This window comes from Camelus bactrianus, chromosome 19 (assembly GCF_048773025.1).
Source record: "Camelus bactrianus isolate YW-2024 breed Bactrian camel chromosome 19, ASM4877302v1, whole genome shotgun sequence".
Taxonomy (NCBI): Eukaryota; Metazoa; Chordata; class Mammalia; order Artiodactyla; family Camelidae; genus Camelus; species Camelus bactrianus.
In genome coordinates, this window is record NC_133557.1 from 20,107,468 (window position 1) to 20,240,576 (window position 133,109).

Below are 133,109 nucleotides of genomic sequence, written 5' to 3' on the forward strand. Positions count from 1 at the left end.
CAATCCTGTCCTTGATGGCCCACTTCAAATGCCTCCTCCTCCAGGAAGCCTTCTCAGATCCCTCGTTCTCTCATTCTAGCTTTCATCTCTCCTTCCCCTGAGACCTCTTGTATTCCATCTGTCTATCTCCTTGGGCAGACATTTCTTTCTCTTATGTTAGAGTTAGATATTAAGAGTACAGGCTCAGGTTGAGAGAGACCTGAGCTGTAATCCTGGCTGTGTAACCTGGGGCAGAACACTTTCCCTCTCTGTGTCACAGTTTCCTCATTTATAACTTGGGAGTCATTAGAATTCTTATATCCTGAGTGTTGAGAGTATGGTTCTCAGCACATACTTTGCACATAAATGCTATCCGTTTTTGTGTTCACAGAGGTCTCCCTCTAAGAAATGTCCTCCGCAGCAACACACAGTAGATAATGGGTAATCATGTCACTATTTTCAGAACAGCTGACAGAGTGAGCCCTGGGGCCTTCTCTCTCCCAGAATGGCCACCAACCATCTCTAGTCTTTGCTCCATGCAAATTTCTCTTCAGTTCCAGATAATGACAGCCTGGAGTTTCCAGAAGCTGTGGAATGTCCAACCACTGCCTTGCATAACCACAGAAACCGGGAACACTGGGCTTAGAAGGACCCTCCCAGTTCATTCAATCCAACAGCACCCCCAATGTAAGATAGGCAAACCAAGGCTCACACAGTGAGTCAACATCCTCAAGGTATTTGAAAGAATTCTAAAAACTGTACTCACCTCTTCCAATCATTCTTTTTGCTTTATTTTTTGTTATAACACTTTCCTTACCTGATACCATATATTGGTTATTTTACTTGTTTATCATCTGCTTCTCCACCAGATACAAGCTCCAGGGGAGCAGGGACACTGTCTTGTGTGTAGATAGATCCCTAACACCTTGCCCAAGACCTGGCACAAGCAGATGTTCAGTAAATCCTTGTTATATGGATAAATGGATGTATGCCATTTGGATGCTTTTCCACAGGGGCTCAGACATAGAAATTCACTCATTTGGTCATTTATCCAATAAACATTTGATGAACATCTTCTATGTGAGAGGACTTCTGAAAAATCATGGTGGATGAGATCCCATCCCTGCTCTTAAGCAGCTCCCTGATTAGTGAACAAACCACTGGGGGCTAAGGACCTACTATATGCCAAGCTCTGGGCTGGCAACTGTATATGCATCTTCTCTGTGTTAGCGCAGTGTTTCCAAGTGCAAGGAGCAATGTCTCATTCAGTTCTCCTTAAGGAAAAAGGATGTGGGGGTTAAAGAAGGATATAGGTGGTTAAAGACTAAAACTGAGAGGAAGGTATCAATTGCTATGATAATTCCAAGAGCTGGGAGGCTTATCTCCAGCTCTTGAAGCTGCTTGGTCTTTATTTGAGGATATTTCTTCTTTCTGGATGTGTGCCTCTATCTCTTTTACTGACTTACTGGCTCTCTCTCTTCTAGTCTAAATTTGGGGGACAGCCAGTCTGATTGGTTTGGCCAATGGCCTTCATTGTCTCCTAGACTGAGAGCTTTCAGGTCAGACCACTTCTTGGATTACTAGTTGGCCTAGAGGGTGAACATCATCTAACTTCTAACATATCCTGAGCAGAGGGTATGTTTAGTTAAAAGGGAGTGTTGGACATCAGCCTCACTCTGACCCTGTGAACTATATTCTATTTTACAGATGAGAAAACAGGGTCAGAGAGGAGAAATAACAACAAAGCGGTGGCAAATCTGCCCTGGCTGACCTGCAAACACACAACTGAGAAATACATGATATTACTGTTTGCCACTGGGATTTGGAGGTTGGTTGTTATTCAGCAACAGCTGACTAATACAGGATTCAAATCAGGTTCCTTTGATTTTGTCTCTTGGTGTTGTCCCACTAAGTCTTCACCTCTCATTCTTGTTCTCCCCCCAAAAACATTTTGGAGTATCCTGTTTCCAAAGGAACAGTGAGGAAGATGCTGGAAAAGAGGTTGAGAGATTGGTCCCCAAGAAATTACTACATACTAAGTTTGTGCTTCCCCTGAGGTTTCCCATTCTGATAGCTGGAGAAAGACAGATATTAACAATTCCAACCATTCACAGAGTGCTATGTAGTTCTTCAAAGAGATTTTGTCTCAGCATTGCATTTATACATCCCACAGTCCCAGAGGGTAGCCGGGGCTAGTGTTATTGAAACCATTCTGTAGTTGAGAAAAATGAAAGCTCAGAGAGATGAAATTAGTTGCTCAGATTACAAAGCTTAATTTAAACCCAGATCCCTTGGTTTCTAACCCTGGGCTCTTTCCACAACACCCTACTGCCTCTGAGTCTTGATAGAGGGCATCATCTGAGCACTTATACACGGTCCACATAGTGCCTGGGATTTGCATGCTGTGGAGCCAAAGGCTGAAGTGCAGCGCATGGGGCAGGGCACTTGGAAACTCAGCCCATCACCTCACTTCACTGATCATTCAGCTCAGCTTTCATTTTCCTACCAGCTTTCCTTGCTCCCTTGAGGTCCTTTTCCCCAGCCTCTAGCCACATCTGGTCAAGGTGGACATAGCACAATTCTTTTCTTTTTAACTTTTTTTTCCAACTATTTTTTTTTTAAATTTTTTGGGGGGAGGTAACTAGGCTTATTCATTCATTTATTATTTTTTTAATGGAGGTACTGGGGATTGAATCCAGGACCTCAGGCATGCTAAGCACACACTCCACCACTAAGCTATATCCTTTCCCTCCCATAGGGCAATTATTTTCAAAATGCCACAGCAACCAGAAACTGCTCTTTGCAAATAGCAAAAGCTATTTGTTACTTTCTGTTACATTTTCTGGTTGCAACAGAAAATAACAGGGCCATGAGGTAAAAAACCTGGGTTGAAGCCTGGCTTGGCCGTTTGATTTATGTCATGGGTGAGTCACATTCCACATCTGGGGTCCGTTTTCTCCTTCAATAAATGAGAATCGTTGTGTGATGACACCAGGACTGTTATAAACGTGCTGACACATCCTTGCCCTGGCTAACTCCACTCATCTTTCAGGTCTGCTACTTTCACTCTGCTTCCTCAAACAGACCTTCCCCTGAGGCCAAATTGTGTTCCTGCCCATATTCTTTTACTTCGTTTCCTTCATAGCATTCACTGCAATTTCTGTTTGTACAATTATTTCTTGATTTTCGTTCTTTATTGTGTATCTCTCCTGTTAGATCAGAAGCTCCCTGAAGAGAGGGGATATGTCCATTTTGGATACCCAGAGGCTAGCACAGTGCCTACTACATAGTAAAGCACTCAACAAATATTTGTGAATGAGTGAATCTGCACCCCCCCCTCCTCTTCCCATCCCTCCCACCTACTCCCACCCAGCCACCCTCTCACCTCCCGGGGTGTTGTCAGGGATAATGAACTGTAAGCTGGCAATTCTTGGGCAGGGGTTGATGGTGCAGGCTCTTTTCTTCCTTCTCTTCTCAATTCCTACCACACTGGTTTCCTTGTCAGCCTGCGAATGTGCCAGTCTCATTCCTGCTTCGGGAATTTGCATTCAAGTTCTTTCTATCTGGAATATCCTCCCCAGACATCCAGTTGGCGTCATCCTTTGCTTCAGTCAGCTCTCTGCTTAAAAGCCACCTCTTCAGGGAGGTCTCTGCTGACTGCCACTTCTGAAGTGATTGCTCTCACCCTCCATCCTCTGTTAATGTCTTCCCCCGTCCCCATTTTTCTTCATAGCATTTCTCACTGCTTGATGTTAATTTTTACATTACTGGTTGACTTGTTTATCATCTGTCTCCTCCATGAGAAAATAAATCCTACAAGGTCAGAGATTTCCTCTTTATTCCCTTTATTCATTTGTATCTTTGCCACCCAGGCCAGTTCCTGGCACATAGTAAATGCTCGATGAATATTTATCAATTGAATGAATCAATGAAGATAAAAAGGAAGGCAAAGAAAACATCGTTTCTTCTTAAAATCAAAGTCCTGAATCCTCCAGGGTCAAAGAAAGGAGTAATTTCTAGGGAGAGGGCAGAGAGTACAGTGCCTGGTGGGGTCAGAAAACCTGAAGGGTCAGGGCAACTGTTTCAGAAAATCTCACTTCTCTCCAGAGTGTCTTTGACCTGGGTAGCCAATCCCTGAAAGAGTTCCTGATTCAAGAGAAACAACACTCTCTACTCAGAGACCCAGCCACCCGCTGGAATGCCTGGCATCATCCGCCCTCCACAGAGAGGCGATTTGTAGAAACCACTGAGCACTGAGCACAGAACACAGAACACCAGTTCCTCAACCCACCGTGGTGTAAAGAAGTGGGAGGCTGGCATGGAAAGATGAAAGTTCCAGAGGGTTCCTAGCTCTGATCGTTCCAACTGACAAGACCAGCCACACCCCAGCTGTGTATTGAGTGGAGTTACTTCTTTATCTGAGCCTCAGTTTCCTTATCTGTAAAATGGGGGAAATACATGTACCTACATTCCCAGGGATGCTGGGATGATAAGATCATATAGGTGAAAGCTCTATGTAAACTGAAATGTCCAGTATAGTTTCTGCTGTGCACTGGGAAGAGGTCTGTGTGGAGTCAGACCGACCTGGGTTAGAGGTGGAGCTCTCATATACCACCACTCACTGGCAGAGTGGCCTTGGGTAAACAGTGTTCTTTCTCTCAGCCTCAGGCTCTTCATCTATTAAGTGGGACTGTTCATTTCACAAGCTTGTTTTAGAAAATAAATAAAGCCTAAATGAGATGGGAGGAGGGTGTAGCTCAGTGGTAAAGTGCATGCTTAGCGTGCACTATGTATTGGGTTCAATCCCCAGTACCTCCATTAAAAATAAATAAGTAAGTAAATAAATAAATAAAATTACCCCCCCGAATAAATAAAAATATTAAATGAGATAATAGAAGGGTCTGACACATAGTAGGTGCCCAGCAAACATCCTTCCCCCCAAACAGAAGCACACACAGCGCTTAAAACACTGGAGGTAACAAAGGGTTCTCAGTCCGGAGGAAAAAACAAGCAGGCAATAAAGGAACTCTCTCTGGTTTCCCTTCTAAGAGAGTGACTAACTGGCCAGAGCCCAGGATGATCACCGAGGCAGAGGACAGGCAGCCAAAAGCTAGCCTCCCACATGGAGTTTCCAAAAAATGTGAGCGCAGAGTTGCATAACCTGTCCCTGAGACACGTGTCTCCCTGAAGCGTTTTTCAGCAAACATTCCCTGAAAAAGATCACGTGAGCGAGCCTAGGCTGTAGGGCAGCTGAGGGGAGGAAGAAGGGAGAAAGCAAGGGGGTTGGAGAACTCAGGGAAGGGAGGGTGGGGGTGAGGTGGAATGAGGAAAAGAAAGTGCCACATTCGCTGTGCTCCTACTACGTGCCAGGCACCGGGCTCACTCTGATATCTACTGAGATTCTTGCTGTAAATCTGAGAGAACAGCTGTTACCACTCCCACATTCCAAGGGGAGAAATAACAAAAATAATTAATATTGCTAATGTTTACATAACACTGACATATCCTACATATCCAGCAGTGAGGTAAGCACACATTTGATTCTCAGGACAGCCCATGACACGGGTACTCTCTGACCGCCAGAGGAGGAAACTGAGACTCAGAAATATACAGTAACTTCTCCAAGGTCACCCAGCAAGACATTAGTATTCAAAGACAAGCAGGTTCCCAAAGTCCTTAGCCCTCTACGAGGGCATTTCCCAAGGGACTTATGGTGCTGGATCTGGAAAATGACCCTGGCCAGAGTTGTCCTTATATGCCCACAGTGGGAGCCCAGCGTGGGAATGACGTAAATGACCAAGTGACCAGAGGCACTGCCCTCCTCTGCACTCAGAGGACAGTTTGTCCCAGCGTGTGGTTGTTTGTCATTCTGTCTCCGACCTAAAGTTTAAAATTTCATTCATAAGTTTGGGAACTACAAACTTGGCAGCGTGGGAAAGGTCCTTGGAGATCAGTTATTCTAGTCCAATCCCCACATATTACAAACGGGAGGGACAAAAACAAAAAACAAAAAACCCTGAGGTCCAAAGAGAGCCATGTGATATGGCAAGGTCACAGAGCAATTTTCTGTTAGGAGTTGGTTTGAGGTCAATTACAGATCATCTTGTTCTGTAATTACCCAATGTGGGTGTATGTACCTCTGAATCACTCAAGGAGCTCTTGAAATTTACACATCTCTGCACTCTGCTTCTGAGGATTCAGACTTCAGTTTGCAGCAAGTCTTGGGAATATGTACACGTTCCTCAAGTGATTCAGATGCATCTGGAAGTTGGAGTCCAATACCCATCTTTCGTTTTATAGTTTGGGATCCTAAGACCCAGCATGGGACTTGCCCAAGGTCACATGGCACGTCACTGGGTTCCTAGCACAGGCTTTGTGGTCTGAGCTCAAAGCTCATTCTTCTCTTCTAGGCTGCTGGTTGTCAAATTCTCAAAATGGGCCAAGAAGGCTGGGCAAGGAAGATTCTGTGGTTTTCCCCAGCTCTTAGTTTACTTCTTGTTCCCAAATTAAGACACAGGGTGGTGTCCATTTCTGGGGCTTGGAAAGGTAGGAATTCAAGAGCTGAAACTCTACAGGGAAAAGGAAACTGCAATAAGCTGTCCCGCAGGTCTGGGGGGGTTTCCCAAAGGCGAGCTCCAGGATCCAAGGATGACTCAGATGCTAGCTATCCTCTTGGCCCCAATGCCTCAGGCAATACCTGCGTTTTCCATTTTAGGAGAAAGGGGAGGGAACACTTCCCTCTTTGGGAGGAGATGGGGTAGAGAAGGCCCAGCTGTGACTTCAGGGGGTCTGACTCAGGAAAAGCCACACATCCCAGCACCTGGAAGGAAGAGGAAGCTGTCTGCCAAAAGTAAATTGAACCTCTCAAGCACTTTTCCTGAGCCTCTCCTCCAGCCACTCCTTCATCCTCCAGCCCAGAACTACTCGAGCCTAGGAATTCACTGCTCCTTTTTTACTTCCCACTATCCCACCATTTATTTCACTATCTCCTTCCTTCCTTCCTTCCTTCCTTCCTTCTTTCCTTCCTTTTTTTTTAAATTCTGGAATTGTATCTTGGTGTTTGGAGTCAGACATCCTGGGTTTGAATCCCAGCTCAGCTTCCTATGAGATCTCTGAACTAAGTAGAATCACATCCCCTCTCTGAGCCTCAGTTTCCTCACCTTTAAGAAATGTGTGGCAGTGGGTATAGTTCAGCAGTAGAGTGCATGCTTAGCATGCATGAGGTCCTGAGATCAATCCCCAGTACCTCCGTTTAAAAATAAATAAATAAATACAAAATAAATAAAAGGAGGGATGATATCTACCTTCTCAGATTGTGAGGATGAAACAAGATCACGTAGATACAATAAACAGATGTTTTCTCAGAAACATTAGATCCTGTGAGTCATCAATGGACCAGAGAGATTTGCTGAGCTGAACTGAGGGGCCTAAAAGAACAGTTGAACTGGAAATCACCTCAGAAATTTTGAAGGCCTTAATGACTTCCAAACTGGAGAACAAGTGAGTTGTTTACAATATTTCCCAATGATAAGGGAAATCACATACTTACTCTTGATAGAGTCTCAAGTTTCTTTACTTTTGTCTGGAACTGTATCAACTCAAAGGTGAACATGGTTATCACATACTGTTTAGAAATTTTGATTGACAAGTTACATGGATTTTTGATAGTTTTTTTTTTTTTAATGGGAAGATAATTAGTGGAGGGCAAACTGAATGATGGAAAATGTTCATCTTGTCTAACTCCTCATTTTATAAACAGGGAAGCTGAGGTTTAAAGAAGGAAGTGTCTTGCTTGTCACACAACTGGAAGAGCAGGCTCTAAAACCTAGATTCTTTTACTGGAATTAGTTACTTCCCTTCCTTCCATTCCAGAGAAGGGGAACCTAGAATCAATGAAGTTGAGGAGTCTTGGTCGGCTGAGGCAGGAATGAAGTGACGCATCGATTTGCTGTTGCCCTTTCTCTATTCTTGACTCATTCAGCAAATATTTACTGACTGTCCACACTATTTCAACTCAGAAGAGAAGGCAGAGAGAAAACAGTTATGGCAGCAGGCAGAGTCAGGATCTGCTTCTAGGTAAGACTTCCAAATTATGAATATATAAATAAAAATGGACACATACATTACAAAACACCACTTAGTCAGCCTTCTAATATAGTTAGGTTGTGTGTGAGAGCAGGGACTGCCTCATTCGCACGTGTCCAGATCTGCCCGGCACTCAGCAGCCTCGAAATCAAGGCTGTGGTGTTGGAAACACCTGAATTCTAATTCTGACTGCCACCGACTCTATGTCTTTGAGACAGTATGTTGCTTTCCTTCTCTAGCCCTTAGCTTTATCATCTGTAAACCGGAAACTGACGGAAAATCATGTGTGGGATTGCTCACCGGTTCATTTCAAGTTATCCCAGACTAGGAAAAAGAAAACGCTGGGAATCTAGGCTGAAAACAGAGTCAACATGATCACCTCGTTAACTCCCAAACATCCTTCCTGCACTTTTGGCCACCTCTCTATCTTGTGCCCTAGCCACTCTCCTTTTCTTCAAGATTCCCCTCTAGAGGGCACGCAAGCTCTAGCGCTCTCATGCCTCACTTCCGTTCGCCTTCATTCTTCATTGTGCGCATGTGTGCACTTCGCTTCCGGGCTGTCCTACCCAGGTTTAAGTGGATCCACCGAAGATTGCACCCACTACGCCTGCGCACTCTCAGCCCCGCCCTTCCACCTCTGTCCCCGGAATCATTTCTTCCTACGCAGGCGCTACAGCCGCTGCAGCCGCTGGAGCTTTGCCTCTCTAGGCCGGTAGGGCCTCTCCTCCATGGTCCTGCCTGTCACCGTTTCGGGGGCCAGCGGGTGAGGCTGGGCCGCGCTCGGACGCTTCGATCCTCGAGTCCGTCACCGGTGAGTGAACCCCAAAGGAGCTCTAGTACGAGCGGGACCCGCGCAGCCCGATTGGGCATGATTTCCCCTCACCCCGGGAATGGGTCTGTCCTCCCCGCCACCCCCAACTCCCGGAATGGGCTCGCCCCATCCGTCCCAGTCCCTCCTCCCGGGCGGGGCGACGTTGTCATAGTGACGGCCTGCTGGCTGAGGCCCGGCATGTGTCCTCGCAGGTGCCGGTGTGGCCCGGGGCCCATGGCGCGGCCGAGGCGCTGACCCAGGCCCGGGCGGTGGCCGGGCCGCGCGGGCCGGCATGGCGGGCCAGTTCCGCAGCTACGTGTGGGACCCGTTGCTGATCCTGTCGCAGATCGTCCTCATGCAGACCGTCTATTACGGCTCGCTGGGCCTTTGGCTGGCGCTGGTGGACGGGCTGGTGCGCAGCAGCCCCTCGCTGGACCAGATGTTCGACGCCGAGGTAGGGTCCCCTGGCCGGCGCGAGCGGGGTCTCGGCCTCACGGAGTGATATGACACTACTGGGCTCTAGGCCCAGCTGGGCCACCTTCTTGCGTTATGGTCCTGGAAAAGGGTATCACCTTTCTGAGTCTCGGCTGCCTCATCCACAAAACGGAATGACTGGTAACAGGGAGGCAGATTAGTACAAACAGGGTGTTGTAACAAACAGGCCTGCGTTCTAGGGAACCTAAAACACCTCCTTTCTGATACTGAGAAAGTGACTTCACTTCTCTGAGCCCCAGATTCTCAGGTGCCACACTGGGGAGAGGGGGATGGATAAAAGAGCATTCACGAAGGTATAATGGAGAATGCCTGGATTTTGGAGTCAGGCCTCTGTTTAATTTCCATGTACTAGCTGTGTGACCTGGTGCAAGTGTTGTCACCTCTGTGCACCTCAGTTTTCCTGTCTGCAAAATCACGACGAGATCAGTGGCGGAGAGGTCGTGGACTGCAACACACAGAACCTGTACTTTGGATTCAGAGACGCTTAGTGTCCAGTCGAGGCCCAAATATACTAGCTATGGGACTTTGGGCAAGTTTCTTCACCTTTCTGAGCCTGTTTTCTCTTCTGGAATAGAATAATTGTCCTCAGCAAAATGTTATGAGTCCCAGAGGGGCCCAGGAATAAGAAAGTGCTTTACAGAGTGTAAGGGAAGGCTCAGAGGTGATTGCTTCTCAGAGGCAGATGTGGTATATGGTAATGAACATAGATTTTGGAGCCAGGAGATCTGGGATGGAATCTTTCCTCCTGCTGCTCATTCTGTGTGTATTATTTTTGGATAATAACTGCATAGCAAGTTATTAACCAAAAAGGGGTAAGAATAACGATAATAGTAATAGCTCTATGAGGTTGTTGTGAGGATGAGATTATGGATGTCAGCGGTCTCTGCAGGCTGAAAATGTACAGGTGTTTGGTGTTTGATAGTATTTTATTGTGGAAGTTGCACACCCACCAGGTGCCTAGCAGTACCCTCGTAGGTGCCTCTCTTAGGAGGGACATGTGAGAATCCTGGGCTTTGTTGAGGAGCCATGTCATGCACACTACCTGAATTCTAAATCAGGGGCTGTAAACCTTTTCTTAAAGGGCAAGATCATAAAGATCTTAGGTCACGATGACTCAATTCTGCCATTGTAGCACAAAAGCAGCCAGAGACAATACTAGGTGAATAGATGCTGCTGTGTTTCAATAAAACTTTATTTACAAAAATAAATGCCTGGCCCCTGGGGCCATAGTTCGCTGAACCCTATTCTAAACCTTATTCTTGTCATTTAGTTACTGTATCACTCTGGGCAAGTTTCTTAACTTCTCTGAGCTTTTATTCCTCTGTTGCAAACTGAGAATAATGATCCCTTCCTGGCTGCTGTGAGGGGTCAGATGAAATCCAGTGATGGATGTCTGTGAAAGCACCTTGTTGAAGCCAGTCCACCATATAGGTGAAGGAGGCGTATTGGTTTCTGTTCCCCAGAGAAGAACACTTGTTCCTTAGGAGGGCTGCCTGGGTCCTGGAGCCTGGGTCTCTGCCAAGTCACTTCTCCAGCATATTTCCATTTGTGATTCCCCCTCAGATCCTGGGCTTTTCCACCCCTCCTGGCCGGCTTTCCACGATGTCCTTCGTCCTCAACGCCCTCACCTGGTGAGTATCACCAGTTTTGCTCTCCAGCTTTTGGGGTCTTAGCACTGGAACTAACTTCCAAAATTCGGGCATGAAACAGGCTGGTGCTTGTTTCTGGGGAGTGGTGGACTAACGTGGGTGACAGAAGCCAGTTCTGGGACCCGCTCCATCACAGGGCTTCTTCTGTCACGATTTTGACTTAGCTGGAAAGCTCTTGTGTCACTCTGTGCATGCTGCCTTGGGACAGCTTCCATCTCAGATCCCTTCCCTGGTGTGGAATGAAGTGAGGAGAGGATTGGAATGGGAATCAGGAGAACTGGGTTCTATTCTCAGCCCATATGCCTTTGGCCAAGTTCCTTCCTTTCTCTCTGGACCTGAGGTCCCCATCTGTACCCTAAGGGCTTTGACTGAGAGGCAGTTTAGTATAGTGATTAAGAGCTTAGGCTCTGGAGGCCGACTCACTTGGCTTTGAATCTCAGCTTTTCCACAAGTCTAGTGACTGTGGACAAGTTAATCTGTCTAAGCCCCAGTTTCCTCCTCATCAGTAAAGTGAGGCTGATCATACCACCCACTTCATAATTGTCAGGGTTATGTGACTTAATTCACAGGAGGTTCTTAGAACAGTGCCTTGCACGTTGCTGTTCTTGATCTCACGTTGGAGGTCGAAAACTGGTGGGGTAACTTTGACCTCAGTTTGGCTCCCAGATATCTGCTTGGTTTACACGGTTGTCAGCCCACATAGGATGTTTAAGATTTTTTTCACTTAGTTGGAAATCAGGATATTTTATGTTAAAAATCCAGATTTCTGGCTTCTCTTAAAAAAAAATGGGATGTGGGATGATCTTTTAACTCCAGGTCCACCTTCTAGCATGATGACTTGTCTAGCTGCAGGCCCTACTTCAGATGGAACCTGTATGCTTCTTGGTGCCACAAATCCCTGCCAATCTCTAGGCTCCCCTTGAGTGACATTTGCATCTGTCATCAAGTTCGTACTTTTGTTTTCCTTCTCCCCAGACTGATCCACTCTCAACATTACCTGCCAGGTTCCTCTAGGCATCTAATATTGTAACCCTTGCTTCCCACTTACCTCGCTCGCTTGTGACCACTATGCTGTCAGCCTCATTGTCCCCCACTCCCCAAATAATCAAATCTAAGGCCAGGACAACCCAGTGACAACTCACTGCTGTCCTCTCCCCACAGTGCCCTGGGCTTGCTGTACTTCATCCGGCGAGGGAAGCAGTGTCTGGATTTCACTGTCACTGTCCATTTCTTTCACCTCCTGGGCTGCTGGTTCTACAGCTCCCGTTTCCCCTCGGCGTTGACCTGGTGGTTGGTCCAGGCCGTGTGCATTGCGCTCATGGCTGTCATCGGGGAGTACCTGTGCATGCGGTCGGAGCTCAAGGAGATCCCTCTCAACTCAGCCCCTAAGTCCAATGTCTAGAGTTGGGTCCTTTGGACACCCTGGTGGGCACTTGACACCCCCCTGCCCCAACACCTTGGTCTGCTCAGACCATCCAGATGAGGTCCAGCCCAGGTCTGAGAGGAACCCGGGAAATGGGAAGCCTCTGTTGGTGTGGGAGAGAGAGTGAGGCCCTGTTAAGAAGGTGGGTAGCAGTCAAGATCACAGCTACAAGAAGGGCCTCTGTCTGCTGAAACCTTGGTTTCTGGGAGGTCAGCGAGGGGACCTCTTTCAGAGTAATAACAGAATCGAAACCATGTTACTCTTGAGCCATCATACCTGTCACCAGCCTGTTATTTTAAAAAGGAAAAAAAAAAATCAAGGATATCTGATTGGAGCAAACCACTCTTGTAGTCATCTGTCGTTCCTCCCTGGGACAGCTGCTACCTGGGCCATGTTGCTGAACTGCAGCTATTCTGTCTGGAGAAACACTTGGCTTCCGGACCCAGAGCCACAGTGAGAGAGACTTCGGCGCAAAGTAGCAGACTGCCGACAGGGAGAGGATGGCAGATGGAGGCATCAAGCACAAGGAGAACGCACAACCTGTGCCCTGCCACACGCCTGTGCGCGCGCACCCATGAACTCATGACAGACCGTCTTCTGGTTCTCTGCTGGGTCCCCACCCTGCTGCCAGCTTTCAACTCGCGGGCTGTAGGACCCAGAGAAGAATCCCAGCATCGCTCCCCATCAGACCCTCGCACTAGAGTCACTGCCTGTTCTCTAGGGATGACCAGGCACCCCGCCTCCCAATGACCCTCAGTTCAGGCAAGAGTTCCCTTCTGCTGCCTAATTTGGAATTCCATGGTGAGGAGGGAACGGTGGGTGCCCAGACACTGGAAGCCCAGCCTTCCAGCTTGAGGTGCACTGATTGTGCCACGGGAGACAGGAATTAGCTACTAAGATTTTTCTTTGGGGTGAAGTGTTCTCCATGGGGGGCTTGTAGCTGCCCTACCTGTGCACATAAATACAGTATTTTCCATGGTTCTGCCTGTGTTTACTTTGTAATGCCATGACTGGGGCTAGGAGAGGTTAGCACAGCCAGACAAAGGAGCTGCAAAGAATTATTAGGCCGCCTTCTTCTTTCCGAACCCCAGAGTGTTCCTCCATTTGGTTGAAACACTAAGTGCAGGGAATTCCTGTGTTCCACCCCTCCACCTGCAGCCTTCCCCGCTATGCCTTGGGTGAACCACCATGACTCTCAGGATTCCTTCCCCACTTGCCAGTGACTTTTGAATGTGCTCAGTGGAACCTGCTGGTCTAGACCCACTTCTGCCTTGAAGCCATTGCTGTTCCCCTTTGGGTCCTCCAGAGCCTGCCCAGAAGAGCTGTCAGTTTTCAGCTTTCAGTGTCAGGGCTACACAGATGAGGAGTTTTGCTATCTCCCCAGGAAGCCTTTCTAGCCTCCTGGCTCCCAGCCCTGTAGAACAGGGATTTGAGGCCGACAGGATGAAGGTTTAAGAGTCGACTTGCCTGGACAGAGGCTGGGAACATGTTCAGTGAGGCATCTCAGTAACTCAGAGGGCTCTGGCCCAGTTGGAGGGAAGCGGGTTGTTGATGGGCCCCGGATCCTGGCTGCAGGGTCCAGGAGGTAAGACCAGCTGAGATAACTTCCCCTGGGTTGGTGGAGTCCCCCCGTAGACACCACAAACTCCAAAGTCATGGCCCTTTCTTTTGAGAAAAGCTTTGGGGCACACAAGTCCCATGGCTGTGGCCTCCCTCAGGCCTCCAGCTGCGTTGGCGCCCCTCTTTGGGAGTTTCCCCCAAGGGCTGGTGCCATTCTTCTGCACGTCTTCTCTGATGACAGATCTCTGCCCCATGAGTCTCATTTGGGTTTTTGGAAACTGCCGAAGTTCAGGGGAGCCAAGTTTTTTCCTGTAGTGTATAGTGACTAAGCTGAATGACAGTTGGGGGTCAAAAATTATGTGACTTGACTGAGACTTTTTGACTTTTAAAAGAACAAAGCAGTGTCTTGAGGCAAGTTGCAGCGAGGACTGGGCAATGGTTGTGACAAGGTTGTCATTTTAGTGCTGAATAACACCCGCTGAGTGCTTGTGGACAGATGTCCAGCAGTAGACTAAGTGTTTTACACTCCCGTGCTCACTTGATCTTCACAGCAACCCCTGAAGTGGGGATATCATCACGTGTGTCTTACAGACAAGGAGGCTGTAAGGCCCTTGCCCAAGGTTCCATGACAGGAGTTGGCAGAGCCAAGATTTGGGTTCTGGTAGTGACATTAATAAACTCATTCTGAAGAAATTACTAGTTAAGGATGTTTACGTTCTTATTGGTTAAACAGTCTGCACCTTATAATCATACCTTCTCATCCTACTGTATTGTTTTAAATACTAAGGATGTACATAGTGCTTTATAAATATTACTAGTTTTCTAAGAAAGACTGATAGTACATTAATTGTGGCCACAGATTTCCAAGTGAACATAAGAATGTAGGAAATGTTTTTATTTCCAAAGGGTAAAGAAGAGTACCTAGGTGAGAAAGTTACCTCTACCCTACCACTGGGTTGGCATAGGGGTCTGAAATCCAGGCCCCGCCTTCATCCCATCCACTACCTGAACTCCAGCCATTTGGAGAGAGAGGTGGGGACTGGGGGATAGCTGGTGCTCAGAATAGTTTATAACCCGCAGACGGACGGGAAAGGCGAAAGGGATGTCTGGCTCACAGGGTTTCTCTAACCCCTAGTTCTAGGCAGGTCTGTCCAGATCAGAGCCAAATAGGGGCCAAGATGGCAGCCAGCATATACCAGTGGGGCAGCGCAGGAAACTCCGGGGGGCCAAGGATGGAGAGTGGGCACAGCTCAAACAGGTTCTTTGGAAGCAGTCTTAGACTCTAAAGTGACTTCCAGATCAGGGTAGCTTCCTTCTGGCAGTCCCAGAGAGTAGTCAGCTTGCAGGCTTGGAACTCCTCCCTGTGTCTGTAGCCCAGGGACCACAGAGCCTCAGGGGCAGGGGAGGTAGTGCCCGATTCTGGGCACAAGAGAGATCCTCGGTGGAGAGGGGATTAAAAGCCAGTCTTGCTTGAGATTTTCTGTAGGAAAGTAGCAGAGGGGGATGTAAAGAACTTTGAGACAAGAGGGGTTGGAGGGAGCTGAGAATTTTAATCCCTGTCCAGCCTACCTGGCCAAGCCAGTAAGAATTCTAGGGGTCCAGTGTTGGAGGGCTTCAGAGAGTTGCAGTGGAGTGCACGGTTAAGTCCTGGAGTCACGTTACTAGCTCTGAGACCTTGGATAAGCTACTTCACTGTCCCTGGGTTGAACTTACCTGGGTTGCTGTGAAGATTCAGTGAGATGTCATGTGTAAAGCACTTAGCGCTGTGCCTGGCACGCAGGAAGTGATCCATGAATCTAAGCAGTTGTAGTTTTGGGGCCACCGCCCCCTCCCCATCTTACAGAGGAGACACCTTTCTTTGAAGCCTCAGCTGTTAGATGGGAGACAGGCTTGCCTGTGGTCCAGGTACAGCCATAGCTTCCATGTGCCACGCACTGCAAAGTGATTTAGATGGTTCTCACTTAATCAGTCAGATAGGCATCTTTATTTTCCCTATTTTGCAGACAAAGAAACTGAGGATTGGGAGTAAACAGCCTTCCCCAGCATCACCCAGCTGATAAGAAACTAGACCTGTCTGCTTCAACAACCTCACCTGCTTTTCATGTTCCAGTCATGTTTGAGTCAGAATGACTGAGGGACAGTCTTGGGGATCTAGCTTTTTTAGCAAAAGGTTGTGAATGTGACACTAAGATTGGTTTTTTTTTTTTAAACAAGCAGCTGTTCCCCTAAAGGTGGGCAGTTAGGCAACTGCTCATAAGTGAGAAACAGGACTGGTACTGGCCTTAGAGCTTTATTATAGTGAGGAGGCCTGGAAAAAAGGTCAAACATGTCTGTTCAACACCCAACAAACTGGCTTCAACTATACCAAACCTGATTAGCTCAAAGCCCTCTGGAATGGCTGTTTTATAAACAATGAAATAGGGTCAGAGAGGTCATGTGACTTGTTAAAATCCACTCACACACTAAAATTTCTCCCAGTTAACTGTTCGGGAGCCATTTCTCTGGTGGTCCCTGATCCCCGATATCTGTTGCAGCATCCTGCCCTAATCAGGATCTAACTGTGCCCTGAAGAGGAGCCTCAGGCTGAAGTGGTAAAATGAAGGGAGAGTGGTTGTGGGCAGAACCCAGTTCTGGGATTATGAGAGGCAGGTTACCCTAAGCCTAAATGCCAGCAGGAGGGGATAAGGCTGGAAGGAGTGCCCTGCTGGGAATCATTCACATGGGTCCTGCATCTTTACTCCTCCAGCTGCATCCTTACTCCTCCAGTGGCACCCTGGCCTTGTTGGGTCCCAGTCTAGGCACACAGGCTCCTGTCTACTCACTTGATGGCGTTGCCCGTGGGCAGCTGGGGCCCAGCTCTGGCTTCCAGTGGGACAAAGCGGAAATTGCCAATCTTGCCAGGCTAACGCCTTTTTGGCCTCCACCTGGGGGTCCCCCTCCCCGCAGGTTCCCATGAAAACTAGTGCAGGGAGGGCCCTCACTTCACCCCACAGAGTTTGGTTTTGGGGTTGGGAGCGCACTGCCCAGACAGTCCGCTGATAGAGTGTGCAGAACAGTTCACTTGAAGGTTGATGTAATGGAAGATGCTTGGGAGGAAAGGTCGAGTAGAGGTTATTTTATAAGGCTGATGGAATTAATGGGGTCTAGAAAGGGAACAGAAATACAGACTACCCAGGAAATGGGCAGGAGTGCAAGATGAGCCGGAAGACAACGGCTTGAGGTGAAGGTTACAGGGTGGATGGAGGTTGCGCGAAGGAGGCAGGGGTGGGGTGCACCGGAGGGGAGCGCCGCACCTGGACGGAGGCTGGCGGCGGCAGGTAGGGAGCCCGCCGCCGAAGTGCCCAGCTGCCTTTCCCCGGCTGAGCAGCGCGGTGCAGCCCTCAGGCTATTGGCGCTGCTCCAAGGGAAGCGCGTTCCATTTTCCGCCGGCGCCCGCCCTGCGGATGCTCAGTCACGGTGCTGAGCCCCAGTGGGGAGGAGGGGTGCAAGCGGGAGGGTTCAGCGGGAGCCCCACCCATCCTTCTCCCTCGCTCCTAATCTGAGGATCTCTGTCACTGCCCTGGCTGGGGTGAGGGTGGGGGGACTCTGCGCCCCTCCGAGGCTCTGATGGCTTCCCTGTTTTCCCGAGGGCACCCACTGCCCCGCAGCTTGCCTCTAGGGGAATATGGAGGATTATAGTCTTTTTTTAAATTTTAATTTTATTGAAGTATAACTGATATACAATGTTGTGTTAGTTTCAGGGATACAGCAATGTGATACAGATACATATATATTTGTATATATTCTCTTTCAGATTCTTTTCCATCATACGTTATTATAAGATATTGAATATAGTTCCCTGTGCTATACCGTAGGTCCTTCTTGTTTATTTTATATATAGTTGTATGTATATGTTAACCCCAAACTCCTAATTTATCCTTCCCCACCACCCCTTTCCTCTTTGGTAACCATAGTTTGTTTTCTATGCCTGTGAGTCTATTTCTGGTTTGTAAATAAGTTCATTTGTATCATTTTTTCTGGATTCCAGATATCAGTGATATCATATATTTGTCTTTGTCTGAATCACTTCACTTAATATGATAATCTCTAGGTCCATCCATTGGTACAAATGGCATTATTTCATTCTTATGGCTGAGTAGTATTCCATTTATATATATATATGTGTGTACACACACACACACACACACACACACACACACACACACACACATCTTTACTTATTCATCTGTTGATGGACGTTTAGGTTGCTTCCATGTCTTGGCTGTTGGAAATAGCCAAGGGGTGCATGTATCTTTTCAAATTAGAGTTTTCTCTGGATATATGCCCAGGAGTGGGATTGCTGGTTCATATGGTAACTATTGTTCATTTTTAAAGGAAGGATTGTAGTCTTTATCTGGAGAACGTTGTCGGTTTTCCTCTCCCCATGTGCACATTTCAGGACTCTGTGGCTCCTACCTACAGAAGGTGACCTCAGCCAGACTTGGGGTTGGAGGGTGGTTGTGCCTTGTCACCCGGGAGCGGGAGGACGAAGTACCAATTCCCTGCCTGACTCTGTGCTTTCGGTGACCCAGGCGGGGCACATTTCACATTCACAGCTAACATGTGTTGACAGCCGGCGCTGTGATAATCAGGGCGCAGCGCACGTGCGTGGCAGGCTGAGTGCTGCTTTGCGTCTGTTTCCTTTCTCCGGGAAATCAAACGGGGAGCAGCCAGGAGACCCAGATGAGAGTTCTTGCTGTGCCACTTCCTAGCGGTGTGAGCCTGTGCATGTCCTTCGTGCGGTTTCCTCCTTTCCTTGGCTTGCAGGGCTGTTGCAAGGCACCTGGCACCCAGGAAGCACACAACAAGCTTTCTCCTTCTATGACTTCATAGAGTGCACCCCTCAGGAGGCCGGCCTGTAGAGGTGGGGGAGAGGGGCAGCTCTCTGGCTTCTTTGTTTTGGGTTCCAGACTGACCTCAGGGGCCTGGGGATGGGGTGGAATTAGCCTGAAGCCGTGACTCCCACTCTCCCCCCTTACCTCCGCAGAGGGCCTCTTTCCTTCATCCTTCCCAGCCTCGGACAAACAGGCAGGGCCAGCGGTGGTATTCTTCAGTGCCATATGAGAGATTTTATTTGTAGAGTCGCAAATTTCCCGCCCATCCCTCCCGTTCAGATGATTGCGCGATCTCCGCGGTAGCTTCACACCTCTGGCTTCCATCCAAGGTCACACCTGCGAGCAGAGACCTCAGTGTCAGTTAGGAGCTAAGACTGCCCCCAGGGGGCTCTGCTGTCCGAGGAGAGGGCTCACAGACCAAGGCGCTGCAGCGTCTGGCTGGTGGGAGATGCTGGTTTTGCTGAAAGGGCAGCCACCCTTTCAGCTGGGCCCCTAGGCCCACCACCCCCTTCCTTTCTTGGGACTTCAGTGGAGGGGCTGGAGTATTTTGTTGTTGTTCTTCTTCCCCTACCCACCTAAGGAAGTTTTTGTTCATAATAAATGTTATTTGAAGCATGAGTAAATAAAACAAATGGAGAAATGACCTAAGAGGGGATGGGATGTGGCAGAGCCCTACTTGACCACTCTCCCTCCCCCCACATTTGGAAATCCCTAAACTCACTTTTACTTCTAACTGTGAGAGTCTGAGCCATAGCAGTGGTGGCCCCTCCTAAGGTGTCCAGGCAATGGGATGACCAACCTCAGAACCCACGCTCCCACTTGGACCCAGAGCTCCTACTTGGGTCCTGAGAGGTCCCAGACTAGCCCCTGCCCTGCTGTGTGACCTTGGTCAATGGCTTCTGCCTCTCTGGGGTTCCCTGTCTGGACACAAAGATGCAGCCTCCCAGCACTGCCAGCCACAGCCCTGGGGACTCTGGATCCTAAGCCCTCCAACTCTGGGGCCCAGCTCAGGGCCTGGCTTGGGGCCTGCCTCTCACCCTGGCCTGGCAGTGGCATTGTCACACCTTGTATGGATGGACCATGGGCAGCTCAAGTGATGCTGAGCAGAAGCGGGTGCAGCAGCGCTTGACCCAGCGCAGGGCGGATGATCTGCACATCACCCGGGGCCCTGGGAGGTGGACTCGTGTGGGCAGCCCCTCAAACCAGATGCACTGGTCAGCTGCTTCCAGCTGCTTCTTGTCCCTCGTGGGACCTCTGTACTGGTGGATCTTCAGGAAGATGACTCGGTTCCCAGTGGGTGGTTGCCTCCCCCGGGCTCCAGGGCCAGTGGTCAGGCCACAGCCCCTCGATGTCATTGGGACCTCAGGCTCTATCTGCTCCTCTTTCTGTGACACTGCTTCCTGTGCCGTGTGCTTCTCCCCTAATCCTGCCTTCAGTTTCAGTGACTCCCCTGTGGGCTCCAATTTCTTGTAGGGGCACCTAGCCTCCTGGAGCTCTTCGTCATTCTGTTCCACTTTATTCTGGATGCCGTCGTTTCTGGCAGGGAGAGGAATGGCTGTCAGCAGAGCGGGACTCAGGCCCTGGGCCTCCTGCCAGCCCCAAGATAGCTGCTGCGGCCAGTCCAGGGGAGCCTGTCAGGAAAGCTAGAGAGAGCCTGAAAAGAAGCTTCTCTACCACCCTTGTGCCTGGGGCAGGGGACGGATGAGTATTGGCAGAAGGGATGTGAGAGGTTGGAAGGCGTAAGGCAGTGTCTAGTAGTTAGGACACCTAGAGATATGTATTGTCTACATCGGCCGCTCGGTTAGGGTTCTGCCCCTCTGGGTTTCAGATGATGGGGTGGACTAGTCCAGTGTTGTTGTTTCAATTTATGTTCCAAGAAACCTTAGGGTTCTGAGGAAGTAGCTCAAATCCCCCCAACCCACACACACACCTGGAAGGGCAGGGTGTGGGGCAGGATAAATTTTTGCCCCAACAACACAACTGGGGCTTGGGGACAGAGATTTGAAGAGAGGTCCTGCTGCTTTGAAAAGGGTTAGAAAACTCTGGGACTAGGTGATCCTGACCCTTCTGGCTCAGTGTCTTCTGACTGCTTGCATCCAGAAGGGCAACTCTGAGAGAGGAGCCAGAAGGCTGGAGTTACTCAGAGGTGTTATGAGACTTCTCAAAGGGTGTCTCTTACAGGCTGAGTCCCCGCAGCAGGCAGCCCCATCCTAGTTGAGCGTGTGTACAGAGGGAGAGGCCTCAGGCTCGAGATGATCACCATCCTGAGGATAATAATGGCACCGCTGACTGGGTGCTGCTGTGTGTCTGGCCCAGGACCCTCACAACAGTCCTGCACAGCAGGATTTTCAAGACAAGCTGAGGTTCAAATTTGCCTCTGCCGCTTACCAGTCTGTGTGATTTAGGGCAGGAAATGTAACCTCTCAGAGCCTTAGCTTCCTCATCTGCAAAACTGGGAGAATTCTGTCTACCTAATAGGATTATTGCAAAGAATAAGGTAAATGGTGAGGGCTTTGCATAGTACCTGGCACTCAGCAGGTGCCTCAAATGTCAGCTTTCTTAATAACCTGATGTGACTTGTGGGGAAACTGAGCCTCAGCAAGAAGACTAGTCTGTAGGTGGGTCTCTGAGTGGTGTTGACCTGAGAGGGGCAGGAGGAGTGGCCCTTGCTGCTCAGAGCCCCAAGGGCGGGGGTTACTCTCATGATTAGATGATGATGACCATGATTATGATCAGAGCTCTGATATTAGCTGGGCACGGCTTCAAATCCTCTCTCTGCCACTTACCAGCTTTAACTGCAATTAACCAGACAAGTCACTCCATTTCTGAGCCTCAGCTCCCCATCAGTAACATAGGGCTAACGGATAAATACCTTTCTCACAGAGCCTTCATGAAAATGTGGTTTTCCAAATTCCTTAACACAGTGCCTGTTCCTAGTGGGGATAGCTATTGGGCCCACGGTGGGGGCCACGGGCAGGCTGAGCTCACCCAGAGGAGATCCTGAGCATCTTCGGAACTCTGAGCAGTGAATTCCAGCACCTTTTGGCTAGGTTATGCAGTTCTTGGATCCGAGGGTTCGAGCACTTGAGCAGCTTCAAGAGTGACAAGTTTTTTAACACCTGATGGGGCAAGAAGCCAGAAGAACAGAAGCTTTGGCTTTTTTGGGATAACCTCCCACCCCTCACCTGGACTTTGGCTCAGCTCAGCTCAGGGCTGGGTCGGGTGACTCCCTCTGGGTCCCTCAACCTGGCAGCCTGGAGCAGCTCTGCGTGGTGCTCAGGCTCTCCAAAGCAGGGACCAAAATGGGGCATCTCACCATTTTAAGTCGGTTCCGCTCAATTACTTTGCTGACAGGCTGCTGTATCTTGTCCTGTGGTTCCTCATCTTGTGTCTGACAGAGAGAAAGAGAGCGCTAACACAGGAGCATCCCCTGAATGCCTCCAATTGCCTTTCCATTTGTCTGAGCATGATTTGACCAACCCTAGACTGGGATTTGTCACCTTGGTTTGGGGGCCAAAATGGGGAGCCCATTCTAACTCTCCTGACCTCCCTTCACCCCTCACTTTTCCTTTCCCTCCCAGGCTGGAAGGCGCCTGCCCTGGGTGTGGTTGGGCTCTTTGTTGAGATCCCCATTAGGTCCAATCCTAAGTCCAACCTTGGAAACCACTCTATACTTGGGCCTCTTCTTTGCTGATGGACTCATGCTGGGGCTGTGAGGCCTCAGAGACAGATGGAGCAAGACTGGCACGAGGCACTGCCTACACCCTGCCCCTCTCAGCTCAGCCAGGACTCAGGCTGGGCATCAGGAGGGCTGTGCTGGAGCTCCCAGGGAGGGGGGCTGTGACATCACTGAAATGTGTGACAGCAGCAGGGCTGGGTCTCCAAGGGGTGTGTGAGTGTGGCGGGGGAGAGGGTGAGGAAACTCCTGTCTGTGGAGAAACCCAGTAGGTGCCAGACAGAGGCACATATTGTCACCACCTCCCGGTGCGGTAGGAGGATTATCCTCTCTTTTTTAACGGAGAAGCCAAGGTTCAAAGAAATTAAGTAATTTAATCAAGACCACACAGCTGGATGGATAATGGTGGAGCTGGAAATGTAACATCTGACAGCCAACCCAGGAAACCCGGGATGCCAGTTATGCTCATCTGTCTATTCATTCATGTCACATATGTTGACGGTGCACCTGCTACGTGCCAGGTGTTGTTCTAAGTGCTGGAATAAAGGAAAATTCCTACCGTCGAGGAACTTACATTCTAGTGGAGGGGAAACAAAACAGTGTGTGCGTCTGTAAATGTTTAATAATTGGCTCTCTGAAACAAAGTGTATAGGTATGTATGTTTATTATGCATTTTACTGATAGAAATCTAACATAATAAAATTATACAATACTCTTTTTGTAAGTTCTGTAAAGCCAGTTTATTCTTATAGCATACTTTTCTTGAATTTTGCCTAACTCTTGCATCCATAGTCAACCTCTCGTTGTAACTGATGAACACGTGTAGTTCCAACATGAATGCTGATATTTTCATTTACACTATAAAGAGTAAGAAGAAAGTGAAAAAGTGAAAATACAAAGATACTGGAATTCATCTCATTTCTCAATGACCTGTTCGATTTATTTGCTGTACTGGATCATAGTTTTCAAATACCAGAAGTGTATTTTCTCCACTTTTTTCAGTATGTGTTATTTACAATGTACAGGCGTACTTTGGAGATATGGCAGGTTGGGTTCCAGACCACCGCAATAAAGTGAGTTACCCGAATCTTCTGGTTTCCCAGTGCGTATAAAAGTTATGTTTACACCTTACTGTAGTCCTTTCAGTGTGCAACAATAGCATTATGTCTAAAAGAATGTACATACCTTAATAACAAAACAGTTGCCAAAAAATGCTAATTATCATCTGAGCCTTCAGCAAGTCATAGTAAAAACATCAAAGGTCACAGATCACAGATCACCACAACTAGTATAATAATGAAAAAGCTTGAAATACTGCAAGAATTACCAAAATGTGACACAGAGACATGAAGTGAACACATGCTGTTAGAAAAATGGCTCCAGGAGACTTGTTTGACACAGGGTTTACACAAACATGCGGTTTGTAAAAAACACAGTATCTGTGAAGCACAGTAGAGCGAAGTGCAATAAAATGCGGTCTGCCTGGAACAGCTGTGGACGGGGCACAATCACAGTTCATCTGCATTATTGACAGTTCCTCCACTACATTCTTAAGACTAGACCAGGGGTTGGCAAATTTCTTCTGTAAAGGGTGAGATAGTGAACATGTTAGGATTTGCAGGCCACATAGTTGCAACTACTCAGCTGTTCCTGGGGTGAGAGAGCAGCCCGAGATACGTAAATGAGCGGGCCTGGCTGTGTTACAATTAAAGTTTATTTACAAAAATAGTTGGTGGGCTGGATTTAGCCAACTCCTGGTCTAGACAATCAACAAAATAATAAAGCGAAACCTGATTTTTCACGTTTACCTATCTCTGTGGTGTACATACTCCTATCGTGGCTGATTTCAAGCTACCAAGGTGACGCCTCTGAATGCAGAGTTGAACGGAAGCACACAGTAGCATACCATTATAGATTTCTACCATATTTCTACAGTTGTAAAGAGTCTCAAGAACACAGATAATAGCAAAAGGTAGTCAAAAATTAGAAAGTGATGAGTTTGAGCATTTTTCACCTTTGTTTTTAAAATCATTAACTTAATTAAGTTTGTATACTTTACTTGTTAATGATGGTGATGCTTAACAACCAGCCAGCAGAGTTCCTAAACATGTAATTGGCTTTTGTGGGCCCTGATGAGTCAGTTCCAGCACACCACTGTTAATGTTAGATGGAATTAAGTGTGTGGAGAAAAGTCAACAGGGCAGATGGGAAAGGGAGAATCAAGGTAGAAGATTTGCCATATTAAAAAGTGTGGAATGGGAACCATTCACCAACAAGATGAGATTTGAGGAGACGGTAGAGGAGGTTTGGGAAGGGGAGTGTGGCGGTGGCTGGAGATGAGGGCAGAGAGGGGTCATGCTGAAGGGTTGGGACAGATCACCGGAGACCTGAACAACTCAGGCTGCTCTGAGTAACCTGCTCAGCTGGCTGCCTCAGAATAATCAGAAGAGCTTGTGAAGAACAGCTTCTAGGGCACCACCCCATTCATTTGGCCAATCTGATACCCAACCGAGTGTGGGAACCAAATCCACATCATTCTGCTTCCAGGGCAGAGAGGTGTGCGTGCATCAGGAGGGCTGAGCTCTGCCTTTTAGGAGTGACCAAGCCCAGGCTGCTGAACAGCTTCTTACCTGTACATGCCCTTTGTTATTAGGGTGAAGATGAGGTGGGTGGTTAAACATGCTGTGGACCAGGGAAGAAACCGAGGCAGTGACTTGGGAGGGAGGACACGGAGGACACTCCCTCCCCTCTCTCCCTCTGTCTGCCCCAGGACTCCGTGGCTCCTCCATCTGCTCAGCCATCCCTCTCCTTGTCATGATGATTTCAGCTCCTCCTGGACTCTGCTGGACTCTGGTGGCTGCATCTGGAGCATCTACACCCACCACTGGGCCCCTGGGCACCAAGGGCTGGGGCCCTACCCTGTGCTAGGAACTGAAAACAGCACAGGCCCAGGGGAGACTTCCCTCTAGAGTTGAAAAGTGTTCCATCCTATTCCATTTTCTGAAAGAGATTGTATAGATAATTCCAGCACCACTGTGATCCACTGGAATCAGCTGATTGTCTTTTGTTGTCCAAGTTGAGACCTTCCTGGTTCTTGGTATGATGAATTATTTTCACTTATAACCTTGACATTTCAGAAATTATGTTACAAGACTGAATCTCATTTAAATCTTATTTTTTGTTTGTTTGTTGGAGAGTGGGAGGTAATTAGACTGATTGATCGATTCATTCATTCATTCAGGCTACCCACATGGCCCCACTGACCCCACTCTGCAGGGGAAGCGGAGGGTCAGTTGCCTCACTACAGCTAGGCAGAGGTGAACACTGAGGCTCCACACTTGGCCTCCTTTACATTGAGGGAAGGGAGTGTGGTGCCTCACTATTGTTGGATGGGGATGGCAGCCTAGGCCTCCACTGACTTCGTGGAAATTGAGGGGCAGGGGTTCCCTGCGACTGCCAGGTAGTGATGACATCCAGGCTCTCTGTTCTGCCTCCTCTAACACCACCTAGAGGTGAGGGGGAGAGGTGCCTTGTTCTCAGGAGACAAAAATTAAAGTCTGGGCTTTCCCTTCTGTTTCTGCTAGTGGAGGTTGGGAGTGAGGTTTTTCCTCTAGTATTTTGCTGGAGGGGGCATTTAACGTCACAAGATTTCTGTCTTGTTCGGGTGCCTCTTTCTCAATCTTTTGACAAGAGAGAACAGGCTTTTCAAGGGCGCAATTTTTGTCTGGGCCTGTTTGGCATTTCCAGGTTGCAGGCTTCCTCTGCACCCCAGCAAAAGAAAACCCAGGAACTCACTGCTGTATCATTTGAGCCCTGGGGTTCACAGTTGGTCTGCCTTTTGATGTTTGTTTTATACATAATGCCCAGCATTTTAAGCTGCACTTAGTGGAAGGGATAGAGAGGAATGCACCTACTCTAACTTGTTCAGAACCAGAAATCCTTTTTTTTTTTTTTTAATTTTATACTCTCTCTACCCCTCTAAGTCCAAGTGGAGATCTTTCTGGACATATAATCCTTTTAAGAACTTGTGGGTCACTCTGAATCTTGTTCAGGTCCACTCTGTTAGACCAAAGCCATGCCCACAACTTCTTTGAGATCAGCCCTTCTCTCCATGGGGCTTCTGCTGAAATGGGCAACAGCCTTAAGCTTTCGAGATGCCTTCCTGCTTCATTCAGAGGATCTGTGAGGCACACCTATCATTTCTTTATAGGTCTTTTATCTGACTGAAGACTAGTCTGATGCACTGTCTTAAATCTTTCTGTGATGCAAACGAAAGATTTGATAGTCACACTCTCAGTTTCATCTTGGAACTGGTTTTTTGTTTGTTTGTTTGTTTTGTTTTGTTTTTTCTGGCAATGCCCTGGATTTGAGCTTTGCTAGGAAACCAGTTTTTAACTTTACTATCATTTGCCATTTAAGGAGGCTTAAAATTTTCTCCCATGAAGTCCTGGCTCCTTCATATTTAACAGTCCTTCCTTTTAGTTCAGGGTTTCTCAGCCTCAGCACTATTGACATTTTGGGCAGGATAATTCTTTGTTGTTGGGGGAGGAGGTGGTGGTGAGAGGGGTTTGTCTTGCACATTATAGGATGTTTTGCAGCATCTCTGGCTTCTACTGACGAGACGCCAGTAGAAACGTCTCCAGTTTTGATAACCAGGAATGTCTCCAAGACCTTGCCAGATGTCCCCTCAGGAGGCGACATCACTCTCACTTGAGAAATGCCACTTTAGTTCACTCCCTCCTCTTGCGTTTTACTGTCAGCAGCAAGAAGACACCAGGTGGCACCTTCCAACTTGATTTGGAAATATCCTTAGCCAGATCCCAGCTCATTAGGCACGTTTTCTGCTTTCCTCTTTACCGCAGGCAACAGGGCTGCTAACCTTTGTGCCACAACATAACAAAAATTCCTCTTCCCTAGTGTTTACTTCACTTTCCTATGTACATATACACAATCTTATCAAAGGCCTGAGGCTTCTGTTAACAGTTTTTCCAAGGCACTTTGGGCTTTCAGTACACTCTTCCCGAGTCTGTTGCCAGTTTAATGCCACTCCCACATTTTAGATACGAAATACCCGATACCAGAATCTCTGTGTTATCTAGTGCTGCATAGCAAATCATCCCCACACAGAGCAGTTTAAAACAAGAAGTATTTATTATCGCAAAGGTTTTGAGCATCAGGAATCCAAGACTGCTCTCAGCTGGATGGTTTGGCCCGAGTCTCTCCCAAGATCGCAACCAAACTGCTGGTCAGGGCTGCCATCATCTCAAGGCTGTTTCCACGCTCGCGCATGGAGTTGCTGGCTGGCCTCTGTTCTTCACTGGCTGTTGGCTGGATTCTTCAGTTCCTTGCCACGTGGGCCTCTCTGTAGGGCTGTTGACAACATAGTCGCTTGCTTCCTCCAAAGTGAAGATCTCAAGCAACAGAGAGCACACCACACCCAAGATGGAAGCTGTGGTGTTTTTTTTTCAATCCTAATTTTGGACGTGATGTACCGTCATCTGCCATGTCCTATTGGCCACACAGATTCAGTGCTGAAGAAGACTAGACAAAGGTATGAATAAACAGAAGGGCAGGAACATTGGGAGCTTTTTCGGCGGCTGCTTGCTACATTTCAATTCTATTCAATCCAGGCGTTTTTCTAATTGCCTTTGGACCTCATCACTGATTCCTGGGTTACTTTGAAGTGTTGTCTTTTATTTCTGAGTATTGGGGTGTTTTCCAGCTCTTTTTCTGTTATTATTTGTATTTGAATTATTTTACAGTCATTAAACATGCTTTGTATGATTTAAATTCTTTTTAAATTTGTTGAGGTTTGGTTCACTTTCTTGAGGCCCAGAAGATGATGTATCCTAGTGAATGTTTTATACGCAGTTGAAAAGAGTGTTTATTCTGCTGGTAAAGTATTACAAACGTATCAGTCAGAAAAAGTTAGTTGATAGTGTTCGGAGTTTCTGTATCTTTGCTTTTTGTTTCTGTCTACTTGTTTTATTGATTACTGAGAGAGACATGCTGAAGTCTCTAACTGTATGATAGATTTTTCGCTTTCTTATTTTAGGTCTATTGGTTTTTTTTACCTCGTGTATTTTTGAAGCTCTGTTATTAGGTGTACATATACACATTCATGACTGTTAAGTCTTCTTGGTGAATTGAACAGCCTTTTATCATTATGTAATATCTCTCTTCATCCTTGGTAATAGTCTTTCTTTTGAAGCCTACTTTTTCTTATATTAATATCACTACTACAATTTACTTTAGTGTTTGCATGGTATACCTTATTCTAGCCTTTTACTTTTTAAAAAATATTTATTTATTTATTTATTTATTTATTTATTTATTTATTTATTTAAAGTATAGTCAGTTGTATCAATGACCATGTTGTATCAATTTCTGGTGTACAGCATAATGTTTCAGTCATAGATATACATACGTATATTCACTTTCATGTTCTTTTTCATTATAGGTTACTACAAAATATTGAATATAGTTCCCTGTGCTAATACGGAAGAAACTTGTTGTTTATCAATTTTATATATAGTAGTTAGTGTCTACAAATCTTGAACTCCCAATTAATCCCTTCCCACCCACTTCTCCCCGGTAACCGTAAGTTTGTTTTCTATGTCTGTGAGTCTGTTTCTGTCTTGTAAATAAGTTCATTTGTGTCTTTTTTTTTTTTTTAGATTCCACATATAAGTGATATCATATGGTATTTTTCTTTCTCTTTCTGGCTTACTTCACTTAGAATGCCAGTCTCCAGGTCCATCCATGTTGCTGCAATTGGCATTATTTTATTCTTTTTTATGGCTGAGTAGTATTCCATTGTATAAATATATCACAACTTCTTTATCTAGTCATCTGTCAGTGAGCATCTAGGTTGTTTCCATGTCTTGGCTATTGTAAATAGTGCTGCTATGAACATTGGGGTGCATGTATCTTTTCAAATTAGGGTTCCCTCCAGATATATGCCCAGGAGTGGGATTGCTGGATCATATAAGTCTATTTTTAGTTTTTTGAGGAATTTCCGTACTGTTTTCCATAATGGCTGCACCAAACTACATCCCCACCAGCAGTATAGGAGGGTCCATCCTTTTACTTGTAACTCACTGTTCCTTTCAACTCCTTTGGCCATTCACTTGTGGGTCTTCTGCCTGGGTCTTTCTCTTGTCTGACACCCTTCCAGCTTAGCCCCCTGAATTATTTCTAACTTGGATGCTCTTTCCCCCACCACCCTTTTATGTAGCAAATATCTGGCAGAGAGAAGGGACAGAGAGGCTCCTGACTTGTCACCATCTTGAGGACAGCTCAGAATAATCCATGGAGTCCTGTTCTCACGGAGAAACCTGAAAAGGGAGAGGAGACTTTGGGATCTGAGCTCCCATCCACTGGCCTCTCTCCTCAGTGCTAGAACATGGGATTAAGTATCTGCTTTGCCCATTAATGATGAATAAGAATCAAACCAATCAAAACATTTCTTGGAAGATGAAAACTGCAACAGGATAAAAGGGAAATAGGCTGGGAGTAGTGGTTACAAGCACAGTCTCTGGAAGCAGCCTATCTTATCTGGGTTTGAATTTCTGCTCCATCCCTTAGTTGCTGTATGGCCTTGGACAAGTCCCTTCACCTCTCTGTATCTCAGTTTCTGTATCTATAAAATGGAAATAAAAATAGTCTTTATCTCACAGGATTGTTAAGAGCATTAAAAGAATTAACACATGCAAAGCACTTATAATAGTGACAAGCACATAATAAGCTCTGTAGAAGTATTAACTATTAGGGTGTATTTCCTATAATTGCAGAAATTTGTGGAAGAAAGCAGTTTCCTCCCTTTCTCAGAACCCATTACAATCAAATCAGCTGATGTTTATTGAGCATCTCCAGAAAGCCCGAGTCCTGTACTAAGCATTTTATACGAATTATCTCATAGGAGGTAGGAATTAATTATTCCTACCGAACAGACAGAGAAACCAAGGATCAGCTGGCTAGGCACGGAGCTAGGTTTACAGCCCAAGAGGGTCTGACTCCCATGCCCATGCTCCTAACCACTGCACTTGTCACCTCCCACGAACTAGTTTCCTTGCTTGTGAAATAGTGGGAAAGCTGCTTGCTCTATTTATCTCACAGGATTGTTTTAAGATCTCAGTGACAATAGAAGAGGCAGAGCTTTAGGTATTTGTACACAGTGCAGGTCCCCTGACAGGGAAACATGGATATGTCACGACTTTTCACACCTCCATCCCTCTGTACCTGCCCTTCCCCCTCTTCTCTGCTAGTTGAACTCATTTCTTTAAGACTCAGCTCAGATCTCAGCACCCGGATTTCATTCTAACAATGGAGAGATTTAAGCGGGGGGGGGGGGTGGCACATCAGACTTGCGTTTTGAAATGACTGATGTGGGGTTCCATGCTTAGCACTCTCGACTCTGAAATGACTAACTGCTGTGGGCAATGGAGCCTAGCAGGACCAGGGTACAGAAAAGCCACATAGAAGGTTCTGTAGGAGCAAAGGGAGAGACGGTGATGGAAACGGGGAGGAACTGTGGATTGGAAAGATATTTAGGGTGATGTATTTTAATGTGAGCAGCGGAGAACAGTTAGGTGCCAAAGATGACTCCTAGTTCCTGGCTTGCTCGAGGATGTTTAATGAATGATTGAGTGGCCCTACGGCAGAATCGTCTCCGACAGATGCCCCCGACCCCAACTCCTTGGCTTCCGAAGCTACATACCGGCACAGGGTGGAAGGGAGGAGGAGGAGAACGGGCACAGGGTCTCGGTCCAGGAGACTCTTCTTTTGGGGCCGGGGGACGTTTCCTCTCACGGCCCACAGTTTCCGCCTTGCTCCTCCACCCCCGCCAGCCGGGATGCGCAGCTCCCCTCTTGGCACCCTGGAGGAGTTGGCTCCTCGCCAGCGTCCGGGGGCGCGGCGCAGCGGCCCACCCCTCCACCCGCAACCCGCCTGGTTCCGGCGCCCACCCCGCCCAGTGCGCTAGAAGGCTGGGCGGCGGCTCTGTCCGTCCCGGAGCCAGGAACCGGGGGCTGCTGGGTGAGTCCTAGGGTCGGGGGCCCCCAGCCGCAGTGCACCTGCCCCGATGGACGGCAGCGGGTCCCCAGCCTCTCTTCCCCGGCGTGCGCCTTCTCGAGAGGTGCGCGTCTAAGCGTGCCAAGCGTGGCCGAGGGTGCCGGGGAGTCAAAGTGCGGGTGCTTGTAGATTGCATCCGGGCTGCTCCGGAGTCGAGGAGTACCTGGGGTGCGGGGACCGAGAGCCTGCGTGTCCCCGCGGCGGGTCCGCGCGGGTCAGCAGGGCGCAGCAAGTGTAAGGGAGCGCGCGGAGCCCGGCGAAGCGCCGAGGGGCCGGGCGGGTCGCGGGAAGGAAGGATGCGCGCCGGGAACTTTTTGCCCGCCCTGGAAGTCCGAGCGATCGCGCCCGCAGGGACTCCCGGTCGCCGCCGGGCGACCGGAGAGGAGCGCGTGTGCCCGCTGCCGCCCCTCCCCCACTTCCGCCTCCCGCCTCTTCCTAGTCCCCGGCTCCCAGGGCCCGTTCGTCCCGAGGGAGACCCGGCGGCGCAGCCCCACCCCAGCCAGCGCGGCCCGCTCCCACGCCCCCGCCGCCGTCTCGCCGGAGCGGACAGACTGAGTCAGCCGGGGCGCCGGGCGCGGCAGGTAGGGGCTCGGCGGCGGCGGGCGCAGGTGCCGCGGGAGGGCGTGGGGACCGGAGCACGAGTGGGACCGCCGGGGGGGGGGCCCTCCGCCTCCCTCCCTTCCCCTGCGGTCGCGGCGTGTCCCCTTTTAGGGAATTCTTTCGCTCTCGCTGACTCCAGTGCGGGTGGGGCAGAGACTGAGAGGGAGCTCTCCATTCCACTAGCCCCGGCTGGCCGGGCCCCTGGCGGCCTCCTAAACCCCCACATCTCTTCAGATCTCTTCACCCCTCTTCCCTGCACCTTCAGTTACATAAACAACTCCCTTCTCTCCCCCGCACTCGGCTCCGCGGCTTCCCTGGGGGCAACCCCTTCAGTCGGGTGAGGTTGACGGGGTGAGGTGGGAGGAAAAGCGGTGTCCCGGAGCCCCTGGTCTCCTCCAACTCCCGAACCCTCTTTCTCGCCCTTCCCTGCCCCCTCTGCTAGAGCAGACAGCCTCAGGGGCCCTGGGTATTTTTAGCGTTGTGACCTGGGCGGCAGCACTAAAAGCCTTTCCCAGGAATCGGCGTCAGTGCCTCCCTCCTCCGCTGCCAGCCCCAGCCACATGGTTTCCCCACACTTCCTTGGCCCTGCCTGGCCTACTTGGGTCTAGGTCCCTTGCCGCCTGCCCCAGCACTGGTGGAGCTGGCCTGAGTGTCCCATACGCCGAATCCAGCGGAGGTGGGGAAGGCAGTCTGCGGAGGATGATGATCTGGTCCTCAAGCTAGATAGTCCCTTGACTCCAGTGATGGGCTCAGGAAAGGGATTGAGCGAATCCGGAATCCATCATGTTCTGGAAAGCTCCCAGCACAGGGGGCTAGGAGGCCTGGTCTGGATTGCACCCTTCCAATTGCTCCTTACTGACTACTAGGGAGATAAGACAGTGAGATGTATCAGAGGAGAGGAGCTCAAATAAAGAGCTGTGGGAGGCAGAGAAGAGATATGTCCTCTAAATAGCCCAGGGACCAGAGTTTTCCATTTTATAGAGCACCTTCACAAACAGTGTCTTGTGTTGGAGGCAGGTAGGAGGATTACGCCATTTTCAAATGGGGAGATTGAGGCTAGAAAGATGACTTCCTTAGAGGCAGAGCCAAGTCAATGGCTTCAGGGCAGGGTTAGGAGGGGATGGTGGTGATTGTGTGTGTATGTGTGTCTGTGTGTCTGTGTGTGTAGAGAGTAGGGGAGAGGGTGCTTTAGCCTTTGTGTGGGTTTTGAAGGATGGGCAGGAACCAGAGTTGCAACGCTGGAGGAAGGAGACTTTCCTTTCTGAGATTTCTATCCTGTCCTCCCCCCCCCCCCCGCCCCCTGCCGTTTGAGGGGAGGATGGGTCCTCCCCATTTAAGCTGAACCAGTCCCTCCAACCCCTCTCAGAAGGGCATGATACTGAGACTTGGCCATTGGCTGCATTCCCTGAATACAGAGGAGCCTCTTTTGCTGTGCCTGGAACTGGCATCCCCTTTGTGGAGCTAGGGTCAGCCCTGCCTCTGTGTGAGACTTGAAGTTTGTGGTAAAGGACTTTGTTTCAGGGAAAGGAAGGAGGTAGTCAAGTCCAGAAGCCTCCAGGCAGCAACCAGAGGCCCCACTGCTGGGATGCTGGCTGCAGTGGAGCTCCCCAAGCCCAGGCCCCCCCAGTGCCCCCTCTTACCTTCATAGCTGTGCTTGCTCTTCCAGGAGCTGACATGGACCCAAATCCTCGGGCAGCCCTGGAGCGCCAGCAGCTCCGCCTTCGGGAGCGGCAGAAATTCTTTGAGGACATTTTACAGCCTGAGACAGAGTTTGTCTTCCCCTTATCCCACCTGCATCTCGAGTCGCACAGACGTAAGTTCTAAGTCCTGGGGAGAGGGACTCGGGTGGGGTAGGGAGGAAGTCCTGTAGGTCCTGAATCTTGGGAGGCCCCTCCCCTGTTGTTTTCTTGGCCCTCCAAACATCCACCTCCGGGCCTGACAGATATATCTGACCATCCTATCAGCTCCAGCCTGACTCCCTGACTTGCCCCTTCTTGATCTGCAGCCCCTATAGGCAGTATCTCGTCCATGGAAGTGAATGTGGATACGCTTGAGCAAGTGGAACTTATTGACCTTGGGGATCAGGATGGAGCAGATGTGTTCTTGCCTTGTGAAGATCCTCCCCCAACCCCCCAGACATCTGGTATGCCCCTCTGCTTCGGGCACTTGGGCCCCAGTGAGCCAGGGTTCTGCAGTGCGGCCGCAAGGTTGGACTGGGGAAGTGGACATGTCGGGGCTGGGAGCGGGCATTTCTACCAACAAAACAGCTGTCGATTCTGCTTTTAGGGAAGTTGACCTTGAGGGAAGCTGGGTTACAGATCCCTAATTCGAAACTCTCAGAATGCACAACCCCACTTAGCCTTTGTTAATTTTGCATGTGTGAAATTAAGGTAATTAATGAATATAATTGAATTAATGTGAAAAATACGATTTTTATACCAGACAGCTTAAGCAGTTTTAGTCATCTTGATATTAATGTTTATTTAGCACTTTGTTAGGTTTTAATACTGTGCTAAAGCATTTTACTTTACTGCTCTCTCAATCCCTACATGTCCTATTATGACAGGGGATATTAATACCATTTTATAAAGAAGGACATTAGACTCAGAGAAGTTGTCACATAGCCAGAAAGGGGAAAAGTTGGCTCTGAACCATGGGTGTCCAACTCCAAAGCCTATGTGCTTAATTTATAAGGTAGATATTCTCTTATTTGAAACTGCTACTATTTTTTGATGGCCTATTATGTGCTACACATTTTATAAGCATTCTCAGATTTCATCCTCGAAACCCTTCTGGAATATAGGTGTCCCTTTTTTACAGAGGAGGAGCAAAGTTCCTGAGAGGGCAAAGCGACTTGCCCAAAGATGCTCAATAGCAAGGAAGTGATGTAGGTAGAACTTGAACTCTTGACTGATTGACTTGACTCTAGAGCCCAGATGTGGTGTAGTGAAGTGGGAGGAACTGGGAGTCAGGAGGCTGGCTGAGTGACTGGTAAAGTCCCTGCCCCTTTCTGGGCTTCAGTGTCTCCTGGCCAGATCATCTCTGTGGATCCTCTGAAGCCCTGTTTGTGGCTCTGACCAGCTCTTCTCTCCGGGCAGGGGTAGACGACCACCCAGAGGAGCTGAGCCTGCCAATGCCCACGCCAGACAGGACCACATCCCGCACTTCCTCCTCGTCTTCTGACTCCTCCATCAACCTGCACAGCCCAAATCCCAGTGACGGTGGAGCAGACACGCCCTTGGCACAGTCTGACGAGGAGGAGGATGGGGGTGATGGCGGCGCAGAGCCTGGAGCCTGCAGCTAGCAGTGGGCCCCCACCTACAGACTGACTGAGCTGGCTGTTCTCCACTTGAGACCCTAGATCCAGCCAGAGCCCTTCGGAGAAGACCAGATTCTACTTGCAGTAGGCACCTGAGGGAGGAAAGGATGGTGGGATGGTGTATCTTTCTAGGACTTAACCCACTTCTGCTTTATTGCTAACTTTTTCCTGCTGCATTCCCTCCCGCCAGTTTTTGGCTTCCTCCTGAGGTAGGGCTTGCCAATGAGGAGATGGAAGATGAGATAGTACAAGAGGCCACTGCTTTTCTTAGCACTCCTCCCTCCCCCAAACTGTCCTGCAGTCTCCTGCTAGAGTCTCCTAAGCCAGTGTCTCTAAATGGACGTGAACTCCTTAACACTCCCAGTGAGATGGTACTCCAGCCATCCTGCTTCCTTAGATCCTTTTTGGAACAGGGCATGGTATAAATAATAAATAGATAATAATATACCAACCATTCCACTTCATTTTTCACATTGTACAGATCTCACACCCACTGTATTTCTTTAGCTCCTACCCAATACCATATTCTCATCACTCATTTACTCCATTTATTCAATAAATAATTATTGAACCCCTGTGCTGGACATTTGGAATACAGTTTTGAACAAGAGGCTGTATCCCTGCCTTCGTGGAGGAGAAAACCACGTAAATACCACAGTTCACAGTGTGATATGTAGTGTGGTGAGGAGTCGTTCTGTTACAAAACAGAGGCATCTTAACCTAGCTTGTACGGTCATTGAAGAGCTGATTTCTAAGCTGGGGTCCAAAGGATGAGCAGGAGTTACCCAGGTGGGATCTGTAATCCAGGCAGAAAGAGCAGCTTGGAGAGACTTTAAATGGAGAGAAATGTCCTGCAGAACTGAAAAACATTCAGCTTGGCTGAATTTTTGAATTTGAGCAGGAAATGAGGGGACAGGTAAGACTGACAAAGGTCAGGTCAGGACATGCTTTGAAGCCTGTATCAAGTTTCAGTTTGACTGCTAGCAAAGTATCAGTGACTTCAGATACAAATTTTATTTCCTCATATGAAAGAAGTCCAAAGTACAGGGCTATGTGGTCGCTCCACAGTTACTGGGCACCCAGGTCCTTTTGGCTCTTTTTGCTCAGCCACCTAAGGCGCATGGCTGGGTTCTCATTGATATCTCATGTCCAGTATGGTTGTTGAGGCCCCAGCCATCATGTGGTTGAAACCAGTGGAAAGCAGGAGAAGAAATTGGGGATGGGCCAAAAAGGCACCGCCAGCTGTCTATTCCCACTTTGAGAAGCATTTTTGGACGTTCTAACCAATAGTATCCACTTCCATCTTATCGGCCGGAACTTGGTAACATGAGGAATGTTTTCCGGACATTTCGTAGACATAGGGACACAGCATTATCTAGAAGAAAGGAGATTCTGGTCAAAAGCCACTTCCAAAGATTCTTTGGAGAGATAATAACCCTTTTGATTTCAGCTACCAATGCATCTGACTTCTCTGCTTCCTGCCAAACCTCTCAGAAGCACCCTGGCTGCTGAGGAGGCTGGGACCATCCTTTAGTAGGGCACACTGCTGTCTTGATAAAATCAGCTACATTACTAAGAAACAAGAGAATAGTAGTGATTGGGTAGATAACTAGCAGTTTCCATGTTAACAAATTTGAACTTTATTGGAAGTAATAAAGGATTACAAGTGGTTGAGTTGCTTGTTATAAAGATAATTCTGGCTGCAGTGTAAAGATACTGGAAGAGGACAGGAACAGGACAGACGTAATAATCCATGCGAGAGGTAACGGTGGCCCAGAAGACGGTGGGGATGGTTAGCCTAGCTGGGCTGAGGCAGGATATAAACGATTAAATGACATTCAATAAATACGAAATGTCAGTGTTTAACGTGTGTAAGACACTGAACTTGGCCTTGGGAATGTGGTAGTGTCAAAAACAAAAAAAGACAGTCCTGCTCTTTGGGAGTTTAGGGTCTACTGGGGGCCCAAATGTCAAATTGCAACTAGGACTAGTGCTAGGAAGGAGTTAATAGCTTATTCAGAGAGGTCACGAGGTGCTTCCCTGGAGGAAGTGGCTTTTGAGCTGAGATCTGAAGGATGAGTAGGAGTAGACTGGGGGAGACTGGCTGGAAGGATTCCTTGTAGGGAGTACTGATTGGAGGGGACCAGAGTGGATTCCCGGAAACCAGGAGACAACTGCAGCCATCTAGATGAGAGGTAATGGAAGATGGTGGAGGTAGGGGTGTGTGTGTGTGCATGTGGAAAAATGGAAGGGATAAAGAGATACTTAGGAGGCAAATTCCAAAATAGTGGATAGGTGGGTGTGAGAGAGGAAGAGGTCAAGGGTGCCACCATTGCTCCTGCCTTGTACCAACAGGATGGTTTGGAAGGTTCTTCCCCTAGATGGGGGGTTTAAGGAGAGAACCAGGTTTGGGAAGAAGGTCATAAATTGGGTTTTGGATATGTTGAGTCTGAGATGTTTTTGAGACCAAGAGGACATTTTGAGTAGGTACTTGGACCCATTAGTGTGGGATGTAGATGAGAGGATTGGGCTGGAAAAATAAATAGATGAGTTATCAGTGTATAGGTGGCAAGTGTAGCCATGGGTGTGAGTGAGCTTGCCCAGGGAGAGTGTGGAATGAAGGGAGCGGGGGTTAAAGGACCTAGCCTTAAGGAACATCAAGTCATTTTTCACATCAGAAAAAATAAATCATTCCACTTCCTTTCATACATCAAACCACCCATGGGATGAGTGCCCTTCAGCCTAAATCTCAAAGCTCTGTGCCATCCAGGCTGAGTGACAGGGCTGCAGTCTTCCCAATAGTCCCACTTTGCTTCCAGCCCTGCAGGAGGCCATTGTAAGTGACAGTTCTTAAGGGCTTTTTCTAGCACTACTGAGAAACTTGTGGGAGTTTTGTGCCCCTTTTTCCCTGAAAGCCTCTGTGTTGAAGTTGAGATCATCCACTAAGCTGGGCCAAAGCTCAGTCTCATGTAAAATTCGGTGGTTTTGCTGGGTTACCACTGACTTTGCTGCACACAGAAGACATGGTCTCTGTCCTCTTGTGCTTTCTCCCTTCCTTTGGAGTAGCAAGCTCAACCTCCTGTCTGACTGTGGCTGAGCCTTCTCCTGGGCTGCACCCCATCATATCCACAGCTCTGCTTCTCAGCTCTTGGGATCACCCCACTCCCCTCCAAGGTCAATGATGGGAAGCTGGACTAGTGTGGTTGCCGTCAACATATCAATAACTCCAGGCACACAATGCTAAGATCGGTGGGCTGTGGGGCAAGAGCTTGCCTGGGGAGCAGGATCGACAGCCCTCTGGAGGGGGGAATTGTTCATGAGCCTACAGGGAGCCTTCAGTTCAGCTGCAATGAGCCCCAGCCCTGCCTGGGAAAGCCTAGGGTCTGCTGAGACCCCAGGACCACTTCCTGTTTGGACAATGACCTTTTCTTCTGCCAAACCACAGGGGCTTGGCTGGCCTTCAGAGCCAGCGTCTCCAGCTGACTGTTTTTTTGAGGCCACACAGGGCTCCTGGAGATGGGGGGATGATTTGGAGCCAACTTTGAGGCAAGCAGCCCAGCTTTCAGTCTCCAGGCCACAGTGTGGTGTCTTCTGTCTGTTGCGTGGACTTGTCATAGACTCTGGAAAGGATGGAAGAAGACATCCTGTAGAATCCTGTGCTGTGGAGGAGATAGGAGGGACCACATCTCAGGGGAAGATTCCCTAGACAGTTCACACTCTAGCAGTCCCCAGGGTGCACAGAACTTGATACTGTGAACAGCACTGCAGTGTGGGGACAACATGGAGCTGTACAATGATGTTGTCTTGTTTGTTTGCTCATTCAAACATTCTGAGAACCCACTATGTGCTAGCCTCCTTGCTAAGGCAACTAAAATACTAGGCTGGCCAAGAGTTCTCCCAGGAAGAGACATGGCCACAGATAATGGAAATATAATGTCGGCTGTAGCACACTAGAGAGGGAGAAGGCTCTAGTCCTGGCTCCATCACCCACTGTGATCTTAGGCAATTAGCTGAATTTCTGTACCTCAGTTTATTCATCTGTAAAATGGAGATAATAGTACCTACCTCATAGACTTGTTTGAGTAAATGTTATTACTCAGTAGATGTTATCAAGCACTTACTACATTCCAGATTCTACTGTACCTAATCTGTGATCCTTACAGCAACCCTGAGAGCAGGTTTATCCATTTTACAGAGCAGGAAAAGTGACACTCGGGTTGCTCATGCTCGTATGGATTAAAGGTTGGTGTGGGGATTTGAACCTGACATCTAAGCTCATGGCCTTCCTTCTATTCTGTGTCTAGAGAGGCAGGAACACTGGATGTAAGTAGAATCAGGGCATAATGAGATAAAGACACCTTTTTGACACTTCCTCTCTGGTTAGTTAGGGCATATCTTGGCAGACCTGCCAGACACCAAGTTTGGCTCTTCAGAGAAGTATCATGTTTTACCAAGAGACTGTGCAAAAAGTCCTTCATGAATGTGTTTCCCATTGGGCAGGTGGAAAAATCAAAACAGAAACTGTTTGGAACTCTTACAACTCAATAATAAAAAGATAAGGAAGTACAAAAGAGGAGAGGTGGGAAAGATTTTAAGACACTTCACAAAAGAAAATATATGAATAGCCGATAAGCACATGAAAAGATGTTCAACATCACTAGGTACCAAGGAGCTGCAAATTAAAACCACGGTAAGATACTACTACATACACAGCCATGTGATGAAAACTAAAAAGCCTCCCAGATTAAAAACAAACGTTGTGGAGCAATGGGAGCGTGGGGCTCATACATAGTTGGTGCAAGTATGAAATGATACATTTTGGAGAAAGATCTAGCAGTTTCTTATAAAATTAAACTTCAGCCTACTCTGACCACTCTTAAACATTTACCCAAAGGATATAATAAGCATATGCTTACAAAGTAACTTGTGTAGCAGCCTAGCTCATGAGAACTAAAAGCTTGAAAGAGCTCAGGTGTATATGGACAGGAAAATGGATAAACTATGGTATATTCATCCAACATAATACTACACAGAAATGAAAAGAAACAAATATGCAAGCAAATGAATGATTCTCAAAACATTCTTCCCAGGAGAGAAGTCTTGCACAAAATAAACTTACCATATGATGCTTTCATTTATACGAAACTCTGGAACAGATTAATCTATTCTGTGGAGGAAAATCAGAACGGCGGTTGCCTCTGGAAGGCAAGGGGCACAAGGACTGGCAAGGGGCATTAGCCAACTTTCAGGGGTTTTACGAATCTTCTGTAACCTGATAGGAGTTGCACAAGGGTATCCATTTGTTGGACTCAGTGAATGTGCGGAATGAACTTCGGAGTTGTGCATCTCATTGTATGTAAATTTTACACCGAAAGAAAAATGTAAACAAATATTGGACTCTAATGATATGCATGCTGAAATATATAAGGGGAAGTGTACTTATGCCTGAAATTTCTTTGAAATGCATCAAAACATTAGATGAATTGAGGGAGTTATAGACTGATATATGATAAATTAGAGTAAAATGTTAATGGTGGAATCTAGTGACGGGGAAACAGGTGTTCATTCTTTTAACATTCCTGTATGTTAGAAATTTTTTCATAATAAAAACGCCAGTTATTTGAGGGTTTTGCGGGAAAGCCCTGCACCAGAGGGGCTAGGCGAGGCTTAGGACCGAGCAAACAGAGCACTAGAAGCGGAGGGAAGCAAGAGCCCGGCCGTGTGACCTCGCAAAAGGAACCTTTTTCAGTATGTTTCTTCATCTATCAGGGAGGCACAATGACATTGACGGCGCTTGGTATTATTAAGCATTTTCCATGGGGAAGGCGGGGGTCCTCAGTCTCGGCCCCTCCCACGCCTGTGCCCACAGCCCTTCAAGGTCTCTCAGCGCCTCTTTAGATCCATCAGCCCTGAACTGAAGGGCCTACCCAGGCAGTCCCTCTGGTAGACACACCCCGGCTTCCGTGACGGTACCGGAAGTCACTGCTTATACGCTCTTCCTATTGGAGGGTGGCCCCTCGAGGGGGCGGGATCGCTGGGAGGCGGAAGCAGCCGGAGGCATGGCGGCGGTCGTGCCGCTTTTTCTGCTGGTATTGCTGCTTCTGGGGCCGAGCGGCTGGGGCTATGCAGAGCCCCCACGCGACAGCCTGCGGGAGGAGTTGGTCATCACCCCTCTGCCTTCTGGGGACGTAGCCGCCACATTCCAGTTCCGCACTCGCTGGGATTCGGAGCTGCCACGGGAAGAAGGTGAGAAGAGGGGACTGACCGGAGAAAGGTGTCTGTGGTACCTGCTGGCAGTGGGGTGGAGGCAAGCAAGCCTTGGCGAGCGGGGACTGCTCCCTGGATGAGGTTCTGGTCCCTGGGCTTGGGGCCCGACAAAGATGGTTCTTACGGAAGAATGGGATACTTAGTGGAGAATCCCATTGTGTCCATGGAGAAATCGAGGTCCGAAGAGGAGCAGTGACTCCTCCTTAGTTATACTCCAGTGCTCTTTTCCACAGCTCCAGGCTGCCACTCCAAACCTTTATTTAGAACCCTCTGTCAGCAACACTGATGATTGGGCTGTTGTTGATGGTTACCATTTATCCTATGTGCTGGGCACAGTGCTAAGTTCTGTGAGCGATTACAAGGAAGAAATTGGAGGTGTACAGAGTTAAAGGTACGTCTCCAAGATCACATGGCTAGTTAGTGACCCATTCTGGGCTGGAATTTAGATTCCTCTGACCCCAGAGCTGGGGTGTATTTTTTTTTTTTTTTTTTGGATTGGGGGTTGGCTGAGAACTCTCCCTCTAGGATCATCATTCACTTGCTCCCCCTTCTCCAGTGTCTCATTATAGGCTCTTCCCCAAAGCCCTGGGACAGCTGATCTCCAAGTATTCTCTACGCGAGCTGCACCTGTCGCTCACCCAAGGCTTCTGGAGGACTCGATACTGGGGGACACCCTTCCTGCAGGCCCCCTCAGGTGCAGAGCTCTGGGTCTGGTTCCAAGACACCGTCACTGAGTGAGTGCCCACCTTGAGGCCTGTGGCAGGCCACAGTGGGAATGTGGTAGGGGCAGATGTTGCCATCCTGCCACTACCCTTGAGGTCAGCAATTCCAAGGGGAGTAAACCTGGCATTGGAAGTAAGAAATGTTACGACTTAGTGGCATTCTTTACTTTTCTGAATACATTTCCTTCCCCTAATACTTTCAGGCCTGAGGGAGCATATTCGTCCAACTATAGAGGCAAATATTTGAAGTTTACTTGAATGTAAGGTGATAGAAAGTTGTGGCAAATTGGATAAACTTGGAAAGGACATTCATTCACATAATAATAATAATAAAAATGCCACGAGGGCCAAACAAAATACATGTGGGCTAGAATTGGCCTACAAAATGCCAGATCTCTGTATTAGAGGAATTGCTTTTATTTGGGAAAGGGTGGGTCTAGGCAGTTGGACTACAACAGCCTCTGCATCCCACTATGAGATATCTGAAGCACGTGGGTGATAAAAAAGATTTTAGAGTAATAGTAGAGAGTGGTGGGGCCTGCGGCAGTCTGGAGATCTTGAGAGGACAGCTGCCACTCAGCCCCTGTGGATTGTTGCCACGTGGGAATAGAGGTCTGCTGTCACCAGATACTCTCATTTTTCGAGAGTTACCAGAAATCTGGATTTTAATGTGAAAATTGCAAATTTAAATCACAGCAAGTCGTGAAGAAATTCAGGAAATGCTATGTGGGTTAATGTTGTGCCCATCAAATGAAACATGACCATGGTTTGGGTAGAACTTTTGGATTTCCAGTTTGTAGCCTTTATTTGAGGCTTAGGGATTGGAGCAATTGGAAAACTCGGGACAGATTATTGAAAAACTCCAGGACAGCTCTAAGGCAATTTCAATGAGGAGCAAGCCCCTAGACTTTCTCTCTTGCCTGAACTCCAATTTCCTTGCCTCTTATCCCAAATCCTCTGCTGTCACTGTCTCCCCTCATAACTGCCGATAATACGGAGCTGCTATTCAGATTTCTAGTTTTATTCTGTTATTCGTATAAAGAGCACATCTCTCTAAGAAAAAATGTCTAATTTAATTTGATGTTTTGTGGGGCCCTAGAATGGTTGTTTTTCCTTGTTCAGTGAACCTTTGTATATGTAAGACTTCCCACCCTGGGGACAGATCCAGGACTTACCCAGGGTATTCAGCGGGAAGCATGTAGTTTTGCCCAGCTGAGCACACCTCGGGGTGGATCAGTGAGCTGATCTCGGCCTCTGAGGTGTGGGGCACTTTACATAGTGCTGTGGGATGTTCATAGGTGACCCAGACTAGCTCCCTGTCTTCAGGTTGCTCACAGACTAGATGGGGAGAAAAGATGCTTAGGATGAGATGCTGCTGCTACGCAGCCATTCCTAGAGGGGCTGAGTGAGAGGTCTGGGTGGTCAGAATGTCAGCAGCCCAGGGAGGAGGCTGTGGTTGAGGAGGGCAGGAAGGCTTCCTGGTGGAGGGAGCCTCCTTGAAGAGGGCAGAGAGGAGTGAGGAGGCATTCCCAGGCAGGAGGAAGAACCCTAAGGCAAGAGCTGTGGGAATGCAGGGAGGTCCAGCGGAGAGTGAGGAAGGGGCTGATGGGGGAGACCCAGGAAGCAGGCTGAGCAGGGACAGTCCCAGCTCCAGCAGTAGCCAGCCTGATGGTTTGGCAGCCCGCTGCAGCCTTTAAGGGAGGGAGCAGAGGTGGCCCCAGGACAGTGAGTGGGTTTGTGTCTCCATCTAGTGTGGATAAGTCTTGGAAGGAGCTCAGTAACGTCCTCTCAGGGATCTTCTGCGCCTCTCTCAACTTCATCGACTCCACCAACACGGTCACGCCCACCGCCTCCTTCAAACCCCTGGGGCTGGCCAATGGTGAGACAGCCCTGCGGCCCTTTCTTTCTTCCTGTCACCTCTGACCCAGACCTTTGCCTCCTTTCCCCTCTACTTCATCCTTCCTCAGTGGGGCCAGATCACAGATCCCCTGGGTGTGCGGGCCCCAGTGGAAGGCTTCCTGAGACCCTGCTGTCTCTGCATTGCCTTCTCCCAAAGGGAGGAGGATGTCCCACCTGCAGCTGGGACTGTTAAGGTGGTGGTGCTAGAGAGCGTGGGTCCCGAGGAGTGGGGCCCCAAGGCGCCCCCAGACAGGCTTCTGTCTCCCTCAGGCACGGATCACTACTTCCTGCGCTATGCCGTGCTGCCGCGGGAGGTTGTCTGCACTGAGAACCTCACCCCATGGAAGAAGCTCTTGCCCTGCAGTTCCAAGGTGAGGCCAGAGGGGCCTGAACGTGAGTGGGAGCCCCTAAGAGTGGATGGAGTTGACCGATGCCTCCTCACTGCCTGACAGCCAGGGTGTGTTTGCCCATAACCTCTGCCTCCTGCCTGGGTGCCCCACTGTGCAGGGCTCTGACCTTTCCTCTCTCCCCACCTCCTCTAGGCAGGCCTCTCTGTGCTGCTGAAGGCTGATCGCCTGTTCCACACAAGCTACCACTCCCAGGCTGTGCACATCCGCCCTGTGTGCAGAGTAAGTCATGGGGATCAGGGCTGGGGACCCTCCAGGGGGCTCTGAGAGAAGGTGCAGGCAAGGCACGTAGCCCAGTGTCTGTCGAGGGCTGAGCCAGTGGTTGGTGCGAGATGCGATGATGATTATTCAGCGCGTTGGCCACACACCAGGGAAATTGAGTGATTGCCTGGCAAGCGTTCACTTAAGTCTCTGTCCCAGGGCATAGTGGTTAAGAGCCATAGCAGTGCGCATGTAGCTGTTGACTCAGCCACGCACCAGCTGGCATGACCCTGAGTGAGTCATTTTATTTCCCTGAGCCAGGTTTTCTCATCTGTCAAATGAGAATAATAGTAGCATCTGGTTGTTGGCGGTGGTTCATCCCACTGATGCACAGAAAGCTGCTGGCACAGGGTTAAGTGCTCAGTAGTGGTGGATGGGAGGTACGTAATAGACAAGGGATTGAGTCCCGGTAGTAGTCCCTGGGACCCTGCGGTTGGGGGAGTGGGACATCCTCACTGCTGCCCTTTGGCCCCTGTGGTAGAATGCACGCTGTACCAGCATCTCCTGGGAGCTGAGGCAGACCCTTTCCGTTGTATTTGACGCCTTCGTCACCGGGCAGGGGAAGAAAGGTGAGCTACCTTGGCAACTCAGCTCCACCCACCCATCGCTAGCCCTGCCCTTCCTATGTGGAGAGGGCCTAGTCCTGCTCCCCACCCCCACCCCGCTCAACCCCCACTCTGCTCCTCAGACTGGTCCCTCTTCAGGATGTTCTCGCGAACCCTCACTGAGCCCTGCCCCCTGGCTTCAGAAAGCCGAGTCTATGTGGACATCACCAGCTACAACCAGGTACTGAGGTTTCCAGCCACACACATCTGCCCCTCTCTCCCCACCCCATCCTCCCTCCTGCTCACTTCTCAGCCCTACCGATGTGTCCCCAGGACAATGAGACCTTGGAAGTGAACCCGCCGCCCTTTACCACATACCAGGACGTCATCCTGGGCACCCGGAAGACCTATGCCGTCTATGACTTGTTGGACACGGCCGTGATCAACAACTCGCGTAGCCTCAACCTCCAGCTTAAGTGGAAGAGACCCCCAGAGAATGGTGAGTGGGGGATGGGCCGCCAGACCACCGCTCGCAGCCCTGACTCTTCCCCATGAGACAACAAGTGTGTGTTTCGACCCAGATTCCTGGAGTCAGATGGCCTGGTTCTCACCCCACCTCTTCTAAGCTCTGTGACCCTGGGCAGGTTCCTGACCTTCCTGCCTCGTCTTGAAAATGGGAGCAGTAATACCCAGCAGATTGGACGTGATAATTAATGTAAAATATGGAGTTCATTCAAGCATTCATTCATTCAATCAACAAATATTTCTTTTTGAAAACAGGAATACCCTGCTTTTGAAGAAATATAACATCTAGTAGTTGAAGCATGCATTGAGCAATCAGTTAATTGTGATTGTGTTCAGTGTTACCAAGGACAGTTTTGGAATATCGTGAGCGTACTTGGTTTGGGTTGAAGGGGTGCAGAACGTGGCACATCTAACTACTTAGTAAATAATAGTAATTCTGTTGTCATCGCTGTGGGTAGGGGAAGGCAGGGATGATTCCAGAATGCGAGTTTCCTAGTTCTGCTGGTAGAGCATTTCCCCTCCCCTCCCTGGCTTTGAGACTCTGAAGCTGGCCCAGGGAGTGGGGGTGGGGAGTGACCCACCCTTTTTTTTTTTAAAGAGTGGTTAACCGTTGACTTTTCTCCACACAGAGGCCCCACCCGTGCCCTTCCTGTACGCCCAGCGGTATGTGAGCGGCTATGGGCTGCAGAGCGGGGAGCTGAGCACGCTGCTGTACAACACCCACCCGTTCCGGGCTTTCCCTGTGCTGCTGCTGGACACCGTGCCCTGGTACCTGCGGCTGTACGTGCACACCCTCTCCATCACCTCCAAGGGCAAGGAGAACAAACCGAGTGAGTCCCCCGACCAGCCCCCAACCCCCACTCCCTCTCCCTCCAGGTCCCCCCAACCCTCATTTCTCAGGATAATTCCAGAAGTACCTTGGAAATCTACACAGCCATCAGGAGTTAGGAATGGTTTGACAGCTGGAAAGGATGGCCTCACCAATGCCAGATCTGCCAAGTGTTTATAAAGCAAAAATAAGTAAAGCACATAGGATGAGTGATTCTTTTTTTTTCTTTCTTCAATTAAACTTTTAAAAAAAAATTTATTTTCATTGAAGTATAGTTGATTTACAATGTTATGTTAGTTTCAAGTGTACAGTAAAGTGATTCAGTTACACACATAATTCCTTTTCAGATTCTTTTCCGTTATAGGTTATTACACAATATTGACTATAACTCCCTGTGCTATACAGTAGGTCCTTGTTGTTTACTTTATATATAGTAGTGTGTATCTGTTAATCCCAAACTCCTAATTTACCCCCCAACCCTCCCCGCCATGATTCTTAATAGGACTTGATGAGGGCAGATGTTTCCTTATCTTTTCCACTTATTTTCTCCTTCTTCCTGATGCCCTGGGCACATTTGTTTTGTTTTTCTGATGATTCATAGACTCTTTCAGGTGGAGAAAGGGTTAACAAGAAAAGCAGAGTGTTGGAAATGAAACAGATAACAGAGTAAATGGTTTTGCTTCCTTGGGAGAGGTAAAAGGGTGTAGTTTAAAAAATTTTTTTTTATTTGTTTTTATCTCCTGCTATTTTTCTAAGGAGGAGTTAGTATTTACTGAGTGCTTTCTGTGAGATGCCGGGCATAGCATTAAAGCGCTTGTTTTCCTTTGGACTGGAGGAAGACTTAGTAACACAGAAGCAAACTTCTTAGGAATTTTCCCTAAGAAGAGGGAATAGCACACCCCAAACAGACAGACCGAAAATCACCTGTCAACCCCTCTGTTGTTTCCCATATTTTCTAGCCTGTGGTTAATAGTTTCACTTATTTTCAGCATCACTGTCTGTACCACCTTCAGAATCTCTACTTCGAACATCCTACCTGTGTATTTTGTAGGTTTTACTGTTTTGTGTTTCTACCTTTTGCTCTGGAAAATTTCAAGCACATACTCAAATGGGATGGTGCCGTGAACTGCCGTGTTCCCATCACCTGGCCTCAGCAGTCTCCAGCTCCATATCCTTTTTTTGTTTGTTTGCTGTTGTTGCTGTTGATTTTTTTCTTCCCGTTTTACTGAGATGTCATTGGCATAGAGGACATTGTAAGTTTAAGATATTCAGCATAATGATTTGACTTATGTGCATTGTGGATTGATGACCATGGTAAGTTTAGGGAACATCCAACATCTCATATGGATACAAAATTAAAGACATAGAAAAAAAAGTGTTTTTCCTTGTGATGAAAACCCTCAGGATTTACTGTCTTAACAACTTCCGTGTGTCACGTACAGCAGTGTTAATTATATCTTTCATGTTGTACATTACACCCCTACTACTTGCTTGCCTTCTAACTGGAAGTTTGTACCTTTTGACTACCTTTATCCAGTTTCTCCTCCCCCCACTTCTAGGAACCACAAATCTGATTTCTTTTTCTATGAGTTTAAATATAATTGACCTATAACACTATGTGAGTTCCCAGTACACAGCATAGTGATTCAGTATTTCTTTGCCTTTCAAAATGATCATCATGATAGGTCTAGTTACCACCTGTCATTATACAAATATAATACATAATTATTGGCTATATTCCCTACACTGTACCTTTCATACCTGTGACTCATTTATTTTGCAGCTAAAATTTTGTACTTCTTAATCTCGCTCACCTATTTCTCTCCTTCCCCCTCCCCTTCCCCTCTGGCAACCACCTGTTTGTTCTCTGTATCTATGACTGTTTCTGTTTGGTTATGTTTGTTCATTTGTTTTACTTTCTAGAGTCCTCATATAAGTGGTATACAGTATTTGTCTCTGTCTGACTTATCTCACTTAGCATAATAGCTTCCAGGTCCATCCACGTTGTTGCAAATGTCCTTAAGATTTCCTTCTTTTTTTTTTAATGGATGAGAAATATACACCATATCCTTTTTATCCTTTTATCTGTTAGTCGGCACGTAGGTTGTTTCCATATCTTGGCTATTGTAAACAATGCTGCAGTGAACATTGGGGTGCATATGTCGTTTTGAGTTAATGTTTTTGTTTTATTTAGGAGTGAAATTGCTGTGTATAATAGTTCTATTTTTAATTTTCTGAGAAATCTCCATGCTGTTTTCCATAGTGGCTGTACCAATTTACATTCCCAACACAGTGCACAGGGGCTCCCTTTTCTTTACATGCTCACCAGCACTTGTTATTTGTTGTCTTTTTGATGACAGCCATTCTGACAGGTGTGAGGTGGTATCTCGTGGTTTTGATTTGCATTTCCCTGATGATTAGTGATGTTGAGCATTGTTTTCATGTGTCTGTTGGCCACCTGTATGTGATCTTTGGAAAAATGTCTATTCAGGTCCTCTGCCCATTTTTTTAATCTTTTTTTTATGAAAAGTTGTATGAGTTCTTTGTATATTTTGTACATTAACCCTTTATTGGATATACTGTTTGCAAATATCTTCCCCCATTTAATAGGCTGCCTTTTCATTTATTGATAGTTTCCTTCACTGTGCAAAAGCTTTTTAGTTTGATGTAACCCCATTTGTTTATTTTTGCTTTTGTTTTCCTTGCTGGAGGAGGCATATTCAAAAAAATATTGCTAAGTCACAGAGCATTCTGCCAATGCTTTCTTCCAGAAGCAGTATTATTTTAGGTTCTACATTTAAGTCTTTAATCCATTTTAAGTTTATTTTTGTACATGGTTATATTTTGTACATGGTTATATTTTGTATATGGTGAGAAAGTAGTCCAATTTGATTCTTTTGCATGTAACTGTCCAATTTTCTCAACACCATTTATTGAAGAGGCTGTGTTTCCCCCATTGTATATTCTTGCCTCCTTTGCCATAGATTAATTGCCCATATAAGTGTGGGTTCATTTCTGGGCTCTCTGTTCTGTTCCACAGTTTCCTATCATTTTTGCTTCATCTCTCCCTTTATTGATTTTTTTGGCTTGGTTGTTTTTTCTGCTAGTGTATCTTAAAACAAATCGTAGACATCGTATCAAATCACATTTAACTACTTCAGTGTGCATCTCTAAGAGGCTTTAAAAATATATAACCTGTCATATCACTCCTGTTTCCGTAAGTGGTCTCGAAAATAACTTTATAATTGGTTTGTTTGAATTGGATCAAAATAAGGTCCTCAGGGTACATGCTTCTTGATATACTCTTAAGTTTTTCTTTTAAAGTAATAGACTTTATTTTTTTAGAGCAGTTTTAGATTTACAGAAAAGTTGAGCAGAAGGTACAGAGAGTTCCCGTATACAGTCCCCCATGCCCGTTACCCCTGTTACGTCTAGATGAGGGTGATACTTTCAAGTCTCAAAAATCTGCAAAACAGTTCCCAGTCTTTTTTTTTTTTTTTTAATTTATTTGTTGGCAAAACTGGGTCATTTGTTGTATAGGATGTTCTACATTCTGGATTTGCCCGTGTTTAACATGTTCCTTCGTTCTTAGTGTATTCTTGAGCATTGGATTTAGAAACTTGATAAGATTCAGATCTTATATTTTTGACAAGAAAACTTCCCAGGTGGTTCTGTGGACTTCTGTTGCATCATGTGAGGCACCTGATATCCCCAGTTTTCATGTTGTGAAGATGGATTAGATCGAACCTGTCCTGGAACGGCTGTCCTGGAAACATCTTTTCTCTTTTCTGAGATCCTCCTCCCTCTCAGGAGTCTGCCTGGCTTCTGTGCTCCAGAGCCCTCCTTCTAGGCATCCTGATCCAGATCCCAAGGCCTCGCTAGGTAGGGACGAGAGGTACAGTTGGTCTGACCCCAGGAAAGAGCTGTGGGTGACCATTGCCTGTCTCCAGGTTACATCCACTACCAGCCTGCCCAGGACCGGCTGCAGCCCCACCTCCTGGAGATGCTGATTCAGCTGCCGGCCAACTCGGTCACCAAGGTCTCCATCCAGTTTGAGCGGGCGCTGCTTAAGTGGACCGAGTACACCCCGGACCCCAACCATGGCTTCTATGTCAGGTGGGCACCCCATTTCCTGACCCATCCTCTCTCCCCATTTCCTGACCCATCCTCTCTGCCACTTCCCTGCCTCACTGGAGGAGCTGGGAGGGACATGGCTCATGGAGCATCTGTCTGCTTCTCTGCAGCCCATCTGTCCTTAGCGCCCTTGTGCCCAGTGTGGTGGCAGCCAAACCCATGGACTGGGAAGAGAGCCCTCTGTTCAACACCCTGTAAGTGTGACTTCAGCTGCCGGCTTCTGGGGACACTAACCCAGGCGGTCAGGTTCCTGCAGGATGGGTTGGGGCTAGATGTTGCCTCTTCCAAACTAATGTGTAGATTTAACTCAATCCTAGTTAAAATCCTGGTGGTCTAGAATATTTGCACAGTCATCATGAAATGATTCTAAAGTGCTTCTGGGAGAATCAGTAGGTGAGAGGAATAGTACTGTAGCCCACATGTACTCACTGATTCTCTTAAGTATTTAACTGAGCACTTGTCAGGGGCCGCATACTTGAGAGCACCAAGTGTACAACCATGAACAAAACACACTTGCCCCGCCTTGCTCCTGCTCACAGCCTAGAGAGGAGATGCTGTGCTAGAGGGTTGGGGGGTGCTGGGGAGTAATCTAGGTGAGGGGAGGTAATCCAGGAAGACTTCCTTGAGGAGACGGCCTTTAGGCTGAGACTAGAAGGCTAAAGAAGAGGCATCTAAGCGAAAGCAGAGTCCCTTTCCTCTCCCTCAGAGCAGTGTAGCTCTCCCTTGATCAGATTTATGTACTGTGATTTAAAAGGCTTTGAGGCTAAGAAAGCTTTGAAAACCCCCACCGTTGTAATTGGCCCAGCGCAGCTGGAGAGAGGGGCTGGGGCTGAGATGGGGAGGAGCAGCCGGTCCTGCCTCACCGCCCCGTCCTGACCCCCAGGTTCCCAGTCTCTGACAGCTCCAACCATTTCGTGCGGCTCTACACGGAGCCACTGCTGGTGAGCCTGCCGACGCCGGACTTCAGCATGCCGTACAACGTGATCTGCCTGACGTGCACGGTGGTGGCTGTGTGCTACGGCTCCTTCTACAATCTCCTCACGCGGACCTTCCACATCGAGGAGCCCAGCACGGGCGGCCTGGCCAAGAGGCTGGCTAACCTCATCCGGCGGGCTCGCGGCGTCCCCCCGCTCTGAGGCTCGCCCCACCCCCAACAGCTGGGCAGCTGTTTCTCCCTGGAGAGGGGCAGTGATGGTGACCCTGAAGGCTCTTGCTGCCACTTGCTCTCCCCAGAGGTGGCTTTTGAACCAAACTGCCCCCTGGATGAGACTAGGGCCTAGAGTAGCTGGCAGCCAGATGTGGCGTTTGAATGGAAATTAATTTAAATTGAAAATGCATTTCCTCCGCTGTACTAGCCCCATGTCAAGTGTTCAGTAACCAAAAGTGATTAGTGGCTTCTGTACTGGGCAGCGCGGAGAAATGTTTCCACTGTTGCAGAAACTTCTGTGGGACAGCCCTGGCCTGGCTAGCAGGGTGTGCTGAAGACTTTGTCGTTGGCTGGTAGATGGAGTTTACGGGTTGTGGAATTAAAAAGTGTCTGCCCCGTTGGTTCTTGGCCTCCTGTCCTTGAGGCCTGTGGAGAGCTGGGGACTCGGGCTTGCTTGCTCGGTGCCTGAACAGGACCTCCTAACCCATCCACCCCACTCCTGCAAAAGAACCCCAACCAACCAACCAACCAAATAAAACCTCCCTACATCCTCCCACTCCTGCCAGAAATTCCTTCTCATCTGCTTCCCTCCTCCCCCGCCATCCTCATCTGACTGTGCTTCTCAGAACTCACTGGGCTTGGCCGGGAGTGTTTATGTCAGCATCTCCATGACAGTGAATCATCCTGTGTCTTTTAGGAGCCCTGAGAACCAGTCCCCTAGCACCAAGGGTGGGGCTGGAGAGACAGAAGAGTTCCGGGTGATGGTTTTCTAACCAGGCTGTGCATTGGAATCATTTGGGGCTCTTGTGAAATAATGTAGATTCCTGGAGTCCAGACCCTGTGAGTTCAGTTGGTCTGGGTGTTGCCCAGTCTTGAGTTCTTATCTGTCTCCTCGGGAGCTTGTGTGGTGGGTGGTCCAGGACCACCCACAGGCGTTGCAGGCTTTGGATGGGAGCCTGCCCCTGGGGCCCCTCTCCTGGTTATATGACCCCGGATTCCTATAAAACAAGTCCTGAGGCAGATGTCTCCCCCACATCATCTCTGTTGGCCTCTGACACATGTGGCATCAACTGTATGTTACTTGTGGTCCGTCCCTCCCTCCCCCAGTTCTTCCATCATAGTGGTTCGGTGGACTGTCCATCAAACAGAATGCCCTGTTCCACCAACCACACACCTGACTGCGAGGTTCACTCGGACTTACAAAACCAGAAGAGATGTTTTTTCCTCTAGGAAGTCTTCCCTGGTACACCAAGCTGCTGTGGGTGCCCCTCCCCTCCCTGGACTGAGCTTTCCTGTTTCTTACCACCCTGGTTGTTACTGGAAAGCTCCTCTTGGAGCTTAATGATGAACAAACAAGTAAGACCCTCAGCACGATAGATGGTGGTTAGAGCTACAGAGGAAAACAAGACAGGCAAGTGGTGAGCTTGTAGCTGGAGTAGCAATTTAAAGCTGGGGTGGCCAGGAAGACCTCATCGATAACTTGATCGTGGAGGTGGTGGAACGGAGTTGGAGTCTGGATTTATTCTGAAGGTAGAGCAAACAGATTTGCTAATAGGACACAATGGGGAATGAGAGAAAAGGATCAAGGCTGAGCCCAAGGTTTCTGGCTGCGGAGCTGGGAGGACGAGAGTGGCCGTTAGCAGAGATGAGTGACTGGATGAGCGTGTTAGGGGTCAGGGCAGAGATTGTCCCAAGCTTGGTTTGGAGATGCTGAATTTGAGATGCCTTTAGACATCCAAGTGGAGATGGCAAGTAGGCAACTGGGTAATGAACCTGGAGTTCAGGGAGGAGGTCTAGACCAGAGAGCTACAGGATCTTGTCTGCGTAGATCACACAGGACACGGTAGTGAAGGGCATTTCTAGGTACTGACTTGGCTGGGGCGTGAAAGACAGCCAGGCCACCACTTCGAGCTCTTCCGACTTGGCAGACACCCCATTCTATGCAGGCTGCCAAGATGACCTCACTTTAGATAATCCACCCACCTGCGTTCTTATCTCACATACCCCCTGCTTATTTACCACTTGGAGGTAAACTCAAGTAAAAGCATTTTGACCCAATTGCTTTTGCCCATGGTCTAGGTGTGGACTAGCTCACCCACACCACCTCCCTTCCTACAGACGCACACACATCACTTGTATGTTCCAGGAGCTCTTGGAGAACCTTCAGAGGTAACCTGCGCAGTCCCACCCATGTGGGCTGTACAGACAGGACCAGGACTGCTGTGTTAAACACCCTGCACTCACTGGTGGGGTTTCTAGAGAGCCCCTCGCCCTTGCCATCTCCACCTCTAGACCCTAGATCCCAAGCTGGAATAGCCCACACCCATTCATACATTTACTTTTGCTGACTGAGCACTTACAACTTGTCCAGAGCCAGTCAGGTCCAAATGGAGGATGGCCCCTGTGTCTCCGGGAAGCTCCAAGTCTAATGGAAGTTAAGTTCCGTAAGGGCCCAGATTTTTGCCTCTTGGAGCTGAGGCATCTGGAACTGTGCTTGGCATGTCATCAAGGCTGCCCTCACTCAATCTTTCAGCTCGACCTCTGGGTAATAGTAGAGAACTTGAAAGGGAGTGGGGAATAAAGGGAAAAGCATGCCCTTTCTCTCAAATATGTGTGTGTGTATAAATAGACACATATATTCATGTCTAATTTATGCACTTAATGCCACCAAATTGTACACTTTGAAATGGTTAAAATGGGAAATTTCAGGTTGTATATATTATTACCACAATTAAAAAAGCATAAAATTCTCATTTTTCCAGTATCCCTCTGGGAGGAGAGGGGAGTGCCACCCTGGCTGACCAAGAGTCCCTGAGTTTCCACCCATCTCCACACTCCTCCAGGACATGGCCCTTGCTGGACAGGAAGAACCTTCCAGCTCGTCCTGGAGCCCCGAGCAGGAGAGAGCAGCCGGCCAAGTTCTGGGGACAGACATGCAAGGTCCCCAAATTTCCATTCAGCCTGGCTTCCATGAGGACCCTCTGGTGATAGAGGACCTTGTGTCCTTTGTCCTTTATTTTGGGGACACAGGACAGTGAGGGCTTGAAGGAGGTAGGGGTAGGGTAACACTGGTTTGATTGCCCTGGTGGCTGTGAGCAACTTTGGGGGACAGGCCCAGGTCCCCTGTAGGAAGGCTTCAGGCCATGTCATCTTTGAATGCTTTATTGACCCAGTCCTGGAGGGTCCCAGGATGGGCTCAGAACGGGGTCTCCTCGCAGGAGTGGCAGCTTTCCATCAAGGCCTGGGACTGTGCGCTGTCATCTTCAGCTGCTGTTCACTCGGGTCTCTGTGACAGAGATAATAGTCAGATCCCCTCTTGGCTGGCTGCTTGGTGGCCTAAAGCCAGAGCCATCAAGCTGGCCTCCTTACCCAACCCCTCCAACATCTGCCACCCCGAGGGCTTCCTCATTTCCACCACCTCCCATGGTGACCGCTGCTACAGTCACATTCATCTTCTCTGTTGACATGATCACCCTCGTGAAGGATGCATTGCTGTCTTCACCTTTGCCAGCCCCACCACATATTTTAAAAGGGCTTACTCCAATAAGCAATGTTCCTTTCATCTTTACTATCTACACCACCACCAACCACAGCCCAGCTCTCCACGCCTCCAGCACCTCGTTACCGCCACCATCACCACCACCCCTCTCATTCCTGTTATCTCAGCATCACCAACTCCTGTATTAACATCACACTCGGCTTCACTACCACCATCCTCAACATCACCCTCTCCCCTCACACGTCCATCATCCTGTCACCTCCATTACTCTTCCTGTTTCTATCAGAGGACTCACCCGGGGGTTTGCAGACCCTCAGACAGATCTCCATGGTCTCAAAATTGTTGGCATTGCCCTGACAGCCACCATAGATGAAGCACTCACACTCACTGGATGTAGAGTTGTAGGAGTACCGGCGCAGGAAGGCTTTGCAGGGGCCCCTCTCTGGGGGAAGCTGGCACAGGGCAGGGAGAGTCTGGGACGACTCCTGCGAAGCCTCTTGCCTGAGACTGGCTGCAAGGGTAAGGAGCATCGGTCACTTATGTGTCCTTTGTACAAACCGGTATTTCTTTTCTGAACACCTCTTCTACACCAAGCGCACTCCTCAATGTTTGCTATATGTGGCATTATTTAAACAACCTAATGGGAGGGTATTACTGTCCTCATTCACAAATGAAAAAACCGAGGCTCAGCTTTGATAATTTTCCAAAAATCCTAAAACCTATATGTTAAGGCCTGGGATTTAAACCCAGATCCAATTTCAAATCCAAAGCTCTGTATCCTACAGCCTCTCATGACTTGATACCAAGATGTTAGTTGTACCTTGCTTATAATTGCAGAACATTATAATTTGTAAAAAAACATTAACATTCACCAACAGGGGATTGACTGGCTGTTACGCAGTCACTACAAATCACAGAGCTGATCTACAAGCATCAACATGGAGAGAAGCCCATACTTTTGTCAAATAAAAAAATCAGATTACAAAGTAGGAGCCCTAGTGTGGCCCCGGGGAAGTAAAACATACATATAAATCCCCAGAGTGATGACATGAAGGTTGTTCCTCAATATATTTAGAGCAGTTCTCTCTGGGTAGTGGAATTTCAAGCGATGTTTATTTCCTAAAAATTCTTTTGCATATCATTTGAATGCCAATGACCAAGTGCCATTTTGCATAACTAGGAAAAAGATATTTACATGAAATAGTTTATAGTATCCATGAGTAATCAGTAGATAAAGAAACTGGCGTCTTCTACACGCACACACGCACATACATTTATCTCAACTATTAGCCTTGGACACTCAGGACCTCAGCGTATCTATTCACAGGCTGCAACAAACACCACTTTGATAATTACACTTCCCCTAAGAAGGGCAGCATCCCTCAGACAAATGAGCACATGGGGCAACTCAGTTGTATGGTACCATTTTGTGAACCCTCAATGTATATGACCCTGGCCAAGCTGAATATACTTGGGAGAAGCTTAACCTAGAATAGAGAAGAGGCCATTCTCGGAAGGAACTTCAAAGTCATCTATTAGGGCAGCAGTTCTCCATCTTGGTTAGAATATTAGAACCTCTTGGGGGAACTATTGAAAAAATCATCCCAGACATCATCCCAGACCAATTAAATCAGGATTTCTGAGTGTGGGAACCAGAGAGTCCTCAGGGGACTCCAGTGTGCAGCTAAACTTGAGAAATATGGCCTCATTTTGAAAGCGGTATGAACATTTCTTTCCTTGCTTAGGAATTCGAGGGAGTAGGATGCTGGAGAGTAAGACTGTGGAAACTGTGTAAAATAGGGGACCCACTTTTCCACTTCACACATTTGCAGACTATCTTTTTAAGACAAAAGTGTATTGCTTTTTAATAAAAATTTAAATTTGGTGGAGATGTCAAATAGACACCTGGGAGGTCAGGCCCCAGATTTTCCCGAGACCAGATGGTGACCACAGGAGAGGTCCCTCCCAGAGCTGGGCCCTGGTCTCCCCCTGAGGTGGAAGTTACCAGATGGCCCTTAGGATCCAGCCCCCTCTCCCAACCACCCCACAGGCTACAGGTTACAGGTCTCAGGGCTCCTTTCCCCAACCCCTCAGCTCACCTGAGGCCTTTCCTGAGCTGGCCGTGCCCAGCAGGCAGAGGGTGAGGCAAAGGGTAAGGAGGCGGCTGAACCTCATGGTGTGAGAAGCTGCGTGTTCTGGGCTGAGGCTGGGAGGCTGGAACTTATACCAGCGGTTGAAGGACAAGGGGCCCTCTTCCCCCAGGGCTGAGGGAAGTATCTCACTCCTCATTACTTGGAATAGGAAGCACCCTGGGCCAGGAATGTGGGCCCCGGAGGACGTGGCCTTCTTACCTGGAGGCAGTGCCACCGGCCTTGGAGGGGGTCTTGCTGGCTATTGAGCAAGTCCCCTAAGACGGTGCTCCTGCCACATCTGGGATGCAGTTCCCAGCCTCATCTCCTGCAGACTTGAGTCCCTGTGACCTTGAACTGGTCAGTGACCTTGTGGGGCCTCCGTTTCCCTGTCTGTAAAACAAGTGGGCAGGACAACGTGGTCCCTTGGGGGCCAGCACGGCTGTTCCCCACTTCTGTTATTATTGGTTCCCATCCAGAGCCTCCCAGCTACTCGCCTCAACATCCCGGGAGAGAGAACACAGCTCTTTGTTCATTGGCTTATTTATTTAATTTTGGAATAACGGGTTTATTGTTTCATATAAATCATCATACTTAGTTTTAAAAGTTTAAGCTACACTGAAGAGTCTAAACAAAAGGCAAAAATCACACCCCCCGCAAATACTACCATAGTGTTGTGCAACAGAAACATAATGCAAGCCCCAAATAGAATTTGCACTTTCCTAGTAGCTGCGTTTTTAAAAAGCAAAAGGAGGCAAAATTAGTTTTCGTAATAGTTTAACTCAATATATCCAAAATATTAGAATTTCAACATCAAATCAACATGTAATAAAAAAGATTAGTGCAATATTTAACTTTTATTCATACAAAGTCTTTGAAATCTGAGTGTATTTTGCACTTATGGTACCTCCCAAGTCAGACTAGCCACGTTTCCTGTGCTCAGTAGTCACGTGTTGGGGGGAGGGTATAGCTCAGTGGCAGAGTATGTGCTTAGCACACACGTGGTCCTGGGTTCAATCCCCCGTAACTCATTTAAGTAAATAAATAAATACCTAATTACCTATCCCCCATCTCCAAAAAAATTAAAAAATAAAAAAGCCACATGTGGCTAGTGGCTACCATATTGGATGATGAATTTCCACCACATGAAGTAAATATCTTTACTTCAGGTTATCCTCATAAACATTTTGTTAGGTAGAGTAACAAAAATAATTCTACAAAAACAAAGGGTTCACAGGCACTATTTCCTCTGAATCTTTTCATATTGTGTTTCTACTTGAAGGACAATTTGATGGGATAAAAAATCCTGGATCAGATTTTCTTTTCCCAGAACAATTGTGGACCCGCTCCACTGAATTCTGCCATGGAGTACCCCCCTAGAGTGACCTGACTGTTTTTCATTAGAGGTGACTTTTTTTCCTACCTGAATGCCTAAAGACCTCTTTGCTTATCCTTGAGATAATTTATATTTCGGTATCATTCTGCATCACTGTTTGTGCTGGAGCATGGAGTGCTTTTCCAATCTATCAGATCTTTTTAGGGAAATTTTCTTGTGTTACATCTTGAAATGCATTTTCTTTTCCAATTGTTGAGTTTTCTATACTAGACAGCAATTATCGTAGATTATTTTCACTTGCTTATCAGGAGTTGTTAGACTCACAACGGAGGAATTTAAATTCTAGCTTCGCCATTCACTATCTGTGCGACCTCAGACAAATTATTTAGCTTCCATGGATATAGTTTCTCTTTGGAGAGAACAATGGAAACTACTGGTGTTTGGAGTCCCCGAGTCCACGCTCAGATTTAATTCGTAAAACGACTCACAGGACTCAGAAGTTGATACACTTACGTTAATAGCAAATGGATACAGAGTAAAATCAAAAAGGGGAAAAATGCATGGAGTGAAGACAGGAACACAGGCCCAGGTGTTGCCAGCACATGGGAATTGAATCATCACGTCATCCCTGTGGGGGTGGGAAGGGACTCGTGTTTATTTTAGCAAACGAAGTCTGGTCATATGCTACCAGCCTGTGATCATTTCAGAGAAGTAAGGTGAAGGCAGAGAATTAGGAAGAGGGCAGGTTAATGGGAAAGAATTCAGGGTTTTCTGAGATTCACCTCTTCCTGGACTTGGATCCTCTGCCACTTCCCCAAGGTGTGTGGGAAAAGCAGCTTTTCTCTTTGCCTGCTCCTCCGCCCCAGTGAGGCATCCTCCAGGCTCGCTGTCAAAGTGTGGTTCTGGGGACCATCTTACAGGAGTGGAAACTGGGGCTGGGGATGCAGCTGTAACAGGGGGTCTATAAAAATGTAGATTCTCAGGCTTCACCCAGACCTGGGGAGTCAGAATATGTATTTATTCCCACAAGATGCACAGGCAGACAGAAGTTTGAGAAGTGCCATTACTGAGCATTTGGCCCCAGCAGCAGAAGCAGGAAGCCTGGTTAGGTGGGGAGTTAAGCAATAAACAGGATTGACCCCGGCTCCTCCCTTCCCTCCTCATCGCCTGTTCCCACCCCTCAGTGGGGATGTGAAAAGCTCTGTCAGCCCCCAGCCCTCCTCAGAAGCCCTCCCACAAGGCCATGAAGATGAGCCGCCTCTGCCTCCCAGCAGCCCTCTTGGTCCTCCTGGGCACCCTGGTGCTCAGCGCCCAGCGGGGTGGAAGCCGCTCCCCTGCCCGTGGTAAGTCCCCGCTCCTGTCTCCTCTACAGGCGGGCGGGGAAGGAGGGCAAGTCCAGGGAAGGGAAGGGGCTGGGAGCTGGGGTGGGGGACTGCCAAGCCTCTCTGTGTTTCTTCTGGGCAGTTGGGCAGTTTTAACTGCAGAGACATTTCATGACTCTCAAAAGGAAATCATCATGTTTTCATCCTTAAAACAGATTATGCCACCTAACTCTACCAGATCAGGGACCTCATTTCTGAGACTCTCTGCTCCTGGTCTCTGCCTTGTCCTTGAACCTCAATGTAGTGTAATAGGAAGATCAGTATTTGATCCTTGTTCTGGTTCCTGGTCCAGACCACTCGAAACCCTTGGAATTTACTGTCTTTTGCATGGTAATGAGGTGGCTCTGTAAGAGGTCAGTAGACAGCTTCAGGATGGCACTGGTCTCCCGAAAAACCAATCAGGTGATTCTAGGGTTAGAACTTTCAACAACAACCCCCCCTCCCCCCTCTGCCACACACCCCTGCAGGGAGAGGGGCGGGTGATGAGACTAAGTTCAATCACCGATGGCCAATAGTTCAATCACTCTGCTGACCTACTGAAACCTCAATATAAACCCCTAAACACTGGGGTTTCAGAGAGCTTTTTGGGTGGTGAGCACATCGAGGTGCTGTGAGGGGATGTCTCGAGAAAGCAGAGAACTCTGACTGAGTTTTATCTTATATAATAAATGGGAACAGTATTTACTTACTTTACTATGCTTTCCTGAGTTCTGTGAGTTGTTTTAGTGAACTATTGAGTGTGGGAGGTGGGGTATGGAACCCCTGAATTCATAGCAAGTTGGTCAAAATGTTGGTGACCCTGGGGACTTCTGACTGGAGTTTGAAGTGAGGGCAGTTTTGGGGGGACTGAGCCCTCAGACTGTGCGGTCTGCGCTCACTCTTCCTCCCCTGCCCATGGACACTCATGTGGCTCCTTCCCTCCCTCCACTCGGAACCACCTGCCTTCCCTGGCTCCTCCGTGCCCTGGACCCTCCGTGATTGTCTATCGAGCGGTGACCACTGTCTGAAATGTATCTTGCTCGTCGTCATTGACTGTGTATTCCCCCAGCTCCAATGTCAGGTCCAAGAGAGCAGGGAGCTGTGCGATGGTCACTGCTGTGACCCAGAGCCTAGGACAGTGCCTGGCACACACCGTGGGCACTCAAATATGCCATGGCTACAGAGTCCTTCCTGGGTGCAGGCACTATTCCCAAATCTTTATCTTTCCATGGAGTCACCCTCTCGGGCCTCACTAGTGTCCAAAGATGGAGGTGCTGTTATTAGCACTGCCTTGTGCAGAGAAGTCAGGGGATGACAGAAGTGAAATGACTTGGCCACACACTATAGTAAGATGGCAGTTGCAAAACTGGAAGCTCTGGAGTCTGGTCTGAACTTTCCATCATCATATGTTCTGTCCCTAATCAACGTTTGCTGAACGAGTGACTGGATGACTCAGTGTAGACTCAACATGTTCACCTGCGTGCTCTATAGGCACCGTCGACTCAACTTTGACCAAACTGAATGCATCCCGCGTCCTGCAGGTGTGTCTCTCCTCCCTTCTCCCAGAAAGCTGACCACATCCTTGCTTCTTCCTTTTCCTCACCCCACTGAGCAATCTCTTAGCAAAGCCTGTTGGCTGTCCCTCCTCACTGTCTCCCCTGCAGCCGCTGCTCTCTGCTGAGTCCATTTCCCCTGGACAATTGTCATGACCCGACTGTCTCGGTCCTGCCCCTCCTCTCCATCCTCCACCAGGTTCTCCTAAGATGTCCAGGTCCTTCCTCTGGCCTCAGATGAAGCCCCAAACTCTGAGCTTGTCTTACAAGGCTCCTCAGGTCTGGTGCCTGCTTGTACACCCAGGACCATCTTGTCCCTTCTGCCCTCTCGTTCTCACACACCTTCTCCTCTTGTCTTCCTCTTCCATCTTGTGCTTTTCCATGTACCGAGGACACTCTCCCCACCTTGCTCTCAGTGACTCCTGCTCGCCCCTCAGGTTTCACTTCCTAGGGGCACCCCCCCATCCCGACTCCCACTACCCCTCCAGGTCCTCTGACGACTCTCCCATCGCGCTCTTCGCACTAACAGATAGCACTTTTCTCATTAATCACTTATTCCGTGTCTCACAGAATTTCCTGCTAGGAAATGCACTACAGGAGAGCAGAGGTTGTATCTGTCCTGAATATTTCAGATTCTCAGTAAATATATTGGTTGTTCACATTATCTGATGACTTATAAATTCACTTTCTACACACACATACAAAGTCTTAAAATGCAGGTACCACAGTTCAATTTTCCAGATTTCACAGGGGAGGGGCTGTGTGCGGGATCGGGGAGAGCGCGCACTTCCTCCTTCTGCCACCAGGGGGTAGGCAGTGCCTTCCTTAAAGATTCCTGATGGCTAAGGAACAGGTGACTGATTCCAGAGACCCAGGAGAAACCCCCACCTCCCCAGGCCGACTTTAGAGAGACCAGACGGTCAAATTAGGGGCAGGGTAGTATGGGCAACGGACTGGCCCTGGGTGAGACCTATCACGCAAGCAAGAGGGCTTTAGCTTTACACGGGGGAAGAAAGGGACCTAGTGGGACAAATAGACTTTAACCCTCCCTGGGTTCTGCAGCAACTTCCTGAGGACAGACTTCTAGAAGGTGACCCCACACAAAATACTGTTTGTTCCTTTCTCTACTGAAATAAACAACACATTTGAAAATCAGTCGAATAGAAAACAAACTTATGGTTACCAGAGAGGGGCAGAATGGAGGTGGAAGGGATAAATTGGGAGTTCGAGATCTGCAGATACTAACTACTATATACAAAATAGATAAACAACAAGTTTCTACTTTATAGCACAGGGAACAATAGTCAATATCTTGTCGTAACCTATAATGAAAAAGAATATGAAAACAAATGTATGTATGTATGTGTATGACTGAAACATTATGCTGTCCACCAGAAACTGACACAACATTGTAAACTGACTATACTTTAAAAAAAAAAAAAGAACAGAATAGATGGTCAAAAGTCAATAAAAATAAAACTGATCATGAAAAGCAGTCAAGATACAAGAAAACTAAAACTATATGTGTTTTTAGACAATTTGCTGTGGTCTGGGTGTTCAAAGCACTTTAGCACCATTATCAGTGTAGTCCTCGATAATATCCAAGTTCATGGATTTCTTAAGGCAGAAACTGTCACCCTGTTTTACCAAGAAGGACAGAAACTGTGATCCAGAGAGGTGAAGAAATTTATCCAAGATCACACAGCAACATCCAGAATTACTGAAGCCAAACTCTTCTAATTAACACCAAGTCCTTTTCCATTACACTGTAATAAATTAACAATTACTACTAATAATTAAAATATATTTATTAATATATTATGATTACTGTTATCAGAACTGCCATGCATTGAGGGGTTACTGTGCCAACACTTACACAAAGCATTTTACTAATAGCATATCATTTTAATTCTCACCATAATTCTATGAGAATGATAGGCAAAGAGAAAAGCAACTTCTGACTTCTGGGAACTGACCTGGTTCCACAGTGGGCCATATGTTCTCCTGCTGAACATAAACATTTCATAAAACTTCAACATCAGACAAGGCTATTCCAGTCCATGATGGATCAAGACAGAAAATGGACACACCATAATCATGTCTGAATATGGACAAAACCAGCTAAAATCTACAAGCCACCAAAATGACCAAGCATCCCCCAATCCTGCCTCATGGGAGTGACTGAGGCTTCTTTACCAAATACAGCTCTAATGTCTGTCTAGTCTTCCCTTCTTAGAGTTAAGATGCAGATGCCCAACCAGAGAACTGCCCCGTTTCCTGACAGCATCCATCCAGAGTAAAGCCAGCTTCCTGAAACTGTCCCCATAATCACCTAACACAAGCCCACTCCTATAAGTACTTTCTAACATCCTTTTAATGAGATGCCATGTGGTTCCCAGGGGGTGCGTTCGCCCTTGCTGCAGTGAGTAATAAACCAAACTGGTTCAACTAGGAAAAGGAGTGTTTCTGACGATCTATAACTGGAGACACTGACATGTACACACATTATCCTTATTTTATACATAAGGAAAGGGAAATGCAGAGATTTTGAGAGCTTTGCCCAAGACCACAAGGTAGAGGACAGAGCCAGCTCCACCTATTTTCTTGTTTATTTAAAGACCCTGCTGTGTGAGGTCTCCACCTCCAGTGCAGGGCACAAGCCCATTTCCTCTGCTCCTGCGCCTGGAAGTCGGAGGGTCAGTCGGGGACTGGAGCTCCAGTCCCAGAGGACGCCCTCCTCCTGCCCTAAGTCCCCAAATCTCAATCTTTGAAGGATTCTTAGTCTCTGGCCCTGGGTGTCACCTTACAGCCTTCACAGAGCACCCCTCCGGGCATGGGGTCCCTACACCCCACACAGAAGTGACCTAACCCTTGGCCTCAGAGCCCTCAATCATGAGGGGACCCCACACAGCTGAGCTTCCAGGAGCTTCCAGTGTCTAGGCGGAGGGTCCCCCCTCCTGCCACTGAGCCTCCACCTTCAGCACAGAGCCTCCCCACAAATGTCAGCCTTCAGGGGTCGCCCCACCTCCAGGACCCCACACCCGAAAAAGGTACAAGGGTCAAAAATTTTAGGCACCAGGGATCCCAAAAGTTTACTCTTCATGGGTCTCCCCACTTCCACGCCCGAGAAATCCTCAATTCTTTGTCCCCAGAGCTAAGCCTCTGCCCTGCTCGGTCCTGGTGCTCCTGGCTCTGCCCCTCGGGGTGCCAAGCCTTTCCCCGCCCCACTCACCTGTGATCTGGGCTGAGGCCTGGCAGCAGGCCAAGGAGGAGGCCAGTGGCTAGGGGACCAGGGAGGCAGGTAGGTAAGCTTCTTGCTTGGATGAGATGCTGGAGTGAGTGCTGCTCAGGTGGGCGTTTTAACTGTTGGCCTTGAGGGCAGATTGGGCCTGATTCAGCTTGAGAAGGGGGCTCAGCAGGAACCTGGAGCGGGCTGCCACCTCCTGTATTTTCACAATCCCCCAGGATCAGGTGTCGCTCTGGCCCCAGGGGGAACCAGGAACCTAAGCTGCTTTCAGGCAGGGCCCTTGTCCACTCCTCCCACCCCACATTCCTCCTGGGGCCTGAGGACAGAGCAGCAGCGGGCCACAGGCTCAGCACAGGGCTCCTGGGTTCCCATTCCAAGATTCAGGGGTCTCTTGTGAAAGTCTTACCCCAGTCCCATGCAAAGCTGTAAAGACAAGGTTTTGATGCCAGGTCTCCATCTCTCCAAGCCTTTGTTTTTTCCACTCCATCCTAAATATCGCCTAGGTACCTTCTCCATGACACAAAGAGGGCGCAGAGTTGGTGCCAAGAAAGAAATTAAAGGAGCCCTCAGCACTGGCCTTGGGGTGACAGGGTCTGGATTTGACTCCCACCTCCATCACCTCCCAGCTGAGGGACTTTGAATGAATCACTTCCCTTTTCTGACCTGCCATTTTGTCATCTACAAAGATCTGTGAGCGGCCCATAAATGTCCACCGTTACTACGGAGACTGATCAATATGTACTGAACCCCTAAAATCCAGGCTGGCAAATGGCAAAATACAGTCATGCAGGGAAGAGTGTCCTCAAGCAGCCTTCCTGCTCTAACTGTCTCAGGTGTGTGAGCTCCCGGAGATCTTTGCTGCTGGACATAGAGGGAGTTGGCTGCAGTGACCAGTGTGATGACAGGTGAGTAGGACTCGGTGACAGCAGGACATGCAGCGAGTGTCCCCACAGATGTGTCCTGGGGGAAATATGGCACCTGATGCCCAAAGAAAGTGAGCCCCCCATAGGAGGAGGTACAAAAACTGAGGCTGCTTAACTAGCTACCTTCTATGAAATTCTACCATTTATTTAATCAGAACCTTTCTCCACATTTTTTCCAACTCCTAATTCCTCCATGATTCAAATAGCCAAACACCTATGTCTTTCAGCTCTGATGGGTCTGTTCCTTAAAGATGGTAAAGGAGGCTCCCTGACTCTCCTCAGGAGCTGGGACTGGCAGAAGGGAGCAGGACACTCAGACTCTGGGGCCAGGACTCTCAGGACTCCAAGGTACTTTCCCCATCCCTCCTGGTAACTAATTTTCCCAAATTCTGTACCCAAGGGGCACCCAGGTTCATCTGTATTCAGGGTTGGGTGGACTTTGAGGGACAAGTTGGGGTCTCCTCATGATGCTCAAATAGCTAATTGGAGACAATACAGACTCTGACCTGGGAAATGGGTGGAAGTGGGACCCCTGTTCTCATCGCCACCTCTTTGTCCTGCCCCCAAAGCTCCTGTTTCTCCTCTTCTCTCTCCCTGATAGAATCCAACTCGCCCTTCCACACTCAGCTCACACGCTGCCTCTTTTGGGAAGCTGGACTTGACCTCCTCCGCTGAGAGTCAGGACCTCCACCTCGGCTCCCGCACCAGCTACATGACACCCTCATGCTTCCATTTCCTCCCTTAAAGGATTCTTAGGAGATTCAATGAAATCACACAGGCAGATCGCTAAACACAGAATCTGGCACGTAGCAGGTGCCCCCTAAATGGGTGGTTGATCTTCCTTAACTGGTTTAGGAAGTCCCCTGCCACCCCCACAGGATCTCAGGGAAGAGGTTCCTTGGGCAAGTGGATAAAGGAGCCTCATGCTCCTTCCCTCTCCTTCTGAGAGTCCAGAAAAACAACCTGCCCCCAGATTTGACCTGGTCCCAAAAGTAAAGAACAAAAGCATGTATGCTGAGGTGTCCAGGTTTTCCTGTAGGTTGGGGGGGCCACGAAGAGGTAGCTGGCGCTGTAAAGTGTTTGCTTCGTATACTTGGTAGGGCTCAGTCTGAAGGCAGGAAAAGGGGAGGTCCTGGCTGCTCTGCAGAAGAATGGAAAGTAACTCCATCTCCATGGACCCTATTAGCTAAGGTTCTTAGCTGCAAACAACAGAATCCACTCCAGTCAGTTTAATGAGAAATATTTCTATTTAAATATAAAGCAAGACTGTTTGAAGCAAAAGAAAGGAAAATACGTGATGTCATTGTTGGGGAAAGAAGCTTCTTTAGTGAGAAGACCTCTGCCACAAGTGATGCTGAGAAACGGATGCCAGAAGCTTCACCCTGGCCACCCACAAGGAGAGCCTTTAGGGTGGGCGGGGGGATGAGGATGCGGATGCAGTGAGAGCGAGGGGTAGGCACAAGCGTCTTGGTTTCAAGTCCCAAGCTCTGTGGTCCCTTGAGTGGTGAGGAGCTGTGCTCCTGTCTTCATCCTTCACTTCTTCAAACATTTATGGACGGTCTCCTCTGTGCCAGGAACTGGGCTAAGTGTTCGGGATAAAAGGATGATTTTCTCTCATGGTGCTGAGAGCCTACTGGATGAGACGGAGCTAAAGGAAGTAGACCCTTGGTGGGAAGGGAAGGGGCAGGGCTCTGCTGAGGAGGAAGGGGTTGAGAAGGGAGCAGAGGAAGCTGAACTGTTTCAGATGCAGCCACAGCCCAGCCCTGGTCGGCCTCCTCGGACTTCAGCACCTCAGGGGAAGATACGTCTTCTGCAAAAAGAAAAGAGTTTGCTGATTGACATCTCTGAAGCCCCGGTCCTTGGCACTGTACATCCTAACACATCCTAGACCTTCCCAGTAGTGAGCAACCACAGTCCTCCCAGGACTGGGATGACCAACAAGGAGGAAGTGAGTTCCCAAGCCTAGGTGGGGCGTTCAGAAGCACTGCAGACCTGCCCTGGAAGATGGCTGCCTCAGTGTTCCTGTCTGAGAAAGGAGAGCATGTGAGGAGGCTCAGATTCTGATGATGGGGTTTCTAGCAGTGACCTTCTGCCAGGCTGGCCTGTGGGGGATGTACTCAGTGTGTGGTTTCACAGGACACTGCTGCCACTTCTCTAGGGAGGCATCAAGGAGGAAGGTCCCTGTGCAAGTGTGAGGGGTGTGGGGCCCCCTGAGTGCCACCTCTTTCCCCAGCGCTTGCCCACCTACCCTGCCCTGCCCCCTGTCTTACCTCAGAGGCGTCACAGCACCACCGCAGGTCCTCATGCAGTCATCTTCACTCAGGAAGTTGTTCCTCCTCGCATCACAGCCGCCATATATGAAGGTCTGGCAGAGCCTGGTCATGGGGTTGTAGAAGTACCTGATCTTCCGGGCCTTGCAGCGACCCGTGTACGGAGGCTCCAAGCAGAACGCAGGCTGCAGGCCTGCAGGGGTGCAACAGGCTCTGGGTCAGTTACGAGGATGGCCATCACAAGGTCAACAAATGCAGTTACCAATTTTGGGGGGTTTTTGGCCATAGGGAATGAACGGTGGGAGTGAGGGGAACAGTCAAATTGAAAAGGCCATTTTACAGCCTCCTTTCTGGGACATTATTATTCATGTCTCTAGGTCTGACAATGATACAGTAATCATGTAAAAATTTAAATATCCTTTAAGAAGAATTTATGGATTAATTGGTATGTTGCCTTTGATTAGCTCCAAAAAACTCTAGCAAAGAAAAGGAGGGCGCAGGTGAGAACACATTCGCCATATGCTGATCATTATTGAAGCTGCATGAGGGATCCGTGGGTTTTATACTATTCTCTGCGCTTATGTGTATGGTAGGAAATTTCTACTGTCAATAAATAATGTGAAGGAATCATGCTGGAACTGAGGAAGGCGTGAAGGAAACATACCAGTGTGTTCACTTTGGTTACCTCATGAGGACAGTATAAATTGAATATTGACACCATAATGTTATTGTGGTTTATAATAAGAAATATATATTTGTTCTTCACCCTATTTCTGGCACTAAGATCCTTAAAACCTTGGTGTTTCTTAAGTGCTGAGAGCAATAAAGGTATTTTTCATTATGTGAAGTAGGTGAGTTTCAGACAGCCCCTAGTAACCCAAGAACGGGAGCTGATTACCAGGGGAAACCACTGCCAGATGAGAGGGTTGGCACTTTCATTCCCACCCTCCCTGGGGCCTTCCGCCCGCTTCCACAACCTCAGGGAGGGGAGAGGGGCTGGAGGTTGAACAATAGTCAATGGCTAATGATTTAATGAATCATGACTAGATAGTGAAGCGTCCATAGAAACCTCAATAGAGCAAGTCATTCATGTTACTCAGAAGAACTGGGATGGACCCAGGGAACAGCACAGGCACACACTGCAATGCTGCTCACCTGGGTCGCAGCAGTAGCCGGCTCCCTGGGCCTCTGTCTCTGCCCTTGACTCCCCCCTAGCGGCCATTCTCCACACTGCAGCTGCAGGGATCCTGTTACAGCTGGAGTCCTATCCCACTGCTCCCCTGCCCAAAGCCTCAGTGACTCCCCATCTTCCTGAGTCAAATTCTGATTCTTAGAAAGTCCAACAAGGCTCCTCCGGATACCCCCTTGGCCTCTCTGTCTCATAACCTTCCTCTCCCCTGCCCTCCCACCACTCAACTCCAGAATGTGGCCACCGGGTTGCTGCTCAAACACACCAAGCACTTTCTTCCTGCAGCCTCTGCTCAATACCTCCTTATCACCGAGGGTTTCCCTGACCATCTACAGAAAGCGCAGAGCCCCCTTTATCCCCATCACTCTCTACTTTCAAAAAACTCACGATGACCTGGCCAGTATGTCCCCCTTTTCCTAACGCCTGTCTCCCTCCTAGAAGTCAGGTTATTTTGCTATATTTTGTTCACAGCTGTTTCCCACACCAAGAACAAGTGCTTTGTAAGGACTTAATAAATATTTGTCAGGGGGATGAATCTCCTATTTCTTGCTCACACAAGGTGCACAGACATTGAACAGAGTGGATATAATTGAATTCCTGTTAGTGAAAAGTCTACTTGATAGTGGGCCACGCCTATTTATCAGTCTACCTCTAACATTCTGTATCCGGATAGGATAATAAAATAATAGTCAAAGAAGGGACAAGGGGAAGGGCCTTGAGACTTGACTAATATTCACCAGCCTGGGAAAAAAACAGCCTTGGCCCCACGAGCAAACTCACAGAAGCACTGCATTTCCTGCCCTCCCTGCAGTTACTCTGCTCAGCTGTCCCACGTCTTTCTGATTAATTTTAATAATGGAGGAATCATCATTCTTCGACACCTAAATATTTTTTCTTGGGCAAAGGCGGTAGGTAGAAATTTTTTTTTCAGAATTAACACATCTTGGTGGAAAATGGACAAAATTGGCCATGAAATGTGATTAAATTTAGGATTGGTAATCTTTTCAAAGACCCCACGTGAACATGTTGCCTCTGCTCAGGTGAAGGAACCCGCAGATGACCTGCCCCATGTCACACCGTGTGTGTAGTAGGGTCAGGACAAGGTATTATGTCACAATCCATTTGATAAATTACCTGATTCTACCAGTTATTCTTAAAATGCAAATAACTGGCAAGAGTTTCTGGGAACACTGTCCCACATTGTCCCCTGTCCCCAAGCTTCACCCAACCCACCAAATCACAGGGAAGAGTGAGTCTGGGTTCTTCCCTGACAAGATATATATGGTGGCTCTACCAACACCAACCAGTTCTCCAGACCAGCTGGGCATCCTGCTAGTCAGTTCACTTCTGATTCTAAATCTGTGGAGTTAGTGCGGATCCCACAGGCTGAGGGCTCAAGTCTGCCCTCAGTTCAAACCCCAGCTACATGGTCCAGAGTCACTCATGCTTGTGACCAATTGGCTAGAAATGGGAGGTGCCATGACCCTACCACCATGTTGAATAATTCAATAGAACATGTGGCAGAACTCAGGAAACCGCTTACTTACTCTTCCCACTTTATTATAAAGGATAAAACTCAGGGACAGCCAAACAGAGAAGATGTGTATGACAGGGGAGTGCTGAGGGGTGGGGAGCCTCCATGCCCTAGCAGAGCACACGCCCTCACAGCACCTCCATGTGTTCGCTGCCCCGAAAGCTCTCTGAACCACAATATTAATGGATTTTTATTGAGGTTTCACTGAATAGGCTAACTAATTGAAGCATTGGCCATTAGTGATTGATCTCAATCTCAGTACCCTCCCCTCTCCCCAGAGGTGTGGGGTTGTGGGGGGTTGGGGGGCTTGTGAGTGAGGAATTGAAAGCTCTAAGCCTCTAGGTGTGGAGAAAACGGAACACTTCTACACTGCTGGTGGAAATGTAGTTTGGTGCAGCCACTATGGAAAACAGTATGGAGATTCCTTAAAAAACTAAAAATAGATTTACCATATGATCCAGCAACCCCACTCCTAGGAATATACCCAGAGGCAGAGACCAGGAGCAGAGAGTCTCAGAGATGAGGTCCCTGATCTGATAGAGTTAGGTGGGATAATTTGTTTTAAGGATGAAAATATGATTTCCTTTTGAGAGTCATGAAATGTCTCTGCAGTTAAAACTGCCCAACTGCCCAGAAGAAACACAGAGAGGCTTGGCAGTCCCCCACCCCAGCTCCCAGCCCCTTCCCTGGACTTGCCCTCCTTCCCCGCCCGCCTGTAGAGGAGACAGGAGCGGGGACTTACCACGGGCAGGGGAGCGGCTTCCACCCCGTTGGGCGCTGAGCACCAGGGTGCCCAGGAGGACCAGGAGGGCTGCTGAGAGGCAGAGGCGGCTCATCTTCATGGCCTTGTGGGAGGGCTTCTGAGGAGGGCTGGGGGCTGACAGAGCTTTTCACATCCCCGCTGAGGGGTGGGAACAGGCGATGAGGAGGGAAGGGAGGAGCCAGGGTCAGTCCTGTTTATTGCTTAACTCCCCACCTAACCAGGCTTCCTGCTTCTGCTGCTGGGGCCAAATGCTCAGTAATGGCACTTCTCAAACTTCCGTCTGCCTGTGGATCTTGTGGCAATACAGGTTTTGAGTCCACAAGTGGAATCTTTGTCTGATTGCTTCACTCCGAGAGCATCCCAGTACCAGGAGCAGTCCACGGCACCTGGTAGATTCTCAGGGGAAATCTGTTGAGTGGATGAGAGTAAATCAATGGACAGATAAGGGAACAGCAGTGTGGTCTCTCAGGTCCTCCTTTTCAACCTCCTGCAAGTGTTATCATACCTGGCATCAATGCACTTCACATCCCCCACCCCATCCCTGAACACACATGTGACACAGGACACCTTCCTGCAACCACTGAGGCTGCATTGAAACTGGCTGGACAAGAGCTCTGTACCAGGCACTGGTCCAGGCAGAAGCTGAGCTGGGGGTAAGCGATGTCCACCTGGGGCACAAACTGTGCTTTTCTGGGTAGAAAAAGGAGTAAGGCGCATGGGCAGAAGGGAAGCAGGGAGATGAACACATCACACGACAACCTCCCACCTCCTCCCCACCTGGTTTCACAAGCAGGAGAGCTGCATGTCTGAGTAGGTCTCAGAGGGTTGGACTGGATCTCAGGGGAGCTTGGAAGATCACCTGCAACCCCTGCCCCCACTGTTCTCTCCACCAGTGGTATTGGGATCATAGGACCTCAGTTTGGGCACCAACTCTGCCTTTTTTAACCTATTCCCCTGGACTTAAAATCCCCAGAGACCCAGTGTCTTCAGATGTCACATGAGATCAGTGCTGCCCTATCATAAGGTTCTTGCGAAAGCAATGGAGGCAACATACACGTAGATCTTCTCCCTGCGAAGTCCAAGCCCTCTGTAATAACAATAGCAGTGAATAATTACAGCCATTAACACTTAGCTCCTTCTACGTGCCAGGCATTATCCTAAGCACTTAGCATGTATTAACTCATCCAGTCTTTACAGTTACCCTAAAAGAAAGGGAAAAGGACCGTTACCATTACCCCATGTTGCAGATGAGGAAACTGAAGCCTGAGAGATGAAGCAATTTATCTAAGCTCATTACAGGGTAGAGAGAGGCTTTGAACCCAGGAATCTGCTGCTTCGTATACTGTAAAGTGCAGTGCATGTGTGAGGAGTTCCACACCCACAGTCTCTTCACTCACTCCTGTTTACTCACTCCCAGTAACAACCACGTAGCACCAAGACCCTGCATCACTCATCCACCGCAGACAAGCATCCTTCTCTAACACACACACACACACGCACCTCACACTGCAGAGATGTGCCAATTACAATGCTCTTTGTGTAAATCCATAACTCCTTTAATCTCCACATCAAATCTCTCGGGATATTTCTATCCCAGTCCTACCACAGAGGAGGAAAATGAGGCCTAGTGAGGTGAAGGCATCACTGAACATCACACTGCTGATCAGGAGTAAAACCAAGACCTGAGCCCAGCTTTCCAATGTCCACACACACACACACACACACACACCCCACACACAGACTATGTTCCACTTTCTGGGCCAATGAGAAGGGAGCAGGGCTCCATTCCCAGAAGCCCTGGGAGCAAGCCCAACCAAATGTCAAACAGGCACAGAACTGGGTGATGAGCTGCACAGGACACGGGTGCTGCCCTCCTGGCACACAGACATCGTGTCCCTTGAGAAGGGCAAGAGCGCTCAATGCTGAGCTGCCCCAGGACAGCAGGGTATCGGGGGCAGGTTACTGACAGAACAAGCCACTGTGTATGGAGGGTCTTCTCTCTCCTAAGGCATTTCATGTGTGTGATTTCATTTAGCCTCGTGTCGATCCTACCACATCTGAGATTCTATCCCATTTTGCCAGAGAGAAAGCAGAGAGGTAAAGCGACTTGCTCAGGACCCACAGCTAGGATTCGAGTTCAGGAGGCCACCTGGCCCTGTCCCTCTTCCTGCCTCAGTCTGTCCATCTCAGACCAGGGAACATCAGAGACTCCCCGGAAGAGCAGAGACTCCTCTCTCTCCCTCCTCCTCTCTCATCTGTCTGTCTGCCTCCTGCTTTCCCTCCCAGTGTCCACCTCTGCTTCTGGTCCTCCTCTGTCTGGTCCAGGTTAGAGGCCTCCAGACCCGGAAGCTGCCCCTGATGGACCCGTACTCCCTCCATCCCCACCTCCTTACTTGTTAGTGTCTCAGGTCTCTTTCACCCTCTGAGTTCCCAGGACAGCAGGGCATCGGGGGCACCTTCTCTGAGCCTCAGATTCCTCCTATGTAAATGGGAGGATGACGCCCTCTCTGTGCACACCGTTCAAGGTCTGTGTTCACAGCTGTAAATCACTAGTAAATTGACTAGACCACATGGCCAGTAAGTGGGCAGAGCCAGAGTCTGAAGCCAGAGAGTCTGATCAAAGGTCATCACATATTTTATCCCTAATAAACGTTTCACGAACAAGTGAATGAATGGATCAGTGTCTACTCAACATCTTTGCTGAAGTGTTCTTCAGGTACCGTGGACTCAACATTGACCAAAATGAATTCATTGTCCTTCCCGCCAAAGACTTGCTTCTCCTCCCTTCCCCCAGAAAGCTGACTGTCATCCTCACCCCCGTGATCAATCTCTTAGCAAAGTCTGTTGGATGTACTTCCTCAGCTTTCAGCTGAAAGTTCACTTCAGAGTTAGATTAAGGCACCCAATGGTAGAATGGCCCCTCTTCCTGAGAGCATCCATCCAGAGCAAAGCCAGCTTCCTGAAACCATCCCCCAAAGAAACCAACAGAAGCCCACATCCTGTAAGTCCTCCCTAACATCCTCTTAATGAGATGCTGTATCATTTCCCAAGCTGACTGTTGTCCTTTGCTGCGGTGAATAATAAACCCAACTCATTCAACTTGGAAGGGGTCTGTTTCCAGAGGTCTGTGTTTGAAAACATTGACAGGTAAAAGCATTCTCCTTATTTCATAATTAAAGAATGTAAAAATCAGCGAGGTTGAGATGTTGGCTCAAGGCTACAAGGCATTGGGTAACAGAACCAGCCCCATCTGTGTTCTGGTTTATTACACTACCTCTGTTTTTTGAGGTTTCTGTGCCTCCATTTCCTCATCTGGAGTAAAACAGTTAAGCTTTGCTCTCCAAAGTTTCCTCCAGCTCACTTTTTCCCAGAGACAGGAGCATGAAAATGTTGTCAACTCATTCCCACAATGCCTTGCAGCTAGGAAGGTCTAAAAGTGAACTTAAAGTGTAGTGCATCCTGGAATATGTTCAATGAGTTTTGGATTCCTGCCCATCATCCACCTCTTACCCACTCCTCTCAACCATCCCCATTCTGTTGCATAAATTTCCACATTATCTGATTGCCACAGCTCTTTCCCAACAAGGGCAAGCAAGTTGGGAGGGTAACTTGGGAGCACTGACCCTACTGACCATCCTCCTCTTCTTACGCTAAATTCTTGCCGCCAACCCAGTGAAGGGGCACCTAGAGAGGGTGCCAACAATTCTGGAAGCTTCAGCATAAAATGTAGAAAGCAGTAAATGAGGGATGCCCCCAATTTTCAGTTTTGAGAATCCGAAGCTGGTGGTGGGAACTCAGTAAATGTTTTCCGAGAGCCTAAAAGATGTTTGGTGGGAGGGGTGGGGATCCTTCCTTGATTCCCATCCCCCAGTGCCTGTAGGACTTTCTTAGGACAAAGACAGAAGAATTGATCAATAGGTTTCAGGACCAATGTGGAAAGGCAGGGCCAGAGGGGAGGGGGGCCCTTACTGGTTCAATGGAACAGAAGAGTGTTCTGTTGATGAATGCTGCCAGGTGGAACTTGATGCTCAAGAGAAAGTGAGCTTCCCTTAGGAGGAGGTGTGAAAACTGAGGCTGGAAGAATCTATAGGAAAGGGAAAATCACAATAAGAAAAGCAAATATATAGAAGAGTTGAAGATCATTTAAATAAGTGAGTACATAGATTTAAAAACAATAAAAATTGTAAAAGGGATCGTAATGCAATAAACAGTAAAAGGATCAGCACGAAGATGTCAACTAGGACAGCAAAATCACAAAATGTAGGGGGTGGGAGTACAAAAACGTAGATCTTTTAGAATGTGTCTGAACTTGAATGATGTTCAGTTTAAAGCAAGTAGCTGTAGTTATGGGTCAACTTACTTGAACTCCTTGGTTACCACAAATCAAAAACATACAATAGAGTCATAAAAATTAAAAAGAAAGGAACTCAAGCACACTAAAAGAAAATTATCAAACCACAAAAGGAAAAACAAAAAGAAGAAATGAACAAAGAAGAACTATAAAAGCACTGAAAAACAAGGATTAAAATGACAGAGCCTATCAAAATACACAAGAAATTTTTCACATATCTAGAACAAATAATCCTAAAATTTATATGGAACCACAAAAAGACCGAGAATTGTTAAAGTAATCCTGAGGAGGGGTGGAGGAAAAAAAGCTGAGGCATAACCCGTCCAGACTTCAGACTATACTATAAAGCTGTAGTAATCAAAACAGTGTGATATTGGCCCATAAACAGACTTATAGATCAATGGAACAGAATAGAAAACCTGGAAATAAACCCACACACCCCTAGTCAATCTACAACAAAGGAGGCAAGAATATGCAATGAAGATAGTCTCTTCAAGCAAGGGTTAGAGAAAGTATTAGTTGCCAAATGAGGAAATCTCACCTAGTAATATTATTAGGGGCCTGAACAAAATTCTGCTCTCTTTCCTCTAGAATAAATTTCTTAAAGACCTACCAATTAGATCCTTAGAGTGAAGAAAATCCAAGGTAACCCCAAAGTACAGGAGCTCGGTGGTTGACCATAAACCTAACAACTGGATTAACTTTAGCTCTACATAAGATTGTGAGATACAGTTATTTCCCAAGCAAAGGTATGAGCAATTATCAAAGTAATTGGTACAACAGGCCTGGGCTGGTGTCCTAGGTCAACTGTCTGCCTCAGATGTCATCTTCCTCTCATCCTGGTCTGGTAGCTTTTTCTCTGTCTGAGCATTGCTTTAAGGTGAGTGGTCCTCTACAGGCTAGTCCAGTGCAGGGGCTCTTTCTGACTGGAAATTAATCCAAAAGTCAATTTCCTTCAGCTTTTGCTGTGCTTGGTCTACTTAAGAGTACCTGATAAAGAGTCCTTCTGTCCAGGTTGAAAATAGGTCTTTAAATCATGTCTGTTCCAGTATGTGTAATCCCCTGGTTGCAGGTCATGGGGCATCTGATCTTCATCCAAGGATAGATTACTGAGCTTCAGAAACAAACCTAGAGTGTCCTTTTAATAATTCAATTGAACTTCGCAACAATATAACATAACAGCAAAGAATGATCTGGGAAGTGAGTCTTGGTAAATATAGACTTCAATTAGCAAAACTAGAATTTAATATCCACTGAAATACGATCTTTTTCTCTCTAAGGTTACCCTCATTTTTATCAAATATAGCCAAATCAAGATTAATTGATCATATGGGCTCTTTTAAATTAGCTGTGTTGGAATTCCTCAGAAAGAGTCTCAAAACAATTTGCAAAAGGCCTCTAAAGGCCAGGAAAGCCACATCAAGGACCTGTCACAGGTCTTTGTCTCATAGATTTAGGTAAATTTCTCCCCTTTTGAGGTCCCCCCAGATACTTTTGAAATGTCTGCTCTTGTTAGGAGGTGACCTTCCTAAAATTTATCTAGTAAAGCTGTTGGGAAGATTTTCCAATCCCTGGAGGGATCAGGTAGATAGAAAAAGATAAATGCTTTAATTCTACTTACAAATGTATAGTTTATGGAAGTCATAATTAGCTTGAGGAGAAGGGCTTCTGGAGAACACAGTTTAGAAGCCAGTAATATTTCAACACAGGGTGGCATGGCCAGATCTTATGTTTTCTTCAGGAGAATCTAGAAATTTAGATTTTTACATTAAATCTTCTGTTCTGTAAAATATTGCTGATTTGTTCAGAATTTTTTTTCAAAAAACTTGGGTGTTGGTCAAACAAAACACTTTACATAAGCCAAATTTGATCCAGACCTATGATTTTGCATCCTCTTGAGATTTTTTAGTAAAAATTGTTGTGCCTTCCCCATGATGGCCCTAAGAAGTAGGGAGGTGGAATTAGAAATTAAATGTCTGTCCACAGTAGGCTAGTTAAAAAATTGATACCACCAGATAGGGGAGTACTATACAGCTGTATCAAGAATGAGGTTCTGAGCACTGATTTGGAACAAGCTCCCAGACAAACATGAGAAAAGCAAGGACAGGTGTCTAATAAGCTGATAATTTTTGTGCAAACAATTAGATGGTTCCCTCAGAATAGAAACTGTGTTGTTGGGGCACAAGGTGGGAAGGGAAGGTCATGTTGCTGTTGTATTACATACTGCATATTTTAAAATAAAAAAGTAAGATAAAAGTAAAAAAAAAAAAGCCAGTAATATTGCAGACAAAACCAAAAATTATAACCATTATTCACCGGTTCACTCACCACTTCACTGAGTCCTATGTAACTAATCCTTTTTGTTAACAGTTTTATGAAGCCATCAGGTTTTCCATTAGAATTTTTTTTAATTTCATACCCAGTTCAACATTATGGTCTGAAAGTTATCAGAAACCTGTATTTACCAAAGAAGTCTTTTCTATAAACCTTCTTGAAGAGGAGGCATTTTGCAAAAGCATCAGAGTAAACTGTCACTCTCTATGAATGGTAAAAGACTTAAGGCACAGTTAAAAACTTGACTACAATGCAGTTGACAAGAAACTTGGGTACTGCTGAGACATACAACATTTTAAGATAACTAGAATTATGACTAATAGCATTTTACCAGGATATACCAGATTTTTAAGAGTTCTATATAATTTCTAGAATATCTATATTAACAACATTTTCTCATACAATATAACCAAAGAAGATTTATTATTCATTTGGCAATACTTCCCATGTAATTTAACATACCAAAGGAAACTTACTAGTTTAAAGTCTCTCTTTGGGATGCTTCAGGGGCCCTCTGAAGCATCCCAAGATTAGCTGGAGATCAAAAGAACTCTGATTAAAAGTTGATATTTGGAAGCTTGTGAAAAAGTTTCAAAACACATGGTCAGATAAAAGCATAGGTCATTGTGAAACAATAATTATTTCCAAGATAACAACAAAATATTTCAAAGGCAAATACAGAACAGATCACTTAAGGGGTAAAAGAAATTTTACTATCTGTTACTAAAGGCAGATTAGCGTTTAAAGAAAACTTTGTCCTCCTAACAGAGAGAAAACCAAATCTAGTCTTGTACCAGCTTACTTCTAAGATTCATTTACTCAATTAAATTTATTTTAAATTTAGCCAATCCTGACCATATACAAAACTCGTTTCTCAAGGTTTCTCTTCCACGAACCTTTCATAAGTTTCTGTATCCATATTATTTTGTCCCTTATTTTCTTTTCCATTAAGAAGCAGCCAGCTCTAGGACAAAATCACTCTTTTTCCACTAACAAAATGTAATCCCATTCTTCATACCTTCTTTTACTAAAAACACTCATCTTACTTTCCTAGCATACTGAGATGCTTCCCTTAATAAGAGAGACTATTTCAGGATGGCACCAAACATTTGTTAATATTTCTAAATACCTTTAGTTTCTCTGTGAGAGGAAGTCAATGTTCAGTAAGTAATGTTTCAATATCTCATTTTACCTCAAAACGACCCAGCTATTTAATAAACTTTCAACATTTAACTTAACTTAGCACAACTCTAAATTTTCAAGTTACCAAACATCCGGGAGATCATTTGAACAGACATTCCTGAAATAATTATTCCTAGAGTGTTTACCCAAAGGCTCTTTCTTATTTGCACTTAAGTTACTTATAAGAATATTATACCAAGCTATTTTTCTTGCTGACAAATTTGTAGTAGATATGACAAGGTCGTATTGGACTTCTATTAAATCTAAGTACAATAAAAGTTTTATGCTTAACATTAATGAATCTAAAGACATATCTATATTAATCAAAGCAATAAGCTTAAGCTAGCTTCAAATACCAGGTACCGATTCAGTACTGAATATTTTCTAGATCACATGAACCCGATTTTCATTCTGGCCCATTTCTTTTGTATTCCTGAGTATTTATATAAGCATTTACTTTTGTTTAAGCCAATTAGATAGAACTCTTTTACAAATTAATTTTGGCAATGCCACATATCTGCAACACACATACAGGTACATACAAACACACAAACACAGAGACCTCATAGTTTCCATTCCAAAATTTTAGCCATGAGTCATATATAACAATGTAAGACTCATCAGTTACAAGAGGTTGGATTCAAACTGGGTTTCTGGCAGATGGAACAAATCAAAGTTGCCTGTCTAGATAGCTAAACATTTTTACTAACTTCTATGGAAGGCATTTAAGATTTCTATTTGTCCTTGACAAGCCAAGTTCCAAATTACTTTCTCCCTTTCTCAAAATTTGCATTCCAGTGGTTGTAACAGCAGCTGAGTTATTAGCACCCCCATACTTCCCATTACTGGGGCAGAAGTTTCTGATAGTGTCCCCAGTTTACAGTTCAGAAATGAGTATGCCACTCCAGTATCCACTAGAAAGCCCACGAGTTGAGACCCCACCTGACAACTGTCAGTTGTACCTGAGACTGTTGTATGGGGCAATTGTATGGGGGTCTTTAACAGGGCTAAGAACCCAGGCCCTGTCAGTCATTGCCTTCCTCGTCTATGGTTCCTTGGGTGACCATTACGCTGGAGGGTGCTTGTTCTTCGCTTTTTCTATTTTCTTTTTTTTTTAATTTTAGTTTTGGGCAATCGTTTATCTAGTGCCCCTCCTCTTTGTGATCGACACCCTGGTTAACAGTCACAGTTGGCTTCTTCTGATCTCCCCTTTGCCCTTTGGGCTTTTGTTTACTAAAGGCCCCTGGGGTGAGTTGCTATCATGACATTCACTGGCTTTCAGTTTCTCTCTTCCCCGACATCATAAACCTCAAAGGCCATTTCCAGCAATTGGCTACTGCTCCTTCAATATTGTTTAATTTACGCCTTATAGCATCTGAGCTTTGGCTTATGAAAGTCATACTTACCACACGCACATTTTCAGGCTCATCGGGGTTAAGGGTGGTGTACTTTCTATAAGCCTGCTGGCTCCGTCCCAGAGAAGTGGGTGGGTTTCTGCTGGTTCTTGTTTTAAGGGCTTGTACTTTGTCAGGCTAGTCTGTTTTGGAGAGGCGTTTCTGAGGCCAGCTGGGGTACATTGTCCGTAATGATTTAGCATCATCAGACCTTCGGTGGTACTGGGGTCCTAGTTTGGCTCAGCAGCCCGAACGGCTAAGTCTACCTTGGGCATTTGTGGGTTCTGTTAATTTAGACATTGGGCCTCCTTCTAAGTGGCCTCGAAAACCAATCTTTTTCTTAGTCATAGGTGGATAACTATAATTAAGTCATTCAAGATCTTACCCAATGGGTTATTGTATTCAATAGACGGTGCACCCCCCATAGTAACTTATTTCAAATACAAAAAAATACAAATACAGATTTCAGATTATAATATCAAGACTTTGTTGGTAAATGGAAGCACAAACTTACAAATGACAGGCTAAGACAAATTCAAATTCCAAACTTACAAATAATTCAAATTTTACTTTCACTTCCAAGTTCTCTTAGCCCGAGATGTCCATTCCAGGTGGGCATCATTGTTCAGACTCAGCCGGGAGTTCTCCATCTGTCTAATTAGAGAACTCCCAATGGTAGATCAAGGGGCCTCAGGCCTCACTGGGAAATTAACCTAGACCTGCTGATCAGATGCAATGCTTCAGAAGAAACAGAGCCGTCTTTTCTTCCTCCAAGGGGGCAGTTCCTGTGACTGCGGTCCCTTGAAAGGTGGAAGGGCAAGGGATGAAAGGATCCCCAGAGCTGCTGGGCTCCATTCTCCGTTGCTTCTCCCATCAGCACGGAGGGGCAGTCATTCGAGCCTTGTTGGCCCGGCAACGTGTTGGAATCTGAAGCCCCTCTTAGAAACGAGGGCGGTCTTGCACCTCACATGGGACGCTCAGCGCGAGAGAGGTTTCCATCGAGAGAAGGGAGTTTGAATGGGTCCAAAGTCCAAATGGACAAAGCCCTATTGTATGGTAACAACCCTGCTTGTTCCTGGGAATTCCTCAAATCTTCAACGTTGACTTGATTACAGTCACCTTAGAGTGGGCATATCTACAGCTGAATAATATCACCTCCTATGATAAACCTTTCTTTCTTCCTTTTCTATTTCCCTTCCTCCCTTTCTTCCTGATAAATATGATCTTACATTCTTGAAGTCACGTTCAGAACGTTTGATGTGTTATCTATGCTAACCTCAGATAAATTTGTGTGTGTGTGTGAAAATATTGAAATGCCTGGGAGCACACGACTTGCTTTGGCAAGGCCTTTCTTCTAATTTTGTGCTGTGTTTCCTCCAGCAAGTCACTTTGCCTTAGTTGAACTTCAGTTTCTTCATCCGTAAAAAGGGAATAATAATTCCTAACTCATTAGATTGTTAAATAATAACAAATTATCTTTTACTGAACACTTACTATGAGCCCACTCCAGGGGTCACAATTTTAAATGTCCTCCAGGCCAGGCAAGTAAGGTGGATGGAAGGAACTGGAGTGGGGGTGGGGGAAGGGGAGACAGTAGGGAATGGGGGCGCGGGAGGAGGAGGGATGTTGGAAACTGGAGAGAACGCTCCCCTCATAATAGGAGAACAGCTCTACTCAGCTTAATTCCTGGGTTTCAAAGTGTGGTCCCTTGAGCAGCGCCAACAGCATCACGGGAAACCTGTTAGATGCAGATAGTCAGGTCCCAACCCAGTCCTACATTATCAAATCTCAGAGGTAGAGATCAGGCCCTTGAAGTGATACTGATACTGGCTGAAGTCTGAGACCCACTGCTCTGTTGGGTCTTAGTTGGTGGTCGCCATGAAATTTTGCAATGCTGTGTTCCCAGATTTTTTTTTTTTCCAGAAAGATACTAGAATTTTACTTTTATGTGAAATCGCCTAATCTTAAGTCTTGGCAACTCTTTCACACTTTTAAAATGTACTATGTGGGCTAACATCACAATCTCTAGGCGGATTTCTACCCTCTGGTTTATGCTTTTCCCTTTAACCTTTGAAGTAAGCTTACAAAACAGTTACCATTGTGAACAAAAAATACCTCAAACCCTATCAGTAAACAATGCTGAAGCCATCAAGTCATCAGCCCCAGCCCCCATGGTGAGCTCAGCATAGACAAGCCAGCAGCCTGGCCTCTGCAGCCACCCAGAGTGTGCACTCTGAGGGGACTCAGGATAAGAAAGGACATGACACTGGCCCTAGATAGCTAGGTGCTTCTCAAAGATAATTTCACTGAGCCCAGACATTTGCTCCCTCCCATACATAGAAAAGCGCTAAATTCCTTAACTTGAGCTGTCTGGTTTTCTTTAACAGTAATCTTAATGTTCCGACTACCTGGCCTTTGCTGTAAAACTCCTATATATCCTGGCTCCTCCCCTACCTCTTCAGAGCAGTCCCTCAGAGCCATCTGGGCTCGAAGGGGTTCGAGTCCTCAGAAATGTACACTGAATAAAACATCACTCTTAGCTTTCAGGCTGTGCGTTCATTTCAGTCGACATCCTGATACTCCTGTTAAGGAAGAAGATGCAGGTCCAAAAAGTGAGGTGTGGCTCCAGGTCACACAGAAGCAGCCAATTGGAAGAATTCGCTTCCAGGATTGGAACTAGCCAATCGCTGATTTGAATCTGAATGTATTTGGTTTTAAAGCCTCTGCCCTTTTTACTTTTTGGAGCAAAGATATATGAATATACCTAGTACAGAGCTGAGCATCACAAAAACCTAAACAACTTTTGCTTGCCCCAGGCCATTGACCTGTTAAACTTCCCTCTCCAGCCTTCTGCCCCATCCAGCCTCTGAACTCAGACTAATCCACATTCCTGTAAGATAGAGTTAGCCTGCAGGGGGCTCCAAGAGGGTTGGGGAGGGGTGAGGCCAAAGGTGAGCCAGGGAAGGTTCCTGACCTGGCTTGACCAGAAAAGAGCTGTGGGCAGCAGTGCCTGAGGCTGCATGTCCAGTAGCCAGCTGGGTCCCCACACTAAAACTGGCTGCTCCTTGAAGCGTCCTCTGCGTGCCATAGACTTTGAGTTCCAGAAGCCCACCCTGTGCTGGGCCCCCACCTGGCTCCTGCCTATTGCTGTTGACTTATCTTTGTGCTCAGATAAAACAGCTCTGTCCCCTCCCGACGAGGAGTCTCCAGTCCCCATGCTGGATGTGGGAAGTGAGGAGGGGTAGGCATTCCTAGCCTCTTTGACCTGGATCCATCTGTCAGGAGAGTGGCTTTATGTACTTGTGTAATCAAGTCTACTCAACTGTCATCACAAAGGTCACTGCCTAAGATCCCCTTAGCCTCCAGCAGCAAAGACCTCCTGTGGCTTACAAACCTCAGATTGTTGGAGCAGGAAGGGTGCTTGAAGGCACTTTCTGCTGGGTAACTGTGTTTTGGCTTTACCAGCCGGGATGTTAAACCTGCTGTATCATGATAGTCTCCATATCAGCAGGAGACTCCATTTTCCGAGTACTCCCAGCCATTGAGCTGCCCCCCGTTCTGTGCCAGGGCTGGGGTTCCTGTGTGGGTCAGTGTGGATCTGGTCCTGAAGGAGGACACAGTGATCCCACGGCAGGAAACTGCCATTCATCTTCTCACTGATCTCCTACATTATCCTCATCTTTGTAGATGACAACTGGCAATTCAGAATAAGAAAAGTTGTGGGCCACAGCGGGACACGGTGATGTGGGTTCGGTAAAATAATTTACCAGATAAAGTATGGGACTAGAAAGGAGTTTATGAGGCACATTGCTGCAGGCAACAGCAGGCCACACTGGCGAGGGGTGCCTGCATGAGCACCAAGGGCCTGTTGTTTGGGTCTTTGATAAGGTCGGATCACAAGGTGCCTGATCGGCTTGTGTACAAGTCTCTGGTTGGCTCCAGTTGAGGTAAGAGGTTTACGGTCTGTGAAGCATGGTGGGGTTTGACTCTGATAAGGCAGGCATTACCTGTGGCTATTAGTTTGTTAGGGGAAACATGCTCGATAAAGAATATACTTTATCTGAAAGCCCAGAAATGGGAGTTGTTGAATTTCCAATGATGTCAGTTGGCCCAACAGGAGTGATCATTCAAGGTCCCTCAGCTGAGAGGTGGTGGAGGTGGGAGTCAACCCAGACCTTGTCACTCCAAGGCCAGTGCTGGAGGACTCCCTTAATTACTTTCTCTGCCTCAAATATGTGCTCTACCTGTGTCATGAAGAAGGCACCCAGGAGAAATTTAGGATGGAGCAGAAAAAACCAGGGCTTGGAGGGATGAAGACCTGGGATCAAACCTTGTCTCTGCAGCTTCTCATGGGACCTTGGGTGGGAGGGTCTTAACCTCTGCACATCCACTCATTGTCATACACAGCTGGTGGCAATATCTCTCTGTTCATCAGCATCTGGGAAGATCCATGACTCCACGAGACATTGAACACAGAGCCTGCACAAGGTCAGCCCCGGAAGAGTGTTGGTGTGGAAAGGAGAAACACACATCCAATGGGTAGAGACTGTAAATAGGTCTTTCACTTCCATGAGCCTCTTTCTTGTGTCAAATTGGGTTCATTTAGTAATAACAACTGGCTTTCTGTAGGTCTTTGTATGTGCTCCATATCACTACACCACAGCTCCAGCATTAACCCCAGAGAGGCTCTGCGCTCGGCTCTGGCTGACCCCAAATCCAACCATCTAATGGGCAGGCTCCTCCCTGTGGGTCCTGCTCTTCCCCACTCTTTTACGGGCAGTGGGCTTTATAGGGAGACCCCTGAGACTTGGAATATGAAACCCAGGACGGGTGGAGCCAGGAGCACCAGGCTGAGTTGGGCAGAGGCTCAGCCTGTCAGGGGACACAGAAGTGGAGATTCCTGGGGTGGAAATGGGGACACCCACGAAGGCTAAAATTTAGGGATCCCTGGTGCCTAGAGGTGATGATCCTTGAAATTTAGGATGTGGGGCTGTTGCCAAAAAAAAAAACAAAAACAGCCTCTGTACCCTGATAGCTGAATGAGACTCAGAGGCAGAATTTTGGGAGAATTAGAAAATAGCTTAGTGGGGGAGGGTACAGTTCCAATGGTAGAGTGCATGCCCAGCCTGCACAAGGCCCTGGGTTCAATCCTCAATATCTTTGTAAAAAATAAATAAACAAATAAACCTAATTACCTCCAACCCCCTTCCCCCCCGCAAAAAGAATAGAACTTTAAAGAAAAAATTGCTTTATTGCTCTGCCAGGCAAAGGAGAGTCACAGAAGGCTAGTGACTTAGAGACTGTGAATCCATCTTGGGGTTGGGGTCCTGAGGTTTTATAGAAAAACTGGACAGAACAGGAAGGCGACAGCAATGAGGGCATTTTCCAGGGTGCTGTATTCTTCTTGATTTTGATGAATCCACCTGGCATCACGGAGAAACTCCAGAGAGTCTGTTCATTATTCTGAGACTATTAGCCTATGACCAACTTCCTGGAACATAGCTTCTGGGTTAAAAGATAAGCTATTCTGGGTAAAGAACAAATAGGCAGTGGAGAGTGTAATGGAAATGATATAGGAAAAAATGGGGCACGAGAGGATGGCTGTGTCCTTGTCTCATTTGATTCCCTGGGACACGCCCCTCCAGATAAGGGTCCTTGGCTTCGCACAGGAAAGAGTTCAAGAATGAGCCATAGTAGAGTGAAGGCAGATTTATTCAGAGAGAAACACACTCCACCGACAGAGTGCAGGCCATCTCAGAAGGCAAGAGAACAGACCTAGGAGATACACATTCCATAGGCAGAATTTGGGCCATCTTACTCAGAAGGGAGAGCGGTGGCCTCAGAGAATGGGGTCTGCTAGGAAAAATGAGATTGGCCACAAGGTGTGGGGGTTATCAGTTTTTACGGGCTCAGTAACTCCATATGCTAACAAATGGAAGGATTATTCCAACTACTTTGGGGAAGTGATTGGGATTCCCAGGAACTGGGCCATCAACCACTTTTCGACCTTTTACCATCAGCCTTGAAACTGTCATGGTGCCTATGGGAGAACCATTTAACATGCTATTGTATTACAATGAACATATAGTGACGCTCAAGGTCTACTGGAAATTGAATCTTGCACCATCTTGGTGCTAATTGTTGTGTCGTTCATTTTTCTTTTTCTTTTTTTTTTTTTGAGTTATAGTCAGTTTACAATGCTGTGTCAATTTCTGGTGCACAGCACAGTTTTTGTTGTGTCATTCTTTTAATGGCTGTGCCCTGCTCCCTTCCCTCCCGTCTTAGAAAGGTTGGGGGCTGTTTAACACAAAAGCAGTAAGCAAGTGAAGCAGAGATGGGGGTTTGTCACAGAAAAGGGAAAAAACAAGTTGCAAAAATCTTAGGTCAGAATGAATCAGCTAACAGCTTTAGCATCAGGGAAGCCATTTGGTTAATTTCCTACTCTTTCAAGGTCTGATGTACTGGAAGTGGGGAGTACATTGAAGTACATTGGAAGTACATGGAAGTACACTGAAGATTGGAATTTGGGGAGATGCTCTGTGCTAAAGGTGGAAACACAGTGGCAGGAGTGGGGGACACTGCCAGACATCAGAAGCTCAGCTGTGTGGGTTTCCCCTAAGGACTGAGGTCTCTGAAGCCAAGGGTTAGGTCACTCCAGCCCTACAAGTATCAGGGACCCCTAGCCTAGAGGTGAGGCTCTCTCAAGGCTGTAGGGAGCACCCAGGGCTAGAGACTGAGATTTTCTGGGAGTCTGAGATTTGGGGCCCTTAGACAGAGAGGTGGGGTTCCTCTGGGAGCAGGACTGGATTTCCCCCACTGACGGTCCACCTCCCAGGCTCAGGCGCAGAGAAAACAGGCGTGTGCCCCGCGCTAGAGGCGGACGTGAACTGTATGAAGAAGAGCCTGACAGATGTGGAATGCGCCGACAACCTCAAGTGCTGCCGGCCAGCTGCTCTACCGTCTGCCAGATGCCCAGCGGTAAACCCAGGGGACCCACGTGGGGTGGAGCGGGGCGGGAGTGGGAAGTGGCTGGAGCTCCTGGTTCTGGAACAGGGGCACTCCCCACCCAGGAATCCCTGGCCAGGTTGAGGCGGATGGAGCCAGATCGGCCTGTGCTCTCCCTCCCAGGGCCTCATAAGACCAAGGCGTCTCTGAAGCTCAGCCCAGGGTAAAGAGAGGACCCCTCACCCCAGCCGGATTCAATGGTCTCGAGCAGGACCGGCTTGCCTGACATTCCACGGGGAACATTGTTCTCAGAGGTCAGGGGACCTATTCAAGTTTCCTCCCCATCCAGCTGGAGTCGCAGGGCAGTCCGAGGCTGGCAGGCTGGCGAGAGAGGAGGGTACCAAAGCCTGGGGGGCTCATCCTTATTGAGTTTTTACCCTGGGCCCCCACTTCCCCCTCCCGCCAGCCCTGGGGGAGGGACTTAAGGTGACTGGCCAAGCAAGAGTTCCCTGCATCTCTGTCCAGATGGAAATAGACTTTACAGCTTTAGGAGAGCGCCCAGCCCATCTTAAAGATGTGGAGTGACCATCTGAGAATGAAATGTTGTCGCCCCAAATCACATTGACATCCCTGGCTGCACAGGAGTCCAAGCAAGGAGGTTCAGCTTTTGCCTGAGTGGTTTGAAAAAATCAGGCCCCCTCCCTGGACACCTCTCCTCCTTCTTTAAAACACTGTCTTCCACTCTGAGAATTGAGTGAGAGAGAGAAAGGGTATGAAGCTTGGGTGTCATAAAAAGTACCTGCTGGAGCTCAAGACTCTCCAGCAAGCCATGGGGGCTCCCATCAAAGCAGGAAGCAGCCTTAGACAGCACGGCTTCCAACTGCCTCATTTTTCAGAGTGAAAAAAAGGCTGGGATGTGACCTGGGGTGCCAAGGTGTTGGGATTACTGTTCTTTATCCAAACACAACCCCTGTGGTTTTCCCTCCTTGCTATTTGTCTGAAGCTGCCCACAAGGGGTGAGAAGGTTTGTAATTAGGGAGCTGAGACACTCACCAGCAGGGAGGTGGGGGATGGGGAGATGGAGGGAGTACGGGCCCATCAGGGGCAGCTTCTGGGTCTGGAGGCCTCTAACCTAGACCAGACGGAGGAGGACCAGAAGCAGAGGTGGACACTGGGAGGGAAAGCAGGAGACAGACAATCAGATGAGAGAGGAGGAGGGAGAGAGAGGCGTCTCTGCTGTTCCGGGGAGTCTTTGCTGTTCCCTGGTCTGAGATGGACAGACTGAGGTAGGAAGAGGGCCAGGGCCAGGTGGCCTCCTGAACTCGAATCCTAGCTGTGGGTCCTGAGCAAGTCGCTTTACCTCTCTGAACCTCTGCTTTCTCTCTGGCAAAATGGGATAGAATCCTAGATGTGGTAGGATTGACACGAGGCTAAATGAAATCACACACGTGAAATGTCTTAGGAGACAGAAGACCCTCCATACACAGTGGCTTGTTCTGTCAGTAACCTGCCCCCGATGCCCTGCTGTCCTGGGGCAGCTCGGCATTGAGCGCTCCTGCCCTTCTCAAGGGACACGATGTCTGTGTGCCAGGAGGTCACCACCCGTGTCCTGTGCAGCTCATCACCCAGTTCTGTGCCTGTTTGACATTTGGTTGGGCTTGCTCCCAGGGCTTCTGGGAATGGAGCACCGCTCCCTTCTCCTTGACCCACGAAGTGGAACATAGTCTGTGTGTGGGGTGTGTGTGTGTGTGTGTGTTAGTGGAAGAAGGCTTGTCTGTGTGTGGATGAGTAAATGAGTCTGTTTGGGGGGGCCTTGACGCTACAAGTTTATAACTGGTAGTGAGTATATGGGAGTCTGTAATGGGATTGTGGATGTGGAACCCCTCACTTGTGCACTGCACTTTACAGCCTACAAAGCAGCAGAGTGCATGGTGCACAGACTCTGAAACCAGTTTCCTGGGATCACATCCTGTCTCTAGCCTGTATGACCTTAGACAAATTACTTAACCTCTTAGTGCCTCAGTTTTCTCATCTGTAACATGAGGAAATAGCGACAGTTTCCCTCCCCTTCTTTTAGGATTATTGTGAGGATTAGATGAGTTAATACATGTCAAGTGCTTAGAATAATGCCTGGCACATAGGAGCAGCTAAGTATTAACTGTTGGAATTACTCATTATTATTATTACAAAGGACTTGGCCTTCTCAGGGAGAAGTACTGGACGTATGTTGCCTCCATTGCTTTCACAACAACCCCGTGATGTGGGCAGCACAGACCTCATGTGATCCCTGAAGACACTGAGGCTCTGAGAGATTTCTGGCCCCAGATCACAAAGGTAGGAAAAGGCAGAGCTAGGAATCAAACTGGGGTCCTATGATCCCAGTACCACAGGTGGAGAGAGACCAGGGAAGAGGTTTGCAGGCGATGTTCCCTGAGATCTACGCAGGCAGACAGCCCTCCTGTTTGTGAAACCAGGTGAGCGGTGGTGGGAGGTCATGGTTTGAGACGTGATCATCTCCCTGCTTCCCCTCTGCCCACAGCCCTTACTCCTTTTTCTACCCAGAAAAGCAGGGTTCTGGCTTCAAGCTGAACATCACCTGCCCCCTGCTCAGCCTCTGCCCAGACCAGTGCCAGCCAGAGGGCTGGCTTACTTTTCCCAGAACAATGGTGGACGTGACTCCACTGGACATTAAATCGACAAAAGAAAGATGAACATGACAGAAACGATATTCGTACGGACCACATCCCCACAGACACGGGACCCAAAATGGTCATGGAATTGAGCACATATGCTAACCCAAGTGAAGGAGGAGGGCGTGGGGATCAGGGTTCAAAGGGGAGGAGGATAAATTCCAGGAAGATGGGAAAAGCAGATATTCGGTGAACAAAAGTTGCCATGCCATGCAGATAAGTCTTCCTGATACTAAAAGTCATCTTTGGGATCAGCTGTCTTCCTGGTACAGGCTGTCTATCTAAATCCTTTAGGCAGTGAAGGGAACAGTAATCAGCTCTTTCTGAGTCCTTTGGGCCTTGATTATCGTCAGCTCAAAGTAACCCATACGCTAAGGTGGCATATTTCCAGGGGAGCAAACACGTAATACGCATACGATAACGTGGCATATTTCCGTGGGAGCACGTAATCTGCTCCCCCTCACTGTGAAACGTGCAGCCTTAACCCTATGGGTCCTACATGCCAGGTGAGTTTGTCTCCACCATAAGGCAGGAATCGAGGATTTCCTCTCCTAAGGGTGTTTGCCGCTGGTTTGTGGGTCCTGGCAACTCACTCACATCCAGACCTGAAGGTGTCCGTAGTAACTGGGTGGGGGCCACATGGTAACGTCCAGTTTACTAACTTGTGCTCACAACATGGGGTGGTGCCAGCACGTGGGAATCGAATCATCACGTCCTCCTTGGGAAGATGGGAAGGGACTCCTGTTTATTTTTACAAAAGAAGTCAGATGCCTTGTACTTGTCATACGCTACCTGTGTGTGATCATTCCGGAGAAGTAAGGTGCAGGCCGAGAAACAGGGAGAGAGAATTCAGGGTTTTCTGAGATTCACCTCTTCCTGGTCTTCGCTCCTCTGCCACTTCCCCAAGGTGCATGGGAAAAGCAGCTTCTCTCTTTGCCTGCTCCTCAGCCCCCGCCTCCTTCAGGCTTACTGTTAATCTGTGGTTCACAGGAGAGGACACTGGGGCTGGGGCCGCACCTGTAACAGGGAGCCTATAAAAATGCAGTTTCTCAGGCTTCACCCAGCCTGGGGTGAAGAATCTGGGGAATCAGAATTTGCAATTCCACAAGATTCAGAGGCATAATTAAGTTTGAGAAGAGCTGTTCTGGAGCATTTGGCCCCAGAGGGTGGAATTAGGATCCTGGGTAGTTGAGAGATTACGAAATGTACAAATTTGACCCCAGCTCCTCCCCTTCCTCCCCCTCTCCTAATCCTGTTCCCACCCCTCAGTGGGGATGTGAAAAGCTCTGTCAGCCCCCAGCCCTCCTCAGAAGCCCTCCTGCAAGGCCAAGAAGATGAGCCGCCTCTGCCTCTCAGCAGCCTTCCTGGTCCTCCTGGGCACCCTGGTTCTCAGCGCCCCGGTTGCCAAAAACTGTCCTAACCCACGTAAGTCCCTGCTCCCGTCTCCTCTACAGGCTGTGGGTGGAGGGAATGAGGGCGAGTCCATGGAAGGGGCTGGGGAGCTGGGGTGGGGGACTTCCAAGCCTCTCTGCATTTCTTCTTTGTAGTTGGGCAGTTTTAACTCCAGTATATTTCATGACTCCCAAAAGGAAATCATGTTTTCATCCTTAAAACAAATTATCCCACCTAACTCTATCAGATTAGGGACCTCATCTCTGAGACTCTCTGCTCCTGGTCTCTGCCTTGTCCCTGAACCTCACTGTAGTGTAGTAGGAAGATCAATATTTGATCCTTGGCTGGTTCCTGGCCCAGACCACCTGAAAGTCTTGGAATTTATTGTCTTTTGTATGGTAATGAGGTGACTCTAGAAAGCGACACTAGATAGCTTTAGGGTGGGGCTGGTCTCCAGAAAATCCCTTCAGATGATTAGAGGGGTTAGAAGTTTCAACCAGCCCCGCCTTCCTGCCAGCAACTCTGTGCTGAGGGTGAAGTACTGGGCTAGAATGCAATCACCAATGGCCAAAGAGTCAATAAATTTTTCAACTACTGACTCCTCAGTAAAAGCTTCTGAACATTGGGATTCAGAGAACTTCAAGGGTCGTGTGTCCCGGGAGGGCATGGAGACTCTGCACCCCTAAGTCCCCCTTTGCTTTCTGCATCTCCTCCATTTGGCTGTCCCTGAGTTTTATCCTTTATAATAATCAAGAACAGGAGGTAAAGGGTTTTCCTGACTTCTCTGAGTCTTTTTAGTGAATTATTGAAAGTTGAAAGTGGAGTTATGGATCCCCCGAATTCATAGCACTTCGATCAGAAGGATGTGTGATCCCAAGGACATGTGGCTGGCCTTTGAAGTGGGGGCAGTCTTGTGGGACTGAGCCTTCAACCTGTGGGGTCCGCACAAACTGCAGATTTAGTGTCAGAAATGAAATGACATGTGGGACGCACAGGGGGTGGTGGAGAGCTGGCTGGTGTTGGTAGACACACCACATAGTTGGTGTCAGGGACAAAACCCACACTCACACATCCCTGGGCTTTGGTGGCAGGGATGAGCCTCAGGTACAGGGGAGTAATTATTGGGGGGGCGGGGGTAAGTGCTCCCAGAAAACTCTTTCCGCTTATCTACATTTAAAAACTTCTCTGCAGATGTCAGGTGCTTCATCAATGGGTTGTAATAGGATCCTATGTGGGCCTGGCCTTACCACTCGCCTGCTTTGGGACCTGAGGTCAGTCCCTTTTCTACACTCTCCCCACTTGCACAGGGTCCAACTACCCTGCAAGTTCTTACAAAGGATTATTGACAAATATACTTTTTTTCACACTTCACATCCAATGATGGTCATGTTCCACTAAGATGTCTTAGTCTGAAAAAATCTGTCTCCTTACCTCCTTCCCCCATGAAAAAATATTCTGGGGTCAAATAATGATATTTCTCCATTATTATTGCAAGAAACGCAACCGTTCTGTGGCTTTGCTCATGGGGCCAAGGCTCTGCTTCTCCCAGGCAGTCAGAGTATGAGTAATAACTCAAGGCACTTCCACTGCCCACCTCCCCACCCATATCTGACTGCTGTTTTATTATCCTTTCAGGATACAGAATGTTAGAACCAGATTCCTAATTATATAGAGGTGCCCCATCGTGAAGTAGACATGAAATTTAACAGGAATGTCCTTATACTCAGTCTACTCAATGACTGTGCACTGAGCATGAGCATGAAATGGGAGACTGATTCCCTTGACAAATATTTATCAAGTCCCTGCAAGCCATTGTTCTAGGTGTGGGGACACAGCTGTGAAGGAAACATAGCACAAGACCCTGCCCTCCAGGAGGGAGACAGACGATTGTGTAGGTGGAAATAATATGCAAAGTCATGACAGGTGTTTTGAAGGGAAAGAATGATGGGATAAAGGAGGCTGTGCTCTTTCTGTAGACTGGTCAGGGAGACTCTCTATGATGAGGCATTGAGCAGAGGCCTCAGAAAGATCGTGCCTGGTGTGTTTGAGCAGGTGCAAGGAGGCCAGGGTGCCTGGAGCTGAGTGGGTGGAGGGGAGGAGGGTGGAAAGGATATGGCCAAAGAGGCCATGGGGGTAGGTGCTGAGGAGCCTTGTGGGACTTTATATAGGAATTGGAAGTTGACTTTGAGAAAGATGGGGAGCCACTGAGGGTTTGTGCAGGAGAGCAATGGGATAGGACTCAAGTTGTAATAGGATCCTGGTACCTGCAGTGTAGAGAGTGGCCTCTAGGGGGCCAAGGGCAGAGACAGACGCCCAGGGATCCTGCTACTGCAGTGGTCCAGGTGAGCAGTGACGGAGTGTGTGCCTATGTTGTTCCCTGAGTCCATCCCAGTAGCCTTGAATAACTTGAATGACTTGGTCTGTTGAGGATAATTCTGTCCCTTAATTAAATAATTAAGCACCTTTCCTTTGCTGTTTTCTGACATATAAATGCAGTAGTTTGTGTTCAGTATCTATATCTTAGAAAATATAGAAAAGCAGGAAAAGGTAAATCAAGATTTCCAAGTTCTACAAACCAAAGATTACACAGATAAACCCTACTTTGAGCTCCTAATGGACATGCACTGATTTGCTCATCCAGATAAAGAGGAAACAATGCAGCCTCAGACTGAGCTTCCCACCAGGGGGCGCTGCCCTTGGGAAGCACTTCCTTCCCTTCCCTCACCGTTTCCTGTCTGTGGTGCCCACCCTTCCCGCCTCTGGGCCCTAACGTCAGCCTCCATCCAGGTCCCTACCAAGTCACTTGTTCTGTCCAGCTCCTCAGCCTCGAGGGGGACCGTGCTCCTCCTCTGCGGCAGGGCTGGGACTAGGTGAGCTGAGTGGGGCACTCGCCTCCAGCCCAGAATTTAAACGGAAGCTAAAAACGGAATGATGCAGATAAATCATCATTGATTCCAATAGTGTAAAAAAATCAAAGTTAATGCGGAAATCCACCATGAAGTCAATGTGAACGTTTTAAGTAAGGACAGGATGTGACCCTGCACTTGCTTCACCGGCCACTTTGCCTCACCCTAATCCTGGCTCCGCTCAGCTGAGACCAAGAGCTTCACACGGCGACCTGAAATACCCATCATCTGATTTCAAGTGCAAGTAAAAATGTTATCTTCTATCCGAACCATTTTCTGCTTCAAAGAGAAAACTCTTCTTTTCAGTAGAGAATTGCCATTCCTTGTGTTTAGGAAAGCAACTTCCTAACTGATGCAAAGTTTTTCTCATAAATGAGAGCTTACCCTCTGCTCTCTGGACACTTATGTGATCTTTTTACCCTGTGTTTCACAGAATTTTCCTTTTCCTTTACATGTGATGGTTTATTGAAAGGATCAAGAAGTCTGTGGCTGAATAAACATTAACACTGAATAATTCAGAGACTTTTGATTCCTATTTAAATATTTATAAAGATAATTTACATTTTCACAATTTATGTCTAAAATATCTAATAATTGTTTTTCCAGTTTCTGGACCAATACACATTTTAAAACATGACGTAGAATAAAATATGTGTTCTGTATTTTTTTTATTTTTTTAATTGAAATATAGTCAGTTTACAATGTGTCAATTTCTGGTGTACAGCACAATACTTCAGTCATACGTGAACATACATATATTCATTTTCATATGCTTTTTCACCATAGGTTACCACAAGATATTGAATATATTTCCCTGTGCTATACAGTATGAACTTATTGTTTATCTATTTTATGTATATTAGATAGTATCTGAAAATCTAGAACTCCCAATTTATCCCTTCCCACCACCCTCCATAACCATAAGTTTGTTTTCTGTCTGTGAGGCTGTTTCTGTTTTGTAAGTAAGTTCGTTGGTTTTTGTTTTTTTTTTTTAAGATTCCGCATATAAGTGATATCATATGATATTTTTCTTTCTTTCTGGCTTACTTCACTTAGAATGACATTCTCCAGGTTTATCCATGTTGCAGCAAGTGGCATTATTTTATTATTTTTTATAGCTGAGTTGTAAAAATACGTGTTCTTGATATATGGGAGTTCTAAAAGGAAGCCATTTACTTAATCGGATGCCCCAGACAGGAAGCATCAGGTGTCCCAGCGTTGGAAAGCTGGCTGTGCTGTTGTGCTTCAGTGTGGGGAGGTTAAAGAACCTTAATGGGCAATTGTGTCCACAGGTGATTTATAGCATGTCCTCATGGCAGGAGTTGTATTCTTTACAGAACTAAGGTGTCACTGGATGGAGGGCTTCTTTTACTCCCCAATATACTGCCACCATTTTCTTTCTTTTTTTTTTTTTTTAACATTTTTTATTGATTTATAATCATTTTACAAGTTTGTGTCAAATTCCAGTGTAGAGCACAATTTTTCAGTTATACATGAACATATGTATATTCATTGTCACATTTTTTTCTCTGTGAGCTACCATAAGATCTTGTATATATTTCCCTGTGCTATACAGTATAATCTTTTTTATCTATTCTACAATTTTGAAATCCCAGTCTATCCCTTCCCACCCCCCGCCCCCTTGGCAACCACAAGTTTGTTTTCTATGTCTATGAGTCTGTTTCTCTTTTGTATTTATGCTTTTTTTTTTTTTTTTTTTTTAGATTCCACATATGAGCGATGTCATATGGTATATCTCTTTCTTTCTGGCTTACTTCACTTAAAATGACATTCTCCAGGAGCATCCATGTTGCTGCAAATGACGTTATGTTGTTTGTTTTTATGGGTGAATACTATTCCGTTGTATAAATATACCACTTCTTCTTTATCCAGTCATCTGTTGATGGACATTTAGGCTGTCTCCATGTCTTGGCTATCGTAAAGAGTGCTGCTATGAACATTGGGGTTCAGGTGTCATTTTAAAGTAGGGTTCCTTCTGGATGTATTCCCAGGAGTGGGATTCCTGGGTCATATGGTAAGTCTATTCCTAGTCTTTTGAGGAATCTCCATACTGTTTTCCACAGTGACTGCACCAAACTGCATTCCCACCAGCAGTGTAGGAGGGTTCCCCTTTCTCCACAGCCTCTCCAGCATTTGTCATTTGTGGATTTTTGAATGATGGCCATCTGACTGGTGTGAAGTGATACCTCATTGTAGTTTTGATTTGCATTTCTCTGATAATTAATGATATTGAACATTTTTTCATGTGCCTATTGATCATTTGTATGTCTTCGTTGGAGAATTGCTTGTTTAGGTCTTCTGCCCATTTTTGGATTGGGTTGTTTGTTTTTTTCTTATTAAGTCGTATGAGCTGCTTATATATTCTGGAGATCAAGCCTTTGTCAGTTTCATTTGCAAAAATTTTCTCCCATTCCGTAGGTTGTCTTTTTGTTTTCCTTCTGGTTTCCTTTGCTGTGCAGAAGCTTGTAAGTTTCATTAGGTCCCATTTGCTTATTCTTGCTTTTATTTCTATTGCTTGTGTAGACTGTTCTAGGAGAACATTTTTGAGATGTATGTCAGATAATGTTTTGCCTATATTTTCTTCTAAGATGTTTATTGTATCTTGTTTTATGTTGAAGTCTTTGATCCATTTTGAGTTTATTTTTGTGTATGGTGTAAGGGAGTGTTCTAGCTTCATTGCTTTACATGCTGCTGTCCAGTTTTCCCAACACCATTTGCTGAAAAGACTATCTTTATTCCATTGTATATTCTTGTCTCCTTTGTCGAAGATTAGTTGACCAAAAGTTTGTGGGTTCATTTCTGGGCTCTCTATTCTGTTCCATTGATCTATATGTCTGTTTTTGTACCAATACCATGCTGTCTTGATGACTATACCTCTATAGTATTGTCTGAAGTCTGGGAAAGTTATTCCTTCAGGCTCTTTCTTTTTCTTCAGTAATGCTTTGGAAATTCTAGGTCTTTGATGGTTCCATATAAATTTTATTATGGTTTGTTCTAGTTCTGTGAAATATGTCCTGGGTAATTTGATAGGGATTGCATTCAATCTGTAGATTGCCTTGGGCAGTGTGAGCATTTTAATAATATTTATTCTCCCAATCTAAGAGAATGGGATAGCTTTCCATTTTTTAAAGTCTTCTTTAATTTCCCTTCATCAATGGTTTATAATTTTCTGTGTATAATTCTTTCACCTCCTTGGTTAGATTTATTCCTAGGTATTTTATTACTTTGGGTGCTATTTTAAAGCAGATAGTTTCTTTACTTTCTTTTTGTTGTTGTTGATTCATCGTTAGTGTAAAGAAATGCAACTGATCTTTGAACGTTAATCTTGTAACCTGTTACCTTGCTGAATTCTTCAATCAGCTCTAGTAGTTTTTGTGTGGACCTTTTAGGGTTTTCTGTATATAGTAACATGTTGTCAGCATATAGTGACACTTTTACCTCTTCTTTTCCGATTTGGATCCCTTTTATTTCTCTCTCTTGCCTGATTGCTGTGGCTAGGACTTCCAAGACTATGTTGAATAGGAGTGGTGATAGTGGTCATCCTTGTCTTCTCCCAGATTTTAGTAAGAAGCTTTTGAGTTTTTCACTGTTGCGTACTATGCTGGCTGTAGGTTTGTCATATATAGCTTTTATTATGTTGAGATATGTTCCCTCTATACCCACTTTGGTGAGAGTTTTTATCATAAATGACTGTTGAATTTTATCAAATGATTTTTCTGCATCTATTGAGATGATCATGTGGTTTTTGTCCTTTCTCTTGTTGATGTTATGTATTACATTGATTGATTTGTGTATGTTGAACCACCCTTGTGTCCCTGGGATGAACCCCAGTTGGTCATGATGTATAATCTTTTTTATGTGCTGTTGGCTTCTATTTGCTAATATTTTGGTGAGGATTTTTGAATCTATGTTTATCAGTGATATTGGCCTATAATTCTCTTTTTTGGTAGTGTCTTGCCTGGTTTTGGTATCAGGGTGATGGTGGCTTCGTAGAATGAGTTTGGGAGTATTCCCTCCTTTTCAGTCTTCTGGAAGAGTTTGAGAAGGACTGGTATGAGTTCTTCTTTGTATGTTTGGTAGAATTCCCCGGTGAAGCCATCCGGTCCTGGACTTTTATTTGTAGGGAGGTTTTTTATTGCTAATTCGATTTCATTTCTAGTGATCGGTTTGTTCAAGTGATCAGTTTCTTCTTGGTTCCATCTTGGTGGACTGTATGTTTCCAGAAACTTGTCCATCTCCTCTAGGTAATCCATTTTGGCTCCAAATAGTTTTTCATAATATTCTCATATAATATTCTGTATTTCTATTTTATTTGTTGTAATTTCTCCCTTTTCCTTTCTTATTTTGCTTATTTGTGCTCTTTTTTCTTCTTTGTGAGTTTGGCCAGAGGTTTATCGATTTTATTTACTTTTTCAAAAAAAACCAGCTTTTGGTTTGATTGATTTTTTTTTCTATGGTTTTTTAAAATCCCTATTTTATTTATTTCCTCCCTGATCTTTATTATTTCCTCCCTTCTGCTACCTTTTGGGGTTTTTTGCTCTTCTTTTTCTAATTCTTTTAGCTGGTGGGTTAAATTGTTTATTTGAGATTGTTCTTCTTTTTTGAGGAAGGCCTGTATCACTTATAAACTTCCCTCTTAGCACTGCCTTTGCTGTGTCCCATAAATTTTGTGTGGTTGTGTTTTCATTTTCATTTGTCTCAAGGTATTTTTTAATTTCAACTTTGATTTCCTCATTGACCCATTGGTTTTTTAATAGCATGTTGTTTAATCTCCATGCTTTCCTTTTTTCTCCTTTGTTTCTCTGTAGTTGATTCCTAGTTTCATGGCATTGTGGTCAGTAAAGATGCTTGAGATAATTTCTATCTTCTTAAAATTGTTGAGGTTTCTTTTGTGCCCAAGTACATGACCAATCCTCGAAAATGTTCCATGTGCACTTGAAAAGAATGTATATCCTATTTTTGGGGGGTGTAATGCTCTGAAAATATCCACCAAATCTAATTTTTCTATTGTATTATTTAATTTCTCTGTTGCCTTATTTATTTTCTGTCTTGAAGATCTGTCTAGTGATGTTAATGTGGTGTTAAACTTTCTGACTATGATTGTATTCCCATCAATATCCCCCTTTATCTCTGTTAGTAATTGTTTTATGTACTTAGGTGCTCCTATATTGGGTGCATATATATTAATGAGTGTAATATTCTCATCTTGTATTACTCCTTTAATCATTATAAAATGTCCTTCTTTATCTTTCTTTATGGCCTTTGTTTTCAAGTCTATTTTGTCTGAAATCAGTACTGCTACACCTGCTTTTTTGGCTTTTCCATTTGCATTGAATATCCTTTTCCATCCTTTCACTTTCAATCTATATGTGTCCTTCTCCCTAAAGTGGGTCTCTTGTATGCAGCATATTGAAGGTTCTTGCTTTATTATCCAGTCTGCCTCTCTATGTCTTTTGACTGGAGCATTTAGTCCATTAACATTTACAGTAATTAATGATAGATGTGTGTTTATTGCCATTTTGAACTTATCTTTGCAGGTGATTTGGTATTTCCTCTTTGTTCCTTTCTTCTTCCTTTTGTGGTTTGGTAATTTTCCTTTGTATTATCATGGATTTTGTTTAGTTTTTGTGACTCCCTTGTAAGTTTTTGGCTTGTGGTTACCCTTTTCTGTAAGTCTATTAGCCCATTACTATAACTATTTTTATTAAACTGGTAGTAACATGATCTCAAACCCATCCTACTGAGAACAAAAAATTTAAAAAGAAAGAAAAAAAATTCTATATTTTCCTGCCTCCTTCTCCCACTCTCAATGATTTAAATGTCTTCTTTTACAATTTCGTGTTTATTTTATTTGTAATTCATGAGTTATCACCTTTCCAGTTGTGAGTTTCTCATTTCTGTAACATCCTGCTGCTTTTCTATTTAGAGTAGACCTTTCAATATTTCTTTTAGCATGGGTTTAGTGTTGCTACACTCCTGTAATTTTTTCTTGTCTGTGAAATTCTTTATGTCTCCTTCTATCCTAAAGGATAGCCTTGCTGGATAAAGTATCCTAGGCTGCATCTTTTTTTCATTCAGGACTTTGAATATATCTTGCCACTCCCTTCTGGCCTGTAGTGCTTGTGTAGAGAAATCAGCTGAGAGCCTTATGGGGGGTTCCCTTGTAACTCACTCTTTTCTTATCTCTTGCTGCCTTTAGGATCATTTCTTTATCCTTGACTCTGGCCATCTTGATTATGATATGTCTTGGTGTGGGTCTGTTTGGGTTCTGCCTCTTTAGGACCCTCTGAGCTTCCTGTACTTGGTTATTGATTCCTTCTTTAAGTTTGGGAAATTTTCAGTCATGATTTCTTTCAATACCTTTTCAATCCCCTTTGATCTTTCTTCCCCTTCTGGGACCCCTATTATGTGAAGATAGGCATGCGTTATATTATCCCATAGGTCCCTTATGTTATTTTCATTTGTTTTTATTTGTTTATCTCGTAGCTCTGATTGGGTGCTTTCTGTTGTCCTGTCTTCTAGGTCACTTATTCGTTCCACTTATTTGCATTATCTAGTCTGCTTTGCACAGACTTTATTAGATCAGTTCTCATCTTAGCCAAAAAGTTTACCTATGCTACTTGGCTCTTCTTTATAGCTTCCATTTCATTTTTGACATATTTTATATCTCTAAACATTATCTCTTTCAGTTCATTCAGTACTTTGATCACTCCTTTTTTGAAATCTTGATCTAGTAGGCTATTGATGTCTATTTCATTGATCATTCTTTCAGGGGATTTCTCTTGTTCTTTTAATTGGGAATAGTTTCTCTGCTTCTTCATCTTGCTCATACCTCTCTGGCACTGTGGTTTATGGAGTATCAGTTATCAATTGTGGTCCTTAAAGAGTTTATTTATTTATCTGTCTAATGACTATGTAGGACTATAACTTAAAAAGAGAGAGAGAGAGAATTTTAAAAGAAGGGAGAAAAAAAGTTTGAAAACAGTGTATAATCAATTATAGAAGAGTAATTTGAATCAGACTAGCAATTGAGTTGAGACGTCTCTTTAAAAACCCTTAAAAAGAAGGAAAAAAGATCAAAAAACAATATTTGAAACCTCTGTTTAATCAATAACAGGAGATCAAAACCAAAAGAAAGGAAAATGAAATCAGGTGGATTTTTAAAAATAATACTAATATAACTACTTTAAAAGAAAATTTTAAAAGGAATTAAAACTAGAAGCATATATAATTGTTTAGAAAATAGAAATTGAAAAGGTAATAGAAAATAGAAGAGATAAAAAAGATAAACAGAGAATTTTAAAAGAAGGGAGAAAAAAGGTTTGAAAACAGTGTATAATGAATAATAGAAGAGCAAGTTGAAGCAGAATAGCAATGGGGTTGAGATGTCTTTTCAAAAACAGATTATTGGCATCTCTGTCTTTTGAAGAGGACGATGTTCTGTCAGAGTTCTGCAGGTGCTCTGCTTGGCTGAGTGGGTCTGTGGATGTGAGTCTTGGTGTATTTGTGGGAAAGAGTGAGCTACGAGTATCCTTCTACTACACCATCTTGGCCTCCTCCCTTACTGCCACCATTTTTTGATGTGCAATATTCTTCAAGAATATTATTTACTTGTTATAAATATTGTGGCGTATTTCATTTTAAATATCTCTTTCTTTGTAATTGTAAAAGAAATACATGCTCATAAGAACTCAAGAGAATATGAAATGCATAAGGAAAGTTTTAAGATTCCTTCTCTGGATGTGTGTGTTATCCCAAACCACCAAGCAATTCTCGAATTCTCAGTGGACACTGACTGGCTGTGCTACCATCGTATCAGTTCTGATGCTCTCTCCCTGGAAACAATGTCAGATTCAACAGGTTAAGGCCTGCGTCCCAAAGGTCTCCTCCCACTCCCCATTTCAGATGCCAGTCACAAATCCAGCTTCTCATTCGTGCTTATGACCAACAGCTGTGTATCAGAAGTTCCCCCATCCCCCTTTGAATTCAATTAATTTGCTAGAGTGGCTCACAAGCTCAGGGGAATGGTTTATTTACTAGGTTAACTGTTTATCACAAATGGATGTAACTCAGGACAACCACATGTCAGAGCTGCATAAGGCAAGGTTTGGGGAAAGGGCACAGAGCTTCCATGGTTTCATCAGAACGCATTCCCCAAATCTGCTCTTGTTTGCCAACCCGGAAGCTCTCCAAATGCAGTCTTTTTGGATTTGCAGGAGGCTTTGTTACATAGCCACGACTGATTAACTCAGTAGCCATTGGTGACTGATGAACATCCACCCACCGTCTTCCTCCTGGAGGTGGGGGCTTTGGACTGAAAGTTTAACCATCTGATCAGGCACTTGGTTCCCCTGGCAACTAGCCTCCATCCTTGGGTTGCCTAGAGGCTTTCCAAAAGTTACCTCCTTCACCTAATGAAGTCACCTTTATTGCTCTCATCACTTAGGAAATTCCAAGGGTTTTAGGAGTTCTGTGCCAGGAATGGGATGAAACCAAACGTATACTCCTGGTTACAGATCACACTATCACACCCCTCAAGATTCTGTTATTCCTGTCCCCATGAGGTATCCAAAGTTAACACCCTACTTGTTTTTCCATGCCTTTCTCCTTTACAGCATGGTTCCTTCACACTTGTTTTAATAGTGGCAACTTTTAACCATCCTCAAAAGTGCAGAAAATAGTATAATAAACCCCATGCACCCATTTTTCAGTTTCAACATTTACCAACATATGGAGAATATTGTTTTCCTGTGTCCTCCTTTTTTCCTGAGCTTTTTTGAAGTAAATTTGAAGCATTATGCCATTAATCTATAAATACTTGATTAAGAATGTATCATTTTTTATATCATCACTGTGTCATCAGCACACCTAATGAATATGAATGTGTCAGAAATGAATAATAATGAATGAAGAATGTCTCCAAATGCAGGCCATCAGATGGAGGTTTCACATTTCAGGCTTCCCTCACCAGCCGCCCACCATTCTCTATTTCAAGACAAGCTAGGTGTTTCAGTTGTTGACCTTGTAGACCGAGCTGTGAGGACCATTCTTATAAGTGACTCAGAGCCCTCTCCCATCCCTGCAGCCTCACTGCCTGCCTTCTGCCTGGAGCCTCCCTACACAGGACCCTGCAGGGCCTCGTTCCCCAGGTACTTCTACAATGCCAGCTCTGGGTTCTGTGAGACCTTTACATTTGGTGGCTGCAGAGGGAAGAAGAACAACTTCCCGGATGAGGAGAAATGCATCTTCATCTGCGGTCGCCCTCGTAAGAACTAGGGTAAGATGAGGGCAGGGCAGGGAGGGGAAGGGCTGAGGACAGAGGTGGAGCTCAAGGGGCCCCGCCCACATCCCTCACCCCTGCTCAGTGTCTTTCCTCCTCGCTGTCTCCCCGGAGACATGGCGACAGTGTGCTGTGAAACCACAGACTGAACACGTCCTCCATGGGCCAGCTTAGCAGAAGGTCACAGCTAGAATTGCCCTCGAGATAAACAGAGCCACTCACCTGCTCCCCTTTCTCAGATGGAAACACTGAGGCAGCCACCCTGCACAGGGGGTCTGTGGTGCTCCTGAGCCACCCCACCTAGGCTTGGCAAACTGGCTTTTTCTTGTTGGTCGTCCTGTGTCAGCAGGACCATGTTTGCTCATTTCTGGGATGGTCGACGATCTGTCAGGGCGTAGCCTGTCAAGGTCAGGGCCTTCAGTGATGACAATCAACAAGTTCCTTCCTTCTTGCAGAGAGCCGCGCCACTGTGCTCCCCTGAGATGCTGAAGTCCTAGGAGCCCCACACAGGGCTGGGCTGTGGCTTCTTCTCAAAGAGTTGAGGCTCCTCCTCTGCTCCCTGCTCAAGTACCTTCCTAATTATCTCCGTCCAAACAAAACAAAAAAATAAAGTATTTTTAAAAATAAAAAAATTTTTAATGTATACAAAGTAGGTTGTTTTCTTCAAACAAAAACAAACAAACAAAGAAAACAAAACTACCATCCTCAGCAGAAGCCTACCTCTTCCTTCACTGCATCCTCACCCTCATCCCCCACCCCACCATCACTGTGCTCCCAGGGGGCTGGCAGCAGTGGAATTTCTGGCATCCAGTTCTGAGCATCAGTGGCGGCAGAGGTCTATTCACTCAAGAAGCCCCTTTCCCCACAGCAGTGTTGCATTTTTATCTGTCTATGGCTTCAACCTCTGGCCTTATAAATTCACAAATTCATTTTCTAAGTAAGCTAACTGGTGTGGATTCTGTTTGCAACTAAGAACCTTAAGCAACACGGTCCATAGTGGTGGTACTTCTCAGTATTCTGCAGAGCAGTGGGCATCTCCCCTCTTCATGCCTTCAGGGCCCGACTTGGTATAAGCAAATCCATTACTGCCCCATCTACCTCTTAATGGCCATCCCAAGCATCAGGAAATCTAGATTAGCCCCCTAACCCACTAGTCATGGGTGGAGGAAGAGCCATTCCCCAAATCAGAACCAGGCTAGTGTTATCGGAAAAAGGCCAAAAGGATGCTAGGTGAGAAAAGAACGAAACAGCCAATATACTCAGAGAGAGAGGTTTCCTTGGAGTGAAGGAAGTTTGAATGGGTTCAAGAGTCCAAGAGGACAAAGCCCCATCGTGTGCTGAAAGACACCCGGTTTGTTCCTGGGAATTTCTCACATCTTCAGCATTCACTTGTTTACAGTCACTTAGAGTGGGCATGCCTACAGCTGACTCATATCACCTCCTTTTAACCTTTCCTTCTTCCTTTTCTATTTCCTTCCCCTCTTTTCTTCCTGATAAATATGATTTTACATTCATGAAGTCATGTTCAAAACTTTTTTTTTAATTTTTGTTTTTTGTTTTTTGAAGGGGGAAGTAATTAGGTTAATTAATTAATTAATTTTTTATTACTTATTTGTTTGATGGAGGCTCTAGGGGTTGAACCCAGGACCTCCTCCATGCTAAGCATGTACTCTACCACTGAGCTATACCCTCCGCCCATGTTCAAAATGTTTGATGCATTATCTATGCTAAACTTAGATAAATGTGTGTGTGTGTAACATTGAAATAACGGGACCACATGACTTGCTTTGGCAAGGCCTTTCTTCTAATTTTCTGCTGTGTTTCCTCCTGCAAGTCATTTTGCTTCAGCTGAATCTGTTTCTTCATCTGTAAAATGGGAATAATAATACCTAATTCATAAGATTGTTTAATAATAACTAGTTACCTTTTACTGAACACTTGCTGTGAGCCCACCCCAGGGGTCACAATTTTCAATTGTGAGTAAAGTAAATGGAAGGAGTTGGAGTTGGGGTGGGGGCAGGAGAGACAATAAGGAATGGGGGCAGGAGGAGGGGGGATGATGGAAACTGAAGAGAACGCTCCCCTCATAACAGGAGAGCAGCTCTACTTAGCTTAGTTCCTGGGTTGCAAAGTGTGGTCCCTTGAGCAGCACCAACAGCATCACAGGACACCTGTTAGATGCGGAAGGTCATGTCCCACCCCTGTCCTACGGTATCAAAACTCTGAGGGTGGAGGTCTCAAATCTGTGTTTGAACAGGCCCTTGAAGTGATTCTGATGCTGGCTGAGGCTTGAGACCCACTGCTCAGTTGGGTCTTAGTTGGCAGTTGCCATGAAATTTTGCAAAGCTGTGTCCCCAGATTAATTTTTTTTCCCCTGAAAGATACTAGAATTTTACTTTTATGTGAAATCGCCTAATCTTAAGTCTTGGCAACTCTTTCACAATTTTTAAATGTACTATTGTAATGGAAATGACAAGCCAGCCAAGAAACAAGCACCACTTGGAGGGTTGGAGTACTCAGATTTATTACACAGGCGGGCTCAGAGGGGCTTCTGCTCTGGAGCTCTGAGCACCTTCAAGACGTGTGTGTGAGGTTTTATAAGGTTAATTACAAGCTTGGGATTTTTAGCCAATAGGGCGCAAACAGCTCAGCAATATCACAAAAGAGAAGCAGGGACTCAGTAAACTAGAACTTTTCTAATAAGAACAGATCAGTTACCAACACTAATTAAACTTAGATTTACGAGTTAGCCCAGCAGAACTCAGATCAGTAACCCGACACTTGTTACACTTAGATTTACTAGTAGGCCCAGCCCGGCTTTTCCTTCTCATTCCCTCCTCTTGATGCTTTCACAGCCCTTGTTGGAGTAAGCCTCATCACTCATCTGTTGCAGGGGCTCATAATTGGAAGCTAACATCTGGAGTTTTATAGCCTCTATCTGCTCACTGGCAAAGCGGCTCAGGAAATTTAAGAGACAGGGCCCAAAGAGCAGAACTGCAAAAATCAGGAGCAGGGCACGTATGAATGGTGCCGCCAGGAGGTCCAGCCCCAGGGGCCCGTCCACGGGCCCTTGTCTAAAGTATGTTTTCATTTTTCCACTCGATCTTGTAACTCTTGGACCATCCCTCTGACAATTTCTGATTGATTAGCATAAAAACAGTACTCTTCGTTAAGGAAGAGGCACAGTCCCCCCTCTCTGGCTGTGAGTAGGTCTAGACCCCTCCTGTTCTGTAAGGCCACCTCGGCCAGAGAGTCAATCTGATTTTGCAGAGCTCCCAGGGTTTCTACTATTTGTTGGAGATCCTGGCTGAACTCACCTGTAAGCTGATAATAGTAGTAAGAGGATGAGGCTATGCCACCGATGCCTGTGCCCACCCCTGCTGCCACTCCGAGCCCCAGTAGCAAGAGGAGTGAGGGCATTAGTGCCAGTAATATCAGTCTTATGATTATCTTAGACATGATGCTGCGGTGATGACACTAGTTATAACAAGTTATAAAATAGCTATCAGGATCTTATGGCCTGTATTTCAGTCAGGCGGGGCAGTGCTGGCCAGCCCCACTGCCAATAAGCAGGCTAGTATAGCAAACAAAGAAAGAGTCAAGGGAGCACAAGAGGAATACATTTAACAGTTTTGTTGCGCTTTCCTCAAGCATTGGCTGTGCGTTGACTATCCAGCTTCCAGGTGTGGCTAGAGCAGGGCTCGTCGAACTTCCTCTGGTCCCTTTTGATCTTGATCTTCAGTGGGTCTTCTGGGATGCTCTCAATTCTCCAGGGACCCTCTAACTGAGGTGAAGCTGCTCTCTTAACCCTGAAGTGGTGGATCCAAGGGATGATTCCTGCAACTTTAACAGCTATAGGGGTTGTTAATACCACTAAATATGGTCCGCTCCATGTTGGTTTGAGAGGTTCCTTTTTCAAATCATTCACCCATACTTGGTCGCCTGGCTTATGGGGATGTACCTGGACTCCTAACGAAATGGGGGTTCTCTCCATTACCCAACCCCAAACTTTCTGTAGTACTTGTCCTAGTCCCAACAGTTGTTGGTGGAGCCCTAAATTTCCTGTTTCTGGGGTGGGATTTCCCATCTTGACTAAAGGTGGCGGTTGTCCATAGGGAGAGTACCCAGTGTTAAATCTTGGGGTACATCTAATCCGCAACAGAGCCATGGGTAGTATGTCCACCCAGGGGAGCTGGGTTTCTTGGCTGATTTTAGCTATCATTTGTTTTAGAGTTCTGTTCATTCGTTCTACCTTCCCTGAGCTTTGAGGCCGGGATGCTGTGTGTAGGTTCCAGCGGATGCTCAGTGTCTTTGCCACTTGCTGTACAGTCTCTGCCACGAAGGCGGGTCCATTGTCGGACCCGATGGAGGTAGGCATTCCAAGCCGAGGGATGACACCCCTGAGGAGAGCCTTTGTTACCTCCCTTGCTTTCTCCGTCCTGGTGGGGTAGGCTTCTACCCACCCTGTGAAGGTGCAGACGAAAACCAGCAGGTACTTATATTCCTTGCTGGGTCCAAGTTCAGTAAAGTCTACTTCTAAATCTTCAAAGGGAGTCAACCCGCATCGTTATACTCCCGTTGGCCCAGCGGGCCCTTGTTTTGGATTGTTTTGAGCACAGAGCAAATAGTGTTGGGAGACTGATGCACACAATGTAGGGGGATGAGAAATCAGGAAATATAGTTTTAGAAGGGCCTCCAAAGCCGTTTTTACCATGTGTGTGCCTCCATGTTTTTGTTGGACTATGCGATAAGCTAGTCATTCTGGGATGAAAACCCTTCCATCCGTCATGATCCACCATCCGTCCTTTTCTTTCTTCCCTTGTTTGGCCTGTGCCCACTTGTTTTCATCATGGCTATATTCTGGGGCAGTGGGGAGCTCTGGCGCCGCCATAATTTTAATTACTGAGTGTTCCTGGGTGGCTGCCTCTTTTGCCTTTTGATCAGCCAGCCTGTTCCCCTGGCTCACAGGGTCATTTTCTTTTTGGTGTCCCTTACAGTGAATAATGGCCACTTCCTTTGGATCCCATACTGCCTCCTGTAACTGTAGAATTTCTCCTTTGTTCTTGATTTTCTTTCCCTCAGTAATCAAGAGTCCTCTCTCCTTATAGATGGCTCCATGTACATGCAAGGTTGCAAATGCATATTTGGAATCAGTATATATATTGACTCATTTTTCTTTCCCTTCCCTTAGTGCCTGGACCAGTGCCCAAATCTCTGCTCCCTGAGCAGACCACCCTGGGGGAAGGGACTCTGCCTTTACCACCTCTCGGGTTGTTGTTATAGCGTATCCTGCTTGTCGTTGTCCATCCTGCACGTAACTGCTGCCGTCTGCAAAGACTTCCAGGTCTGGGTTTTGCAGGGGTTTGTCGGTTAGATCAGGCCTACTCACATACACTTCTTCAATGATTTCCTCACAATCATGGTCAGGCTGCCTTTCCCCTTTAGGTAAATATGTGGCTGGGTTTAAGGTTCACACAGTCTCTAGATGGACTCTTGGATTTTCACATATGAGCCCCTGGTAGTGGGTCATCCTTGTGTTAGTAATCCATTTGTAACCTGGGCCTTTCACCAGGGCCACCACGGAGTGGGGCACTTTTACATTTAAAGTCTGTCCCAGCATGAGTTTGTCTGCCTCATTGACTGGGGGGCTGTGGCAGTGAGGGCCTGTAGACAGGGTGGCCATCCTGATGCCATAGGGTCCAGTCTTTTAAACAAATAGGCCACAGGGTGCTGCCATGGCCCCACATTCTGAGTCAGGACTCCGAGAGAAGGTCCCAGTCTGGCCTGGTGTCAGAGGCCCATGTCATGGCCCACCCCTCAACATCCAGTGTGTCCCTGGGGGGTTTGGCCCTGCAGCCATTTTCGTGCTTCAGTGAGAATGTGTCTCTTCTCCTCCATATTGAAAAGAGTCAGAAGCAGCTGGTGAACATCTCCTCAGGTGAGCCGGTGAGAGTGAAAGACAGGCTCTATGAGGTCAATCAGAGCCTGCGGTTTGACAGCCTGATTACAGTGGTCACTCACCACCAAGTAGAAATCATCATGGGCTGGACAGAGACCAAATATTGACATGTCTTCATGACAGAGCTCCATGACTGTCCCAGCATCGCTTCGGGACTGGGCAGGGGCCGGCCATCCCCGACAGTTGCCATTGCAGTGGCGGCAGCGGCCGAGGTGGAGGTGGTGCCGGGGCTGTGGAGGCTGCCCTGCCTGCTGCCACCAGTGGGCACGGCTCTCCATGACATCATCTGCAGACCTCTCCGACATTCTTTCTGCTCCTTTTCTTTGGAGGGCAGGCCAAAAATCCTGACTGGTTTACCAGTGGCTCTTCATCTGCTATTATTATGAAAGCTCTTTTTCTTAATTCTGTTCAGACCATAATGTGATTGAAATGCCTGCGGTTTTTCAGAGTAGGAGGGAGTATGATGGCACCAATTGAGAAGGTCCATAGTGTTAAAGGGTTGGTAGCAGAGTACGGGGTGCCTGGGCTGAACAGTCCCATCTTCCCCAACTTGCTGTGGCCCGTGTGTCTCCTGCAGCGGCATTTGGAGGGCCGGCAGTGGTGGCCTCCTGGCTTGTGCTGAGTGGAGTCTCCTTCCTACCGGCTCAGGCTGGGGGCTGGGCTCTGCCTCTGGGTCCTCAGGTTGGGGAGGTGGTGACACAGAGAGTGGCAGTGTCTCCAGTGGGACAAGAGGTGTCAGTGCCCCGGAGGCATACAGAGGGGGCAGGCACATCTCTTTTGTGTCTCTCTGGAAAATGGGCTTTTCTCTGTCTTTTTGGCCTGGACCAGCTGAGCTGCTAATATCTTGCATCGTCCAGGTCCATTTGAGCAGAACCGAATCCATGGGGGTAGAATCTGGGCGATATCCCGCCAGGAGTCAATGTACGGGAATCGATCTGAGTGGCCTAGGGTTCCAGTGATTATCTAATAGACTACTCACACTGTTGTTAAGTCCAGAGTTCCTCCAGAGGGCCATCTGACTCCAAAGGTTGGCCATTGAAGCTCACACAAAGTACGGAGTCTGCCAGGAGTCATGTAAACTCCATAATCTCCTGAGAACCCCTTTTTGAAATTCTTAATCATGCAGTGCAGAACTGTCGGCTTTGATTTAGAGGCTCCCATTATTATTAGTTGACAGATTTTATGGCCTATAGGTGTGGGTCTGCTCCTGGCACCGAGGACTGTGACCCCAGTATCTCTGTTTTTTGTTTTTTTTTTTTCCCACTCCTCAAAACAGTGGAGTTCTCAAAACCCCCGCTGCCTCGCTGGGCCTAATATCTATCTCCTTGGCGGTAAGTGCTGCCAATGAGTTAGGTTCCATGATAGGCAGGTGTCCCTGAGGCTCTCCTGGGCCTGGATGAGCTCTAGGGGTCCCTGCACAAAGCCTTTTTTATAGCCAAAATTGACAAAGTATGAGGCCTGGGCGGTGGCAGAATAAATGAACCAAAAAAGGGGACCTCAAAAGAGGGTTCCAGCCAGTCCTGGGGAGGCTCGCTCTGGCTCAGGCTTTATTTTAGACAGAGGGGTAGTATTGAGGCTGGTTTATTAATCGTGACAGGATATTCCGGGGGACTGGTGGCAAGGTCGCGTCTGAATCTTTTTAAAGTAGTCTCGTTTTAGTCCCCAAGGGCACAGGGGTTGTTTACTTATATTCTGTTCTATGTCCCTTTCCCCCCCTGTGTAGCCACCCTGTGCCGGTGTCGCAGACAAGACAAGGGAGGGTTTCACTGCATCCGCCTGGCTGCTCCCCTCGTGGGGACGAAGATGCCTCTTAGCTTTGGTGGGTCAGAATAAACCGCTGATTCCGATCGATACCCCAAGGGGTTGATACTGCCCTGAGCCGTACGAGGTCACCCACGGAACCGCAGGTTGGGACTCCCTCGAACTCCGTAGTGGAATGCCGTGGAGCTACAAACTCCAGTCTGACCGCATGCTTCAGGCCGCACATTCACTCACACAAATGTACAGAGGCTATTTGCACATTCCCCTCCTTATCACCGGGGCATCCCTAATCTAACCTAATCTAACCTGATCTCACCGTCTGGAATAATGTCAAGGAGAAGCCTGCAGGAGGGGATCAGCCTCCTCTTCTGTCCACTGGGACAGAATCTGATTACTCCCTGGGGGTTCTACCTTGTCCGGACAGCCACCTGGTAAATCTGTCCGTCCCTCCACCAAGTCTGGCTCTGGTTGTAGCCCAGCCATGCGGGGGTGCCGAGTCACCATCAGGAAGGAGAACCCGGAATACAGTCGGGCGGCAGCACCTCATTCATTATCGGAGTCTCATCCCCCAGTCAGCCAGAGCCACCAGTCCAGCGGCTCAAGGGCCAGCGTGGTTGAATCTTGCTGGGGTCTCCAGAAATAAAACAGAAATGACAGGCCAGCCAAGAAACAAGCACCGCTCGGAGGGCTGGAGTACTCAGATTTATTACGCAGGCGGGCTCAGAGGGGCTTCTGCTCCGGAGCTCTGAGCACCTTCAAGACATGTGTGTGAGGTTTTATAGGGTGAATTACAAGCTTGGGATTTTTAGCCAGTAGGGCGCAAACAGCTCAGCAATATCACAAAAGGGAAGCAGGGAATCAGTAAACTAGAACTTTTCTAATAAGAGCGGATCAGTTACTAATTAAACATAGATTTACAAGTTAGCCCAGCAGAACTCAGACCAGTAATCTTACACTTGTAAAACTTAGATTTACCAGTAGGCCCAGCCCAGCTTTTGCTTCACACAATGTGGGCTAACAACACCATCTCTAGGCAGATTTCCACCCTCTGGTTTATGCTTTTCCCTGTAATCCTTAAACAAGCCCATAAAACAGTTATCACAATGCCCCTTTCAAGAAAGAAGAAGATGTACATCCCAAAAGCGAGGTGCTGCTCTGGATCACATAGACAAGAGGGAGACAATCCCTGATTTGGAACTAAATGTATTTGATTTTAAAGCCTCTGCCTTTTTTACACTTTATGCAGAATCAAAAATACATAAATATAACTAGCACAGAGCCTAGCATCACAAAAAAAGCTAAAGATCTATTCATGCCACGGGCTGTATGAAACTTTCTCCTCCATCCCTGTGCCCCATCCAGTCCCCTTGGCCTCAGACTAATCCTCATTCCTGTCAGAAAGAGCCAACCGCAGGGGAGCCCATGAGGGCTAGGGATGGGTGAGGCCGGGCAGGTTCCTGGCTTGGGGAGCTGGGTCAATCCCAGAAGAGAGCTGTGGGCAGCAGTGCCTGAGGCTGCATGTCCAGTAGCCAGCTGGTTCCACAGGCTAAAACTGGCTGCTGCTTGAAGTGTCCTCTGCGTGCCCTAGACTGAGTCCCAGGAGACCGCCCTGTGCTGGGCCCCCACCTGGCTCCTACCTCATTCCCGTTGACAGTTCTTTGTGCTCAGAGTAACAGCCCTGGCCCCTCCCAGTGAGGACAGTCACCAGTCCCCAAGCTGGACATGGGAAGTGGGGGGAAGGCATTCTCCATCTCTTTTACTTGGATCCATCTGTGGGGACAGTGGCTATATGTACCTCATCACCAACTCCTTCCCACTCACCAATGACTCACCTACTCCCACTTCAAGTGGTCACTGCCCCCAATCCCCTCTGGGGATTACAGATCTCCTGGGGCTTACAGAACTCAGATTTTGGAGCAGGAAGGCACTTCTTGCTGGAAAACTGTGTTTTGGCATTTACCAGGCTGGATTTTAAAGCTTCGTGTATACTTACAGTCTCCTTAGTAACAGTAGAGAACATTTATCGACCACTCACAGAACTTTGTAGGTGACAAGGAAGTGATTCATTCAAGGTCCCTCAGCTGAGAGGTGGTGGAGGTGGGAGTCTACCTAGGCCTTGTCACCCCAAGGCCAGTGCTGGAGGACTCCCTTAATTACTTTCTCTGCATCAAATATGTGCTCTACCTGTGTCATGAAGAGGCACCCAGGAGAAATTTAGGATGGAGCAGAAAAAACCAGGGCTTGGAGGGATGGAGACCTGGGATCAAACCTTCTCTCCGCAGCTTCTCATGGGACCTTGGGTGGGAGGGTCTTAACCTCTGCACATCCACTCATTGTCATACACAGCTGGTGACAATATCTTTCTGTTCATCGGGAAGATCCATGACTCCACGAGACATTGAACCCAGAGCCTGCACCTAGTCAGTCAGCCCCAGGAGAGCGTTGGTGTGGAAAGGAGAGGTGGGGAGAAACACACTTCCCAGATGGCTCGAGATGTTAACATATGTTTCACCTCTGGCCTCGGTTTATTGGATCCAGTGGGTTCATTTATAAATAACACCTGTTTCCCGTAGCTCCTACCACGTGCTCTGTGCCACTACACCTCATCTCCACCTTTCATCACTCGGGAAGGATCTGCGCTCTGACCTGGCTGACCCCAAATCGAACCGCTAAATCTGCGGGCTCCTCCCTGTGGGTCCTACACTTTCCTGTCCTTTACCGGCCGTGGGCATTACGGGGAGACCCCAGGGTCTTGGAATGGAAACCCAGGAGTCCTGGGACTCGCCCTTGGCCTCCTGCTGCCCTGCCCTCAGGCCCCAGGAGGGAGGTGGGGCCGGAGGAGCGGACAAGGGTCCGGCTGCAGCTGGTCGAGCTGCACCCAGCCAGGAAGCAGCTTAGGTTCCTGGTTCCCATTGGGGCCAGAATGACACCTGATCCCGGGGGATTGTGAAATGGCAGGAGGTGGCAGCCCGCCCCCCTGCTTGCCCGCTGAGCCCTCCAGCTGCGCCTGTTGGGCCCCGCCCCTCCCCCACGCCCCTCAGGCGTGCGGTTAAATCCCCCCTTCCCGGCGGCGCCTCACTCCCGCACCGCCCCGGCCAGCAGCATGCCCGCCCGCCGCCTCGGTCTGCTCGTCGCCGCCCTCCTCCTTGGCCTGCTGCTGGGCCTCCCCCCGGTCACAGGTGAGGCGCAGGGAGAGGCCTGACGCCCAGAGGGGCCGAACCAGGAGCACCGGGACCGAGCCCGGCAGAGGCTTAGCCTCTCTGGGAACTGAGAAGCGAGGCTTGCCACTGAGAGGGGCGGAAAAGAGCAGTCCCACGAAGACTAAAATGTGACGATCCCTGGTGCCTAAGGTGATGATCCTTGAAGTTTAGGGTGTGGGGTCCGATGTGCTGGAGGTGGGGAGACCACTGAAGGCTGACATTTCGAGGGGTGGCTCTTTGCAGAATGTGGAGAGTCAGTTGGCCAGAGTGGGGACCCTCTGCCTCGTCATCGGAAGCTCCTAGACGCTCAGCTGTGCGGGGGTCTCCCCAGGATTGAGGCCTCAGCGGCCAAGGGGTTGGCACTCCTGGCCTCGCAGATGTCAGGGACCCCAGCCCTGGAGGTGGGGCTCTCTCAAGGCTGCAGGGGGCGCCCAGGGCCAGAGACTGCGAATTCCTGGGAGACTGAGATTGGGGGCCCTTGGACAGGGGGTAGGCATCCTCTGGATGCGGGACTGGATACCCACTGACCGGCCACCTCCCAGGCGCAGGCGCAGGCGCGGAGAAAACAGGCGTGTGCCCCGCGCTAGAGGCGGACGTGAACTGTACGAAGGAGTGCCTGTCGGATGCGGAATGCGCCGACAACCTCAAGTGCTGCCCGGCCGGCTGCGCTGCCGTCTGCCAGATGCCCAATGGTAACCCCAGGGGACCCGCGCGGGGCGGGGCGGGGCGGGGTGGCGGGGGTTGGGAGGAGGAGGGAGTGGAAGTCCTGTTCCGGGAACAGGGGCGCGACCGACCCCGGGGTCCCTGGCCAGGTCGAGGCGGATGGAACCAGATCAGCCCGTGCTCTCCCTCCCTTGGTCCCGGTGAGACGAGGGCGTCGGGCGTCGCTGAAACGCAGCCCGGGGGAGGGCAAGTCCCCCACCCTTATCTGGATTCATTGCTCGGGTGTATGGCAGACTTCCGGGACGCACCGCGGGACGTTGTTCCGGGAGGTTGTCGTCTGAGATCAGGGGACCTGGTTCGAATTTTCCTCCTGGCTGGCTTTAGCTGGGGGGGGGGGGGGGGTGTCGAATGGGCTGGGTCCCAAAGCCTGGGGTTCTCATTCGTACCAGAGTCCCTATCCTGGGGCCTCCCCCAGCCCTGGGTGAAGGACTTGGGACCCCTAGCAAGACTCCCTGACGTCCTCTGTCCAGGTGGAAACGTTCCAGGTTTAGAAGAACACCCAGCCCACCTTAAAGATAGAGTGTAAGCTTAGGAGAGAAAAGGCTCTCTCCCAAGCTCACCCGGGCATCCCTGGCCAGGCAGGAGCCATAACTCAAGGGGCTCCCGTTTACCTGAATGGTTTGAAGAAGGTCAGGACCCTGCCCAGAGCATGCCTCCTCCTTCATCTTTAAAACACTGTTTTCCACTCGAAGGACTGGGTGAGAGAGGGAAAGTGTGTGAGGCTTGCCTGTCATAAAAATGACTCGCTGGAGCTCAAGACTGCCCAGCAGGCCATGGGGGCTCCCGTCAGAGCAGGAAGTGGCCTTAGACAGCTTGGAATCTGAGCTGCTCATTTTCAGAGGGAAAAACTTAGGTCTTAGAAGCGGGGATAATGACCTGGGATCCCAAGGTGTTGGGGTTACTGGGGTCTTCATCCTGAATAGAGAGTGCTGTTCTCTCTGTTATTTCACTGAAGCTGCCCACAGAGGCTGGGAAGGTTTGTAATTAGGGAGCTGAGACACTCACCAGCAGGGAGGTGAGGGATGGGGAGATGGAGGGATTATGGGCCCATCAGGGGCAGCTTCTGGGTCTGGAGGCCTCTAACCTGGACCAGACGGAGGAGGACCAGAAGCAGAGGTGGACGCTGGGAGGGAAAGCAGGAGACAGACAGACAGATGAGAGAGGAGGAGGGAGAGAGAGGAGTCTCTGCTGTTCTGGGGAGTCTCTGATGTTCCCTGGTCTCAGATGGACAGACTGAGGCAGGAAGAGGGCCAGGGCCAGGTGGCCTCCTGAACTCGAATCCTAGCTGTGGGTCCTGAGCAAGTCGCTTTACCTCTCTGAGCCTCTGCTTTCTCTCTGACAAAATGGGATAGAATCCCAGATGTGGTAGGATCGACACGAGGCTAAATGAAATCACACACATGAAATGTCTTAGGAGAGAGAAGACCCTCCATACACAGTGGCTTGTTTTGTGTGTAACCTGCCCCCGATGCCCTGCTGTCCTGGGGCAGCTCGGCATTGAGCGCTCCTGCCCTTTTCAAGGGACACGATGTCTGTGTGCCAGGAGGGCAGCACCCCTGTCCTCTGCAGCTCATCACTCAGTTCTGTGCCTGTTTGATAGTTGGCTAAGCTTGCTTCTGGGGCTTCTGGGGTTGGAGCCCAGCTCCTTTCTCCTTAACCCTGTAAGTAGTGCACAATGTGTGTGTGTGTGTGTGTGTGTGGACATTGGAAGGCTGGGCTCAGGTCTTGGTTTTACTGCTGATCAGCAGTGTGATGTTCAGTGATGCCTTTGCCTCTCTGGGCCTCATTTTCCTCCTCTGTGGTAGGACAGGGGTAGAAACCTCCTCTGAGAGATTTGATGCAGAGATTAAAGGAGTTATGGATTTATACAAAGAGCATTGTAACTGGCACATCTCTGCAGTGTGAGCTCTGTGTGTGTGTGGGTGTGTGTGTGTGTGTTAGAGAAGGATGCTCGTCTGTGGGTGGATGAGTGATGCAGGGTCTTGGTGCTACGTGGTGTAACTGGGAGTGAGTATACAGGAGTGAGTGAAGAGATTGTGGGTGTGGAACTCCTCACACATGCACTGCACTTTACAGTATACAAAGCAGCAGAATACGTGGTGCACGGACCTGAAGCCAGATTCCTGCGTTCAAATTCTCTCTCTATCCTGTATGATTTTAGGTAAATTGCTTAATCTCTCGGACTTCAGTTTCTTCATCTGCAACAGTTCATTTCCCTTTCTTTTAGGATTATTGTAGGACTAGATTTGCCAAGTGCTTAGGATAATGCCTGGCACATAGAAGGAGGTAATTGTTAACAGCTGTAATTATTCATTATTACTATTATTACAAAGGACTTAGACTTCTCAGGGAGAAGATCTATGTGTATGTTGCCTCCACTGCTTTCACAACAACCCCGTGATGTGACACTTGAAGACACTGGGGCTCTGGGAGATTTCTGGCCTCAGTCCAGGAAGTTAGAAAAAAGCAGAGCTGGGACTCAATGTGAGGTCCTTTGATCCCAAAGTTCTAGGAGAGAGAGCAGGAGGAGAGGGGATTGTGGGTGATCTTCCAAGATCCCCTGAGATCTAGTCCCACTCCCTGAGATCCATGCAGGCAGCAGCTCTCCTGTTTGTGACTCCAGGTGGGAGGTCATACTGTGGAGATGCATTCATCTCCCTGCTTCCCCTGTGCCCACGCCCCTTAATTCCTTTTTCTACCCAGAAAAGAAGGGTTCCTGCCCTCAGATCGACCTTGCCTTCCCCCAGCTGGGCTTCTGCGTGAACAAGTGCCAGGAGGACAGCCAGTGTCCCAGCAATATGAAATGCTGCCTCAATGGTTGTGGGAAGATGTCCTGTGTCACACCTGTCTTCTGAGGTAGGTGGCCAGGGTGGGGGTGGGGAGCATTGATGCCCAGATGTGATCACACCTGCAGGAGGTTAAAAAGGAGGACCTGAGTGACCACACTGCTGTTCCCTTATCTTTCCTTTGATTTACTTTCCTCCACTCTACAGATATTCACTGAGCATCTGTCATGTGCCATACTTGGCGCTAGGTGCTAGGGATGCTCTGTGAGTGAAAAAATCGGACAAAAATTTCTCTCTAATGGGTTTCATCTGCTAGTGAATGATAAACAATATAAATAAGCAAGTGTATTCTGTAGAATGTTAGAGGGAGACAAGTGCTCTGGAGAAAAAGAAAATAGAAGGCGGATAAGGAGTGAGGGTGGGGTGGGCAGGGAGTCGTGTTGCAAGTTTTTCATGGGACTGTGTGAGGGCCCCTCTGAGAAGGCAGCATTGAAAGAGGCTTGATGGAAATGTCGGAGGGAGCCGTGAGCATATCGGGGGGAATGTACAGGCAGCAGGGGCAGCAGGTGTAAAGCAGGAGCATCCTTGGTGAATTTCAGGCAAAGCCGGAAGACGGGAGCCCAGTAGCAAGGAGGAGTCAGTAGAGGAGAGGGCCAGAGATCTCAGTGGTTAGTGGAGGGACCTGATGGACCATGTAAAGCCTTAGGTCTTGACCCAGAGATGTTGGGTCCTTGGAAATGGACATGCTCTGACTTAGATTTAAAAGGATTGCTCTGGCTGCTGTGTGGAGACCATGGAGGGGCAATGGGAGAAGCAATTAGACCAGCCAGGAGGCTCCTGCAAGAGGCCAGGTGGGAGATGACAGACCAGGTGACATACGTGGCTGGGCTTGGGACGTATGTGAAGGTAGGTGGGACGATATTTGGTGGTGAATTGGGCTATGAGAAGATTTACTCCCTTTTCCTTTAACACCCATGTAAAGAAGTCAGCAGCTAGAGGAGCAGCTGTGTCCTGGGAGAGGGGAAAGTGGCCAGGGAAGCAGGGAGCTCTTTGCATGGCCAGTGTCAGGCAGAAGAGTTGATCTTTACTTTCGCCAAAAAGCTTGGCTTTTCAGGACACATCTGGGAGAGATCAGTTCATTTCAGTTCAGTTTCTCAAATGCGTGTTTGAAGTGTGCTGAGCACTTACCCCGTGTCCGGCAGGCCTACCTTCAGCCACCTGGAGGGGCTCTGACGCTGGCAGGAAAAGACGGTGGAGCCTCTTTCTCCCCATATGTAATTTAAAATAAACACATTAAGTCATAAAGCAAGTGTGAAAAGTAGAGAGAAAGAAAAGTCGAAGCACATGCTTCGTTGGCCCACTGGGGGATCCAGCCCCGGGCCACCGGCTCTGTGCCCGGTGCTGAGACAGATGGTGATGGCCGCCCTTCCTTACCGAGCTTGCAGCCCAGTGGCTGAGGTGGACAGATGGACAGACACTCCCTGTACCTGTAGTCAGCGCGCCAATGGAGAGAAGGGCTGGGTGTGGTGGGGACCCAGAGAAGGAAAACGTCACCCAGGTGGAGGTGGGGAAGGAGGGAGCAGGCTTCCCAGAAGGGACCCTGAGCCAGTCTGGGAGGATAAGGCAAGGGTCAGAAGTCCGGTGAAGTCCAGAGGTGGGGAGGCTGTTTCAGACAGAGGGAGCAGGACAAGGCCCTGGGAGGGCCCTTTGGTTGAAATCTCATTGTTAATCGTGTGCTACTTTTGATAAGCTCTCAGCCAAGGGACTGGCAGGTCAGTGATGGAACCACTATTGCGTGGATGTGAAGACTGAGACCCAGAGAGAGGGGAGGATGTGCCCAAAGCCCCAAGGTTGCTATTTCAGTGCATCCACGGTCTCCATAGGGTCCAGAGCTCTCCAGTGACACCAGCCGTCTCTTGGCCTCCACGAATGTCAACAGCACATGCTGCCTTTGCAGTCAGGAAGGTCCAGACTCAGATTTCAGCTCTGACACTTAACTAGCCTTTCCCTGCTTCCTGAGCTGCAAATATTTTGCTTATAATGGGATAGGGGGAGGGAAATAGCTCAGTGGTAGAGTGCATGCTTAGCATGCACAAAGTCCTGGGTTCAATCCCGAGTACCTCCATTAAAGAAAAAGAAAGAAAGAAAATGGAATAAATAAGATCTTTTTGATCAGCTAATCCCAGCTTAACCTAAGGAATGGGGGCATGGTGGACCTTCTTGGTGGTGGAGGGATTCCTAGGGAGATAAATCACAGTGGCCCCTCAGGAAGGTCACAATGGTCAGTGGGAACCGCGGTTTACCCAGGTGTGTCCTGGGATGGTCTGAAGCAGAAGAGGTCTGCAGGTGGGGCCCCAGGGCATCAAGAAGGTGAGGCTTTGCTGGGGAGGGGAGGGAGGTGGGAGGGATGTGGTGGAGTAGGGGGAGCTTTGGTCCAGAATTTAAGCTGCAGGCATGGAAATTGTTTGGATGGTATTATCATGGTTGTCTTCCTCCAGCTTCAGCTGCCACAGCCCACAGCGTGAGGAGCAGGGGAATGGAAGTTTCTGCCTGACCCTGTCTGACTCCAGCCCAGCTGCCCTCCTCTTTCTGGCCTCTGCACTCCCTCCTGAGCTGACCACAGCTGCTTCTTTTCCCAACCAATAAAGTGACCGCTTCCAGCACTGGTGGAACTGTGGCCTCTGTTCCTATCACTCTGACCCATTGCCCCCGGGACTTGGGGTTGAGGTGAGGGGTTGGGGGTGGAAAGAGGTGACCAGATCATCCAGGCACCAGCTCCGGGGAGAGTTCATCTCTGACAAAGTGAACATAAATTCAGGGCTCAACTGGTGTGCAGTAGCAGGTGAATCCGCCCACCAGCCTTGTGCGGTTGTTGGTTATTCTCCCGTTGTGATGGAAGAGAGAACTGGAGCTCGGAGAGATGGTGGAATCTTTCCAAAGTTGCTGGGATTCATTGCTGGGGCTTCTGCTGACAGCAGCAGCATGTACTGTGTGCCAGATGTGGGGCTGGGAGATTAGCGTGGGAGATCTCCTGGGTCTGCAAAACCACTCTCGGTATAACTGATGACCCTCAAAGTAGCTGATGACAGTTACACATTACAGGCTGGGACCCCGCCAAGTTACTTGCTTAGGGCCACACAGAAAGAAGGTGGCAAAGCCAGGGTCCTTTGTTGTAGTTGTTTTTTAAATCAAACCGTTATTTTGTGTAAATAACACTCACGTGGACCAAAATTCAGAAGGTAAAAGAATACAAGACGAAAATATCTTCCATGCTTGACACTCTGCCTCCACCCGCAGCCACTCTGTTAATTTCTGTGGAGACGACCAATGCTGTCCATTTCTTGTGTCTTCTTTCCAAGACTGAGCTCCAGCCCCCTCCCTCTCTTCTTCGTATCCCCTCTCCTGAGCCCCTCTATTTTTCCCTTCTTTCTATACCTATTTTCAAATTCTCATCCATCTCAACTATGTTCAATATCTTGTAATAACCTTTAATGAAAAAGAATATAAAAACAAATATATGTATGTATATGCGTGACTGGGACATCGTGCTCTGAGTGCATTATGCTCTGAGTGATCCTCAAGATATATTGAGTTCGAAAAAAGCAAAATATGACACAACATGTGCAGTGTACTACGATTCATGTAGAAAGGTGAGATAGATGAGAATTTTTTTAATTTTCTTTTTTTGATTGAAGTATAGTCAGTTACAGTGTGTCAATTTCTGGTGTACAGAATAATGTTTCAGTCCTACACATACATACATATATTCATTTTCATATTCTTTTTTGTTATAGGTTACTATAAGGTATTGAATATAGTTCCCTGTGCTAGACAATAGATATTTGTTGTTTATCTATTTTATATATAGTAAGTAGCATCTACAAATCTTGAGCTCCCAATTTATCCCTCCCCCTCTTCCCCTTTGGTAACCTTAAGTTTGTTTTAAGTCTGTGATTCTGTTTCTGTTTTGTAAATAAGTTCATCTGTGTCTTTTTTTTTAAGATTCCACATATAAGTGATCTCATATGGTATTTTTTTTCTCTTTCTGGCTTACTTCACTTAGAATGACAATCTCCAGTTTTTTATGGCTGAGTAGTATTTACAGGCCTAGATTTGAACCTGAGTCATCCATCAACACCAGTGTCCCAGGCTGGTTCTACTGCAGTGATTTCTCACTTTAATCCCTGGGGGGTGGACCTAGCCTCTGGGGTGAGGAGGAGGTAGAGCAAGGAAGTCCTGGCAGTGACTCTGGCCCCCCAGGACATGGTTTATGCCCTTCCCTGTTCCTCCGCCCACCGTGGAATGTGAAAGATTAGGGTAGCTTGAGTGGGGTTGTCTGGAGGGAGAAAGCTTGGTGGCCTGGAGTTTGGCCAGCTTTATCTTTCTCATCCTCTGCAGGTTCCCTGCCCTAGACCTTGAGCCAGGCAAGAACCAAGGGCTTCTCCATCCATCCCCCTGGGGATACAGGTGGGCGAGTCTCCTGGATGGGAGTGCGGGTGCTCAGTGCATAACGCCACTCTTGGCCATAGATGGCAGCACAGCTTTTCTCCTAGCTTTCTTTTTTCTGGTTTCTACCTCTGTCCTCTGTCCTCTTTCAGCTTCAGTCTCCCCAGCCCTTCCAGGCAGAAAAAAAAAAAAAAAAAAGGCATCCTCCAGTGATGGGCTGGGTAGATATGTTGGGGAATAAATATGTTGGGAGGTGTGGCTACCACCGCCTCCACTGCCTGCTTTCCCCGTGTTTGCATTCTGAAAGAGAGCCCTGGGGCAGGGCGTGTCTAACTCTGGGAAGGCAGATGTATGCCTTTTGTATGCCTGCCCTTGTTTCGTCCCTCAGCACCCGAACCACAAAACAATATTACTCCCTCGGCTCCTTTCCAGGAGCCCACGTGTGCCCACAGGCTCTTGATGGGCTATGTTCTTTGTAGCCGAAGCACAGCAATGCTGAGCTTTGTCTTGGAGGGTGGCTCTCAGGGCTGGGAACGCTGGTAAGCTGCTGCCCCCTGGAGCTCAGGACTGGGTCTCTTCCTCCACTCACCTTCTCCCATCTCCAGTAGCCCACTGCTTTGCTGTTTCCTCTAAACCCCGTCCCCAGTCCAGAGGGCTGTGTGTGGTAATACCTGTGTAGAACAGACATCTATTCTGCAGGAAAGTGCAGGTTGGAGGTTGGAGGGCTAATAGGAGGTTACGTAGGAGTGAGCCGGAACTTAAATGAAATTCTAGACAGACCAGTAGAGGACAGCCCAGCCCGAGGAATAAGCAGAGGCATTCGCTCATTCAGTAAATATTTATTGAGCACCTACTGTTCTGTTCTGGGTGGAGGGGGGGGGGATTTGACATCAAGGAGGTGTAAGGGGTGTGTGTGTGTGTGTGTGTGTGTGTGTGTGTGTGTGTGTGTGTGTAGGGTTGGGGGAAGAGTCAATAAACGAGTGAATCAACATATGTGTAACATATCAGGTGGTGGAAAGATTACGGCGAACTCTAAAGCTGGGTAAGAGGACTAGTGGGTCCAGGGGATGAGATAGAGGTGGGGTTGGTGGTGAGAAGGAAAAGACAGGCTCGGCTAACAAGCTAACTTGTAAATCTAAGTGTAACAAGTGTCGGTTTGCTGATTCCCTGCTCTTTTTTTTTTTTTTTTTTTTTTTTTTATGCTAGCCAGCTGGATTTTCAAAGAGACATATCTGGCCTTGAAATGTTGGTTTGCTGCCTCCCTGCCTCTACTTTTGTGATAATGATGCTGCTAAAGCTGTTCCATGCCTATTGGCCGAATACCCCAAGCTTGTAGTTAACCCTATAAAACCTCATGCACACATCTTGGAGGAGCTCAGAGTTTCAGAGCAGAAGTTCCTCTGAGCCCACCAGCATAATAAATCTGAGTATTCCAACCCTCCGAGTGGTGCTTGTTTCTTGGCTGGCCTGTCGTTTCCATAACAGTGGCTTTGAAGAGGGTTTTCAGGGGAGAGCTTTCCTAAGGTAACATTCAAGTCATGAGCTAAGTGCAGACAGACATGATCCACGTAAAATCCGTGGGCAGAGCTGTCCAGACCAAGGTCAGAGTGTCCTCTGGGGGCTGGAGGTGATTCATGGTCAGAAGCACGAGGGGAGATGAGGTTGGAGAGGTAATGTGGGCACAGATCCGGACAGTCCTGTGGTCACTCAAGGACTTCGCCTTTTATTGTGAGGAGTTTAGGAGGAGTTTGGTCAGAGCGCTGACATCATTTGACTTACATCTGAAAAAGATCCCTCTGGCTGTTACATTAAGAATAGACTCTGGGGGTGATGTGGAAGTGGGGAGAGCAGTTAGCCTATCCAGCAAGGCATGGAAGAAATGTTGTGTGGCCTCTTCATCTGCCAGTACCAGGCCCCCAAACTGGTAGCCCTAATGCACCTGCAACTTGGGCTGGACCAGCTGTGATGGTTCTGTGTGTCCTGTCCATTGATACAGCTTTAGGAAATTAGCTGGTAAAATAATCATCTTGCAAACACAATGAATACTTCCCTTCTTGCCCCCATTGATAATTCATGGGGAAAGTGAGAGGGTGAGGAAGACGTGAAAACAGCAATGGCTGAAACAAGCTAGCCCGCCATTCGGTGGAGCAATCCGTTGGCGAGGCTCTGGTTTGTTTAGCTATGAAAGGTGGCACTTGGCGGGAGCTGCAGCATCCTTCTCAGTCACAGAATAGCATAGCATCAGTGGGTCCTGCCTGCAGAGCACAGAGGTCCTAGACACAGAAGTCTTTGTATGTCCCCTGCCCTGCACCCTGGGGCTGGGATATCAACCCCAAGGAAGCCCAGGGTCCAGCCAAACTCAAACCTACTGGGGTGAGTTCATTCCAGAAAAAGATGGGAACTTCTAGAGCTACCGGACCCCCATGGTTTGTAGCCCTCACATCTTGAACACCACTCTGGAGATTTTTCACCAAGTGAACGGTCCACCACCTGTGGTTTATTGTGGGTCAGGTTTAGGCTTAAGATTATGGTTGAGATCTCACCAAGGGAATAAACAACGGAAGGCAGCTGCCCTTGGCTGTCAATCTCAGAATAATAACCCTCACTAATGAAGGGTTAGGGGTCCACTCTGCAGGCCAAGCTCCAAGTGGTGCCCACAGGACCTCCTTAGCCAACCTCCAGGGAATAATCAACATAGACTCATGGGTAGACACCTGGTAGGCTGAGTGATTTGGAGGGTAGAATTTTCTAGATTGGCTCACTCATGATCTCTGTTATAGGGCCAGAGACTCTGGTTGGAAAGAGTATAAACTTTTCAACAGATTAATGTCTGACTTAGGCATGTGCATGCTTATCACAAGGACCGTTCTCATTGGTCTCAGGGAATTCTGTTCAGCTGTTGTACGCATGTAGATTTGCCCTGTTATTTCTTTTCCATTTGCCTACAGTTTCATGTGGCACTCAGTCCCACCCTCCTGGTAGTTCTGATGTGATTGGGGTGATTTATTCTTGACTTTTTTCTTTTTCAAGCTTTATTTTATTCTTTTCTTTCAACTTTTAATTCTGACATAATTTCAGGCTGAAAGAAAAGTTGCAAGAAAAGTGCCAAGGTTTCCTGCAAACTCTTCACCTACATTCATCAAATGCTTACACCTGACATTTCTTTAATCTTTTCCCTTTCTCTCTGTCTTCATGCATACACAAACCACATGTATTACGTTTTACTGGAGCATGTGAGGGTAAGTTGCAGATATCCTAAATACTTCAGTGATGTTTCTAAAATAAAAGAATTCTCTTAAATAAGCAGAGTGCAATAATCACATTCAAGAAATTAACACTGAGATGGTACTGTTATCTAATGTACAGACAGGATCAACGATCTAATTTATGGGGCACAGAGCTAAATGAAAATGTGGCATCCCCTCCTCAAAAAGCTGGGAGAAACGTGCCATTAAAGGGACACATATGTAAAGCTTTTTCCTCTCTTGTGGAGTCTTTCTAGACCTGTCACAGTGCTTTTTGTTTATGCTTTAACGTCACTCTCCCGCAGGCAGGGGGATACTTGTGGGGACAGTGCAGACCCTCAGAGGTGCCCAGGTCCCTGCCCTGCTGCTTGGTGGTCCATCCTGCTGCTGGATTCTCCTTCCACCAGCTACCAGACTGAAGCTCTGTGCCCCGGCTGGGGGTGGGGGAAATTGACGTCCCCTTTCCACAGTCCCATGGATTGGGTCATCTCCAAGGGATTGCAATCTCTATGCTGGGACATGCCTGGGATCTGAATCAGGCGTGGGTGGGAGGTTAACCATTTCCCAGTAGCCTCCTGAATGCACCATAATGCCACCAACTCAGGACAGGGACAGTGGCTGCCATAGGTTTCCCTGAAATGTCACGGGGTGTGCACACCTAACCCTGAGCTCTCTGTACTCATGCTCCCACCAAGAGTGGAAGGCAATGGAAGACCGTGGGCCTCCCCACTAATACGAATCAATTGCTGCCCCAGCCATAGGGTGACAAGGCCGGGGGCAAAAGCAGAAAGGAAGGGGCTGGGCTGGGCCAGGGTACCAGGGAGTGGAGAGTGGGCTGCAGAGAACCCATTCCAGGGAGGCAGCAAGAGGAGGGACAGCTCTTGAGCCAAGGCCTCAAGCCCCCAGATCATACTGCATCCTCTTCTTAGTCTTCACCTATAAAGCACAAATTCAAGGGTAAAGTTATTGAGAAATTCAAGACAGTGACCACAGACCATCAACCCCAGGTACAGAGTCCAACTGAGTCCAAAGCACTTTGTGACTTGGCTGCACACCCATGAAGTCTATCTACCCGTCTAATTCAGATTTCACCGATTGTTTCAATAACATCTTTTACAGCAAAAGAAAATTCTGGATCCTGCATTGCCTTCAATTGTCTTTAATCTTCTTCTTCTTTTTTTTTTTTTTTTTTGGAGGGGGTGATAATTAGGTTTATTTATTTATTTATCTATTTTAATGGAGGTTCTGGGGATTGAACCCAGGACCTCGTGCTTGCTAAGCACTCTGTCACTGAGCAGTACCCTCCCCCTCTTTAACCTTCTTTAATCTGGGAAAATTCCTTGATCTTTTTTGTTTTCCACGATATTGGCACTTTGGAAGATTATGAACCATTTTACAGAATGTCTCTCCATTGAGCTTATCTGGTATCTTTTCATGAACTTTTGGCAGTAATACTACAGAAAGTCTATTATGTCCTTTGTGGCGGATCATCTCCGAGGGCACCTGATGTTGATTTGTTTTGTTATTAGTGATGTGAACTGATTAACTGAGTAAGAGAGTGTCTCCCAGGATTCTCCTGTTTTCCTCTTTGTGCTGAGTGTGTCTGTGGGAAGATACTTTGAGACTCCACAAACACCCTACCACTTCTCAAAGTTTTCCGCACTAATTTTAGCATCCACTGATGATTCTTGCCAGAATCCATGATGGTATAATTTGGTAAACAATGGTGTTCCAATTCTATACTTTACTGGGCTCCTTTTTCGGTTTCCCATCACTAGTTACAGTGTGACGGTTGGGGACCTCAATCTAGCTACTCTTCTGAGCCTCGGGGCATGGTGGAGGAGGAAGGGAACATTCGTAGGGGCTTTTGAGACTCTCTCCTCTGAGTTTTGGCCAAGTGTCCTATGCCAGAGTTTACTCCATCTAGTTAATGAAGTATCCTTCTCCCAAGGGGAGGTTACCCTTAGAATTCAGGTTAATTCCCCTATGCCTGAGTCACCCCTTCTCACTCATCTTCCCTCCAGCAGCCTGTCCATCAAAAGAGGAAAACACATGTGCCTTTCTGTGTCAGAACCTTTCTTGATGGTTCAAGTAGGAAGGAGATTTCTTGAGGGCTTCAACTGACCTCTCTCCTCCAATTTGATTTCTCAGTCTTACGTATTTACTGCTTTGTCTCCAGGTTGGGTTTATTTGTGGGACAACAGAGCTCCCAGTTACCATGTTCTGTATTCCCTCCGCACTTTTCTCCCAGTTCAGAAGATAAAGGTTATCCGTGGGGATTTCTCTCACTTCTATGGAGGTTCTTTAGTACTGGATGGGGGCTTTTACACTTGAGGGTTCTTCCATAACTTTTTCCTGGGTGGCCTGCTCACAGCTTTTGATTTTATTGTCTCCAATTTGGGAAATGTTAGTGAGAATTTCCGGGTGTGAGTTCCCTCTTCTTTTACCAGCATTGTTTCTCCCTGTCTGTCCTCCCTCCCTCCATCCCTCCCTCCTTCCTTCCATATTTCAGAGATGTTGAGAATCATGGCATTGACTCGTAGCTTAAAACTTCAACTCCGAAAAATAAACCCCAGGTCCTTCCTTTCCTCCACGGTGTAATTTCTACGAAACTAATCAAAAGGTACTTGTTAAGTGTTTACTCTGTACAGGTCACTTTTCTTGGCTCCGTGTAAGGGAAAAAAATGTGAAAGGCAAGATCTCAGTTTTCAAGAGCCAGCAAAATATGAACATGAAAAGGGAGAGAGAAGCAGGCAGGCCCAGACTATCTGCCTGTAGTCCATACGGAGAGGACAGGGGATTTTATGGGATGGAGAGGTAAGCAGGGACTGCATGGCTCACGGCAGTGCTGAATTTTAATGATAGCAAACTGATTAAGAATATGGATCCTAAAGTCAGACTTTGATTGAATACCAGCTTCATTCCTTTCCAGTTTGCTATTTTGGGCAAGTAACTTACCTTGCCCAAGTAATTTCAACTTCCTCATTTGTAAGATATAGCTATTAATAGAATCTTCCTCTTCAGGCTATTGGGAATATTAAATGAAATAATGTATGTAAAGCACTTAGCTTGGCTGCTGGCATAAGTGTTTCATAAGTGGTAGCTATTAAAATTTTAATAGGAAGTATTATGTGTTGAAAACCTTTAAAATGCATGTCCTCTTTGACCTAGAATTTCCACTTCTTGGAATCTATCCTAACTAAACAATTGGAAATGCTCACAGTGACTTATTATCCTTGCAATATCACTTATGATACTGAAAAGCCATAAACGACCTAAACATTTAATCATGGAAGATGGTTAAATAAATCATGATCCATCCATACCAGGAAAGCTCTATACCTTTTAGCAATTACATTGCAGAATATTTAATGCTATAGGAAAATCTTCACCCAAAATTGTTAGCTGGTAAAAGCAAGTTATCAATCTGCATTAGTGTATGCTCCTAAATCGATATCTTGCATTCTTGAGAAGTCGACTCATTTGGAAGATTTTCCTCCAGCATATGTGGGTTAAGAAATTTAATGAGACCTGAATACTATTTACTATGTTGAGTGTTATTCCCAGTGCCCATGGAGCTTACCTGGCACCCACCGGCTTTCTGGTAGTTTCTTCTTTCTGGTACTTTCTGTTTATCTTTCCATCCAAGCATCTTTTATAACACAACAGTTCTCAGAATCCAGACTTGGTGATGTAAGGCCTCTTGGATGTTTGTACTCACTGGGAGCGGGCACTACGAGCCTTGAACCTGGGCACAAATATCGGGGAAGAAGGAGGGAGAGGCTGGAGACCCAGAACCAAGACTTTACATGGTTACTGCTTTGTGATGACTCTGGCCAAATTACTTCCTGTGGCCATCAGACTTCCAAGTGATTCCCCACTTCCTAGGATTCATGCCCTTGTGTCATCTCTTCCTTGAATGTGGGCTGGACCTAGTGACTTGCTTCTAATGAGCAGTGATGCAATGAAACATGATGGGATGTCTCTTCCAAGATTAGGTTACAAAAGACTGTCTTCTGTCTTGCTGACATTCATTCTGCTTCTTCCCATTGCTCGCCCTGATGAAGCTAGTTGTCACACTGTGAGCTGCCCCCTGGAGATGCCCATTTGTCAAGGAACCAAAGGTGGCCTCTGGCCAACAGCCTTCAAGGAACTGAATCCTGCCAACAAACACGTGAGTGGGCTTGGAAGTGGATCCTTCCCCAGGCGAGCCTCAGATGACAACGCAGCCTCAGCCAGTCGACAACACCTAAGTTACATCATCGTAAAAGACCCTGCTTTCATTTCATTATCTATGTTCTCTTGTATTTCATTAAGATAATTATCTCGAAATATTTGGCCAGCAGATCATAGATCTCCATTTCTTTGGAGCTGGTTACTGGAGCTTTTTTAGTCCCTTTGCTTTAGTCCATTTGCTGATTCTTTGTCATTCATGTAGCCTTGTGTTGATGTCTGTGCATTGGAAGGAGCAAACGTCTCTTCCAGTCTTTACAAACTGGTGTTGGCAAGTAAGAACTTTCTGTCACTTGCCCCCAGGTACTAGGACACCACCAGAATCACAGTCCTGCAGGAGTGGAACCAGTGGAACTGGATGATTGTGTTTCCTGCCAGGTGCCTGGTTGGGCTGAACTATTCCCTGACCTTGGCTGGAGGGGCTGGAGCCAAACATAGGCCCTCTCTGTATCTCCTGAGATGCAGAAGTGTCTCCCCCAAGGTCCCTGTGCCACGAGGACTGCTCACAGTCTATGGCTGGCACTCAGTTCAGGCCTCTTCAGGATCTCCAGGGGTGCAGACAGTGGTGTCTCCTGCTGGGTCCCTGTCCCAACAGGACTGTACATGGGCAAGCTAAATGCGTTAGCGGGCCCTTTCAGAATCTACGGTCTGAACGAGTTTGGTGCATTTACCTCCAGGGGCTCCCTGACTGCAGCTGAAAAGGGCTGGAGCCTGATCCCGGGTCATTTCAGTGCTCACCGAGTTCTGCAAGCCTGTGAGCCAACGCTTAGGGGAGTGTCACTTCTCCCAGATCCCTCAGCATATGGTGCCAGTGACAGGACCAAGCCAAATGGGGCTGTAGCCAAGTCCTCAGGGACATGGAGCTGATTCTGGGTCTGTAGTTGGGAGTATGGTAAGCCAGCCAACCACCTGGGTGCGGGCCTGCCTTCTCAGAATGGTTCTTCTTGGTCTGGGACGGCACTGGGGTTTCACAATCTCCCACCTGGATCCCAAAGCTTCCACAAATGCATTTTGTCTACAGAAGGATGCCAAGTTATTTTTCAGAGGGAATACGAGACTGGAACATCTTATTCAGCCATCCTTCTGATGTCACTCAGGATATTATTTTTAAAAGGTGTTTTAAAACCATGCTTATGTTTAACCTTGTGTTATTTTACAGTAATGAAAAATTGAAAACACATTCAACAATAGATGATTGGCTGAGTCAATTACAATACTTTATAGGTTAGATTATTGTAACGCCATTAACAATGACCCTGAGGACTATTCACTGACCTGGGAAAATGTTTATAATAAAATGCTACATGACACAATTTAATTGGCCAATGATCTTCAAAACTGTCAGGGTTATGAAAGACAATGAAAAACCGAGACATTCACCTAGTTCAGAATAAACTAAGGAGACATGGCAAATAAATGCAAGATGTGATTCTGGATTGGATCCTGGACCATAAACAGGACATTAGTGGGATAATTAATGAAAATCAAATATGGTCTATAACTAATAGTATAGTTTTGATGTTAATTTCCTGGTTTTAGCATTGTACTATGGTTATGTAATATGTTAACATTTGGGGAAGTTAGATGAAGTGCATATAGAAATTCTTTCTACTATTTTTGTAATTTTTGTGTGTGTGCTCGTTGAAAAGGTTTTTTTTGGTCAATTTCTGATGTACAGCATAATGTTTCAGTCTACATACACATACATATATTCATTTTCATATTCTTTTTCTCATTATAGGTTACTACAAGATATTGAATATAGTTTCCTGTACTATACAGAAGAAACTCGTTGTATATCTATTTTATATATAGTAGTACCTACAAATCTCAAACCCCAATTTATTCCTTTCCACCCCTTTCCCCCAGGAACCATAAATTTGTTTTCTATGTCTGTGAGTCTGTTTCTATTTTGTAAATAAGTTTGTTTGTGCCTTTCTTTCTTTTTTTTTTTTTTTAGATTCCACATATGAGTGGTATCATATGGTATTTTTCTTTCTCTGTCTGGCTTACTTAGAATAACAATCTCCAGGTCCGTCCATGTTGCTGCAAATGGCATCTGTTTTTGTCATTTTTGTGTCATATCAATTCAACATGAAAAAATTTTTAAACAAACAAAAAATGCTACGTGAAAACTGATAGGAAATAATACTGTATAATTTTTATACATTTAAGGAA

General features: G+C 47.2%; 6 protein-coding genes and 2 long non-coding RNA genes across 11 annotated transcripts; 5 read left to right on the plus strand and 3 right to left on the minus strand.

Annotated features, from left to right (window-relative positions):
- Positions 1-8,736: 8,736 nt before the first annotated feature.
- Positions 8,737-34,029, plus strand: SYS1 (SYS1 golgi trafficking protein). 2 transcript variants are annotated; one of them, XM_074347340.1, is made up of 4 exons: positions 8,737-8,875; positions 9,088-9,329; positions 10,934-11,001; positions 33,891-34,029. In XM_074347340.1, the coding sequence occupies exons 2-4, from the start codon at positions 9,168-9,170 to the stop codon at positions 33,895-33,897; spliced, it is 237 nt and encodes a 78-aa protein (XP_074203441.1). In that variant the 5' UTR covers positions 8,737-8,875; positions 9,088-9,167; the 3' UTR covers positions 33,898-34,029. The 2 variants fall into 2 exon arrangements, with proteins under 2 accessions (XP_074203441.1, XP_074203440.1); XM_074347339.1 differs by lacking the exon at positions 33,891-34,029 and adding an exon at positions 12,181-13,424.
- On the minus strand, positions 19,935-23,387 carry TP53TG5 (TP53 target 5). The gene is made up of 4 exons (XM_074347894.1): positions 23,331-23,387; positions 22,193-22,267; positions 21,865-21,995; positions 19,935-20,412 (listed from the first exon to the last, which is right to left on the minus strand). The coding sequence occupies exons 1-4, from the start codon at positions 23,385-23,387 to the stop codon at positions 19,935-19,937; spliced, it is 741 nt and encodes a 246-aa protein (XP_074203995.1).
- Positions 27,681-32,070, minus strand: LOC141574057 (uncharacterized). Its single transcript, XR_012500650.1, has 2 exons — positions 31,272-32,070; positions 27,681-29,889 (listed from the first exon to the last, which is right to left on the minus strand). It is a non-coding gene; the product is annotated as an uncharacterized LOC141574057 (long non-coding RNA).
- DBNDD2 (dysbindin domain containing 2) lies at positions 33,899-36,127 on the plus strand. 2 transcript variants are annotated; one of them, XM_074347338.1, is made up of 3 exons: positions 33,899-34,037; positions 34,230-34,431; positions 35,323-36,127. In XM_074347338.1, the coding sequence occupies exons 1-3, from the start codon at positions 33,899-33,901 to the stop codon at positions 35,405-35,407; spliced, it is 426 nt and encodes a 141-aa protein (XP_074203439.1). In that variant the 3' UTR covers positions 35,408-36,127. The 2 variants fall into 2 exon arrangements, with proteins under 2 accessions (XP_074203439.1, XP_045375302.2); XM_045519346.2 differs by having other exon boundaries at positions 34,230-34,367.
- A 5,430-nt stretch (positions 36,128-41,557) lies between these two features.
- PIGT (phosphatidylinositol glycan anchor biosynthesis class T) lies at positions 41,558-52,835 on the plus strand. 2 transcript variants are annotated; one of them, XM_010958682.3, is made up of 12 exons: positions 41,559-41,789; positions 42,367-42,544; positions 44,284-44,411; positions 44,702-44,802; positions 44,974-45,060; positions 45,581-45,668; positions 45,788-45,885; positions 45,978-46,143; positions 46,799-46,999; positions 50,949-51,114; positions 51,243-51,326; positions 52,016-52,835. In XM_010958682.3, exons 1-12 carry the CDS (start codon positions 41,603-41,605, stop codon positions 52,266-52,268), a joined length of 1,737 nt encoding a protein of 578 aa, XP_010956984.1. In that variant the 5' UTR covers positions 41,559-41,602; the 3' UTR covers positions 52,269-52,835. The 2 variants fall into 2 exon arrangements, with proteins under 2 accessions (XP_045375297.1, XP_010956984.1); XM_045519341.2 differs by lacking the exon at positions 44,284-44,411 and having other exon boundaries at positions 41,558-41,789; positions 42,367-42,504.
- A 7,495-nt stretch (positions 52,836-60,330) lies between these two features.
- Positions 60,331-67,401, plus strand: LOC141574058 (uncharacterized). Its single transcript, XR_012500651.1, has 3 exons — positions 60,331-60,586; positions 66,555-66,675; positions 66,929-67,401. It is a non-coding gene; the product is annotated as an uncharacterized LOC141574058 (long non-coding RNA).
- A 154-nt stretch (positions 67,402-67,555) lies between these two features.
- LOC105071903 (serum basic protease inhibitor) lies at positions 67,556-72,297 on the minus strand. Its single transcript, XM_010958680.3, has 3 exons — positions 72,063-72,297; positions 68,598-68,790; positions 67,556-68,137 (listed from the first exon to the last, which is right to left on the minus strand). Exons 1-3 carry the CDS (start codon positions 72,160-72,162, stop codon positions 68,119-68,121), a joined length of 312 nt encoding a protein of 103 aa, XP_010956982.2. The 5' UTR covers positions 72,163-72,297; the 3' UTR covers positions 67,556-68,118.
- A 43,021-nt stretch (positions 72,298-115,318) lies between these two features.
- Positions 115,319-121,670, plus strand: WFDC2 (WAP four-disulfide core domain 2). The gene is made up of 4 exons (XM_010958679.3): positions 115,319-115,477; positions 116,041-116,190; positions 118,925-119,077; positions 121,506-121,670. Exons 1-3 carry the CDS (start codon positions 115,402-115,404, stop codon positions 119,074-119,076), a joined length of 378 nt encoding a protein of 125 aa, XP_010956981.1. The 5' UTR covers positions 115,319-115,401; the 3' UTR covers position 119,077; positions 121,506-121,670.
- Positions 121,671-133,109: the final 11,439 nt, after the last annotated feature.

Bases quoted from the DNA above. Each gene is read 5' to 3' on its own strand.
- SYS1 (XM_074347339.1), top strand. From the start codon at position 9,168: ATGGCGGGCCAGTTCCGCAGCTACGTGTGGGACCCGTTGCTGATCCTG. The intron at 9,330-10,933 runs GTAGGGTCCCCT...ATTCCCCCTCAG, and splicing joins ACCAGATGTTCGACGCCGAG to ATCCTGGGCTTTTCCACCCC. The intron at 11,002-12,180 runs GTGAGTATCACC...CTCTCCCCACAG, and splicing joins GTCCTCAACGCCCTCACCTG to TGCCCTGGGCTTGCTGTACT.
- TP53TG5 (XM_074347894.1), bottom strand. From the start codon at position 23,387: ATGTTGGAACTACACGTGTTCATCAGTTACAACGAGAGGTTGACTATG. The intron at 22,268-23,330 runs GTTAGGCAAAAT...TCTCTCTGTCAG, and splicing joins GGTTGACTATGGATGCAAGA to ACACAAGATGAGGAACCACA. The intron at 21,996-22,192 runs GTGAGATGCCCC...TTGCCCCATCAG, and splicing joins AGCGGAACCGACTTAAAATG to GTGTTAAAAAACTTGTCACT.
- DBNDD2 (XM_045519346.2), top strand. From the start codon at position 33,899: ATGGACCCAAATCCTCGGGCAGCCCTGGAGCGCCAGCAGCTCCGCCTT. The intron at 34,038-34,229 runs GTAAGTTCTAAG...CTTGATCTGCAG, and splicing joins GCATCTCGAGTCGCACAGAC to CCCCTATAGGCAGTATCTCG. The intron at 34,368-35,322 runs GTATGCCCCTCT...CTCTCCGGGCAG, and splicing joins CCCAACCCCCCAGACATCTG to GGGTAGACGACCACCCAGAG.
- PIGT (XM_010958682.3), top strand. From the start codon at position 41,603: ATGGCGGCGGTCGTGCCGCTTTTTCTGCTGGTATTGCTGCTTCTGGGG. The intron at 42,545-44,283 runs GTGAGTGCCCAC...GTCTCCATCTAG, and splicing joins TTCCAAGACACCGTCACTGA to TGTGGATAAGTCTTGGAAGG. The intron at 44,803-44,973 runs GTGAGGCCAGAG...CACCTCCTCTAG, and splicing joins TCTTGCCCTGCAGTTCCAAG to GCAGGCCTCTCTGTGCTGCT.
- LOC105071903 (XM_010958680.3), bottom strand. From the start codon at position 72,162: ATGAAGATGAGCCGCCTCTGCCTCTCAGCAGCCCTCCTGGTCCTCCTG. The intron at 68,791-72,062 runs GTAAGTCCCCGC...GCACCCCTGCAG, and splicing joins AAGCCGCTCCCCTGCCCGTG to GCCTGCAGCCTGCGTTCTGC.
- WFDC2 (XM_010958679.3), top strand. From the start codon at position 115,402: ATGCCCGCCCGCCGCCTCGGTCTGCTCGTCGCCGCCCTCCTCCTTGGC. The intron at 115,478-116,040 runs GTGAGGCGCAGG...GCCACCTCCCAG, and splicing joins GGGCCTCCCCCCGGTCACAG to GCGCAGGCGCAGGCGCGGAG. The intron at 116,191-118,924 runs GTAACCCCAGGG...TTTTCTACCCAG, and splicing joins CGTCTGCCAGATGCCCAATG to AAAAGAAGGGTTCCTGCCCT.